The 144179-nt window shown below is 40.1% G+C and overlaps 1 protein-coding gene across 2 annotated transcripts; it reads left to right on the top strand.

Moving 5' to 3' along the window:
- Nucleotides 1–52111: 52111 nt before the first annotated feature.
- Nucleotides 52112–116510, top strand: LOC121168037 (conserved oligomeric Golgi complex subunit 6). 2 transcript variants are annotated; one of them, XM_040997803.1, is made up of 19 exons: nucleotides 52112–52298; nucleotides 54356–54499; nucleotides 60136–60207; nucleotides 63526–63584; nucleotides 70803–70914; nucleotides 71589–71671; nucleotides 72032–72102; nucleotides 74056–74149; nucleotides 78833–78961; nucleotides 79033–79124; nucleotides 80609–80673; nucleotides 84131–84222; nucleotides 90281–90398; nucleotides 93689–93820; nucleotides 94167–94334; nucleotides 98334–98441; nucleotides 98925–98978; nucleotides 101814–101893; nucleotides 112558–114164. In XM_040997803.1, exons 1-19 carry the CDS (start codon nucleotides 52146–52148, stop codon nucleotides 112703–112705), a joined length of 1974 nt encoding a protein of 657 aa, XP_040853737.1. In that variant the 5' UTR covers nucleotides 52112–52145; the 3' UTR covers nucleotides 112706–114164. The 2 variants fall into 2 exon arrangements, with proteins under 2 accessions (XP_040853737.1, XP_040853738.1); XM_040997804.1 differs by lacking the exon at nucleotides 112558–114164 and adding an exon at nucleotides 115886–116510 and having other exon boundaries at nucleotides 52124–52298.
- The last annotated feature ends 27669 nt before the right edge of the window (nucleotides 116511–144179 follow it).

The raw sequence follows: 144179 nt of genomic DNA, 5'->3' as shown, positions 1-144179 counted from the left end.
TCTTCCATGCCACTGGGAAAGCAATGTGTTCCACTACAAATAACTGCATACTCCACTAAGCAACTACTTCACAGTGTAACCATGACAGAAGGATGCCTTGTCCTTCTCCCACATTTAGCTCCTAGTCTCAAAATAACTCAATTTTTTACTACATTCTTCCATTACAAGTCTCACTTCAATTTCAAGATGTTTTAAAAATCTTTCTCTTATAGCGTGCTTGCTGCTGTTTTTTTAAATGACATACAGTCACCAATGATGCTTTTTTCTTTTTCTCAATTCCCCTGAGGATCAGAAATGAAACCCTTGAACTGAGCTCTAATCTGAGAAAACAGCAGTTCAGCATACACCTGCAAATATCACTCACAAGGCTCATTTTGTGAAGATAGAATAATGACTATCTATAGAACACACTCCTCTAGCTTGCTGTGGTAGAACAGCAATAATATCTTTTTTGAGAGAAAGAATCTAGTAACTGAAGCAATGGGTTGATCAGCTCCTCAGGGTCATAGTCCTGTATTATTTTTTCCTCTTTTGTTCCTATAATATCTGTCAGTTTCAGACACAAAGCTGCAGCAGAATCACAACATTAAATGAGAAAATGTGTTCAAAACTGCTTTATGTATTATAAAAGGCTGTGCTAAAATATCTGACATTAGTTAATACAGAACTATAAAGAATTCATTTTAATTTCAATTGGTCTTTGTGGCTATGCAAAACGGATGAATATCTGAACGTGACGGACAAGTAATAGGCTATAAAATCACAGGTGTGCATGAGTAGAGAATGTATTCAAGGACAAGCCTCACTGTAATGACAGATGATATTTTAAAATACTAGTAAGGAAAAAATACTAGTAAAAATGAGAAAAGTCACAATATGGTGGCAGGTGCTTAAGCACACACACACACTCTGAGGGTATATCATAAAATCCATATGGCATCCAAAATTATGATCTATAGAGGTCAAAATCCCCTAGTAGCAAAGTACATTTTTTCTAAATAGTGAATAGTAAATCACTTGGAAGTAAGAATATTACTAGCTCACAAACTGGTTGAACAAATACAGTATGAAGCAACAGAAAAACTAAAACTAGCTGTATGATATAACCAAAATTCTTCCACTGCAGCTGTAGTTGTTTGTAATCCTGTGCAGTTCTTGGTCTGCTGATCCTTGTTACTTCAGCACAATAGCTACAATGCTGCCCAGTACAGAGCAGGATCAATGAACATGTAAAGAACTACTACTAACAGACATCACTGAGAATCTACTTTATCAGACCTCATACTGGACAAGCTGGACATATGTAAAATATGCAGAAATTCAGTGAGTTAGTACACACATCAGTGGTCAATGAAGAACTTGGAGCAGGGAGGTAGATGAGTTGCAGTATTTCAGTCTCATTTCAGACTCCATATTCAGTGGCCTTGCACTGGATGGCCACAGAATAAGACGAACACATGAACAGAAGGCAGCAAGGATGTGTTCCTCTCCCTAAAAAACAGTGACAATCTGTTTCACTTACAGAATCAAGAAATCCAATTTAAGGCCCAGCACTATGGCCTAGTGGCTAAATCTTTGCCTTGCAACCACCAGGATCCCATATGGATGCTGGTTCTTGTCCCAGCTGCTCCACTTCCCGTCCAGCTCCCTGCCTGTGCCAAGGAAAGCAGTGGAGGAAAGCCCAAGGCCTTGAGATTCTGCACTCATGAGGAAGACCTGGAAGAAGCTCCTGGCTCCAGATTGGCTCAGCTCTGGCCATTGAGGCCACTTAAGGAGTGAACCAATGGACGGAAGATCTTTCTCTCTGCCTCTTTTTTTCTGTAAAAATAAATAAATCTCTTTTTTTTTAAATGCCATTTTATTCTAGAATCTGCATGTCAAACGCTGCAGTATCCCATACAGGAAAAAAAAAATAGTATCTTAATCTCATGCTGTAAATAATGCTACAAAATAAATTGGCCGAAAACTATAAGCCTAACAAGCAAAACAGGGAAAGTACAGAGAAATATAAACATCTCTCTTGTCCAGTATTTTCTACCATCTTAAAATCCCATCAGATTCTGGTTCCCAGAACTGCCCTAACTGGACTGCAAGATTATTATGGTAAAGCCATTCCACACAAAGCACAACTGTCTGAAATTACACTGCAGTCAAATGTATATCAAAAGGTGCCACACGGCGAAGAAGAGCTCACTGCTGTGTAATTTAATGAAACCTACTGAGCACCAAGGGCACCAGCAGTCAAATTGAATTTTAAATGGTTCCTACCAGGAAACTGTAATCAGGATAGCCACCAGTGGGTGGATGAGAGAAACGAACTGACTTTCTTCCACCAGGTGATCAAAATAGAATCTCATCTTTATGCATGAGACAGGAAAAATAAGGGGGCTGAAATTTCCATCCTACACACACCCCTGTTTTCCCACTACAACATGGTCATTTCTAGACACTTTTTCAAAGTGTCTTTTTGCTAATGAACATCATGCAAAATGATTTTTTTTTCCCACCTTGAGTTTTACTGCAACCTATTGCAGACAATAAAAGCTATTCCTATAAACTTCTTCATAATCCTGGTCCACCAGCATAACAGCTATTAAGCAGCTGGCCTTAAAACTAATGACTGAGTTACACAGCTAAAAGCAGTTTAGCCAAATAGTAAACTAAAGTGTCAAGAGTTAAAAGATATGCCTATTAAAAAGTAAAGGAGGGGCAGGTGCAGTGGTATAGCAAACTAATCCTCATCCTGCAGTACCTGTATCCCAGTGCGAGAGTCAGTTTGAGTCCGGGCTACTCCATTCCCAATCCACCCCCATGCTAATGAACAGCTTAGGAAAGCAGCAGAGGGTGGCCCAAAGCCTCCGGCCCCTTGCACTCATGTTGGAGACTCAGAAGAAAAGCAAGGTACCCAGCTTTGGACTGACCCAGCTCTGGCTCTTGTAGTCTTTAGGGAAATGTACCAGTGGACAGAAAACCAATCTCTCTCTCTCTCTCTCCCCCCGTCTGACTTTCAAGTAGAGTATATTTCAAGTAAAAATAAATCTTCTTTTAAAAAGAGTAAATGGGGCCCAGCATGATGGCGCAGTGGTTAAGGTCCTCGCCTTGCATGCCCGGGATCCCATATGGGCACTGGTTCTAATCCTAGCAGCCCTGCTTCCTATCCAGCTCCCTGCCTGTGGCCTGGGAAAGCAGTAGAGGACGGCCCAAAGCTTTGGGACCTGCACCAGCATGGGAGGCCTAGAAGAGGGTCCTGGCTTTGGAATGGCTCAGCTCCAGCCATTGCGGCCACTTGGGGAGTGAATCATCAGACGGAAGATCTTCTTTGTCTCTCCTCTCTGTATATCCGCCTTTTCCAATAAAACTAAAATAAATCTTAAAAAAAAGAGTAAATGAAGTGAGATTCCCTAATGTTTGCCAAAACACTGGAAAAACAGGAAAACAGAGGGTGCCTCTGATGCTGAATTGCACCAGTGAGCATGAGTGCCAAGTCACAGGGATTAGATTTTCATCCCATCTTTCATTTCTTTAAGTCTCTTAAAATTTCTCAGAGCCCAGCGCCTGAATCTGTGAATCACTAACCTCAGAACGGCAAAGTCCAACACAGAGTGGACGGCAGTCCAGTGAGACTCACCAAGCGACTTGGAGGGTAAATGCAGCACAGTAGGAAATCCAGTAGGAGCCGACACTACACATCAGGGCAGTGGGGGCAGGACAGAAATTCAAGGATTGTGTGACTATAACCTCTGAATTCCAAGTGCACAGAAAAGCATTTGATAAAGTAACCATTTCACAACATGCAACAAAACTCTCCAGGGTTCCTAAAGCCCCCTTGCCTGTCCCTCTTTAGGCTTCTTCAATGGCAGTGTTGAAGGTTCAGGTCTGCAGCTGGGAGTGTGGGCAAGGCTTGCAGAAGCTGATCTTGATCCACGGCCTGCCTGACAGCCGACATCTCAGGGTCCTGAGGCCATCTCCTTTAGCCCCCCTGGCACGTGCACCACAGTTGTCTGTGTGACGCCTCGTGGCAGATTCAGAAGCTCCTGAAGGCAGACACAGTCCTATTCTGGTCCATACTCAACATAAGGCCTAGCAGCTTCCAATCCTCACAGCAGGAATGGGGTCAATTCAGAGTTTAGCTGGATTAAAAGCACACATGAGGCATTGGCTTTGTGGGTTTTGTCAATGCAGACAGCCAATTAATTACATGACTGCTTATTCTCTCTCAGGTACTTTTGCAAGGTTCTGCAAACACCACAGACCAGGCTGCTGTTCTCAGGGACTTACAGACAAGCAAAGAAAACACTACACAGCAAATTACAGAAAATTACGTAAATAATCACATGCATACAAAATATTGCGAAGAAAGTGTACATGGTAGAAAACATTAACTGTTGTATTTCCTAACTAAATATCCAGACATCTGTACTACTCAACTTTTGCATTCAAAATACACATAATTCCATAACAACTTTTCCTTTCAAGACACAATAACCGTTACCTCTGCTTCAAAAAGGACTTACATAAGTTAAAAAAAAAAGTGTAGATAGTTTCCAGGTAACTATTCTTTAATTTCATTTTCCAGCAACTTGCCTTAAGTGAAGAATCTTTTCAAGGAGGAAGTTACAGGGAGGCACCACAACTCCCTACCGAAACCTCTTGGTTGCTGCATTGCCTCCTCATTTCAGGAACATCCTGCACAAATCCTTAGCACCCAGCTCTGGCCCCTCCAGCCTCACCTAACCTGGCCGCTCCTGTTCTTCCCAGTCCGGAGCACCCCAAAGGCCACCTGCTCCCTTCCGGCAGCAGGACTTTTCCTGCGGTTCTCTCAATGGAAGACCAGTCCTTCCCCTCCCTCTCCACTTATCAGATCTCAACTCAAACCTGACTTCTTCACCTACAACCCATGATTTCCCTAATACTGATCACAGCTACAAATTTACATTCATTTATGGAAGCATCTGATTGCCCTTAGTCTTTCTTTGTAAATTTAAATTCAAAGTAGACCCACTTTTCAGACCAACACCCTTTCTCCACATAAAAACGTTGGTCAAATACAAGTATGATTAAAAAAAAATACAGTGAATTTTTCTTTATGATTTTACATTTAGTATTACCGGAGCATCTTCCCTTAAGACTAATATTCTTCCCTTAAGAATTAACAGGCTTCCTCAAAGTGTTGTTATGAGAATTAATTCTTACTTAAAAATGACTAAAGAAGGCTATGAAGAAATTTTTATGACACCCAAAGTTTACAATTTTTTTCCTTTAGAATTCCACAAAATAAACAATAAAAATGGTGTTCCACCAATTCACTACATCAAAAGAGATAATGACTTCATAATCATGCTTTTACAGCCATGAAGGCATCACACACATGAAGGCATAGAAAATCTTTTATTTCTATGCAAGACAATTATGCACACATAACAGGGGAGGAAAAGTAACATACAGCCCTTGGGCTGTCATAGGGAGCCCAGTGTTGCCAGGAAAGCTATGCCAGTGCTGACAGTATATCAATGCTCTCCCTGCTAAGCCACACATGCTGGGGTGTCAGTGCCCTGCAAGGCCTCCCGAGTTTCCATTGTATCCAGTTCTACCAACATCTTGAGCTGCAATCTACTGCTCATATGTAAAGTTTATTACTACAGTGTTGAATGAACCACCTGGCAGACTGCACCGTAACAGTACGGTCCTATTATTTCTGTGAAACTTCCGGATTCACAGAGGGAGATGCAGAAAACCCCCAGAGAGAGTCATGTATCACACACAGTGAACTCTGCGAAGGAATACTGCTTCAAATGGGGATTTCACTTAATCACGGAATCGTAGTTTCTATTATTTATTATTTCTTTATGTAGTTGCAAGGCAGAGGGACAGAAAGAAATGGAGGGGGACAGAGAGAAACAGAGCTTCCATCTTCCACTGCACTTTCCACCCCCAAATGGCAGCAACAGCCAAGCCTGGGCCTGGCTGAAGCCAGGAACAAAAAACTTCATTGGGGTCTCCCACGTGAGTAGCAGGAGCCACATATATGATCTGTCTCCCACTGTCTTCTCAGGCACTTTAGCAGGAAGCTGAATAGGAACTAGAACAGCCAGAATTCAAATCCACACTGATATGCGATCGGCACCACAATTGGTAACCTAATCCACTGCACCGTAGTTTCCAAGTCATAATATTCCAAAACATCAGCTTCCAAATCATAATAATTCAAAATCCTTAAGCTTTAACCACAATGCCTTTCCAAAAATTTGATATGACAAACATATCAGGAACCCTAAATTACACCGGAATGACAAAAGTTCCTTTGGTGTTTACAGCCTCTAATGCAACTGGCTCTCAGAACATCAGATGAATATTAACTCACAAATGATAATCAAGGGATAACTAGACTCTCATTTGCTTTGCTTCAGTGTGCAGCTGTAATACGACCAGCATAAGCTAGGACAGCAATCTATCACGTCGCCAAACTAAACGATCCATTCACTGCTGGTAATCGACAGCAATGTTCAATTATAAACATGCTTATAAACAATATCCACTATATCTGTAGAAGCAAAAACATAATCTAAGATGCTGCAACTGCTTATGAAAACGTGATGTAGAAACCAACTTTATATCTAATCAATACGTTCAGTCCCTCCAGCGATGTCAGTGAAAGAAGAGCCTGATGGTATGAAACCCATGAAGTTCAATGTCACTGAGAGTGGCTGTAACCATCTTCAAGGTCCCCTGTTAGCCCCTTGTGTTCTGGAGAACATTAGAATGCAAATTATATTAAAATTGGAGTCACTCACATGGTAAAGCCATATAAATAAATAAATATGTAAATATAGGAGGCATGAGAACATCAATATTTACTGTTTTTAAAAAACAACTCTTCATAAGCAAAAGCAGCTGCTGCAGCTTGTCATCATTTTTTAACTTTTGAAGGAATCAGAAGAAAAAAAAAAAGGCTGGCTTCCCACCTAAACAGACAAGGTTAAAGATTCATCCATTCATGTATTCCTCTATAAATATTCACTTTGGCTGCCAAGCTTGCTAAATGCTACCCCAGAAACATCTTCTAAATTCGTCTCCCACTGTTTGCAGTGTTTGACTTAGGTTCTCACAATCTCTGAACAACACTGGACTCAACTATCAGTCTTGGTTTTGTTGATTCTGCAAATCAATCGCAGCTCCTCCCTGCTACCGGATCAAACCATTCCCCAATCAGTGCCGCCCAGAGCCTCTCCAGTCCTGAGCACTGTGAACACCTAACAAGGACACAGACAGTGAATTCTACAATAGCAGATATCATATCTCACTCTTCTCCATCATTTAACACAATATTTGACACTTGATAGAGACTCAGTGAGTAGACACCAGCACTATGGATCTGCACATATTTTATTCAACTTGGCATTTCCCAACATGTGTATGGCTGATCACTAATTCAAAGATATGGCAATGCGTATTACAGGTAAATGAGACCTTGCCAATCCCAACGACGCCTGTGAGACATACAGGAAAGCTGGGTTTTGTTGTTTATTTCAGAATTACCTGGAACTCTAAAAAGTACTTGCAGGAGAAAGTGTAAAGATTTTGAAATATTTCTGTGAGCTGTGGAAAAATAAGATCACATTTTGTAGACATAAGTGTCACTAATAAGCAACTGAAACTATATAACACGTCCAAGTTGAATTTATAAGATTTCATTTACTATTCCAGTCATTGAAAGAAAAGTACAAGTCAAAGTTTCTGCAATATTTGAAATGATAAGAAAAGCCGGAAGTTGGCTCGTTTCACCTCTCTGGGTTGCAGGCCACATTTCCAGGGTCTTTCTGGGCAACTTAGTTCTTCTCAGGCTACCCTGAAATAACTAGAGTCCATCACTCCTTTATATAGGACCCAAGTGCCTGAGAGGTATAAACTGCACTGTTATGGACCCACAACAGCAGCATAATCCAACCTTGACCTCAGGGTCTTTCTGGATATCCAGAGCAGAAAATTCTGAGGATTCAGTCTCTCACCTCATCTGCCAGAAATGTTAATAGAGGGCCTTACTAGGTAGATGCTCAACCCTACTGCCAGATTCCCTTTCGCTGTATCAGAAGCTCCACCTCAACAGCCTGAGAGGTGAAGATGGTGTTCCAGATGCCCAAAAGGAAGAGAGGGTAAGAATACTGCTGTCTGAGGAGAAAGACTGGCCAAGCTGAGATGCGTGTTAACATACAGACCTTCTCAGCTTCAAAGAGAGCACAAAGGCCACCATCACCATGGAGTTCAGAGGGAACTAAGAAATAAGTCATTCAGATGTCACTGCAGTTATTGCCTACACCGTGGACAGATTCCTGCAGAGGATGCTAGGATCGTAATAGATTAGGACAGTCACTTTTGGCAGAAGCCTGATTTTACTGTTCTTGCTGGCAATTTCATAGAGCAGGTAATTATTCCATGTTAAGACCTGCATAACAATCACTTGATAACCTATGATTTAATTGTGATGTCTTTTTCTTCCTACCTTGAGACTGGTCATCTATGTGGAATCTCTAGTTTGAATGTATTTGAATGTCTTCCCATATGCTTTTAGTTCTTTCTGATTTACCCCAGAGAAGCGCCAATAAGTTTCAAGCATTCCCATTTGTTTTAGAAGACTAGTCGATGAGATGAAGTCCAGCACCAAGAACAGACATGAAAAGTAACTTCTGGGAATAAATTTAAAGAAAATATTGGACGTCTTATTTAGAGTATGATCATTTGGAAAGCAATTAGATGTTCTGGTTTCCAAATGTTTCAATTGCAAAAGTAGATACAACAGCCAGAGATGAGCCAGCCCAAAGCCAGAATTAATGAGCTTCTTCCAGGATCTCCCATGTGGTTCCAGGGTCCTAACACTTTCAGTCATCCTCAACTGCTTTCCCAGGTCGCAAGCGGGGAGCTGGATGGGAAGTGGAATAGCCAAGACATGAACTGGCACCCACATGGGATCCCAGCACTTGCAAAGGGAGGATTAGCCAATTGAACCATTGTGCTGAGCCCTGAACTGGTCTTCTACAGCAGTATTTATACTAAAAAAATTTAGCAAGCACATACTGTTCTTTCAAATGGTTTTTAAACGACAGCATGTTTGCTTCAGTCAGGTGTTTTGGAAGTCTCCCTCCTAGTATTATTACTCCATAATAATTTTTTTGAAAATTGGCAAAATGTTGTTTTATCCCACCAGTACAAGAATTTGTATCATCCAGAGGTAAAAGCTAAGGATCAAGCAGGCAATATAGTTACATCAAGACTCACCATCCATAATGATCAAAAACTCTGGGCTCCACATAGAAGATGGATTTTAATTAGTATTTTTATATTATGGAAGCACTCACAGTTCAGTCAACATCCAATGTTGACTCTAGATGTCTAAAATACATTGTTCTCACCCAGAAAAAAAGTCACCTACTTCAATGAAGTGAAAGGAAAGCTGAACACATTCCACAGATCATGAGTCCATCTAAGTACATTAAGGAAACAATCTCTATCTCTCCCCATTCCTCCCAGGAAACTGGCAATATGCCAACACACCAAAGGCTCTGAGAAATCTAGTTGATATGAAATCTACTAACTCTCCATAACCAAGTATTTTTCAAATCTACTTGTCCCTGAAATTATGTTTGCTTTTCCCTGTTAACACCCACTGATGTATTCAGGAATTCACATTTGTCAAAATACACCTAAAGGCGATACCTTCAGAGAGCAACAAGACCCATTCTAAGGCGACACTTTTATCGTCACTAATGCCCACCATGGGACAGCCTTGCCATACTGAAGCACTGATAGGGCAGCAATGGTACCTTTGTGTGGAGAGCAAAACATCTCATGACACCGCACAGCAGCTTGTGAAGGCCTTTTACATGTGTGATCTCAGTTCCTTGTGCAGGAATAGCATGAATTCACATTTCCTCAGTTGGGATTCTTTGTAACAACACGTTTTTTTCTGGGCCCACTAACCAAGCTGCAGTCTGTGTTGGTGGGGCTAACTAACCCAGGTGGCTACTGGGCGGAGGAGATTCCAGCTACAGCTGTATTAGGCAGAGATAACAAATGGAAGTTGTGTAAAAAAAAAAAAAAAAAAATGATGCTTAGACTCTACTCTGTTAGCAGTAACTGGTGGCTTGGACCACGTTGAAAGCATCTAAATAATTCTGGGGGAAAAAAAAAACACCAATATGATAAGTCCAAGAGCAACGTATAACTATATGCCACCATTTTTAAGAATGATCATGCTAGCATTGTTACTGTCGTTATTATATATTATCTCAGAGATACAATGTTTGGCAGTAAAAGACAGCAATTGGAAGATAGGGGGAAAATGAGTACACATGGCAGAAGAGAAGCTGGGAAGCTGAGCACCCTCTAAACAACATGAACCCGCACTGTCATCCTGGAGTGAAGGATGAAGACCAGCACTGGCAAGCGAGAGCAAGTCTCCTGTTTGCTGCTGGAGTCACAAGGGAAAGCCCATTCTCCCTGATGGATCCCACAGAAAAGCTGTGGTTCTTCTGTTTGTACTAGGATGGCCGTGACCCAAAGTCAGCCATGTTTATACAGAGCACAAACCAACTACGATAAAGACTGGTCTGCACTTGCACCAATACAGATGTTTCCCATCTCAAATCACATCACTCCCCAAATGGCAAGCACAGAGGAAAGAAGTCGAAGAAACCACAACTCTATTTGCCAAAGTAGGCATAACAGGAAGCTTTTGGGCCAATAAAATTAGTTTGTGTTTCTCAAAATTTGGCCTGTGGACCCATTTTCGAGAATCCCTAGGAATTTATTCCAGTCCAAAGGACTACACTCTGCCACGTGCCCTCTCCGAAGCAGGACAACGTACTCTCCATCTAGCTCCTCCGTGATTCTGAGACCCAAAAGAGAGCTAGCAGAATACTGCCCTGAATCTTAGCATAAAATGTCAAAGGAAAGTATCACAATAAAGAGAAACTTCTTAAGCTAAAACCTATAAAAATATTTTCTGGAAAAAAAAAGTAAAAAGATAAAACTGGTGACAATGACTATTTAAAACAAACCATTACATAAAAACAGTACATACATAAAATTTGATGTTCTAGATTCCAGGAAAGATGAATTTATTCCTCAATATCCCTGGCTTTGACAATTCCCGAGCTTAGGAGAAGCTCCCTGGGGATAGTCACAGTGGGTTGTCCACAGTCATTTGCCTCCCCCTCCGTCCTGGATGGCCAAGCTCCCCAGCTCACCCACTGCTGCACTCGGGCAGTCTTCTCAAGCTTGTTGCCCTTGATCAGCATGTACATGGCCGTGATGACAGCATGGTCTCCGGCCCCAGAAAACATCACCACTGAGCAGTGGTATATCATTTTCCCTTGAGGTGTTTAGGACCCAAAAACCCTGTGATTACTCAAAACCGATGTAAGTACCAGCCTGCCTAGCAACAGAAGCTCAGTCTGGCTGGTTCCTAAATTTCCCTCCTGGCCTAATTATTGTGCTTTTCTAAGATCTACATGGTGGGAACAGGGTTGGCCAAGGCCTGTCAGGGCCCATCTCTGTGACCCGTAATGCAGTCTTTGGATCCTTCAGTTAGCCATTCCTTATTGAAAATTTGCTGCATGCAGACTGCAGAGGATGTGGCAAGCCTCACTTTGAGTTCTCCAGTTGTAAAATCTGCTATCCGGCTAAATGGGAATGCTAAGTGGTTAAAGGAATACAACATATGTTTTATAATACATATAGGATATATATAGAATCTTCCTGAAACACAACTTTCTGCAACAAGAACAAGGAGGAATGGAATAGAAATGTGCTCTCAAATAACACGAGATGTATCAGATGATGACACATCTCAACAATAAATTCTCAAAGTAAACCAACTACTTGAAAGAAGTTCTCTTAATTATGAAGAAATTAATATAGAACAGGGCTATCGAAGTGTGGCCTCAAACTAGCAAGCATCAGCATCACCCGGAAACCTCCTAGAAATGCAGGTTACAGTTACCCCATCAAACCCCACTGACTCACAAGTTCTTGGGTAGGCCCAGCAACCAGTGTTATACAAAGTCTTGCAGATAATTCTGATGTACACTGAAGTTTGAAAAACTTGGACACAGAATGTCTCTCCTGTACATTATAGGTTAGAGCAAGCTGTTTGAAACAAGAAAAATGGGCCCCAGTACAGTAGCCTTACAGCTAAAGTCCTTGCATGCCCGGGATCCCATATGGTCGTCAGTTCTAATCCTGGCAGCCCTGCTTCCCATCCAGCTCCCTGCTTGTGGCCTGGGACAGCAGTTGAGAATGGCCCAAAGCCTTGGGACCCAGAAGAGCTCCTGGCTCCTGGCTTCGGATTGACGCAGCTCCAGCCATTGCAGTCACTTGGGGAGTGAACCAGCAGATGGAAGATCTTCCTTTCTGTCTCTCCTCTTCTCTGTATATCTGCCTTTCCAATAAAAATAAATAAAACTTAAAAAAAAAAGAGAGGAAACAAGAAAAATTAGTGACCTATAAGGTATAATATAAAACAGCAAAAACAGCCTGGCCTGCTCCTCTTATCTGGTCTATGAATCTTTTGGGATTTCTAAAAATTAGAGCAACTGCTTTCAGTAAAGATACTGTCACTAAAAAGTCACTCTACCATGAATACAGAAACACATCGATCTCGTTACTCAACTATCACCTGGCAAAAAGTCTAGGTATCAAGAAAGGTGTAAGGTGGCCTATCAGGTGAAATGTTGGGCTTAAGATAGAGCCAAGTGGGGAGAGTGGCCAGCAGTCATCCACCAGGCCCACAGATGGGAAATCCAAAGACGAACTGACTCCTTTGGTGTGACACACAAACACACACACAGGGGTTGATCAAAGAAGCAGCGTATCACCACCACCCTCTCCAGCAGCACTTAACTATCTATTCATTGCAGACACAATCTCGCCCAGCCTCAGCACACAGCAGCAACTAAACTGGAAAGGTAGAAGAAGTTTGTGGATGGTTAGCATTCCACACGCATTTTGCACATCCATGTGACTCACACTCAAACTGAATGAAAACTCAGGTAAGTTCAGGACAGTCAGGCCCAGTGGGGGTGGGTGAGTGAGGGATGGCCTGGGGGAGGGCTGGGCAGGGTGGCTGATAAGGCCACACCAGCACACAGCAGCCTCCTCCCCAGCCAGCAGTCCAGCATGGACACAGGGATCCACCAAGGTTGAAGGGAGCCTGTGGCACTCTAGCAGGCACATTCCTTTGTCTCCCAAACCCCATCTCCACAGCCCCCTAATGAAAACAACCTCTCAGGTCCCCTGGACGCAACTTCCCTGGCCTGCTGCCTGTACCGGACCAGTGAAGCTTGCCTGGGAGCGCTCCAACTACAGCTTGTTTGAAGCTGAACTGTTTTCTGTGTGGATTTCCGGTTCTGAACACGACCTCCACCCTTACAGGGACCCTCTGCGGAACTGCCCCGGGTCAGCATCAGCAGTTTCTTAACATGAAGTCTGCAAAACCAGATCCTGACGTTGGCAAGCCGCAGTTGACAGGCCTTGGACTTGGTAACCTTCACAGTGTTCCTACATGTGTCATACAGAGACCACACATGCAACATTTTCCTGCTAATACCTGCAAACAAAGGTCTGACACCAGTTCTCAGAAGTTCCTTTACAGTCCTTAGCGGTCACAACAGAGGCTGAAAGCACACAACATTATACTCAGCACACGTGACCAACATCCAAACCTCTATTTTCTGAGCTTCCTTCACATATTTCACAGTGTTAACATTCTCATTATACATTCTGTTTTCCAATGACTTCCTGCATGCTCTTTAACAAATCAATGGAAGACGAAACTCAATCAACACCATTTTCTTTTTATTTTAAGCCCACTTTAAAACATGAAATAGAGATGGAAGCAATTAAAAGTTCACAGACAAGTGCCTGGAGCAGTAGCCTAGCGGCTAAAGTCCTCACCTTGAAAGTGCCAGGATCCCATATGGGCGCCGGTTCTAATCCTGGCAGCTCCACTTCCCATCCAGCTCCCTGCTTGTGGCCTGGGAAAGCAGTTCAGATCAGCCCAAAGCCTTGGGAACCTGCACCCACGTGGGAGCCCTGAAGGAGGCTCCTGGCTCTGGAACAACTCAGCTCCAGCCACTGTGGTCACTTGGGGAGTGAATCATCGGACAGAAGATCTTCCTCTTTGTCTCTCCTCCTCTTTGTATATTTGACTTTGCAATAAAAATAAAATAGAACTTAAAAAAAAAGTTTACAATTTTCCACAGGAAAACAAGCTGTTCCTCCAAGGGGCAGCAAGCGTCCACGCACAACGTCCACCTAGTGTTGTTCTATCAGCTTCCAGGTGACACCGTGACCTCGAACTAACCAGAGCCAAGAAGATTCAAAATGAAGGCTGACATTTTGTCCTTTAATTTGTTCCAAAGTACTGCAGGGGCTTTGCTGCCTGATGTGACACCATATGTGCAAACTCGAGGCACAGCAGGCGGGGTGAAGCAGGAGGCCTCTGTCCTCTGCCACGCTCCTGCATCCTGTTGTTTTTGGAGCAACTCTAACTTTAGCTAAACAGAACCCTCTGGGCAAATCATTTTTAGTAAGAGAATCTGCCTCGCAGCACAGCATGTTGTGTGTTGATTACATTTCCAACGCACCACAGTCTCTACGGGTCACAGAACTCACTGGCGGGACATTTTTACAGCATCTTTATGAAACCCATCCGTTCTATGAATTTAATACAATAAAATGACCTATAAAGTATGTTTTTTTTTAATTTTTACAGATAAAACCCCAAACAATCCTCAAGTGAACCAAAGGAATTTTTCTTAAAGCATATTTTGTTCTTATCTTTCACTGAATGAGTGACTCCCAGCAAATTATCAAAACCTTTTCCATATTTCAAGCTTTTTTTTTAAAATTCCAAATTTACTCTTAACTTTGGAGACAGGCATATGTAGTTAGTTGTGCCCTCAAGAAGTTAGAATTAGAAAAATCTCTCAGTTTTATTTTCAGAATTAGTTTTGCCAGATATGAAAAATACTTATGAGGACTAAGAGAAAAGCAACTGCTAATGACAAATTATATCATTTACCTCATGTCAATAATTCTTCCCAAGCTGGAGTTCATGAAGAACATACATTTAAAAAAAAAAAAAGCAGCTCTTTTAAAGCTATATATAACTTCCCCCAATTTGTTTGTCCCCTTGGGTATTCTGTAAAGTAGAGCATTTAGCTCTATGCAATTCAAAAAAATCTATACATAGCTTAGAGAGGTGAGCATAACTCTCTTGGGCCTCACATTCACTTCCTGTTCCCTTCCTTCACTACACATTTAGAGATAATCAATAAAAGCTGATTTCTCTTTGTAAGCATTTTCCCATTCTGCCAGAAATAACAGCAGCCTCTGCCCTAAAATGAAGAAAAACTGGTAAGTAGTGTTTACCATAAGAGGAGAAAATAAAACTGCCTAAGCATTTTTCCCAAGCCAAGTGAAACAAACAGTGAACCAAAGTTTATTCTTAAAGGAAAAAAAAAAAAACAAACAAACAGGCAGATGCTCCTGCTTTAGTGCTGCGCTCCAAGGCTGTGATGGCAACAAGTTTCCAAGCTCTGGATTTCTGTTTCTACTTTCCGAAACAACCTTCTGTTTCCTAACACAATCTCCATGCTTGAATGGTGTCAGGGTTGTACACTGACAAAGTGAAGTGGGGAAGGGCTGTCCCCCAAACTGCTTCCCAGGACAGAATGAGATGCCAAAACTCACAGGGGCCAACACAGAGGAAGAAAAGGTGATACTGGCTCAAGAGATCAAGAACTGCAATGAAGTCGATCTCATGTTTTGAAACACAAAACTTTCTGCCACTCTCATTTTCAGCAGACGAGCACAAGACTTCAGCCATTACTGGGAAGTTGAACTCTCAACAAGCGGAAACGATCCATCGGATTGTCTAACAAGCAGAAGCTAGCTCACAACTCTCCTTTTTTAATGTCGTCGTCTTTTTCTGAGACATCGCAAAAGGCTGAGAGACAACACTAAGGAAGAGCAGTAGACTTTTACTTTGCAAAGAAGTTACAAATCCATTTTCTAAGTGTTCCAGGTTTCCTATTTCCTTCCACCCTGCGCTATCTACAGACACCAGGGCAGATTGTAAATCAGACAAGTCTAGCCAGTCAGATTGAAGAATGGAGGTGAAAAGCACAGTGGAAAATATAGAAAGTACAATTAAAGCCATATGACCTGAGATATGGAAGCAATATATGCTGGAACAAATCCAAGCCAAAAAAAAAAAATCAGACTATCTTTGGTGTTAGTGAAACTCTGCAGAACCTGTGGCACAGTCACAATCTCCACTGAATACTATACTGTCCCCTGCCTCGTGCACAGCGCAGCCAGAGACGTCCTTACATGGTGCTCCGTCCCCAGTTATCTCAGCAGCACAGCTCATCTGGCCTTGCTACTACAAAGCTCAACCCTCATTTAAAACAGCAATACTTACTACAAAATGTTTAAGATTGGCCACATCCACCAAAGAGCAACACAGACTTAGGACAATAATGTTAAATCGAAATCCTTTTGTAGTTTTCTATGAAATCTTTTGGCTCTGAACACCTGAGTCTTCCAGAAAGACAAAGATAATCTAATCGCCTATGGTTGAACACAAAGAAGAAGCCTCAACATCCAAACTGTCTTCGTTCTTACAGAGTGAACAATCAAAATGCCACTGTCTCAGTGGTACTTAGTAGGCCAACAACAATACATTTATATGGATGTGAAAAAACTAAGACCTCCTGAAACTATAAAGTAATTATGACCAAAAAAAAAAAACTTCGATTTTGGCAGTTAATCGCATCCCAAGTGTCCATCACAGTAACCTTTGCAGACAGCTGAAACAACCTTTTCACAGTGCACTGAGATGCTCGCAAACAATTCCAAGTTTAGCAAGTCACTTACCTCCCAGGAACTGAATTCCTCCAGCCACTCTTCCCACTGTCCTGGAGATGAGCTCGGACACACAGCAACCCATGAGGGCAGTGAGCGCCACCAGAAGGAGCAGGCCACAGCCCAGGCCGGTCACCACGGTACAGATCCTCCACTCCGCACTGGGGATGCCCTGGAAGGAGGCATAGCGCCCACACTCCTCCACCATCACCATCATCTGCCGACTCTCATCATGCACAGGATATGAGCACCTCCGGAAAGTACCGAAAGAAACAGGCTTGCCCAGCTGGGATCCCCAGAGCCAGTAAGGCATGAAGAACCCCACGCAAGAGGTGGCGGCACAAAGAAAAGACAGCAAAGCCCAGATCACCCCGGTACAAGTCAAACTGGATGCCATCTTTCACCAGATGGGGGCAACCAGGACGGGGGAGCCAATGTTAGGGACTGCCGCTGTGAGGGCAGGTGCAGGACCCCGGAAGCTTGCCCGTAATCCGCGGTCCTGGGAGGAAGCTGAGTCTAAGGAAAGAGCTGATCTTCAGTCTCACTGGGCATCAACTTCCCATCCTCTGCAGCAAGGAGGCTGATCCCTGGGAAAACAGCAACAGGAAACCCTAAAGTTAAACACTTGCCGGGATGTCACAACCTCAATCACGTTAGCCCACAGGTCCCATGAACAAGCATTGAGATGTGCCTCAACACTTCAAAACTGGGAAGAACTCGTTCTCTTGACCGGCTTTTCTGTATTTGAAGTTTGATCCAACTCATTCCAGGCTTTTCCCTGCCTTTATCGCCTGTAAATGATCCCAAATTAACTCTGACAGCTATTTACTTAAAGAAATGCATGACTTCTATTTGCCAAGCCAGTGGATTCATCTCCTACACTCACATTAGCAGTAATGTAGCAGCTGTACTGGCAGTAAACATGATTCAGGACATTAAAATAAAATGAAGCTCACCGCGGTTTGTTTATTTGGCTTCCAAGTTCATGCTAGCAGACTGTCACAACTCCTCCCCGTCTCTTCTTTTGGGGGTTGTGGAGAGGTCTTAACCCTCGGCATGAGCCCCAACAAAATAATCAGGAAAACCTTTCACCATGGCAGAATGCCATCAACTTAACCAACACTATGTATCGTGCGGTCACACAGACCAGACAGCACTACTGTGTCACAGCCCACTGGTGGTCCCGCGGGTGCAACACTTCCCTCCGTCTCAACTCCTGCTGGCAACACGAAGCCTGTGCGTGGCTCGCAGTCTTCTCTGCTACTTTGATTCATTGGCCCCAATCATTTTACACGAAGCATTCCTCCTCCCCATCATATGACTTTCTCACCAGAAGATAACTGGTAACTATCAAACCCCAGTCATTCAACTGGTTCCAGGCACACTGGCTTCCACCCGTGTACAGTGTCCACAAAGAAACACACAGGCCGGAACCCATGCACCCCAGAGAATCCAACGTTCAGTAACTACCGCCATCCCCCGCCCTGCCCTTACTCTGGTGCTCCAATTTACTTGGAACTCCAGCTACTTTATTCTTTCTGCTTCCCAATCTCCTCCCTTCCCTAACACAACCCCCCCCCCCCCGCCCAATCTTGCTCTGGACAGTTTAAGTTAGTCTATCCCCACCTGGAAGCTGGGGGAAGACCGCAGGGGTGGTATTGGCGGGCAAAGCCCCCCTCAGCTCCAGCCCAGGTGAGGCGCTGTGGACAAGGCACTTTCAGCCCCGCAGCTGCCTCTCTCACCCACCCGACCCTTGTGTAAACGTCCCGCAATTCCCCAAGCGGGGGACACAGAGCCATGCGTTTTCCAGCCGGCTCCTGACGGAGAGAGGAGGATGAGGGTGGTGAGGCGGCACCCCTCGCAGGCGGTGCGCACAGCCGGTGCGGCTGGCCAAGTCCGGCGCCGGGGAGCACCCTAGCTCCGGCGTGAGGGGCGCGGGCAGCCCCGCGGGTGGTGGCGGAGCTGCTGGGCGCTTCACTTACATAGCCGGCGGGGCGGCGGCCACCTTCTCTCTGCGTCCCGGGCGCGCACACAACTTGCGGGAACATCCACGGCGGAGAAGCCCGTGCTTCCCTCCCTAACAGCTCGCGGGGGGCCCTGTCCGAGGCTTGAGAGAGCGGCGGCCGGACCCGCGGGGACCCCAGGGCGGCGCGGCGGCGTGGCGCGGCTCGGCGGCGGCTCGGGCGGAGCGCTGTGGCCGCGCGCGGGGCGCCGGGGCTCGCACGCGCAGGAACCGCGTTCCCTTTGGCAGGCGAGGCACGCACCGCCTCCTCCCGGCGGCGGCCGGCCCTCCTCCTTCGCCTGTCCCCTCCCCTCGCGCCCCGCGGGGCCAGCGCACACCGACCGGAGGACTCGGCCGCCGCCCGGGACGCCCCCAGCGCGCGGGAGGGGCGCGGGCGCCGGGCCTCGGTGCGGACAGCCAGCGGCCCCCGGCTCGCCAGGCCGCCCGCGTCGCACTGCCTCCGCTTCCGGGGCTGAGGAAAGAAGTAGCGAAGAAAAGTTGGTTTGGGGAAGAGTCCACGCGCCCGAGGGCGCCGCGGAAGGCCGACACACCGTCCTCGCTCGCTTTTCCGGGCCAAGTGTGTGGTGCTGTAGGCTGATTTCCTTGCCGTGCTTGAGACGCGTGGGGCCCGGGGAGGGATGGGGCGGGGATGCAGGGTTCAGAGTAAAGAATGGGTAAAGGAACCTTTTAGCGCTTGGAGGACGTGGCCACTCCTTGTGGTCACTTAGCGGTCGGAACGTGGAAATGAGACCAGAATCAGAGGCCAAGGAATCTGTGGGGACAGCCGGCTTCCCAGACAAGGCGGGAGAAAGGCAGAGCAAGCCCTCCTTGGGCTTTCTCCCAAAAGCATTCTTTCTCTCTCTCTTTCTCTCTCTCCTCCCTCCCTGTATCTCCCCCTCCTTCCCTCCTCCCATCCTCTCTCCATTCTTCTTTCTAATAGACCTTGCAGTCCATATCACCACTGGATTTCTTTTCTGAGAAAAGAACTCTTTTGGAACTCCCCCCGCCCCTTGAGCTTGAAGCCCCTTTTTTCCTAGGCGAGAGCACTAGCCCCTTGGGAAAGCCAGATAGGGTAGATGAGTGTGGGAGTCTGCTGCGGATGTTTTAAGAAGCACACCATCTGGGAATAGCAGTTTTCAAAGTAGACACTGCCCCAGATTGTTTGTGATGTGCCTTTTCCAAATAGGTCTAAGTAATACATGGATAGATACATATTTCATAGCAAATGGTCAAACTGGGCCATTTTTATTAGCCATAATGTTGTGCAAGTCCCTCCCCCCCACACACACATTTACAGCTGAAAGTGTGTGTGTGTGTTTCAGTATTATCGTGAAAGGCTTTAAGTGAGACTTCAAGTCACTTTAAACCCAATTCTTTTGAGATCAAAGATCTTTTTAAGAGCATGATAAAATAAATAAATAAAAGCATGGTGACACTGATGCTCCTCCCCCAGGGGTGGGGAGATACAGAGATGTCTTCAAAGCAACAAGGAAAGAAGGAACACTGCCCACCAGAGACACAAGGTGAGGTCTGGAGATGTGTTTGGATAATGGCTGGGATCCTGCTATGTGTAACACACAGGACAGACCCTGGAATTATCCAACATCAATTGTAATGACCTTGCGAAACCTGTTTCAGTGAGGTGTCAGATGGTTCCCCATTCCCGGGTCACGCATGAATCCCAGCTTTAGATCCCTGGTTTCAGCATTTGGGACTTGATTTGTTTGTTTGTTTTCTTTAATTGGTTGTAATAGTTTGTGTACAGATCAGCAGTCACGGAATACAAGGAAGGCATACTCATGGTGGCTGTTAAATCCCCAGGCTGCCACACCCTTCGCCATTGCACAGAGGTTCACAGCTACCTCATGTGGAGGCAGGAGCCAAAATAATAACAGGGAGATTCAGACTCGCCCCCACACAACCTGCAGGGGAAACTAGTCCTGGACACTTTCTCGGGCTGGGAGCTCTGAGCACTTGAATGGTGATGGTGGTAACCACGGACAGACTGCTAGTCTTGTCAGCCGGTACTCTAAGATCTGTTAGTAGAATACTTCATATAGTCCTGAAGAAAGAAAAAAGGATGTAATGATGGAACCATTATTTTATGGAAAGATTAATTTGTTCAAAAACTTAACAGCTCAAATTGTGTTTCCTGCATTGTATTAGCGTAACTGCTGCCAGAGAGATTCTGCCCACAATGAAAAAGTAAGAGTCCAAATATTTAAAATTCTGTCAGGATGCAAAATTATTTGTAAAAGCAAAGTCTGATATACTGGGACTCACAATTCTCACTTAAATGATTTAGGCAAATGATCTATCTGAGCCTTCACTGTCCCGGTTGTGGCATGGTCTGGGCAAGATCTTTCCTGATAGTCTTTTAGCTCAAGGCTTCCACCAACAGGATTACGTAGGTACCCTGATATTTGAGGAGGAGGAGTTTAGGGAACATCTAATCCTTGTCAAAGGCATGACTTTACAGATGAGCAAACAGAAGTTTAGCATCTTCCAAGCGTCTTCTAGCTTAAGCTGACCCTGAAGTTAAATATTTTATTATTGATTCAAAGCCAAAAGCCAATTCAAAGCCAGATTTTACAATCTATGGATCTTGAATTCTTTTTCAGGGTTCCTGTAAGAAAATTTTATAAGCAGAATGCTTTATAAGATCTTTAAAACCCTTGCATTGAATTTGCTTCCTCAAAGGATCTTTAAGTTACTTCCCAACCTCAAGTTCCCACATAACTACTGCTTATATATTCCTTGCTGGGTTTGGCTTCGCAGTGTGTTTGCATAGCAGTCTCACTGAGTCATAACATGAGATCATGAATGTGAAAGCGTGTGGTAAACCATAAGGTGTTTGTGAAACCCTCTCGCTAGGCTACCCAATATTAATTCACAACCTTCTAACCCTAGCTCACCATACTTTAAGACTACTAGTGGCCACTTGACCTTATCGTAGCCACTGAGTCTGCAAAGCCTCAGGAGACAGCTATGTTCTCTGACAGAGGCACGGGAGAACAATGCCATCACTGTCCAGGCTGTCTTTGGATATGTTCTTAGACGATGAGATGTTTGGAATGGTGGGACAGCTTTGTAAGCATGACGGGAATCACAGGACCCTAATCCCACGACCCTAACATTCACCTGTTGTTCAAAATTTTAGAGTCTTAATATAGTTTACAGCACTGTGAATTGAATTTTCTTTTAGTAGCTGAAAACATTCCTAATTGTAACACAGTCTACGGATAAGATGTATACTCCATGACTATGACGACACACATGTACGTTAGCCTAATATCTCAGGGCTTGACAGGAAGGAGTAGATAATCAATAACTGAACATTACTTGGGCCATTTGATAAACAAATCAGTATCATTGTGGTGATTTTCCTTGTTCTGGTATACTTTATAGAGTGGATGCTTAATTTTTAAATAAATGGGATTGCTATGAGAAGTTAGGAAGGGAATATGACAGTGAAAAATAGGAAAGATCATAGAATCAATCACTTTCAGCCACTGGGAAGTTGGAAAGGGGCTTCTCCATCTTTGTGACAAACATGATAGTCTGGCTAGTATTATATATATATATATATATTTTTCTTTTATAGGAACAGTGAAAGCTAAAATCTCCATTTCTCAGTCCAGACCTTACCCAGGAAAGATCCCGACACCTTCACACATCCGTTATCTTCTGAGAATGCCTGTAAGAGGACTGTGACCAAGTATACAGCTCTCAACCACCTGTTGGCAGGCACGTGGGCAGAGGCCAACACACTAAGCACAATGGAGAAAAACAGTCAAAAGTCTAATTCCTCAACATCTCCATGAGGCTGGTCATAGGTGAGACACATAGTCCTTACCGTGGGGGTTGCTGTACTTACCTGCTGGACTGGGCACACTAGCTGCTGACAGTCAAGATCATGTCAAAATGGATCCATCACACGGCAGGGAGATGTTAGGGCCAATGAGGTAGATATGCCTGTGGCAGTATCATTCTTAAGTCAGTAGAGGCGGCAGCACCCTTCATCCGGGCATTATCGGCAGCAGGCTGTAGAGCGGAGACTCTCCCCTGAAAAATGGGACAACAGAAACAGCTGTGACAATCCTTGATGAAGTGCTTCTGCTTAAAACCTTGACGTTGAGCTATTCAGACACATACAACGGCCTTATTCATAAAAGATTCCTTAAAATGCACACCAGAAGGAAAGAGACGCATGAAAAGAACACAAGAGAGCCAGAGGCGTAACAGAAGACTCATTAGGGCCAACAAGAGTTCCTAGGCTGCTTCAAAGAGTTCATGGAAGATGCAATTAAAACATAAGTTACTTGGGTTGAGAAGAAAATGTGAAACCATGAGGCTGGCACTGTGGCATAGTGCGTTAAGCTGCTGCCTGTAATACAGGCATCCCATGTAGGCACCAGTTCCAAGTCCTGGATGCTCCACTTCTGCTCCAGCTCTCTGCTGATTCTGGGAAAGCAACAAAAGATGGCCCAAGTGTCTGGGCCCTGTGCCCACATGGCAGACCTGGAAGAAGGCCCTGGCTCCTGGCTTCAGCTTGGCTCTAACGCAGCCATTGCCATTTGAAGTGAATCTAAGATAGCTCTCACACCTACCTATACAAGTTTTTTTGGTCCACTTTTGTATGATTTCTAAGCATAGTGATTTATATATTCCCTACCAGCTCTCATGCAAAGAAGGTACTCTTTGACCTACTCCCAGGGGTGCTATCTACATTATTTATTTAAAGTTTGTGAATTACTTTGGAAATATAAAATGCCATATTGTTTCCACATATTATTCCTTTATAAATTAAAGTAGCATGCACATTTTAAATCAATAACTTATTCATAAGAAAAGAGTGTTAAACCACGTTGAACATAGCGAATACTGCATGCTAGACCATCAAAATGGAAAATGACCATCATATATCATTCTGATTTCTATATTTGCTACGTGACTCAATATACATTTAAAGGCAGTATGTAATTATATTTAATATTGAATCAATGTTATGCTTGTGCTACTTTTACATTATTTTTGTTCCAATGTCAATATTGTCTTGGGTTTTTTTTTAGCATTTTGACTCTTTTATTGTGTAATTCTGCACAGTGCATAGATGAGGGATGAGTATTTTGAGGAAAACAGAATTTTTTTTTTAGTGTAGATGATGATATTTGCCACCAACGGATCCTAGCTTATGGAAAAAATTCACTAAAATTTGTGTCAATGGATGTTAAAATCTTTTTTTTTAAGATTTATTTTATTTTTTATTAAAAAGTCAGATATACAGAGGAGAGACAGAGACGAAGATCCTCTGCTGATTCACTGCCCAAGTGACTGCAATAGCCGGAGCTGTGCCAATCCAAAGCCAGCAGTTAGGAACTTCTTCCAGGCGAGGACTTCAGCTGCTAAGCTTCCGCGATGGGCCCGGGTGTGAAAAATCTTAAATCTTCCCATCACCATAAGGATTGACTATTTCAATAAAAGAACAGAAGAAAGTCAGAAAAAGAAAATACTTAATTTGGCATTCTAATACTAAGTGGGGCTTTAACAAGCATTGTTTTTCCTGAACTAAACAGTCACACATTAAATGGCAGGGGAAACGGCTTCTTTCCTGTCTCTGTTCAGCGGGCCTCCTCACTCCCCCAGAGAGATGCGTGTTCGCTTCTCCCTGCTCTTCTCTCTGGGAGATTCCTGCAGTTCTGCCCCGCAGCGCTACCAGAGCGACACAGGTGGAAACATTTGCTCAGCTCTGGGGGCCAGTGTGCAGGCTGCTTGCCCCTCACTAAGCTGCATCCTTCTTCTCAGCTGTTCCCAGTGAGAAACATGATACTGTGGTCTCCACCTGTCCATGCCCCCTCCATTCATTCCTAAGGCAGACGGGGAGCAGAAGCACTCCGCGCCCCGCTCAGCAATCTCCCTGTGAAGCATGGCAAAGTGAATTAGTGTATTCACTCCAGTGTTAGTTAAATATCACTGTGCGTGACCAATGTGCTGGCAACATCAGGGCTGTGCCAGTGGGATCAGAGAGAAAAGAGAAACTAATTTTCAATTATTAGGCGTGAATTGAACTCCCAAAGAGTGTATCTTAATGTGTAAGGAGATGGATAGTACATATGTATGGAAAACCATATCCTATTCCATGAACGTGTACAATTATTATGTGTCAATCAGTAATAAGTACATGCCTTGTTTTTAAAAAAGGAATGCATTCTAAAGGGTATACTTGATTGACCTGCCATCTATGGTGAATAGGCAGATGGCAAGTGAGTGTATGTGGCTGGCTGTACTATTACAACAGCATCATCTCTGCACAATGAAAATTAAAGAACTTGGAGCAAGACAACAAGAGGAAGCAGATAACCTGAATGGAAACAGCATTGAGATGGTCCTGGCACAGTAGCCTAGCAGCTGAGGTTCTCATCTTGTACATGCTGGGATCCCATGTGCATGCTGGTTCTAATCCCAGCAGCCCCACTTCCCATCCAGCTCCCTGCTTGTGGCCTGGGAAAGCAGTCGAGGATGACCCTGAACCACCCTTGTGGGAAACCTAGAAGAAGCTCCAGGCTCCTGGCTTCGGATTGGCTCAGCTCCAGCTGGCCACTTGGAGAGTGAATCAGCAAATGGAAGATCTTCCTCTCTGTCTCTCCTCTTCTCTGTATATTTGCCTTTCCAATAAAAATAAATAAATCTTAAAAAAAAAAGAAAATAGCATTAAGAATAGTATGCAACATCAGCCATGTCAGCAGATAGACAGGTTGAAGGAAAGAGAAGGGGAAAGAGGGGGAGATACTGAAGGAGAGGAAGGAAGTTGGAGGGAGGAGGACAGAGGGAGGTCTGAAGCATCACATGGCAGCTTTAACTTCTTTGACCTTCTCGAGGGCCCCAAACCCAGTTTCGACAAGATTTTTTCTTGAACCTGTCTGCACTAGCTCAAACCTCAATGCACTGCGGCCCCTCCATTTCTGCATCTCCCTCAGAGTAACTGGGTTTCCTGAGCTGTGAGGCCCACATCTGTCTCATCCTTGCATTTCCATACCAAACCCAAGTGGTAAGAGACTTCTTTACTTCCCAAGCCGGAATACAGCAGGTGGCAATTTCCCAAATGGCAAGGGAGGAGTATGGCATGTTAGTACTTTCTAACAATCCACTCAAGTGCAGGCTCTTCTTCCTGGTCCTACCAGGGGGCAGTCTCACTTGGGGCAGCTCAGGTCTTAGGGATCCCTTCCTGTTGCTGTTTTTGCACAGCCAGGGAGCCCCTCTTCCTAGCTCCTCCCTCAACTGCCACTTCCTGGGCCACAAATTTCTGAGCCACTTTGCACCTTCCTCACCTTCTGTCTCTATTCTGTTCTGTTTGAGTTTTTCAGCGTTCACCTTTGTCTCACTCATCTTTTAGGGTGGCCTTGGTCAAAGGCACTTGTAAGTTTCCCCTGCACCTGCCCACCCTGACCCCATTAAAGAAAAAGTTCTCTTGCTAAGAGAATTTGGATGCGCGCCTTCCTCAAGCATTAACTATCTTAAACATCAGTCTTTTAATAAACATAGAATGAACTGGAACAGCAACTTTTTGTCTATTTAGTATGAATTCTGTATTGTCTCAGAAACCCCAAAACATTAAGAAAAAGCCCCCATAGTTATCTGTATTAACAAAAAAACAATGAAGTGCACCATCTCACTGTCTTCAGAGAGGTGTGTCTTTTCTTGAAGGTCATACTTGAAATGCAGTGTTTAGTGACTCGAATGTCCAAATTCAGAACAAATCCTCCATCTTGAACATACCACCAATGACCCAGATATCATTTTGTAACCAGAAAACACTGGGCGATGTCTTCACCTAATTAAATTATTTACCACATGTCTGACTGTTTGCCTGATTCCTTATTCATATCAGCAAGTGCTCGGGCTTGAGTTACTAATGATGCATACATTAGAATGTGATTTTCCCAAACCTTCATCATTTGTTTCATTGTATCAGAAGCCGCCTAGTGGTAGAAAAGCAATGAAAAGAAGATCCCGTCTCCAAGCATTCTTTTTCTAGGTGTTAGGATGCCTGTTAGATTCAGTTTGATTCTGACCCTTCCGTTAATAATTGGTTGGTATTCCAAATAGCTCTATTATTAGCATATTTTTACCTCTACATATAGCACAAGTTTAATTCAATATGGGCACCGGAGATGGCAGGGAGTCAAGGGAAGTCTATGTTTATTCCTTGTTATACATTCCTTGCTTTTTGGTTTATTCCTTGTTTTTGTTTGCTGGTGTGGCTTTCATTGCTTTTGTAGTCACAATGCTGATCATAAGAAACAGTGTACAATTTACTTACTAGTACATTTTTTAAAAGATTTATTTATTTTTATTACAAAGTCAGATATACAGAGAGGAGGAGAGAAAGAGAGAAAGATCTTCCGCCTGATGGTTCACTCCCAAAGTGAGCACAACGGCCGGTGCTGTGCCGATCTGGAGCCAGGAACCAGGAGCCAGGAAACTCCTCCAGGTCTCCCATGTGGGTGCAGGGTCCCAAGGCTTTGGGCCGTCCTCGACTGCTTTCCCAGGTCACAAGCAGGGAGCTGGATGGGAAGTGGAGCTGCCAGGATTAAAACCGGCGCCCATATGGGATCCTGGCGTGTTCAAGGCGAGGACTTTAGCTGCTAGCCCATGCCGCCGGGGCCTTACTAGTACATTTTAAATCTTTACTGATCACTTGCTCTGTTCCAAAAACATCACAGGCTTTATTCTATAAACCAGGATATAGCTCAGAAAACAAACAATCATGGTGTCGTGAAGAGAGGAAAAACTTGACTTCCTGATTCACAGACGACTATGAATCTGCTTAAACAGAGAAGATGAAGAGTAAACATCCGGGGTTTGACTGGTGACCCCAACTTGGATTTTTGCTGCAAAGAGGGAGGCACAAAAAAGAGCTCCTGTGTGAGATTCAAATGTGGGGGCGGAAGTCAGGAACACCCAGCTCTGGGCTTCCTTGTGCCGCTCAACTGCTTGCGCTTGGACAAGAACCCGTGTGGAATCATTGATCTGATCATCTTGTTTGCTTTTGCAAACAGAGCCTTGTGGTTGTCTTAACCCCTGTAGAGATGCTTAGAGATTTCCTAAAACAGGCCGCTTAGGAATGGCTGGCGTTTACTGCTCCAGTTCTAGAGGCTGGGGTACAAGGATCAAGGTGCTGGCATATTCAGTGTCTGATGCGGGCCAGCTTCCTGATTCAGAAACAGCTTCCTTCTCTTGCTGTAAGGGCCCGTGGTACAAGAGGGCTCCCGGGTCTCTCGCGTAAGGGCACTGGCCCCAGCCATGAAGACCGTCTCCCACGGGCCACACCTCCAAACACCATCACATCAGGCATAGGTTTCAACTGAGGAATCTTGTGGGAGCAGAAGGACCCGAGCTACAGAAATGACTTCCCTAAAGCGTATGTGACCAGATTGATGAATACGTTGGCTACCAAGGGTCACTCGGGCTTCCAGGGCAACCCTTGCTACAGGGATCCATTTCCTAACAGCTGAGTAAGCCGCGGCAGCTGCTGGTACAGGTGCAGAGACGCACCATCTTCTGAGCTGACATTTTCGACATAATCTTCTACCTGTACTACTTAGATAAAAAAAAAAAAGTCACACGCTTTTACAATCTTTACCGCCATCTTGATGTCTCCATTGCACTAATCAGTGTTGGGAAATGATAGCTCAAGCTGATGCCAAGCTTCCCAAGGTATTAGTCCAAACCAAAGCATACAGTTTTACTTCCCTACTTAGTTTCTACGAAAGTCTTCTTTTGCCATATTAGAACTCACTCAGCAAAAAGAAAAAAAATTGATTTATCAGGCACACACCAAGACCGAGACCCTGCACGGTGAACCTAAATCTAGGTGTTTTTGTTTGTTTTATTTTAAAAAGAAAAAAATTCTAAATACTTGTCCATAGTATGTTGGTACAAATGTTAGTGTACAACAAAAGTAGGGTTGTAGGAGACAGCAAGGACACTTGGTAGGACACGACCAAGATGGGTTTGTTCTGATTGACGTGATGACGTGGTAGTAGACACGCCTCCCATGAGAGGAGGGCCAGTTGTGGTTCAGAACAGAACAGTTCTGGGCATTGCTATTCACTGGTTATTTGGCCATAAGTAAGTTACTTTGTGTCTAAAACTCAATTTGTTCATCTCCAAAATAGAGATCATAATGTCCCCCCATAGTGTCATTATACAGCCTAAATGAGTGAATATATATAAAATACTTACAACAATGCCTGGCACACACTAATTGCAAGTTACATGGTAACTATTGCCATAGAGGCTCCCCCTCCCCTTACAGGATTTACCTATTTTTATTGGAAAGTCATATTTACACAGAGAAGGAGTGAGAAAGATCTTCTATCAGCTAATTCACTCCCCAAGTGGCTACAGTAGTCAGAGCTGAACTGATCTGAATCCAGGAGCCAAGAGCTTCTTCTGGGTCTCCCACACGGATGCAGGGTTCCAAGGCCCTAGGCCGTCCTCAACTGCTTTCCCAGGCCACAAGCAGGGAGCTGGAAGAGAAATGGAGCAGCCAGGATATGAACCAGCGCCCATATGGGATCCCAGCACATGCAAGGCAAGGACTTTAAGCCACTAGGCTATTGCACCAGGCCCAACTACATCCATAATTTTAAGACTTCTTTCCTTCTATCTTGGAATTATTTAGTAACAAATAATTCAACATACTCAAGCATATAATGAAAGTCTGATCTGTTATTCACTGAATTGCTACATACAAATAAAATGAATTTTATGTTTTCAAAAGTCACTATTCGGTGTTAGGAATTGACACCTCGAAGTGGTGTGTCTGGATTCGCTTTCTAGTCCCACTTCTCGTTTCAGCTTTCTGCTGAGGTGCAGCCTGGGAAGCCACAGGTGGTGGCTTCAGTACTTGGAGCCCTGCCACCCACATGAACCACCCAGCTTAAATTCCAAGCTCCTGCTCGGCCCCCACTGCTTGGAATATCTGGGTCCTGAACTAGCAAATGAGAACTCCTTCTGCTTTTCAAAGATCTTAAACCCAAACGTCGCTATTTAGCTTGCAATCTAGGATGGTTCCCACAGTTCCACTTGACAGAGAACAAGTTCTGAGCAAATTTATCATGATGAAAGCATTGGAAAGTATCCTGATTTGGGCGTGCTATTCAGTTTGCAATTTTAAGCAAAATGGTGGCCAATAAAAATTCCTCAATGAAAATGAACATTGATACTTAGTACATTTTAATTAGGACTTAATGTAAGAGGAAGTGATAGAAGTGTGTTTATTCAGAGCTCAAGCAATGTGAGAATAAGATCCCTAAAAGCGAGTTTTCTTCCCTGCCTCTGCACCTTGCTCCCCTTTCTCTTCCTTTCTCCGTATGCCTGAAGCTGCCTTGCCCACACAGTCAGCAGCCGCCGCAGCAGAAGCAAAGTAGCTCCTGGACTCTGATCCTAGGTCAGGTTCAGTATCTTAAGATATGAAAGAACACCTGTGCAAAAGACACACGGGTCCAATCTCACACGTCCTTCATAAATAATGAGTTCATGAAGTTCAACAGCCCTCACTGAATTCTAGAAATCCTAACTAACGAATATTCTTGCAAATGACTTATGTGCTAACGTGTCTGGGAACGCGGCGAAGCCAGGCCAAGCCCTCAGGTGCCCACTGTTTGCTGGGGAAGTTGGGATGGAGTGCCCGTGTCCTGGCTGGGGCTTGGTCCAGCCCTGGCTGTCAGGGCTGTCTCCGAGGAGAACCAGCAACATCAGGTATCTCTCTGCCTTTCCCTTTTCCCTGTAACTCTACCGCTCCAAGAGATACTCTTCAAGCAAAACCAAAATAAAACATACATTTCTGCAAAAGTATGAGTAATTTTTTAATTCAATTATTGTCTATATTTCACTTGTAAAAATATAGAAGTGAACTTTAGAGAGTTTTGGGGAAATGGAATTAAAAAAATAACACTTTATGTAAACAAATGTTGAAGATTTCAATGCATAGATTTTACAGAATATGAATTTTCCATGAATTTTAAAAGAGCCCTAGTATACATAGATTTTGAAAGTATTTGCACAAGGGCCTGGTATGGTAGCCTGGTGGCAAAACTTGTCACCTTACCCGTGCCAGGATCCCATATGAGTCTAGTTCTAATCTCGGCAGCCCTGTTTCCCATCCAGCTCCCTTGCTTGTGGCCTGGAAAAGCAGTCAAGAATGGCCCAAAGTCTTGGAACCCTGCACCCACGTGGGAGACTTGGAAGAGGATCTGGGTTCCTGGCTTCAGATCAACTCAGCTCTGGCTGTTGTGGACACTTGGGAAATGAGTTATCGGACAGAAGATTTTTCTGTCTCTCCTCCTTTCTGTATATCTGGCTTTACAAGAAAAATTAGTAAATTTTTTTTTTTAAATCTGCACAAAAATAAATGTGCCTTGGGCCCGGCGCGGTGGCGCAAGTGGTTAAGATCCTCGCCTTGCACGCCCGGGATCCCATATGGGCGCCGGTTCTAATCCCGGCAGCCCCGCTTCCCTTCCAGCTCCCTGCCTGTGGCCTGGGAAAGCAGTAGAGGACGGCCCAAAGCTTTGGGACCCTGCACCTGCGTGGGAGACCCGGAAGAGGCTCCTGGCTTCGGATCGGCATAGTATCGGCCGTTGTGCTCACTTGGGGAGTGAATCATCGGACGGAAGATCTTCCTCTCTGTATATCCGCCTTTCCAATAAAAATAAAATAAATCTTTAAAAAAAATAAAAAATAAATGTTCCTTTTAATTCCATTTTCCACGCACTCTTATGGCCGCCTTTGCACGGCTGTGCATCAAGCGCCCAGGAAGCTTGATGTGAGGGTAAACCACAGGGAGCAATAACTATGTCCTGCTGCAGTAGCTTTCAGAATTTAGAATCGAAGAGAAATTTGTACACATTATTTTCCCCCAGAACCTTTTGAAAGGTGTATTTTGCTTTTTCTTGATTAACTTAAAATCCATCTTGAAAGACAGATTTGAAATGATGGGTACCACACATTGTTTCTTCAGTGTACAGCGAGAATTCTGCATCCCTGCAAAGACCAGCGGGAAGCTACAGGGCTGTTACTCAACAGCGCCATCTGCCGCGCTCTCAGCAGTAAAGTTTGCATTTTAGAAAGTGTCACTGTGGAGCACCCAGATATCTGGAAACAGATTCACCTCCGAGACATGAAGAGGTTTATTTTCTAGATATTTAGGTGTGTGTGTGTGTGTGTGTGTGTGTGTGTGTGTGTGTGTGTGTGTGTGTGTGTGTGTGTCTGTCTGTCTGTCTGTCTGTCTGTCTGTCTGTCTGTCTGTCCTGGGAAAGCAGTGGAAGATGGCTCAGGGTCTTGGGACCATGCACCCATGTGGGACTGATTGGTTCAGCTCTGGCCTTGCATCCACTGGGAGCGAACCAAAAGACTGAAGATCTGTCACTCCTTCTCTCTGTAAAGCTACCTTTCCAATAAAAATAAATAAATATTTTTTTAAAAAGAAAAATGAAAGAGAGAGAGAGAGAGGAGGGAGATCTTATATCTGCTGGTTCATTCTTCAAACCTCCACAATGGTTAGAACTGGATCAGGACCCTTGAATTTCATCTTAGGTCTCCCATGTGAACGTTAGGGGCCCAAACACTGATGCCAAATCCATTAGGAGAGAGCTGGATCAGAAGCCGGGTAGCCAGGACTCTAATTACTTACCACTCATAAAGCAGGTGGGAGCCAGTCAGTGGCCTAACCTGTTTTTGCCACAAAGCCAGCCTTAATTCTAGGTTTTCTAGGTCTTTAATGACACATTCTTTCAGCTGTTATTTTTTAGTTGGCTAAAAGGCTAATCTTAGGATTCTAATTTATGGGTCTGGCACGGTAGTCCAGCAAGCTAATCCTCCTCCACCTGCGATGCCAGTATCCCATATGGGCACTAGTTTAAGTCCCAGCTGCTCCACTTCTGATCCAGCTTCCCGCTTATGGCCTGAGCAAGCAGCAGAGGACGGCTTAAGACCTTGGGCCTCTGCATTCATGTGGTGCTTGATTCCTGGCTTCCGATGGATTCTTAAAAAATACTATTTCCTTCCAGAAGAATTCTAAATCTGATAGATAAATATTCTCCCTTCCAGGCAGGAGATGGGGTATAGCCGCTTTAGCCTTGTAGGCAGGCTACACCGAGTGACTGATGCTCCAGGACTGAAAGCCAAGAGAGAATGCCTTGACGGTGGAGAAGGCTGGCAGATATTATTTTACCCAGGTGACCAAAGCGAATAACACCATCGATGCCATGTGGGCACCTGGTACCCCTAATACAGTGTGTCCATAGAACATTTCACTTCTCTGATATTTTTTTCTAGAAGCCCATAACCCTAGTCACCACAACAGGTCAACCCAGATTGATGATCACTCTAAGATACTTGAGTAGAATCGAACTGCCAAAGCCATGGGGAGAGAGAGAGAGAGAGAGAGAGAGAGAGAGAGAGAGAGAGAGAGAGAGAGAGAGAGAGAGAGAGAGAAACTGTCCCAGAGAAGTGGACCCTAAGGAGGCAGAAGGACTAAATACAACATGGCATGCTGCATGGGAAGCCAGTTTGCTGAAAGTCCGGGTTTTAGTTTACGGTAGTATAGCACATAGTTTTTTTAGATTGAACAAATTCCAAATTCCCCCACCATCTAGGGGGATATTGAAGGAACCTAAAACTGAATGAGGCATGTCATAGAAACTGCCTGCAAATTTATAAAGTATTCCAAATTACAGACTTATCTAAAGATTTGTTTAGTGCTTGTTCTGCATCCATCTCTGAGCTCCACATTCGTTAGCACCTCTCATTTGAAGAACATGCCAGAGATTCAAAAGTGTTTTTGGACAACACACATTGTTTCCATTTATGGTGAGAAATTTTGTCCTGTTCTAAGTCACACAAAGACTAAGAAGACCAGGCAAGATCCAGCCACAAAACACATGGCCACATCACCACAAAACTGGTTATGCCCACAGCAAGTGTGTCACCTGCCCATTCCCACAGATTCTACTAGGAATGACTGGCACCAAAGCAGTGTGTTGTGGCATTAACGTATCCAGTGTACCTTGGCCTGTTTGTAGAAGAGATTTCTGTGCTGCAAAGAGTAATGAATCCTATAAGAAAAAAAAATTTGAAATGAGAAATAATCTGTCACAGTTTCAATATTTACCCAAAGATTTCATCATGAAGCAATAATATTCTCTCTGCCAAAGAAAATCCCTTTCATCCTTTAAGGCTGGCTCAGGATTGCTTTGGGAGTCTTGCCGCCCTGGCTGCTGTCTGCATGCTGGAGTGCACCATTCCAACCTCAGTACTTTGTAGCACTCTTCACTGCTTTTTGTTTTGTTTCCTGTTTTGAGATAGAAATCACGTGAGTATTAGAAATATATATTCATATTTTTACTACATATAAAATGACTCTCCATATCTTTTTCCATATAGCTTTTTTCCCTCTATTTAAATGTCACCTTCTAGCATACTGAAAATGACTATTGAAATGACTCAGTGTGTTCGGGCATGTTAAATCATTTAAAAGTCCCACAATGAAGTCACTACAGAGACTAGATAAAGAGTCCAAATGGATAAGGTAAGCTCAAGTGCAAGAAAAATCAAAAGTGCCTCTCTCTCTCTCTCTCTCTCTCTCTCTCTCTCTCTCTCTGTCTTCCTGTTTTGGAAGTAGTTATATTAGATGATATTTTTGTTCTACAAGAAAAATGTGCCTGATGATGACTGGAAGCTGGTGTTGACCTCAGTCTTGGTGGATGAATAACAGAGAATGAACTAGTTTGTGATAAATTGGGAAACACAGGATCTGTTTAAAGGGCAGGTGTGAGATGCACCTGCGATATCTCATTATGACAGAAAGCAAGCACGCATTCCGATAAGGGCTCGGATGTATCAAAGGAACACAGAAGCCAGTTTGGGCAGCTTTTCCCAGGCCAAATCTGTTAAAATATGAGCATTAGAAGAAAAACAATGGCAATGGAGTGTGATTCATTGAATAAAATGAGAGACCGTAATGGGCCTGAGACAGACAGGCTTAAAGTTTGGTGAGGAATTGGATGTTGTGTAATTTTAAATTTTTCTTTCTATAGGAAATATATTAAATAGAAATGATTTCACAATGAAGACTCCCAGCAGACACTACCTTAATTAAATTAGCAGCATGAATGTCATCATTAGCTGGATAAGCAAACTGTGTACCACTTGATAAGCTGCAATAACACAACCTCTTGTTAAGGAACAATGAACCTAATTATGAGGAAGTCATAACCTGTCTTCACCATCTATCTCCAGGCCATTTTACTTATTGTAAAGCAGAACTCTATGTCCATTAAATAATAATTTCCTGCTTTGCAAATGCACTCCCACACCACCAGCTGCTTGCATCCATCATCATACTTTCTAGCTCTGTGAATTTCCCTGTGTTGAGATTTCATGTAAGTGAATGGCACCGTATTTGTCCTTTGTGACTAGTTTATTTCTCTTAGCATGCTATCTTCCAAAGTTCATGTGTGGTGTGGCATGTGTCAGAATTGCCTTCCATTTCTTGACACTGAATAATATTCCTTTATGTATAGGCATATGAAATGCATCCACATGTTTTGCCTATTCATTCACCTATAGATAGGCTATTGGATTGCTCCCATGTTGCAGCTATTGCTAATAATGATGTTATGAACAAGAGTATGCCAATAACCCTTGAGACCTTGTTTTCAACACTTGCAGTAGCAGGAAGTCCACAAAGGGGCAGGTGTTGTGGTGTTCAGAATAAGAACTTGCAGTATTGTCATACCACACTGAAGTGTCACCTCAAGTCCCAGCAGTTCTGTTGCTGAACCAGTTTCCTGCTAATGCTCCTGGGAAAGCAATGGAAAATGTCCCAACTGCTTGAGTTTCTGGTATCCACAGAAGAGGTTAGAATGTAGTTTCTTATTCCTGGCTGTGATCCCAGGGTGATTTTGATTTGAATTTTCTTAATGGTTAATGATTCATGATGCTAAGTATCTTGATAGTGCTTTTGGGTCATTCATAATATTTGACAACTATCAAGTCCTGTGACAATTTTTTGAATAGGGAAATTTATTTTGTTGTTGAGTTTTAGAAGTGTTATATATATTCTGAGTATGTTAATCCTATGAAAAATGTAGTCATGCCTCATAATTGATATTTTAGTCAATGATGGACTATGGGTAAAGGTGATCCCATAAGATTACAAGGAAGCTGAGAAATTTCAAATGCTTTTGATGTTGGATGCATTGTGATTACTTGTGCTTGTTGTCTTGCTTGTGTAAAAAAATCCTGCTTCTTAAAAGTCATATGGAAGCACAGTGCATAGGATTTGTGTAGTATATAATACTTGATACATATAACAAGTGTTACAATATTATGCATTTACTATACTACATTTTATTCTTATTTCAGAATGTACTCCTGCATATAAAAAAGTTAAGGTAAAAGAGTTTGCTGTTCTGGTCCTGGGACATCATAAAGGTTGGTGGTGATGGTAGAGGTGGGAAAGTTGTCTTCGTTGCTTTTTCCCAGGTGCTTGATTTTTACCTCTGCTCATCTTCTCTCTGGCACAAAGCAGCAGCTGCCTTTGGTAGCTCTGCTCTTTAGCCTTATGATTGAATTACTTGTTCAGAATGAATCACTCCATCTCTGACACCAGGCAGCTTTCAACAGACTGCCCCGAAACAGCAAGCCAAATAACCCTGGGGGTCAGCTATTCATTATCAGGGATGGCAGTCAGTCATAATCATCCACCAATTGCTGGCGAATGGTTGCAAATTGGCGACCCAGGCACTGCTGACAGCCTAGCTCTCAGAGTCTCGCTTGACTTGAGTATTACAGTATCTGTGCAGTTATTGCCTTAAGCTGACAAAAAATGGCATTGCATTACTATTTAAAATTAAAATCAACGATTAGTATAATGACAGAATGCTACTGTCAGATGCCATTGAATGTCTCATTAATATTAATTTGCAGTATATAGAGCAATGGTTTAACGACTCAGCTACACACATCTAATTCAAATATTGATTAACTGAGCCATAAATCTGTGCTTATGAAAGAAATTGCTTTTAACTTTTTATGTTTGACTTTATGGTCTTAGCATTTTCAAAATTCATCAAATTTCAATAATAACAAACTTTTTCTGGTAGTTCAGTTATAAGAAGATATTTGCTAATTTTCAGCTCAGCCTAAATTTTTCAGGTTGTCAGAAATGACTTAATACTTTTTAATGAGTTCTTTCCATAGTATTATACCTCTCATTTCAATATTAGCATCATCAACCATGTTTTGTGGAATATGTTTGAGGAACCAGTGGAAAATTTCTTCAGTAAAAGAGAAAGATGCTATGGATTTCAAATAACTAGAATACTTATTTTGGTTTTTTTCTTAATTGTGGCAATTAACTTCTTTAAGATACTTACACATATATCATGTTGGTAATACTAAATGAACTTGTAACACATAACATAACATATAAAGTTTCACCACTGATGCTTTTGCACACTCCATATTTGGAAGTTTGTTTTGGTAGAACAGATAACGTATTTAGTCACTAACAGGTATTTAAGGGTATAATATTTTGTTACTTGTTGCTTCAGGCATATAGATGGATAACAGGTGTCCTTAAGCCTCAAGGTATCAAGGAAAATACATGAGGCACATATGCAATAATCAGAATGCAGACTGCAGACCCAGAAAGAGTAAATAGTTACTGTAGAGATGGAGCTTCTCCTTTATAACCGATCATGTTTATAATTAAATATTCCTTCAATGAGAAAATCATGTGCTACATATCAGTATCTTAGAAAGCAAACCTCAGTGTGTATTAGAATTGCTGCCTCCCAGCCATTTCGTTTCTCATCCAACTCCTTGCTAATGTGCCTGGGAAGGCAGCAAATGATGGCCCCTGCCACCCATGCGGGAGACCAGAATGGAGCTCCTGGCTCCTGGCTTCAGTCTAACTCAGATGTGGTTGCTGTGGGCATTTGTAGAGTCAACCACAAGATGGATAATTAGGTCTCTCTCTCTCTTTCTCTCTCTCTCTCTCACTTTCTTTGTGCACCCCTCACTCTCTATGACTCTGCTATTCAATAAAAGAATAAGCAGTTCTCAAAAAAAAAAAGCAGCTTGCCAACTCCATTTATCATCAGAGTTTGTAATTCAAAGGGCCCATGTTTGGGCTTAAACAGTAGGATTTTATTTTTATTATTATTTGAGAGAGAGAGGAACCTTCATCCGTGTGTTTGTTCCCCCAAATGTCTGCAACAGTGGAAAGGGACTCTCAATTACTGCAACACGTGGTCCACTTCCTTTATGCCAGGGGTCTCTGAAGCAGCTTCAGGAGCCTATGCAATTCTTCACTCTCATCATCCCTGATTCAGTCACACATCTTTGTGTTACGCCAACCAGAATATGAGAATATTGTGAATAAACATGAAGCACCTTCCAGGAGCATTGTTTGTCTCTTTATAAAGATTTATGAATGATTTATTTGAAAGTTTACTCCTCAACTGGTTGCACTATACAGGTCTGGGACAGGCCAAAGTCACAAAGTCAAGCTCCAGGAGCTTCATCCAAGTCTCCAATGTAGAGTCATCTTTTGCTGTGTTCCCAGATGCATTAGCAAGGATCTGGATCAGAAGTGGAGCAGATGAGACAGGAACTAGGATCTCCATGAGGATGACAGTGCCGCAGGCAATAGTTTAAACCCCTGTGCCGCAACACTGGCCTCAGGAGCATTGCTTTCAACTAAAAAACGCATCGCCATATTGTTTCTGATACTAGACTCCAAAGCTGAGGAGCTCTAGCACCTGGCTAGTATGTGTGCATGCGTATGAGCCCGTATATGCTTGCATGTTTCATACTTCCGTGTTGGTAGGATGTTAACAGTTCTAGTGATAACCGAATGATTTCTTCTGGTTGCTAAATGAGCAGCACTTGGTGTAAGAGATGGAAGAATTAGTCTTGTAATAAATTATTGTTCCAAATGGAGTCAATTATCTGTACGTACAGAAGATAAGTAGATGATAGGACACTAAAATAGCAGATTTAATATTTTGTGTTGAAGTAGGACAGCCCTCTCTAAAACAAACTTGGATGTAATCAATGCCTAAGAGAGTTAGTATGTCCTAAGCCAATGAAATCTTTCAAAAGGTGAAAAGCTTTTTTCATTTGCAAAATGGAATATGGTACCTGTGTTGGTGAATACATGTGTCTGAATAGATGACTAAACCTGAACAGCCTTCCCCGTGGCTCTGCCTTTAGGTAGCAGATGCTGCTTTCTGTTCAGAACTGTAGGCTCACACTGTGAAGGGCACTTCAGCTTGGCACTTCACCAAGGGGAGAAGTCTCTCTCAAAGTTCTCAGAAAACTGCCAGTCACTCTCGCTTCATCCTTTCTAGAGACAGTGAAGTTAGGGAAATTCCTTTGTTGGATAGGTCTATATGATAGAGTTTCTTCTCTCCAAACTGTCCTTCACTTTATTAATTTTTTTAAAGATTTACATGATGGGGGAAAGAAGGAAAAGAAGAAGAAGAAGAAAAGAAGAAGAAGAGAGGAGAGGGAGAAGGAGAGAGGAGAAAGGAGAGATCTCCTGCCTGTTGACTCACTCTGCAAATGTAATGGCCAGGGCTGTGCAAGCCAGGAGTCAAAAACCCAATGTGAATCTCCCACATGGACGCCAGGGAGTCAAATCCTTGAGCCATCACCTGCTGCCTCCCAGAGTGTGCAGTAGTGCAGAGCTGTGACTTGCACCCAGGCATTCCGATATGGGATACAGGCGTTCCAACCAGTGCTGTAACTACTAGACCAAATTCTGAACCCTTAATTTTTATCTAGAATATATTCTTTTAAATTATTTTTACTTTTTACTTGAAAGGTAGAGTGACAGAAAGAGAGGAAAGGGCAGAGAGAGAGAGAGATTGAAAAATAAATCAATCTTTTATTCACTGGTCCACCCCTCACTCCCCAAAGGGTTGATTAGTCAGGACTCAGCCAGGCTGAAGCTAGGAGACTGGAACTAGGTTTTCTCATGTGGGTGATAAGAAAACAAGCACTTGGGCCTGGCGCAATAGCATAGTGGTTAAGGTCCTCACCTTGCACCCCCTGGATCCCATACAGATGATGGCTCTAATCCCAGCAGCTCCACTTCCCATCCAGCTCCCTGCCTGTGGCCTGGAAAAGCAGTCGAGCATGGCCCAAAGCCTTGGGACCCTGCACCCACGTGGGAGACCCAGAAGAAGCTCCTGGCTCCTGGCTTCGGATTGGCTCAGCTCTGGCCGTTGCAGCCGCTTGGGGAGTGAATCATTGGGTGGAAGATCTTCCTCTCTGTCTCTTCTCCTCTCTGTGTATCTGAATTTCCAATAAAAATAAATAAATCTTAAAAAAAAGTAGAAGAAGAAGCCAAGCACTTGAATCATCCTCAGGTGATTTGGCAGGTGCTTTGCCAGGGAGCTTAGACTGTAAGAGGAGCAGCAAGGACTTGAACTAGCACTGACGTTGATGTTGCAGGTAGCAACTTTACAGTTATGACACAATACTGGCCCATAAAATAGGGAGTTAAAACAAACGAAAAAAGAATAAGGTGGGTGCGTGGGAGTGACAGAGGGAATGGGAGTAAGAGGGGTGGGAAATACCATTCATTTCCTTCTTAAAACTATAATATCAAATACATATTCACTTTAAATGAACTTTTTGAAAGTGTAAAAAGAAACTGTTTTCTTAAATTTGTGCTTAAGTCAGTAAAATGAAGTCTCTTTCATTATTAATATTATTTTTTACTTATTCAGTAAAGTCATATTAACCATTAATGCTTTAGTCTGTTTGGGTTGTTATAAGAACATAGCATAAGCTGGGTAGGGTTTAAACAACAAATAGTCACCTTTCACAGTTGTGCAGAGTGGGTAGTCCAGGGTCATGGCCCCTGCAGTGTCTGGAGAGGACTTTCTGACCACTCTTGGGTGGTAGAAGGGGCAGCCTGAGCTGGGGTTTCTTTCAGAAGGCCACTAATCCAAAATGTGATTGTTGAACACTCTTGATCCAACCACCTTCTGTAAAGGCCCCAGCTTCTGTTCTCATTGCACCAAAGAGCCGTATTTCAAAACAGAGATTTGAGGGAGACACATAGTCAGGTCCTAGCACCTACTATATTTCAGAGACTCATGAGGTACCAAGTATTCAAGAATGAATGAAGTGGTTGCAACCCTCAAGGTTATATTAAAAATGTAATCATGACTGGGCACACCAAAAAAAAAAAAGCGCAGAGAACCACCTGTAGGATGATTTGGAAGCACAAATACAGGACCTCTGACTGGCCAGGGAAGTGTTTGAAAGATGTCTGAAAGATGAGACTCTCGAGCAGTCTACTTGCTCAAGAAGAAGAATTAGCAATGTTACTCATGGAAGAACCGAGGAAGCATATTCCAGGCAGAGGGACAGTATGACCAAGGCACAGTGCATGCGCAAAGCTCCCACAGGAAGCTGGCCCTCAACTCCATCTGGGTCTCCCACATGCGTGCCAGGCAAGCCATCACTGCCTGCAAATGGGGTGCATTAGCAGGAAGCTGGATCAGAAGCAGATCTAAGATTCAAACTGAAATGAAGTTCGCGTGGACAGGTGGATCGCTTAATTTCAAGTAGCCATGGGCTTCTATATTCTGAAAAGAAAATCAACAGTAGTCAATGAGCAGCAGAAGGTAGTTAGGTCTGTGCAAACTAGGAAAAAAACAACAGACGTAAGTTATATTTAAAAGCTTCAGCTTATTATTTGAATAATGAAAACACCAATGATTTAAGTTGGATACATTACTGGCTAGGGATTAAGTGGTATGTGCTCAGAAAGAGCAGCCAGCTGGCAACAATGCCCATTGGGCACAAGAACGGATAATGGAGCAATATGAAATTTGTCTTTTGAGAATAAATTTCTCCTAAGGAAACGACATACAGACAGGACTCCTGGATGAACATGAATATTTACCCCGTCTTTGTAGATGTTTGTGTATAAGATGAAGTTTGACACTAAAAAGGAAAAAGAAATGTGTGATAATATGCAGGCATATGCTGCGTCTTGAGTGCTGTGCAAGACTAGGGTGTGAAGGAAAAATTAGTGCGTAGTTCCACTGCCGATGATGTAAAAAAACTCAAGCACATTTGGTAACTTTTAAATTAGATAATATCAGAGTACTCCAATTTGTAGAGAATTAGAGTTAAAAGACAAATGTATTTTGGCTCACAGATTGTTTTTAAAAGTTTTTTTTTTTTAATTGGACAGTCAGATACACATAGAAGAGGAGATAGACAGAGAGGAAGATCTATGTCTGACGATTCACTCCCCAAGTGACCACAACGGCTGGAGCTGAACCAATCCGAAGCCAGAAGCCAGGAGCTTCTTCAGGGTCTCCCACGCGGGTGCAGGGTCCCAAGGTTTTGGGCCATCCTTGACTGCTTTTCCAGGCCACAGGCAGGGAGCTGGATGGGCAGCGGGGTTACCAGGATTAGAGCCATCATCCATATGGGATTCTGGTGCGTGCAAGGCGAGGACTTTAGCCACTATGCTATCGCACTGGGTCCAGCTCACAGAATTTTAAATCCATGTAGTTACTCATGGTATACTTTTTCCATGAACTTCTTGAGATTTCAAATATTTTTGTCCCAAAATATATTTCCTCTAAATTCAATAAACTTTTTGAAGTGCCCTTGTAAAGCTTGTAGCTTCTAACCAAAACTTTATTATTATTCTTTTAAAATATTTATTATTTATTTATTTATTCATCTATTAATTTAAAGGAGTACAAGTTAGATAGACAAGATGACGATCTTGCATTCGTTGGTTAACTCCCTAAATAATCACATCAGCTAAACTGTAGCTTGGGCCTCAGTCTGGGTCTCCCCTCTAGGTTTCAGGCACTCAAGTACTTGAACCATCCTTGCTAACTCCCTGAGCGTGCATTGGCTGGAAGTTGGATCAGAAGTAGATGTGGAATTCAAACCCAGATACTCCGACACCAGGTGCAGATATCACAAGCAACATCTTAACTGCTGTGTCAAACGCCAAGCCCGCTATTCAGATGGTTTAAACTTAAAAGTTCTGCTGAAATATGTATCACATAAAATTGCACCTTTTAAAATTAAAAATCATAATTTTGAAAGCATTTCCAATGAAGACACGAATTTAACATGCCAGATGTAAAAGCAAAAAGCCCCACACTATTTAGACAATTATGAACCACTTTTTTTCAGTTATTTTCTACGTTGGTAGTCACATCATTTTCACTTTAATATTCTAAATTTGATACAAATATATAGACCCAAGGATTTAATTTCACCATTACTATTTCTATGTGTATTACTAGTTTATTTATTTATTTTCAAAATTTCTATTTTGATTGGAAAGGCAGATTTGCAGAGAGAATGAGAGACAGAGGGAAAACCCTTCTATCTGCTGGTTCACTCCCCAAATGGCTGGAACTGATCATTCCAAAACCATGAGCCAGGAGCCTCTTCCAGGTCTCCCACATGGGTGCAGGCTTCCAAGGTTTTGGGACGTCCTCCCCTCTTTTCCCACACCATAAGCAGGGAGCTGGACAGGAAGTGGAGCAGCTGGGACATGAGCCAGTACCCATATGGGATGCCGGTACTTGCAAGGTGAGGATTACCCAACTTAGTCATTACACTGGACCTCTTCTATTTTTATCTTTATTTTTTTAAGATTTAATTATTTTCTATTGGAAAGGCAAATTTACAGATTGAAGGAGAGACAGAGAGAAAGATCTTCCATCTGCTAATTCACTCCCCAAGTGGCCGCAGTGGCCAGAGCTGAGCCAAGCTGAAGCCAGGAGCCAGGAGTTTCTGCTGGGCCTCCCACATGGGTGCAAGGTTCCAAGACTTTGGGCCATCCTCAATTGTTTTCCTCTACCATAGCAGGGAGCTGAATGGAAAATGGAGCAGTGGAGACTCAAACCGTTGCCCATATGGATCCTACAAGCTGAGGTGCCAGGCCCTTCTATGCTTATTTTTACAGCTTCCTGTAGTTAACAAGTCTTTTATCATGAAGTAAGTCATTCACTAAAAATTTCAGGCCATGGTTAAAGACTCTGGTCAGGTTTCTGGAATTTAATGATGATTTCTGGAAAAATCCTACTTGAACTGAGTGTTAACATATGATGTGTATGTAGATGTGGTCTTTCAAGCCCTAACCTAACTGCCTTTTTTGGCAGGGTGGTGGTGGTGGCAATAGTTCTCTTGGCTACTTATTAGTCATGTTATTTTTACTTTAACTTCTGGCTCAACTATTACTATAGCTCCTTTTAGAAATCTAATCATTTAGTCTGAGTTTAATTGATGGCATCCTATGATAACCCACCTCTCCATCACATTCAGTTGCAATTAATCTCTGCTGTGAAAGTTAATTGAAATCTGTGCCACAGCCCACTCCATGGCCACAGCTGGAGTTGTAAATAATCTCTCTCTCTCTTTTTTTTTTTTAACCTGGTAGGGTTTTGTACCTTTCTTACATAGATTACACTTCTTTGTGGGTCTCAGAGATCACAGATTTACAATGATGATGTAGACCAGAATTACATCTCTGGTGTTGCGTGTTGTTGGGTTGTGGATGTAAATCATAGTATTCTGACCAATGGGTGGGCATCTGGCCAGAGTGGACTTTCTTCAACACTGAATATTAAGGCAGAAAAAAATAGCAGTGGTTCTCAAAGAACCATCAAGTGGTTGCAATTGCCTGGTTTCCAGCTGAGCACTCATCCTTCTTTTCAGCCATTTGAGCTGCTGTCTTATCTTTTCAATAAATTACCTTGTCTACTGCCTTGCAATCCCCACCCCGCAGACTGACACACTGAGCCAAGGGGAGGCTGCGGAGATGACAAGAGAGATTTAAGGAGCAGAGCAAAGGCAGGATGCTCTGCCTGGGTTTCAGCCACACGGGCCGCTGTTACCTGCCCTGGATATTTCACTTGAAGAACGGTTTCTAATTAAAAATTTTTTTTTAAACCATCACATCAATAATGATTAAGATTTCAGTCACACAACCTTAAATTGGAGAATTTCAAGGACAAATTAAAGGTGAGAATGATCCTAGAAAATATCTGAGTAAAAAAGAAAATGAGAAATTCGAGGCAGCTTTCAAAGTTCATGTAGTATCAAAGAAAGACATCAGGGTACATTCTCCTGCAAGAAGTCTGAATACCTAAACACTGAAGGCTAAGCAGGGGAGGCAAGTCGAAAAAGGGCTAAAGAAGTCATGATTAAAAAACAGGTGAGAAACAGGGGCTCATTGCTTAAATAACTCTGAGGGAAACAAGCCTGACAGAATGTACATGAGCTCAAGCACCAAAAAGTATAAGGTTCCCCTTCACCCCCCGCCCCCAGGGGTAATGAAACAGCTAAGATTGAAACTAAACATTTCATCCTGAAATTTTCAGCTTCTCTAGAATCCAATGTGTTGACATCCGCTTTAGATTCCACTAACCAGATTTAATAGAGGTCCAAGGATAAAAGGAAACTGGCAATGTAGCACACGGTTCTTAGAGGTGGTATTTGTAGGGCAGCATCAATTTCCCAAGCCAAGAGTGCCAGGGTGAACATGAGAGCTGCAATGCATAGAACTTGCTATTGGATTTCGGTTCAGATTTTGTTCAATGCTGTCCTCAAGGTCCTGCTTCTAGGGGTGAGATTTTTGCTGTACTTTTACTGTACATGGCCTCCCTTTGTTCCACAAGGATTCTTTCTTTCTTTTCTTTTCTTCTTCTTCTTTTTTTTTTTTTTTTTTTTAGATATTAGTAGGTTCTTCTATTACAATAGGGTAGGACTGGGAGCAGGGGTGGAGAGGGGGAACAGGAAGGGACACCTCTCCTGCCATGGTGGCAGGATGCAGACTTCCAGGTAGGGGAGGGAAAGGGTGGAGGGTGGGGAAGAGGAAGGAAAGTGGAAGGGAAGAGAGAAGAAGGGATGGGCTGTGTCCACAAGGATTTTTTTCATTACTTGAAATAGTAACTAACCCTTGAGGGAAAATATGGGCCAATCCAGTGTTTGTTACTTGATTTGATCAGCGCTGAAGCCTGTAAAATCAGCTGGTATTGTAGGATGGGACTTGGGCAGCCTATGACTGTGATGCTGGTTAGCAATAATCACCCGTGATCACTCTGGAATAATGGGCCTATTAGTGATGACCCTCTGAGAGGGGTGTACAGCTATTGATGTATGATTAAGAACATGAAAATTCAGATCATGGAATGAATGGATATGTTGTACAATTCTAAAAAGTGCTGAGAATGACAAACTCAAATTTCTTAATCTTTGACTGAATGTTGAAAATGAAACCCAAAGACTACTGTCACTACCAAAAGAATATCTTTTCCTTAAAACAGCAGAACAGAGAGAAACTCTCCCCTACCAAAAAAGGAAAAATCTCCAAGATTTATCCAATACATTGCCCAATGTTAGTCAATTTACAACATCATCCAATAGTTGATGTGTGATTTAGGGCATTGATTAAAGGGGATTTAGACTGTAGAACTTGAATGAGGATTCATGATAAACTTCAGAATACTCAGGCTACTCATATCCCCAGCCCCTCACCAGGCCTGCCTCGCAGTCAGTGCAGCTCACCTCTGCTACCTGGGCAGTGCATTTAAAGTTGCAATGACCTCCCCTAAGGGAGTCTGCACCATTTCCTACCCCATCATCTCCAATCCTACGACAGGGTCAGATTTCAGCAAGATTCCACATTACCCTTGCTACTTACTAGCAGCAACAGTCCAGGTAATATATGTGTATAATTTTTGAACACATTGAGGGAGTAACCATGATTTTGGTTCATACTGAACTATGGGTGTTAGCTAAATTTATTTTCTCAGTGGCTTACTTATTTCCTTTGCTGTGCAGAAGCTTTTTAGTGTGACATAAAATCCCATTTGTCTGTTTTTCCTCTTCACTTCCTATGCTTCTGGGCTTACATCCAAGAAGTCTTTGCTTCTTCCAAATGTTTGCAGTATTTCCTCTAGTAATTTGATAATATCAGCTCACAGATTTAGACATTTTATCCATTTAGAATAGACTTTTATTTTATATAAGAGGTAAGGTAGGGGCTCTTGTTTCACACTTCTGGAATTTCCCCAATAGCATCTCTTGACGAGATGATCATTTCTCCAGTGATCAATTTTAGCATGTTTGTCCAAGATTATTTGACTGTAGATGTGTGCACTAATTTTTGAGGTTTTAAATCTGTTCCACTCATTGATATGTCTATTTTCGTGCAGGAATCACATCTATCTAAAGTGAAATGTGATAACAAAATCATAATGGGTAGAAAGCAAGTAGTTGTACTTAACCGCCCGGGTCAAGATGCTCACAACAGCTGACATTGTGATATAAAAATTACCGAACTACAAAAGTTTTAAACAATACCTAGTGATACTAGGGAAGGGAGGATATAGAGAAAATTCCAGAATGGCCTAGGGTGGGGAAGGCATGAATTCAATCCAGAACTGATGCATGAGTGAAAGAAACTTGAGGTATCATTGCTGCCTCCTGGGGTATGCACTAAAAGAAACCTTCAATTTGGAGCCAGAACTGGGTACTGAACCAGGTCTTCTGAGTGGAGATATGGGTGCTCCAACCAGCACTTTAATGCCTGCTTTCTTCAACGTTCTTTTTTAATCCCTCTGTTACCCTCACTTAACCCTTTCTTTGACCTCCTGGGAAGGTCCCTAATTACATATAAAAGAAACTATTGAAAGCTATATTATAAGTATCAATGCTTGAAATTCTGGCACAAAGTAAAAATGATCTGCTAGAGGTGTTGGTCTATATGACAGATGTGACTGAATGACAGAGGACAGGAAACCATCAAGCAGTACCTGGTACTAACTGGCTTCCTGGGAGAGTAGGACTGAGGTGAGAACCTACACTGGTTCATTGGCATCGAAAAAGGATTGGAAAAGAAATCACTGGCTGCTTCACTTGGCATTCAGTTTGTGACTTTTTTTTTTAATGTGAATGTATATTTTACCATAGGTCTCTTCTGTAATGGGTGGTCTGAATTATCAACTGAACAACATGATCAATCATATGGATGCTAGTCAGCCAACTCTCCAGCCACCCTCACATTTCCTCATTTGGGCCCATGAACGAAGTAAAATGGTAGTAAGGCTATAAACTCAACAGTACGTCTTTCCTTTCGCTTGGCTCCCACCACAGCTGAGCACTCGGTTTGTCAAACACAAGCAAATGTCGGCCTCTAGTGTATTGACAAAAGCTGGAACTATGTTAGACTTCACCCATCATGAAGAAAGGCTTCTATTAAAATTAATCCAGAATTATTCTTAAATTCTTGCCGCCTTCTGTTATCGCCTATTGACAATAATTTCCACATCACACACAATATTGCCAGTTACCCAGGAAACTGCTTTCCAGAAATAAAAAAAGGAGCACATAGCTTTGAAGTTCATGCATCCTAATGTGTGTTCCATTATGGGAAAGAGCTACAGATAGTTTAGAAAGGATGGGCATCTTGGCTAAGATGCTGCCTGGGGCACCCCTACTCCGTATCTGAATTAGAGTTGCCTCTCTGATTTCAGATTCCTGCTAATGCACATCTTGGAAAACAGCTGGTGATTGCTCAAGTGGGTGGATCCCCGTCATCCACATGGGGGATCTACTCAGAGTTCTAGCCCTTTCCTTGGGGGTGACTCAGTCCCTTGCTGTCCCAGGCAGTACATGGGAGATCTGGATCTTTCTCTCTCATTCTCTCTCCATTTCTCTGCTGTCCTAGTAAACTTATAAAGTCTCCAAAATTAGGGGCCAGCATTGTTGGCATAGCAAGTAAAGCTTGTGTTGAGACACTTGCATCCTTTGCCAGGGTGCTAGTTTGAGTCCATGGGTTGTTCCTGTTAATTAATCTGGCAGAGTAGCAGAACATAGTGCAAGTGCTTGAATCCCTGTTCCTCATGTGGGAGACCCAAATGGAGTTCTTGGCTCCTGTCTTGGGCCTGATGCAGCTCTGGCCATTCTGGATATTTGGGGAGTGAACCAACAACATTTTATTTTTTTTGCAACAAAATTAACTCTCAGCAGCATGTTATTACATGTATGTATGAACATGATATAGCTTGAAGAATTAAAAAGAACAGAGCATCAGTTTGACAAAGCCTCCTTTCAGAGGACCATGAACGCTGCTAAAACCAAAGCAGAAACAATCATCCAATTTGAGGTTAAACTTGAGGTGAATGATAATAAAATCACTAATACTTCATGAAAAGTTTGTGAGGGCAATGCCCAAACAAATCAACAGTTTACACACAGACAGACTCATTTAAGAAGGGATGGAACCATGTTCAAGGTGAAACTTATTGCAGCAGATCATTCCCATGAATTTGCCAAGAAAAATTAATCTTGCTCATACCCTTCCTGAGATGAACTGACAGTAAAACAGCAAGGACAATAGCCAATACCACAGACAGCAATTGGTTCAGCTTACTCAATTCTTACCAAAAAATTAAAGGCAAATGAACTTTTTCCTTGGTAGCTGCTTGAAGTAATATACCTGTGGCATTTGCAGACAGGAGCCAAATTTTCAGCAGCAATTTTAATACATGGGCTCAAGACTAGAAAGCAAAACAATTCTTTGCAAACTGTAATAGGAAGTGACACATGACCTCACCAGTGTGATCCTGAAGACAAAGCCTTGTCCAAGCAACTAGAAGTGGAGGGCCCCTAGAAGTGGAGGTAGTCTGGGTAAAGCAAAACACTTCAGGAGCAAAGGTCTTTATGGTAGCATTTTGGAGGATACTCAAGGCATCTTTTATTGACTTTCTGGGGTGGGGGGGGCGGTAAAAGGATAATAACCTCTGGTTATGGGTAGAGGGTTTTGAGGAAGTTAGTTACAGTTTTAGCAGAGAGTTACATGGGAATCCTTTATCAGTTAGATCATTATCATTGTTCATAATCATTCCTCTCACCAGACATGACTTTTGTAAGAATGTCCATGGAAATCATTAGGCATCCACCTTCAAGTCTTGTTTGGCTCCTTCTGACTTCCTTTTGTTTCCAAATATTAAAATATCTTTAAAGGGCATTGATTTTTCTCCAGATAAAACTATAAGTGCTTGCTAAAATGTCTTCAACTTGATAGAGCTGGTATTGAGAAACAAAACTTGTAACTTTTATTTTAATGTTTTAATCTATTTTTTTTTTCACAAACTTTCTCACATCCCCTCACAAGTGATCTAGTGAGAAATGGAGATGGGTAACAAGGGCTCCTCTTACTAAACTATGTATTTGCAGTTTTTTCCTCTTGTCTCAAAACTTTTGGACCATGACTGATGCTGCCCCAGAAACTCTAAGTTGTCTGTCACCTCCTCAAAGTGTAAGAACAGATGCCTCTGCTTGGCACAGCCTGTGCCTCGTGGTAACAGTGTGAGGGTCCTGAGACAGGGAACTTGGTGGCAACAACGGTCCATTGAACTGCCGGCTTTTACCTTCTTATGGTGCTGCATAAAAGGATGGAAAAGGGAGTGATGTAACTGTGTGAGTGACTGGAGTGCAGAAGTGTATTTTTGTTTATGGTAAAGGCAGGAAGGAATAAGGGAAGACGCAATGGAATACCTAAGTAGTTAATCGGACTGTGAGGTTCTGGAGAAAAATTAGAAGGAAACTGCAGTCACTGAATGCAGGCTGAAACACGAAAGGCCAGGTGCTTTGGTGTGATGGTTTGAATCCTCTCAGCAGTTTAAGAATTTTGGTTAGCTTATAATACTTAAAGGCAAAGGAATAATGTGAAAGATGAAACTTCTACAAGAATTTTGTGACAGCTGCAGAAATGAAGACAATCACATTTATCCCTGCTTCTTTCATTTCTTGAATAAGACTTTGTAGAGGACCGGGAAGGGTGGTTGGTGATCACTTTACAAATAAGTGAATACTTAACATGATTTTGAGGAAAGAATTTAATACAGCTAGAGAAAGAGTTGAACCTGAGTGGAACAGAAAAACACATTAGAATAGTTAGTCCTTTAAATGAGTAAGAGTTTGGACAATGCCCCAAATAAGTTTCTTTTGATGCAAAAAAAAAAAAAAAACTAGAAAGCTATGCAATGTTTTACTAGAAAATACGTTTCCTACAAACTCATTTATTGTGTACGATGCAATGCTAGATGGTTGGAAGGCAAGAATGAGTGACTTGTTCCCACTATTCTGGTACTTAATGCTTATTAGGAAAACAACAAACACATCAATATATTTATGTATAATCCTGTAATATGCTTGTAAATCAATTGTAGAGAACTGATCCTTGAGTGGAATGTGAAGAGACAATCAGAATTTCAGCGGGTCTGGGAAAGCAGACATTTCCGAAAGAGTAGTGCGATGATGGCAGCAGAAGACTAAAGCTTTTAGGAGGTCATGAGTGTGGATGCTCCATGCCTGTGTTCAGTGCAGGTGGAAGAGAGACTGCAGAGGGCCTTAGAACCCTTCACTTCTGCTGAGTTGGGTTACAGAGAAAATGTTACTGAACACGAACCAGGATATAGGCTCTCACAGAACACACAATCTACCAGTACTGTGAAGTTGCAGTTCCCAGCCTCCGTTATTGTGAGACAGACATTTGCCATTTATAAACTACTAAGAGATAGTATTTTGTTACAGCAACCCAGATGGGACACGAGGATTATAGAAGCCAAGTTGGTGATGCATTTGTTGCCCAGCTGACACGAGGGGACTCAACTTTCACAGTCATGGAACAGGTGCCTACAAATAAGCTTTTGTTGATAACCTTCAACACAGAATACCTGGCACATGGTATGCCTTTAATACCTGATTTTTAAAAACGGACTCATATATGGTGTATTTAATCAGAATCAACTTTTACGGTCAGGTTCAGGTCTCGGTGTATTTTACATATGCACTGTCAATAGCACAAAGTTCTATAGAGGCAGGATTGCAAAATGCCTTTTAAAGGTACTTTTGTACTTACAATACACACTCTCCTCCCACTGACGGGCTTTGCCCTGCCTTGCGTTCCTCCCCACAACTTCTCTCAGCATCTTCTTCCAGCCGGCCCAGCAGGGCTGCCCCGCCTTCCGGGAGCGGGGCGCATGCGCGGCAGGTCGCGCACATGCGCAGTCCGCGCGCCGCCGCTGAGGAGCCGGCGCTGAGGTGGCCTCGGAGCGGGAGGAGTGGTGGTGGCGCTATGGCCGAGACGAGTGGGGAAGTGGCTTCCGTGCCTGCGGCCGGGGCTGCCAATGGCCTCAACAACGGGCCAGGCGGCATCTCGGCTCAGTCCAACAACCCGCTGTCTCGCAAGCTGCATAAGATCCTGGAGACACGGCTGGACAACGACAAGGTAGCCGTAGCCGCCGGCGCGGGGTCTCCTGTCCGCCCCCAGCCCGGAGGGAGTCCAGGGAGCTGGTCCCGTGGCCCGGGAGGCCAGGGAGCCTCCGCAGAGGCCTGGGGGCTTCTCGGGATTTGCTCCGCTTGGAGGACCGGCTGGGGGAAAGCTCCGGAAGAAGTGTGCCCTGGCCAGCCGAGCAGGGGTCCCTGAGTGCCTCAGGAGCACAGTGGGGCTGGCAGGTGGATGGCGAGCACGTCCACCTGCAGCTGGTCACTGCTGCTCGCCCTGACCCGTGGTGTGTGGGCTCCTGCAGGACTCCTGGACCGCGAAGATCGCGGGCTCTCCCAGGCACCTGCTGAAACTGCGTGATGACCCAGCTGTCTCCCCTGAGCTCCTGGGAAAGTGGTCATGGCAAGCTTGCAGGAGGAAACGAGCCAAAGTGAGAGCTTTCTAGATACAGGGTCGCTGAAGATAAGCTGCGGATGAGAGGTTGACCCCTGTGTGTAGAAAAGTAACATTGCAGTGTGTAAGAAAGAAGGGTGCTATGGCCTGGAGTTTCAGAGATAACTGCTGAATTAGGGTATTATGAATTACATTCTGTTAAAATGTAAAAAGTGGTGATGTTTGATCTCATTGGTACAACTGGGTAGCACTCTCCCCTTTTTACCTATGAGAGAAATAAGGAGTGCAGAAAGCAGCTAGGCCCAGGTCTCAGACCCAGTACCTGGTGGAGCCGTAACTTTCAGTGTAGTCAGTGTGATTTTGTTGATCGTTTACTGACAACTTTAAACTCTAGGGCATTTCAAGACTGTAATCAAAGGACATTTTAGTTTGTGGCTTTGTTGTCTGCACAATGAGTGTGTGCAGTTGTAATAGCTTTCTTTTTTTTGATTCAATTGCTATTGGAAACATGGAAGAGTAAGCTTATTGACTACACTGAGGTCAGAATTTGTATTTGTAGAATTGGAGGTGCTATTGGCAAATCCTGGGCTTGACCCTACAGCTCTCTCCTCTATCCATATTCTTTGCAAGAAAACTCTTTGTTTCTTTTGTGACTTCAGGTGCACACCTGATGGATATCGTAAAGACATAAACAGATCTCTTTCTTTGCTCAAAGTAAAGAATATTAATTTCTTTTAAGTAAAGAATGTTAGCATTGACTCACTCAAGCAGAAATCATACAAGTAATTTTTTTGTTTTGACCCTTTTTTGTATGTGTTATTCAAGGCAGTAACAAATCCTGTAGCCCAGGCCTTGCCATAAAAAAAAAAAATGTTTTGCAATCTCTCCTTTTCATCTTGATTTAAAACTATTGGATTTTGTCTTTTTAAAAGACAAATCTTTTTGCATATACTTATTTTCTGGCCCCTCTGCCACCATTCATGCACAATGTTGGAATAAACTTTTGAAGTTTTAAAGCATAAATTACATGACCCGCCTGCCCTAAACCTCTAATAGTTTCCCATGGCTTTGTGTTACTGGATTGCAGTCTTCTTTGGTTTTTCGTTTGAAAACAGGCTTTACCCTCTGGGTGGCTCGTTCCCACCATGGAGGCTTTAGTTCAGAAGTCACTTTGGAGAGATCTTCATCTCTTAAGTTCCTCTAAGTTCTGCTTCTCTGCATGTAGTTCCTGGTGTGGAGGCTATCCGTGGTACTGATGGTATGGAAGCTTCCAGACATAGTTTATGCATGCACAAATAAATGTGCATGTTTGTATTCCTAAGGAGTAGATATTATAAGTTCCTGGAAGCTGCTGTTTCTCAAAACTCATGTAAGTAAAGATTTTTCTTTCCTTTTAAAATGTATCAATCATATTTTATTTGATCAGTCACTTCCAGGTGGACACTTAGCTTATTTCCACTCTTGGGAATTGCAGTCAGTTCTGTAGTGGATCCTGTCGTTATGTGTACTATTATGTTCCAGAAATAAGACTTCTGGTAATTTGAAGGTGACCCAGTCGTTTTTTGATTATACAGTGGAGCCCAGTAATTTGGAAGTGATTTCAGTAGGTTTTGGTTTGAGATTAGGAAATCAGTTCCACTCACTTTCTTCTGTCACCAATTCTGTAGGAGATGTTGGAAGCTCTCAAGGCACTTTCAGCCTTTTTTGTTGAAAATAGTTTGCGTACACGGAGAAATTTACGTGGAGATATTGAACGCAGAAGTTTATCCATCAATGAAGAATTTGTAAGCATTTTCAAAGAAGTGAAGGAGGTATGTAAATTTTTTCTTTTCTTTTTTTACACTTATTGAGACCTTACTATAAGGTTGGTTCTGTGCTAAGTTTTTTTTCAGTTGATGTTTGCTATTAATATATTGTGTTCACATAGAAAATTACTCCTGTTGCATCTGGATCTTTATTTGGGGTTAGTATGGTTTCTGAATCTGCGACTTACGTTAATATTGATTCTTAGAAACTTGTAACATCTTTAACATGAGATTTCTCTTTGAGAATTTTAGGCTTTTCAGAACAACAAAAATAACTTTCTCTGAATGTTCTTTGTAGTAGAATATCCTTCCATTGAATACCTCTCTGGAATAACCACTTTTCTGTTTGAAATGGACTGGTGTTCATTTACTTTTACTCCATCATAACTTGTGAAATACTCACATGAAGACTGTAAGATTTGCTGACCACCAGTGAAAGAATACCTCAGCTGAATATATAGAAGAATTTAGATGGCGCGTGTTCCAGGAAATCATGGTCACGAGACTCCCTTCCCCGTGTAGTGGAAAGACAGCTGTGCAGGAGAGGGCTGCAGGGGAAGGAGAGCGAGGAGGAAAGGGGGCAGGGGATTTTAAACTCCCCCTGACGTGGAGGCTGGTTGGGGAAGCTTCAGCCCTTCGCTGGTGGAGCTGTGATTGCACTGCCGAAGGGGCCCACTAGAATTCAGTCCTTCCAGGTTGCAGCCTGAGATTGGGCTCAAAACAAGCTCTGCCCTCTGGGTTACTCAAGCAACCATCAATGATGAATTACTCCAATTCATACATAGTAATTTGTCATGTTTTAATGTGTAATCAACATGCCATAGGGAGAAAATAAATTTGCATTTTATTGTATAATATTATTATAATACGTAATGATATTTCTCTGAATCCTAGAAGTTTTTTTTTTTTTAAAGATTTATTTATTTTCATTGGAAAATCAGCTATACGGAGAGGAGGAGAGACAGTGAGAAAGATCTTCGGTCTGATGATTCACTCCCCAAGTGAGCGCAATGGCCGATGCTATGCTGATCCGAAGCCAGGATCCAGGAACCTCCTCCAGGTCTCCCACATGGGTGCAGGGTCCCAAGGCTTTGGGCCATCCTCAACTGCTTTCCCAGGCCACAAGCAGGGAGCTGGATGGGAAGTGGAGCTGCCGGGATTAGAACTGGTGCCCATATGGGATTTCGGCGTGTTCCAAGCCAGGACTTTAGCTGCTAGGCCACCTTGCCAGCCAGAGTCCTAGAAGTTTTACACATGGTTTCAATGAGTGCTAATGAAACTTTTCTTAACATCTTGATAATGTTTCATTGACTGAAGGTTGATACTCTGAAACACTGAAAGGAAAGCTTATAATACTTACAGAAGGGCCTGACATGATGGCCTGGTGGTTAAATCTTTGCCTTGTATCTGCCAGGATTCCACATGGATGCTGGTTTGTGTCCTGGCTGCTTTACTTCCCATCCAGCTCCCTTTCTGTGACCTGGGGAAACAGTAGAGGACGGCCCAAAGCCTTGGGACCCTGCACCCACATGGGAGACCTGGAGGAGAATACTGGCTTTGGATCAGCTCAGCTCTGGCCATCAGGGCTACTTGGGGAATAATCAGAAAATGGAACACCTTTCTCTCTGTCTCTCCTTGTGTCTTTATACCTGCCTTTCCAATTTAAAAAATAATAATACTTATAGAAAAAAGGAAGAGAAATAGCATTTTACATATCTAGGTTGTAGTCTCTAAATGCCATTTCTCATTGAACAATCTTACCAGTGCCAGTGAGTTTATAATGATGCTGAAAATTAAGCAGGAGCTTCATTGGTTATCTTTGGTAAATATAAGGGAATTTGTAGCTTATGATTTTGAAAACTCTGAAGTAAAAGGAGGGACTCGAGTGCTTATATTCTGTGACAAATGCACACAGTTACTGATGAGAGACTTTTCCTAAAGGAAATGTCTGTTAATAAATGGAGAAATGGTAAAATTGGAAGATGAAATTTTTTGACCACTGTTGAATTTATAGGTCTAGCTTATTTTGGAAGTATTTTTGTGCTAAGTAATTCCGTGGCTGTCTTCTCCTATTTAGGATGTTCACCAGCATTCTACTAGAGGTCAGCGTCACCTTGCCCTTGCCCTTAGCTGTTCTTACCAAGAGGATCTTGACACTATCAGATGGACAAATTTGCTAGGGTGGCCAGTCACTGACCTAACCCTTGGTTATCTCTAGCCTTCTTCAAGGAGAAACTATCAGGGCCTGGTGTGATAGTGTAGCGGTTAAAGTTTTTTGCCTCAAACATGCCAGGATCCCATATGGGTGCTAATCCCGGAAGGCCTGATTCCCCTTCAGCTCCCTGCCTGTGAGCTGGGAAAGCAGTCCAGGACAGCCCAAAGCCTTGGGACCCTGCACCCGCATGGGAGACCCAGGAGGAAGTTCTTGGCTCCTGGCTTCAGATTGGCGCAGCACCAGCCATTGTGGTCACTTGGGGAGTGAACCATTGGACGGAAGATCTTCCTCTCTGTACATCTGCCTTTCCAATAAAAAAAAAGAGAGAGCGGGGGAGAGGGAGAGAGAAAGGAGAAACTATCAGACATATGACTCCTAAGAAAGTCACACATCACTCATCAAGAATTCTACCAGAAAATTGAACTGCAATATCATCAAGAATATAGATCTCACTGCCATCTTACAGGAAATACTGGGGAGGTGTACTAACACCGTGAAAATGCGCTGTGAAAAATCCTGAATGTTGACAACTATATAAGCAAGTGAGCTGGTTTCTTCAAATAAATTGTAAGAAAAAGATAGGAATAGTGAGAACGAAGGTTAAAGACAGAAACTGTATCTTACTTGATTTTTAAACAATTTATATAAAAAAAGAGCTATTTGAAAAATATCACTGGTTTTTGATCACTGGTAGGTTTTGGATATTATAAGATTATAGTTAAGTGTTTAGATGTGAAATGATATTGTTATTTTTCTAAAGTTCTTTTGGAAGTACATGCTTATAGGTAGATGCTTGAAATGGTAGCTGAAATTGTTTCAGAGTAGTTTACAGAGGACAGAGGAAGAGAATGTGCGAGGTTAACAGCAGGTAGAGAAATGGATGAGTACCCATGAGCTGGTAATTGCCGAGTGAAGGATATTCATATTGTCTCACTTTCCAGTTCTGTAAAAAGTTGATAAAACGTTTTTAGAAAGTTGATCATAATCATGTTCTATTTTTCTACCTGTAATTTAGGGATTTTTTTTTTTAGTTGGGGAAAAACAAGAAGGTAATTTACTATAAATTCAAACAGACCTCACAAGCCATGTAGTCTTGAATTACATTTAGTAGTTCTGCATTCACATCATATATTAAAAGGGATAATTTATATTTTCAGCTCAAATTTATCAGCATATCATTGAAGCTAAAGTAAATTATTGGGAGTCAGGGTTGATACAATTAGTTAGATTAGTTAGATTAGTTAGATTAGTTAGTTGATACAATTAATTAGATTAGTTTGCTTAGGTATTCTCTACTGTAGATATTAGTGATAGTTTGAAATCGTGTTGCTTTTACTGTTCACCTCAAAGCCGCTTAGGAGTTAGCTTCATTGTACTTCTATCCCATTTATAGTAAAATACAGAAAGTAACATTTGGAATATCTGGTGCCAAGATTATAGATTAAAGTACCTTAAGGAGAGAAAGGAAATGACTCTTCGTTTTAAAACTAAAATTTATGCTTGTGTTTTTCATCAGTTGTTTCCTAACTGTGACTTGTTCTCACAAAATGTTTATAACATGCCTGACTACTTTCGTATTTCTTGCCCCTATTGGCCTTTCCAGTCACAAAGCTGGTGCTTTTTAAGAAAGAGTTGTTTTATTTATTTAAAAGAGAGTGCCAGAGGAAGAGAGGGAAGGAGGTGGGGGGCAAACTTCCGTCTGCTGGTTCACTTCTCAAATGTCAGCAACAGCCAAGGCTGGGCCAGGCTAAAATCAGGAGCCAGTGCGTCCTGTTCTCCCAAGTGGGTGGCAGGGCCCCAAGTAGTTAGTCTGTCCTGTGCTGCCTTTGCTCACAGGCTTAACTCCCTGTGGCACAGCACCAGCTCCAGAACTGCAGTGCATCTATTGGAAGGTCTGGGCTTTGTGTTAACTGGGCCTGCGATAAGAGCCCATTCATCAAAAATGTTCCTTCCTTGCATATTTTTCAGTTGAATGGCACTGAATCAAATTTGGTAAAAGATGATGATAGTTTAGAGTTAGCTAAATACAATTTTATAATGTGAGTATGTTTTCATATTAAGACAGAGTTAATAAAGGACAAAGAGATCAGGCGATGTGTTGCAAGGCTTGCTTGTATCAGTCCGTGTGAGAGATAGCTGTTGACCCAAAGTAAAGCAAGGGAAGGGGTGAGAATTTCCCACTAAGAGAGTATAAATAATAGGATATAGAGGCCAGTTAAATGCATGCATCTGTGGAGGCAGCTGGAGATCGAAAGCAAAAGGGAGCATGGTTACTGAGATCCTAACAGATTTTTCGCATGATCTAGTATGCAACAAGATAGGTTCAGGTACTGTTTTTAGTTTATTCAAATACGCCTATTTCCACTAATTATAATATATAAATAACTCATTCCAGAGAAGTCAGTGTCAGAAATAGAACAATTCTTTTTGATGCCCTGACCCGTAACTCTTTTATTCTGTAGTCTTGTGTATGTTCTTCTGTACATATTGGATGTTTTCTTCTAAGAAATGTATTATTTCGTGACTTTTTGCCTTCTGAGGGCGTCTTTTCACAGACTTATGCACACATATTCTCATTGTTAATGTGTACACAAATTTATGTACGTTTATATACAACAAATGTGTACAATAATTTATGTAACTGTTGATCATACAATTGCATGCATAACTGAGTACTTCTGTTGGACAAATTTATGTTAATAAATTTACAGATATAATTGCGCATTTACTGTGCAAAATGATGCTTTGAAGTATGTACATTATGAAATAGTGAATATAACTAAATAAAATATGTGGAGTCTCTGGTCATAGGAACGTTTTTAGAACTTCTGAATAAGGAGGTATTCATATTTTCAAAAGCATGTACTGTTTTTGTGTTATATTCGTACCCTCTAAAGAAAGTAGATTCGTTTTTATTTTTTTTTAAAGATTCTATTTATTTAAAAGACAGAGTTAGAAATAAAGGAGGAGGAATGGAAGGAAAGAAGGAGGGAGGAAGAGAGAGAGACTCCGTCTCCTGCTTCATGTCCCAAGTGGCCACAGTTGCTGAATGGGCCATGTCAAATCCAGGAGCTGGGAGCTTCCTGCATGGCTGCAGAGCCCCCAAGGACTTGGACTATGCTTTTCTGCTTTCCCAGGCACATTATCAGGGAGCTGGATCAGAAGTGGAGCTGCTGGGACATGAACTGGTGTCCATGTGGGGTACTTCACTGCAGATGGTGTCTTAATCCCCTAAGCCACAACACAGCTCATGGACTAGTTTCTTTATTCATTTCTAATTTTAAATATGAGATCTCTTGTTTTGCCTGTCAAAGAAAAAAATTCATGGAGGTGAAATATATATTTAGTTTCTGTTTTAAGAAATGAAATTTGTTTGTTTAACATTGTGTAGGATATTTGATGTTATTTTTAATTTTTTACTTTTCAGGAACTTGAAAGCATAAATGAAGATGTTCAAGCAATGAGCAGCTGTTGTCAAGATATGACAAACCGCTTACAGGTACTGTATGGGGTGGCCAGATTTTGCTATAGTTTCTGGTGCAAAATAAGTTTTCAAAAATTGTTACAAAAGTAAATTATATATGTGGGATCTGCTGCATCATGCCCTGTAGGAAGTTTCAGTAGGACTAGGATACTTTTTAAACTCTAGTTGTTCTTACTCTTTCTGTGGAGGACTTCTTAGTATCTCCAAGTGCCTTTGTACTTTTGTTCCATTAGTGGAGAGCTAACTCAGATTTTGGACTTTCAGTTTTACAATATCCAGAAGTCCAGCAAGAATGCCTCGCTCTGGGGAAAGGATTAGAATAAATTCAAGTTAAAGGTGTACCTTACAGGCCCATCTTAATGCTGATTCATGTTCTTGCTGAAAAAGAAATTGCAGAAGTTTTGAGTCTACTCATTAAGACAGAAGTAAAGTTCTAGTTTGCATCCTCAGCCATTGGATTCACTAGCCTATTGCGTGTGATTCTAGAATAGGTGTAGAGCCAGTTTCTCCTCATGTTCAGTCATGGCTCTGTCTGCTGCCCTCGCTTTTAAAGTCCAGGCTTACACATTGAAGATTCTCCTGAAAGCATTGACAACAGCAGCAATTCTACCAAGAATCATTCATCTATGAGGTCCACAAATTAATTGTAAGCTATTTCTGTGATCTCTCTGGAACTAGTCAATTTGCTGTTTCTCAGATTTTAACTTTTTCTTGTTTTATGTACATTTTGATATATTAGTAATATGTCAGATATGATTAGTCAATTTATGGTCTCAGTCTAATTTTTGGATCATTATTCTATAAAAATCTTGTAATCTTTGCTAATTATTATTGGCATTTTCTTGCATGTACTTGGTTGCTTAGAGATTTTGCTGGGCCAATCTCTTTCTTCTTTATTTTCTTCTAGCTTCATTGAATTAGGTTTTTCTCTACTTGTTAGAATTTTCTATATTAGAATCTTGTGTTTATTTTGTAATATTATAATAGATTAGTTAGCTCTTTGTGTTCTTAGTAGTAGTATCACTTAAATCATAATTTTTTTGGTAAAGATTTATTTATTTTTATTGGAAAGTCAGACATATAGAGAGGAGAAGAGACAGAGAGGAAGAGCTTCCATCTGATGTTTCACTCCTCAAGCAGCAACAATGGCTGGAGCTGAGCCATTCCGAAGCCAGGAGCCAGGAACTTCTTCCAAGCTCCCATGCAGGTACAGGTCCCAAGGTTTTGGGCCATCCTCAACTGCTTTTCCAGGCCCCAAGTAGGGAGCTGGATGGGAAGTGGGCCTTCCAGGATTAGAACCAGTGCCTGTATGGGATCTTGGTGCGTGCTAGGCGAGGACTTTAGCCACTCGGTTATAGTGCCAGGCACTATATATTTGCATTCTTTTCAAGATAATTATTTAGTTTTTCCTAAAACTAATTTATTTGAGTATAGTGTTAGTGGAATCTTAACAGTATCCACTCATACTATTATCACTTGAATGATATTTTTAATTAATTCACTCATAAAGCATTTAAAAGTGTACCCACTCCCCTTTTCTAATATACATGCTTGAAGGTTTAATTTAACCACTTAATTATTTTCCAAAATACTTTGAATATATGGAGTATTTTAGATATTAATATAATGAGATATAAAAATTTAATTAGTAATCTTGAACATATTATTTTTTTTCATTGTGGCTTTGTAAATTAGATTTTGAGGCATGTATTTCCTAATGAATAGTAATCTTAATATTTAAGATAAATCAACATTGTTTCAGATAATAAGCTTCACTAGTATTATTAAACAGTATCGCAGAATTAATACAGTTTGTAAATGGAGACTCAGAAAATATGCAATAACTGCTTTAAATTCTTACTGCACAGCATTGTACTGAAATGTTGTATTCAGTGATTATCAGATAGTATTAAATATAATATACACTCAGTGTAGTGATGACTGGATTTAAAACCAAACTAGTAAGTATTTTTTGGTATTGATTTTGTGAAGTGTTTTTTCAGAAATATGAAGAGACATGTATTGAAGAAATGAGTAAATACTATATTTGAAAAAAAAAATCGCACAAGGGTCGAATTTGCAACAGTGAGGGGGACTTTATAAAACAGATGGTATTAGGAATTAGATGTACCAGATTTACTGGATTGGAAGAGTGATTGCTCCAGTAGGGTCTCTTGAGATCCATCGTGTTCAGTTTTATTACTGAATTTAAGAAGACTGCTGAATGATCTAGGATCAAATCTGTTTTTGAAAAAATAGTGATATTTGTCAAACGCATCATTTGATTGCAAGAAATACAGACTCAAAACCGCATCACCAGGGGTGGGATGGTGCTGTTGGTATGAGGATGCCATGGAGGTGTGAAGGCAGATGTGGATCTGACAGTCTGAGACTAAAGTTTGTGCATGGATAAGACCTGCAATAACAAAAATGTCTGGCATTTAGATCTGAGGCCATTGTAGAAAGCCTAGTAGCAAAAGATTGGCTCTTGCATTGCTCTAGAATGAGAATGAACACTATTTTGATCTTTTTGTTTTGATAGCCTTTCTGTTACAACTGACTCTCTTGGCACACTTTTTGTCTGCTTTATAGTTTCCACTCACTGGTGCCTTAATGTGTATATAATTCTTGCTCACTGAATGTCCTTCAAGACATGGAGCATCTATCTCTGCCTCATAACCACTCCTTTTTGCTTACTGCTTTATTTTTGTCATCTTCTCTCATTGAGATCTTTCAGGGACTCTTATCAGCTACCCTTATCTGTTCAAATTTGGTTAATCTTAGAATTAAATGCCTTTTTATTTTTTAACCTAAGTTTTCCGTCTTGATCCTTGATGTTCTTTGTCAGAGGCAGCCTTGTGTCCTTCAGATTGGGCTGTCTCCAATTGCCGGTGCAACCTTATTTGGCAGGTAATTTGTGACTCCATCTTGTATCTATCTTGAATATTCCTTTTGAGTTATGCACCAGTACTTCAGTAGCTTATTTACCCCATTTACAAGTCTTATATTCTCTTGGTTCAGTTTGCAGTCATGTTCTTTAGTTTCTTCTATTGCTTCTCTTTTACTAAAAGTAGTCATGAATTAGTTTCTCATGCAGCATTGCTCTCTGTAAGCCCTACCATTACGTATGTGTATATTGAGAACTCCAGGCAAGGTCCTCTTATTAGTGTGTAAGCCTTGAAATATCAGTTTTAGTTCTGATGGTCTCTAAGCTCTTGAGTTCCAGAGAGTGATTCCATTTGCTCCAAATCTGAACTCTAAGATATGGGAATGCTGGTTTTCTGACATAGTAAACCTGGAATGTACTAATGCTGGATATGCTTATAATTCTAGGCAGCAAAGGAACAAACTCAAGATTTGATAGTGAAAACTACTAAGCTTCAGGCTGAAAGGTAAGGCTTTTTTCATATTATTACTTCTTTATTTATATATTAAGAAGAAAGTAAGTTACAGATAGTTCCAAATCAAAGTTAAAGCAGATGAATAAGAAACATGGTTCAAAATTGATACAATATGAAAAATGCTATTTGTCACTTGGTTATATAAAAACAAAACAGTAAATTTAGGAGCATTAAACTTACTGGATTTGAGAGATTATTTTCTCTTTGGAATAGAGATAATATATTGAGTTCAGAAACAATTGCTTTTTAAAGTAGATTTTTAGGTTTTTTAGTATTTAATATTTAGTATTTACATTAGTATAAATATAGCTTAATAGTATAAATATTAATATTTAGTATTTTACTGTTTTTCATAATCATTATCTTATTTTTCTAAAGTATGATTAATTGCATTTGGCATACTTTCTAAATTATTTTTATGGTTTATCCAAGTAGACACATCATTGATTGATTAACTGAATGAACAAAGGTAGTGCTATGTAGATTAGTGTAATGTGTTGACTATTGCTAAATTCGTTAGCAGTTAAACAAACTCAGTCGTGCATCATCATGTCTGGAGTAATAAAACATTATACCTTGGAAGGGAAAATGATCTACTATTGTATTTGAGTAAACCCCTTAAGTTTTGGATACCCTGGATATTTAGAGATACTGATACTTTAACTGCTTAATGTAAAGTTGCTGAATATAGTATAGCGTAGCTTGGTGTAGTCAGTGCAGACCTGAGCTCCTAAAAAGTCCAGCTCACCACCTGTGTTGGCAAGCACACTTTTCTTGTGGATTGTCTGTGACAGGCTGCACCCTTTTATACCCTTGTGTAGTAGTGGGGAACAGCTTTGACAGATTGTACATGGCCTACAAAGCCCAAGATATTTATTGTGTCAACTATTAAGGAAAAGTTTGTTGGTCTTGTTCAAGCTAGTGATTTCTTACTCTGAAGATTTAATTACTTTTTTTAAAGTCATAATTGTAGATAGGGAGATACAAAAGCGTATCTTTCCTCTTCTGGTTCATTCTCCAGAAGGCTGCAATGACCAGAGCCGAGTCAGGCTGAAGCCAGGAGTATCCCACGTGAGCAGCCTGTGCTCAGACACTTCAGCCTTCTTCCACTTCTTTCCCCAAGATATTAGTAGGGAACTGGACATGGAATAGAAGTGGAACAGCTGAAACATGAACCTGTGCCCATATGAGGTGCTGGCAGTGCAGATGCCAGCTTTACCCTCTGTGCCACATTACCAGCTTTAAGCTAGTGTTGCTGAACTACAAGTCCAGTTTATAGTGTTCAAGCATAATTTTTACTGAAGTTGGCAGATTTTAGGGTAGTCTAAACTGGCTTATAACTCTAACTTAACTCTTCTTAAAAAGAAAAAAGGACTAAGTGCAAAATATGGAAAAATGTCAAAAGTAGCATGTGAAATGAGAAGTGATGGATGTCTTGTCACTGCCCGGTGCAGTGTTTCTCAGACTGTTTCAATCATAATCAAAAATAAGAGGCAGAAACTCAGACTTCACAATATAATACTTAATCACTTTCTATTTATATTACCCTAATTAATTTTTAAAATAACTTAAATAATTTTGTCAAGATTTATTTATTTTTATTGGAAAGGAAGATATACAGAAAGAAGGAAAGACAGAAAGATCTTAAAATCTGCTGGTTCACTCCCCAAGTGGCTGCAACACCTACAGCTGAGCTGATCATCCAAAGCCAGGAGCCAGGAGCCTCCTCCAGGTATCCCATACGGGTGCAGGGTCCCAAGGATTTGGGCCATCCTCGACTGCTTTCCCAGGCCACAAGCAGGGAGCTGGATGGGAAGTGGAGCAGCTGGGATGCGAACCAGCATCCACATCCCAGTATGTGCAAGACAAGGATTCAGCCACTGAGCCACTATGTGAGACCTTCACTTAATCCTTCCTAACACAGTTCTGTTTAGACAACATATGATAAATGGGAAGTTATAAAGTGCAGAAATATAAAGGTAATTGTGTAATACGATGTTAGGGATCTTACTGCTAGATGGGAATCAGATCAGTAGGAATGATCCTTTTAAGTTAAGATGGTATTCTAGTATAACACTTATTTTATAGAAACATGAAGCAAATTCTGTTTGTCCAAATGAACAAAGTAAAATGTCATTAACTATTACCACTTAAAAATGGTTTCCTTAGGAAACAGTGAAATAAAAGAAACATTTTTTTAAAAATGTGGGATATGCCTTTTAGGATGTTGGAACATCCTAGACTTGTAGTTTTTAAGTAGTACATTAAATGTTAGTGTTTTTTCTGAAGAAGTGGGAGAATATGGAGTTTTAGAAGTTAGAGTGTTATACCCCAAAATTACTTTTACTCATTTGATATATTAGACAACTTTCACTTTTATTTATTTTATAGAATAATGTGGAAGGTTTTATTTGAATAAAAAAGAGTTTGACAGTATCAGAATATTGCCTATTTTTTAATACTAGTTGAAATATAGAATACCAAATAAAATTTTTTATGTTCTCATTTTTAAAATTCATTCTCATTCTTCTTCATGCCAGGTAAAGCCTTAAAATTAAGCATGAAAGTTTTATTGAACTTTCAGCAAAATTCATGCTTCTTATTCATTTTTTTAATAACCACCTATCTTCTTAGTAAAATTTACTTGTATTATGATTTCTGCAAGCCAGAGAAACAGCAGTTTTGCGTCTTCCTTAGAGTTCTGCAGTTGGGAGTGATCAGGCTAAGTAATTGAAATTAGGTTGTGACACTTCATCTTCTTTTGTCGTGTTGATAGTTCTGTGTAAGTTGTTTTTGTAGGTGGTTGGATAGTCCTATCGCCGTATTGGTGTTTAATCAGTTGATGTTGATTCACAAGTAGATTTTTGTACTTCTCAGGGCTTCCCTTCAATATTTTGATCTTCACCATTTAATCAAAGATTCTGCAAATTGGGTGATTACACATGAAAAATTGCGAGTGATACAAAGTATGAAAAGTTGTAGGAAATTAATAGTAGAATTGAGTTTTAGACAGTACTACAGATGATGATCAGGATATTGAAACATCTTAAAAAATGATACAAGATTGAGAAAATTGGAATTATTTATTTAAAAGTGACATAGGGTCAAGAAAACCAAAAGTTCTCAATAAGAAATACATAAATAAGGTGGACAAAATGGTTTTCTTCAAATGTTTGATTATCTGTTCTGCTTTAATACTGTTTTTTTTTTTTTTCAGAGAATAATTTTTGTTTGAAAGGTTCAATGACAAAAAAAAAGAGACACAAAGAGAAAGCGTTCTTCCCTAAATGTCCAGAATAGCTCACTGCAGTATGGAGCCTGTAGTGGTATTTCCCAAAAGGCATCTATTAAAACTCTTCTTTTAAATTCCTCCTGTTTACCCATTTCACAAAGTATCAGAATTTCAGGCAACTGTGCATGTACATATGTGTATATATGTTCCTTGTGAATGTATATATTTGTATGTATATGTGTTTTGAACAAAGTATTGCTTTGAAAAATAGCTCAGATTGTGGAATTTTAAAAAGATTTATTTGAAAGGCAAAGCAACAGAGAGAGAGAGAGAATCGAGAGTGAGCAAGAGAACACACTTCAGTGCTTCAGTTTACTGATTCAATCCTCAGATGGCCACAGCATCACGACCGGGGCTGGGCTGAAGCCAGGAACCAAGAAAAGCATCCTGGTCTCCCACGTGGGTGGCGAGGGACCCAAGCTATTGGGCCATCACCTACTGCCTTTCCACGCGCATTAGCAAGAAGCTAGATCAGGAGCAAAGATGCCAGGAATCACACTGGTACTTTTATATTGGGATGCAGGCATTATAGGCAGCTGTTTAGCTTGCTGTGCCACAGCACTAGGCCCATGTAATAGGAATTGTAATTCGTCATTCAACTTGACAGTTCTGTTATTTAGTTATATTCCATGTTTGTCTAGTAACCTTTACTCAGTCACCAGGGAAACAAGTAGTCACTTCCTTCTTTACACTCTGGCACTTGTGCTCTGCAATTATAAACGCTTGATGGACATTATGGACTTTGGACTTTGACTACTTTTTTTTTTTTCATTTTGAAGCTTATTTTCATTTTTTTTGAAAGACAGAGGAAGAGAGATGTCATATCTACTGGTTTGTTTCTCTGAATACCCACAACAACCAGGTCTAGTGAGGCCAAAGCCAGTAGCCTGGAATACAATTCATGTGCTGTGTGAGTGGCAGGGACAAAAGTATTCAAGTCATTGCCTGCTGCCTCCCAGGAGACAGATTAACCAAAAGCAGAGTTGGGAGTGGAGAAGCTGAGACTCAAAACAAGGACTCCCAAACTGGGTTCTGCTGTCAAAATGGCTTAATTCCTCCTGCAGACACCTACCGTGAATGTACTTTCTAACTAGTCTTTTTTTCTTTAAATATTCTTTCAGTTTGATATGTTATAGAAATATAAGATGGAAAATTGTTCCTCTTCTCCATTTTCCTTCCCCTCCTTCTTTATTATTTTAGTTCCTAGGGAACTCTTCCAAAAATACATTTCCTTAAAAATTGTTATTAGCAACCATGCCTTAGATGATTTAAAATTCTGTCAGTACAAGTTACTTTGTTACTTAAAAAAAAATTTTTTTTTATAAATTAGGTAAAAGTGATCTCTTAGGTGTACAAAGTACTTTTTTCTTTAGATTTGTTACTCTATATTTATGCATTAAATTTAAAGAAATTTCAATCACAGTTAACTCTGCCATTCAGATATTACCAGTTTATATTTTGGTGCTTTCCCCACTTCTAGGGTGAGTTTTTTTGGTGCAGTAGTAGAGTACTTTTTCATGTAATATTTTATAATCATGCTCCTATGTAATTTTTAGAGGTTTTATATATCTAGCCATTCTTACATTATTGAATGTATTGTTTACCAAAAATAGTGGCTTGGCAAATTTTTTGAAATCATAATGTACATTTCGCATTATTTCCCAGGTTGATTTTCTAGAATTGTATTAAGTGAACCAAGCTCAAACATTTTGAATATATTCTGATATATATTGCCTAATTTCTCCTCAAAATGTTTCTCTTAATTTATATTTCTAATCAGCAGAATATGGAGATGTCTGTTATAATAAACCCTTCTCAGCATTAGATAGTTTCAGGAAAACCATACCACGTTCATTGAAGGAAAAATACTACCTGATCGTGGAAAATTATGTATTCCTGAGTAGTGATGATGGCTGTGGTAATAGTTCAAGTGGTTGGGACTCTAACACTCATGTGGGAGTCCTGGCTGCAGGTGCTGGCCTTTTCTAGGTCTGGTGGTTGTGGTTAGAGAATAGATCAGCAGATCTCTGCAAACAATGCATTTATATTTGTTGCTTTGAAAGTTGTCATCTTGAGAAAATAAAGCCTGTTTTAGTGGTATAGATCTTGTTAAAAATGTTTTTGGACTTTGTTTTTTGTTGTACTGGTTTCTAGGGTTTTGTATTTATTCCATGGGTTATATTTTCCGGTGAGACATAATGCTGGGAAAATTTTTAGTGTTTAAGCAGTATCATCCATAAGGGTAACACTAATTTCTGTTAGGGTAAAATGAGCTAATAAAAAGAGACTGATTTTTCTTTTGTGTTTAGTGAACTGATTTTAAAAATAGATTCAGGGCCTAGTTGGTAGCCTGGAGGCTAAAGTCCTCGCCTTGCATGTGCCAGGATCCCATATGGGCTCTGGTTCTAATCCTGGCAGTCCCACTTCCCATCTAGCTCGTTGCTTGTGGCCTGAAAAAGCAGTTGAGGATGGTCCAAAGCCTTGAGACCCTGCACCTGCATGGGAAACCCAGAAGAAGCTCCTGGCTCCTGACTTTGGATCTGCTCAGCTTTGGCCATTGTGGCCACTTGGGGAGTGGATCATAAGATGGAAGATCTTCCTCTCTGTCTGTCCTCCTCTCTGTATATCTGACTTTTTAATGAAAATAAAATAAATCTTAAAAAAAATAGATTCAATAAATTCTATAAAATTTTTTCACAAACTATTTTTATATGAAAGCCAGATTTGACAGAGAGGTCTTTTGTCAGCTGGCTCACTGCCCAAATGGCCAGAGCTGGGCTGATCTGAAGTCAGGAGCCCCCTCTGGGTCTTCCGCATCAGTGCAGGGGCCCAAGGATTTGGGCCAGCCTCTACTGCTTTCTTAGGCTGAAAGCAGGGAGCTGGTGTGGAAGTGGAGCGGCTGGAATATGTATTGGTGCCTGTATGGGATGCCAGCTCTGTAGGTGGAGGACTAGTATGCTATGCCACAGCACCAGCCCCTTTTTTGAAGTTTAAAGAATTTAAATACTAGGTGATAGTGATTGACAGTGACTTAGGAGTATGAATCATGTGCAAGTAATTGATCCTGTTAATAAGATGATTTAGAGCATATGCTGTTTACATTTGTGTGGATTTAGATGAGATCATCATTTATTATGGACATCCAGAGGACTTATCCTCTGTAACTTTGTTTTCCTATCAAAAGCAGGAACGTTTGCTTTAAATTAAAAACCTCTCATTGCAAAAGGGCAAACAAAGCAAGGCTGGCGGATACATTGTGCCCTCGTATAATTAGTGTTGTGTTTGTCTTCATTCTTACTTGAAGCTGTTGGTTGTGCAGTGTTACTACTTTGTGTTGACTGTATGTGTATTGTCACTGAAGCACTTTGGTGATTTTATTTGTAAATCTTCAGGTATAAAAGGCAGGAGGTGAGCTTCTGATGAGGTAGTTGAGGTTTCTCAGTTGCTTTTTGATAGTGTGAACTTAGCTCAGCACTTGGAGCCTTAAAGATGCCAATCAGGACTAACATATGTCTTTTCCCGGTTGTCAGCGAGTTTAGGTAGGTTGCATTCAGAGCCTAGAATTCAAAGGATAATTTTTACATGTAGAAATGTGCGGGGGAGACTACAGTGTGAAAGCATCCTGTTTGTTTATGAAGGATTAGCAAAGGCGTTCTTTTCTAAGGGCAGTGTATGACCTTTTCTATAGAGTAACTCCTTCACTGTCTGCCAGCGTTTGAACAGAACAGTGTAAACTAATGTTATTGCCGCATGCCTGCCAGTGTCCTGGTTATTGGGAGCAGAGGCAGGCCGTTGAAGATGCTGAGAATTTTTCACACTTTCGTTTTAAAAGTTGTTGTGTCAGAAATACAGTTTGTCTTAACGCTATCCAAATGCATTGCATCCTTGATTCTTATTCCTTATCTTTAACATTATAGTCAAAGACTAGAAATCCGAGCACAGGTCGCTGATGCCTTCTTGTCCAAGTTCCAGTTGACTTCTGAGGAAATGGGTCTGCTCCGTGGCACCAGAGAAGGACCTGTGACTGAGGTACGTTTTAAGGTTTTTCCCCACCTCAGAATAGCATTTGCATTTTGGTTGAAGACAAACAGCACAAGGGAGATGGTAATGAAAGTGTGTACCTCTAAGGAAGCAGTAATTCTCAGCCAGTTAGCCAGTTTGTTGATTGCTTTTTGGTGACTTCTGTATTCTAAATCTACAGTTAAAAAGAGTACGCTTTGTGGTGTTTCTGTCCACCCAGAAGCAGTACACAACTCTAAGGCCTTTATCCCCTTCATTTCTTATAGTTATGTTGTATTTTGTTTTCATTACTATGACTTTTAAAAAATTATTCATTAAAGAAAAATAACATGTTATTGTCATGATTGAATATTATTGATAGCATTGTGGAAACTAAGAAGGCTCCAATAATTGTTTCTAAATGAAAAAACTGCCATTGTCACATTGTGATCAGTCAGCTGTTATGTATTTAATAATCGTTTTGTATGTCTCCAGCTTTGTACGTAGTAGACATTGCATTAATGTGTGTTTTGAAATATGAATAAATACGTGGTATGCTTTCTTTAAAACATTTTAAAAGTTCAGACCACTATGAAAAGAGAATAGGTGAAAGGATTCCTTCGTTTGCCATAACCTTTTAATTCAGGGTAATGTATTTGTGGTTGAAAGCATGACATTTAAAAGTCACATGTTTAATTTTAAAGGATTTTTTCAAGGCATTGGGAAGAGTAAAACAGATTCATAATGACATCAAAGTTCTCCTGCGTACGAACCAGCAAACAGCAGGGTGAGTGACTGCTTTGCATGGTTGTGTGTATGTCCAGAATTCTGCAGATATTCTAGGCTCTTTGGACCATTTGTCAATTAGTAGTTTAATCTTCATTTATCTCTGGAAAAGGAGGACGTTGTAAAGGAGCCTCTGAACCTGAAATATGTTCATGGGCTGAAGCAGCAGCTTATCAGAAAGTGATGATATTAAATTTGACATGTAATTGCAAAACATTACTGATTACTGAAACAAGCCATTTCATAATATAGAAAGCTAGTAGACTGAAACTAAGTCATTCCAAAACTAACCAAAATAGTTATATGCTTGCAAGAAGCTGTTGACTACAAGTTGAAGTTTTAACAAGTCTTTTGTTTTTAGTTTGGAAATTATGGAACAGATGGCCTTGCTTCAAGAAACAGCTTATGAAAGACTTTACCGATGGGCTCAAAGTAAGTGATTTCTTTAATACTGATTAAGTTTAGGAATTGTAGTATTTGATTTAAAAAGTTTTCATTTGGCCTTTATTTGCTATACTTTGGTTTTGGTAATCATAAGTATTTTAAAAGAGAACATTTGTACCTACTGTCTTTGCTTCATCAACCTGTACTGTCAGCCAAATAGTATCCTTACGGATGAGAATAAAACAATGAAGATTGTATTTCTGTTCTTCATTATCTTGAATGGCCACCTCTTGCTTGTATAATTAGGAGTGTATAAATAATGAATTAACTTTGTTATCATTGTACTAAATCCCCACAAACTTAATGACTTAAAACCACATAAATTCAATGTTATTAGATCAAAAATTGGATTTGTCAGTACAGTAAGTGTTGACAGCCTTACATTTGTTTCTGCAGGTTTGAAGGGATAATCTGCTTCCTTGTTTGTTTATTTGCTCATGGAGTTCCCTGCTTTGCAATTGTCAGGTTGAAGGCTAAGTTTCCTTGCAGGCTGTTGGTGAGGACGTTTCCTCAGAGGCTGCCTGCATTAAACTGTGGCCCTGCTTCACCCATCTTCAAAGCTAGCAGCAGTGTGTCACATCACTTTGATCTGGACTGCTCCTTATTTATGACTGGTTGTTCTTCCAACCTCCTCTTTTTTAAGGGTAATCTGAGAAAAAAATCCTATTTTAAAGTCTACCAGCTATTGCTTTTGTCCTGTTATGTAACATGTTCACAGGGCTCCAGGGATTAGGAAATGGGCATCTTTGGGGAGGCCCATTATTTTGGTTAACACAAAAGCAGTGTTGCAGTGGACTGTTTGCAAAATAGTCCATCAAAACCAGCGATGATGGTTAAGCAAGAGTGGAATGGGAGCACATGGCGTCTTCATTGTGGTTACCAACTGGTGTAAAGAGCTGTAAGTAAATCCAAGTAACTACTTAGACTTGTAGTATACTGTGGCCTTCCTAGTTTCTGGTCTGAAAGCCTCATACTGTTCAAACTGTCTATTTCCTGCTTTTATTTTCAGTGTTTCCTCCTTCCTGGAGTATTGTCTGGCTTTTTCTCTGCTTGTCTGGAACTTTCGTCTTAACGGCTTTTAGGTTCTGAATCTTCTTGGAGCTATCCAGTGGCTGTGGACTAAAACAGTGACTTTTTCCATCTCTAAACATCAGTCACTGGAAATATGTTTTTAACATTCAATATACTAAGTAACTATGCAACTTTTCACGTTTGTGCCTTTTCTCTTGTGAGTTTCCATCTTCTCAAAGGCAGGGCCATTGCTTGAGATTCTTTTGTACTTCCATAGCACTTCATGTAGTGACCTCTGACTTGGGAATCATGGGATTGTTTGTAAGGATTTCTTTAATTTAGTGTATGTGTGTTTTATCATTCATGCATGCTAGGGGAACATATTGCTAGAATGAAATTCTTGTATGCTGCAAGACTGGGGATTTATAAATGAGTTCTAAGTTCTTCGACGATAGTAGTTCTTGTGGCATTTTACAGATAAAATTAGAACAGTAAGGAAAACTTTGCAGTAGAGATTTTTAAGGGTTCAGTATTTGAATAATTTTGCAATTCTCTTGAGGTATCAGTTCCCCACATAAACTGCTTAAAAAACTGCTTAAGAGTTGCTCCTGGGAGAAGGAATTTTATTTTTAGTACTTCTCTGCTCCTCTGTGTATGGCCATTATTCACTAAATGTTTCTTGATTATTCAGAACTGAATTTTCATCGTGATAAAATATGCGTTTGGGTGTACTTGTTAGGATATGTGTTCATATAAAGTCATGTAACTGCTTAAGTTTACATTTCTAGTTAACAGCACAAATTAGTTTTTAATTGCAGAATCTCTGAGCACATTTTTTCAAGGGATTTTTGACACAAAATTTAGACGGTATATGATGGTTGTGATAGATTTAATTTAATGTAATGAGTTGTAACATTAATTGTTTTTCAGGTGAATGCAGAACATTGACGCATGAATCCTGTGACATATCACCGGTACTAACTCAGGCAATGGAAGCACTGCAGGACAGACCTGTCTTATATAAGTTAGTGACTTCTTCCTAATGAAAAATGAAATTATGCTTTTTCTTTGATAGTTTATATTAATATTTGATGTGATCACATTTATATTTACAGTTTTATAATTATAGTGATATTTTCACTGTGTGTGTGTTCATTGGAGCATGTACTCTTTTGAGTATGATATGCTATAGAACACAATATGAAGAGGAAAAACAACCGGTGTGCTCTTCCTGTATCTAAAGCATCTTGTGTTTACGTAGAGTGCTTTCCCTGAGTCTTATTTCATTAACTTGTTTGGAATTGCTCTTGGCTAAAATTATCATATTTTCTCCTAGAGAGAAGGAGAGATGTAGTTACTCAGAGAAAGAAAGAATTTTTTAGTGTTATATTTTCGTCGATAATATTCAGGAAAAGAGTGGGTCCAGGACTTGGAGTCTTGCAAATTATGCCAAACAAGTGCTCTATCTGTATTTTAATTTTCTTTTTTTTTTAGTTTCACACGAGGTAGATTTTTTTTTTAATGTCTGGAATGCCATGAAAATAAGTTCTAGGGAGACCAAGGGTTGTTACAATTAAAGAATCAGCCAGGGAACTCTTAGAGACATTAGATCCTGCTCTGAGTCACATTTTTAAAGTATTTCTCAATTACTGTGCTTTCTGATGAGAACATTAACTATCCTATAATGAAATCACACAGCACAAATACTGTGATGGCTCTGAAAAAATTATAACACTTTAATGCTACATATTGATTGCTTACTTTGTTTTAAGAGAGATTATATGTACTGGAGGCACAGTGTCAATTTCGGCATTTGATGTCCTGTTAAAGCTGATGCAGGAGACACCCATGTCCCTTGGTAGAGTGCTTGGGTTGGATTCATCGTTCCGTCTTTCTGCTAATGTGTACCTGGGGAGGCAGCAAGTAATGACTCAACCACCTGGAGCTCTGCCACCCATGATGGAGAACTTGACTGAGTTCCAGGCTCCAGCTTAGTTCTGTTCTAGCCCTGGCTGTTAAGGGAATTCTTACTGCCATTCTGTTTTCTTTCTTTTAAGCTAATTTAAAAAATTAAAACGAAAAGCTATCCTCAAATTGCTTTACTTTAGAAATCCAGATGTCAACAAATGCATTTGAATGGAACATATTAATTGCTGTCTAGGGTGACGTCTGGGTGCTGTATGAGTTAGGTATCCTGAGTTAGGGGAACCAGGTGAACATCAGAGTACACTTCCTGTGGAAATAGGCGTAAGGGAGTTCTGAAGTTGAGTGGGTGTTTACTTGGGAGAACGGAACTAAATATTCCATGTTGAGAGAAAAAGTACAAAGATCTGGATAGAGAGAGAGAACACACACCTTTGCGAAATTAATTACAAAAGCTAGTTGATTAGAATAAGATAAATGGGGCCCAGCGTAGTGGCCTAGCATCTTGAACATGCCAGGATCCCATATGGGCGCCGCTTTTAATCTCGGCAGCTCCACTTCCCATCCAGCTCCCCGCTTCCTGGAAAAGCAGTCGAGATTGGCCCAAAGCCTTGGGACCCTGCACCTGCATGGGAGACCAGAAAGAGCTCCTGACTCCTAGCTTCAGATCAGTGCAGCACTGGCCCACTGTGGTCACTTGGGGAGTGAATCATCGAACAGAAAATCTCTCTGTCTCCTCTCCTCTCTGTATATCTGACTTTGCAATAAAGATAAATAAATCTTTTTTTTTTTTTTAAAAAAAGAATAAAATAAGTGATAAAGTTAGCTTTTCTTTAATAATTTTTTCAAACTGGAGATTTTCTTAAATTTGGGAAAAATTTAATAATGTATCCTGTCAACCACCAGATGGCACTGTGTGAGCTTTATTAAGGAATGTTCAGAAGCTCACTACCTTTGGTGTCTCAAATGAGCAAAGTAATGTCAATTATTGTTGCCTCTGGGGATGATTGCCATGCTTATTACTGTTTCTTGAATGGTAAATACCTTGAATATTACTTCATTATTAACTTTCAATAGTTCAGCTTTAGAAATTTCTTTTTATCTATGTAAAGGAAGTAGATTTTATGTTTTTCATATATTTCTTTTTAGGAACAACATGATAACCTTCTACTCTCCCTCCCTCTATATACTTTTCTTATTTTTAATTTTTGTGATGGCATTCTTCCAAGTTTCTGTATTATCCCAATCTTAATCCTCCACTAAGAAAAGCATTCAGCAAGTGCTAAGTAGAGAGACCACTGCTGCTGAGAAGGCTAGACAAAGGCCATCACCAACACGCAAATCTCAAGAAGTTTCTCTGAAAAACAGTTTCTTATGAATGGAAATTAAAAGCGTCAATGGCTTTGTCTTTCCTTTGTGAACTTGCAGAACATGAGCTATTTAAAGAGCCAATATGTGCACTGCTGCTGCTTCGTCATGTTCAGATTGTTGGCATTCAAAAGAGGAACTTCTGTGCTATTTTGTCTTTTTAAGTTTTGATTAGAATTTTTCCTTTATTTACTGTAGTGAAACTGACAAACTGAAAGCCTTTCAAAATGATTTGAACATTCACTCTTACAAAGCTGCATCCTTAATTTTCCCTCTTTGTTGGAAGACAGATTCAGGTGGGCAGTGTTTTCTGTCTCCAGTTGGCTCAGCTCTAGCACTGGCACTGGAGGTTCACTTGTGACATCTGCCGTTTTTACTTCAGATTTGTCCTTTACGGAAATTAACATTGATGTTTATTGCTATTTCCTATTAGGCTACGGATGAAACTTTCCAGAGTTGGTCAGACTTAATAATGCCCTTCTCCTACTAAAAGTGTCATTAGATTCACTTGTTTCTGTTGTATCCGTAGCCCTAGGCAACAGCCCGGAAACAGACATTACACTGTTCATGTTGACTGTTCAGTAGGTTCATGGGAATTACATTATTTTAAAAATTACAAAATTTAAAAGTTCATTAATTTCCAAGTTCATTAATTTCCATATAACCAATCACTTGATTATAATTTATTATTTCATGGAGTCAAGTGATCTTTTAAAAGAAATCCTTTACACTAGACATTTGTGATTTAAGAGAACGAGGGACAAGATAGAAATGAACATTTTACTTAATTTATTTTTAAAAAATGGAAAGCAAGTGCAAGGAAACTATGCAATTTAAAAAGACTTAGCCTGATACTATGCTTTCCCCTTTTCTTAATACATTTTATTTACAGGAAATCTCAAAAGTGTTTACTTTTACCTGAAGACAGACAGACAGACACACACACACACACAAACACACACACATACACAGATCCACTGTCTGCTTTATAGTGACAGTCTTACAAAAAGCTCAGGTTCCTAAAAATTATAGGCATTCACCATTTCACACTTCTCTTTGAAAGTAATTTCTATCCAAGATTCTTATATCTAACTAGTTGTGGATTTTCTTTGTTAAATCAGGACGATGTTAAAGCAATATGGTGTAAGAAATGACTTCTTTTGGAAGTACTAGAAAAAAGTTGCAACTTTCACATATGTATAATTTAATAAAATAATTCTTAATATTTAGTCTAAATCATTTAAATTAATTATTTATTTGCTCTTAGAAGTTGAGGAACAATTCCCACTTGAGGTTAGCTGACATCTTTATAGCATCCTAGTCTTAGCTGCGACAGTGTTATGCTGTTTTTTTAAGAGTTGGAGGACTGAGTGTCTAATGAAAAGATGTTTTTTTTTGGTAGGAAGTGAAGCAACTCTGCTGACATTGGCCTACCAAAGCATACTTTGTTTTCCTGTTTACTTTTTAACACTGAAGAGACTTTGATTTAGGGGACGCATGTGGACAGTGGTGGTGATAATGGGACATAAGGAATGAGCTAGTAAAAGAAATAGACACTTGAGGCAACTCCAGGTCGTCTTCAGCAGTTTCACCCCAAATTTTGCTTTTCCTCAGTTCAAAGCTTTTTTTCCTTGCCTTAAAAAACTGTTTAAAGCTTTAATGTTTGATCTAATTGTATGAAAGTGCTTTTAAAATTTCATGGAAAAAGGTAAATTGAAAGATAACTTAAAAATGTTGGATTCATGTGTGTTATTTTCATAATTTGCTTTTTCCAAGAACTTTTGGAAGGCTTTTTGTATGTTTAGGAAATAATATTTGCTTTATGTGCATGGTTGAGCAATAAACTCAAGGAATACCTAGTATGTCTAATGTTGGAGTCAGAAGAGGTTTTTAAAATGAATAGTAATATGGGTGGCAAATTTTGGTAGTAAGTGGTAAGTAGCATATGGAATAGAGCGGTTTTGTTTGTTTGTTTTGTTTTTTAAAGTAGAAGAGAAAGTCTTAGTTTTTAAATCGCCGAGTTCCAATAAGTAAGTAAGCTTCTGAGAACTAGATAATACAGCTTTGTGGGGAAAAAAAAAGGCACCAAGATTTAAATTGTAAAGGTATTGCAAGCTGAAGAATTGAGAACTGTACCTTGGCCTGTTTAGCTTTTGCCAAGCCCACACTGCTCTGTCCCTTATTGCTACTGCCCTTGTTTAAATTCCAAATTGTAAAATTGTTTCTTAGTAGGAGTGAATATTGGCTGCCTTTAGATTGGATTTCCAGAATGCTAAGGTTACCTCATAAATTTCTTTCCTTTTTAAGAGAATGTCTAAGGAAACTTTAGATGTCTGTCTTGTCTTAGACATTGCTTACATTGTCTGTTACAATAATTAGGAGAAGAATCTGACAGCTTTTCACTTCTTTCTTCCAGGTATACCTTAGATGAATTTGGAACAGCCAGAAGAAGTACAGTTGTTCGTGGATTTATTGATGCCCTTACAAGAGGAGGTCCAGGAAGTACACCGAGACCCATTGAGATGCACTCCCATGACCCTTTGAGGTACAGTGTCGGATAGTAGAGGGTTTAAGTCTGTGCAGGGGAGCTTCTCACCAGCATCCTGTTTTCATTAGGTATGTGGGCGACATGCTAGCCTGGCTCCATCAAGCTACTGCTTCTGAGAAGGAGCACCTGGAAGCGCTCTTAAAGCACGTGCCTACGCAAGGTGGGTTGATTGTTAGCTGCTGAGAACCTCGGCGTAGGAAACAATGTAGGACATCAGTGTTTCTGTTCTCATTGCCATTTTCCTCACTGAGGTAGAACACTTCACACCCTGATGGCACGACCAATGTCCGAATTAATCTTCCACTCCAGGCATCCCCACTCTTACAATACGCTTCCTCCTTCCTTGCTTCTACCCTGTCACCCCACTGGTTACACTTTTATAGTGCACCCTCTTCCTTCCTCAGATTCAGATTTACGTTTCTGAAGTGCCTAGCATGATTTAGCTCAGATCTTCAGCATGATATTAAAGATAGAAGGTGGCACTCATTTGTGAGTGAACAGGCTAAGTGACTTGCTTATAGCTGCTAAGCTACTAAGTGTTTCACTTTGTACAACTTCATTTTCACCATTTTCACCTGTTTAAATTTTTTTCATAGAAATAATTACTAAATATACTTAATGAAAAATACTTATCTTAGTTTTAAAGAAAAAATAATTGTATTTGAGAGTCATTCATATGTTGTTTATACAACTTCGTATTTTCTTAATTATGATTACAATGAGATGCCTGTTTTAACATCTGAGGGTTTAATGTATATAAAAAAGATGTTTTTGTTATGAAGTGAAGAGAAACATCGTGGCCTGGAATCACCTGATTATTTTCTATAGCTTGGCCGCACATCTTTGTGGCTCATTGCGTGATCTGCAGGAGAGGGCAGCGGACAAACATGCGGCAGTGGCTGAAATCCTCCCTGCTGAGGACGCACTCCGTATGGAGAACACAAGTCTGCATTTTTTGAAGTGTAATTTTTATGTTTTCTGGTGTTATCCCCAGTACACAGTTTAAAAGGATGTAGTTTTATTTCTTTAATGATGTTTTAGAAAAGTAGACAATTTTAAGCAATGGAAAACAAAGAGGTTGGAGTTAGATGAAGCAGGTTATTTTTCAGGAAGGAATTAAGCTATCTGAGCCTGTTTCTCCACCTGTGACAGAAAGAGTGGTTACAGGCAGTAAGTGTTGAGTGCCCACTGAGCGTGATGCTGAAAAGTGGGCAGTTCTCCCGCTGAATACATGATACACTCCTCTCTTGGTACCCTCAGCTTATCTATTCCACACCACTACCTGGAATGAATGCTGCTGCATCTTCACGTCACTTCCTTTGCTAAAGAGATTTTAGTTGTTTTTGCCTCTCTGTCTCAGCTTACTTCTTTTTCTCAGAGCCAGCAGTAGTAGTCATTTAATTAATTTGACAGCTAAATGAATTAACATGACTTTCTAGAAACACATTAATTATTAACATGGTAATGTGTTGCTAACACAATTAGTGATGTACCCAAAAGACATCAAACTTAATAATATTGGTCTGATTATTTTATGTGTTACTAGGTGCCATTAATGCTAAGTATTACTTGTTAGTTTTTTGAACCTACATAAAGCAGGGTATAATAAAGAAAAAACTTTAATGATGACTTAATTGCTTTTAGATGTTGAAGAAAATATTCAAGAAGTTGTTGGACATATCACTGAGGGTGTGTGCAGGCCTCTAAAGGTAGCATTTTTTGTTTTTGCATTTAATAAATGGCATGTGGAAAAGGTATAACCTTATTCTTAAGAATCTAAGCAAACTGATACCAGCTTGAGCTGGTATAATTTTGCTAAACTAACATTAATTAGACTAATACATTTTAAGATAATAGTTATCAATTTTCTCTTATAGAAAGAAAACTGGAAATATTTATAGTTTGCATTTATTTTGTTTACAGATTATGTTTCTTGGTGATTTATGGTAATCAAAGATCTAGTCAGTTGAAACAACTAATGTATAGCTCTTTACAGATTTACTAAAATGTGTTTCATATGTTTTATTTCTCTATAGTAAGTTAGTTTGTAATAGCAATAAATAATCATTAATGCAAGGATAAAATAAAAGTTTGTGTCAGTGTTATTAATGCTATTTCTAGTACAAGGGACAGAATTTAGAGTACAGTTTGATTAGAATTCTCATTGTACCATTTAATTGTATTTTACATATTGTTGCTTAACCCTGTTGTACTTTAATTTGTTCACATTGAGCTTGCATGCAGAAATACTTACAATCAAGGCTTGTTATAAGGATTAAATGAGATAATTCTGTAGCCAAAGAGTAGCTGTAAGGATTAAATAACTCTGTAGGTTATTATTTAGTAGGCATTTAGTAGGGCTGCGAGGATTTTCTTCTCCTTGTTTCATATTTATGGGATACTTGTTCATTTTTGTCTTGCTTTTCCTTGTTGATTGACATTTGTTTACTTATAGAAATTAAAATACATAGGGTTTGTGATTTATTCTTATCAAAAACTAAATGTTGAAACAAATTTTATTTTTAAGACTTTTTATCAAGAAAATGTTAGATACAATGAATTATACTTGAGATTTTATTTATCACTGTAATTTGATTATCTGAAGATCAATTGTGTTGAATAAGTAGATATAAACTATTTTGAAATTATTTTGTATTACTGTCAAATGAAACATTTATTAGTGCTTGATTGTCACTTATGTCATGTAAATATTTGTTTAATTTACATAGCAATTCTGGGTATGTTTTGTTTCGAAGCATGAAGAAAATTGTAATAATCATGGATGACATCTTTGAGAAACTATTCCTGTACTTGAAAATGTCAGAGATAATAGATTGAACATGTTATAATATACACTAAGATATGATCTCTAAGTCTATTTCCTTTTTAAAAAATCTGTGCTCTGAAACTCATCCCTTATAGCAAGGGTACTATGACATGATGGCATCTGGCCTATTACTACTTACAGGGGTGTTCACACCAAAACAGTAGATGGAAGCATGGTCATTCCTGTCGTCAACCTTTGTTTTCAAGTTCATGGGTCAAATTATTTAAATTTAATCTGTTAGCGAAAGCTTTGGTGAAGTGAATACGCCTGACTTTGCTGAACTCACATGGGTTCCATGAAGGTAGATGTTTGTAAAAACAGCCTGGATAACATCTGGATGATAGAGTTGGCGCCCTCTGATTGCTAATAAAGACTGTCCTAAGCAGCTCACCATGCATAATATTAGTTTGTTTCTTTTTGCATCCCTAGCTCTCATCCCCTTCTCTGTAATTGTAAGCCCTCTCTCGCTTTCTGCCGTCTCATGCTTCTCTTCCTACTCCACTTTCCTCCTCCCCAGCTCCTGCGTTTGCTCTCTTCTCTAGCTTTGTGGAAGAGAGCCACTGCTCCTCTGCTTCTTCCCCAGCTCCTCTGCCCTTTAGGTCTGCAGCCTGTTTTGCTGCTTTTAAGATCTGCCTTTATTGTTCTGCTGCTAATACAATACAGTTAAGATTTATTGTTCACTAGTTATACCAGAGTTTCTTCTTCAAACTTTTTAACTGAGCTGTTACTTCCATTACTGCTTTAAAGCTCTTATGATTTTTGTCCATCTCTGTCATCATTATGATTTCTAGCCATTTGCTGTTTACATCATTTTTTGATCTCTTGCTTTGTGTGTTTTCTTTGTTTGTTTTTTGTTTCATCTTTTTTGTTTCTGTTTCTCTTGTTTTCTGTTTTTCTCCTGAATCCTGGCTTTGATTGGAAATCTCCTTAAAAAATTCTAAGACAGTGTGTTTTTTTTTTGCATTGAAAACAAATTAATTGTAGTTTAATTTGCAAATCGGATTTTTCAGTCCTTCTATGTTGTAGTTTCTATGGTAGCTGAATGTGTTATTTTGTTTTTACCTTCTTTTTTTCTTCCATCTCCTCTCTTTATTTTCTCCTTTCCTTCCATCTCCTTTCTCTCTTACGGGAGTTAAACACTTTCTTAACATCTCAAAATTCTGGAAGTCAGGCTTCCAGAAAGCTGCAGTGATGTTGTAAATCTGCGGGTGACAAGATGCCTGTTCACAGTTGGTGTATTTTCTATTTTGCTCTAATAATTCTGTTATAATTCATAAAAATCCCTTTTTTATAAACTGTATAATTTAAATCACAGTTGAGGCCTTGGCCAAAAAAAGAAATTGTAATGTGGAAACTGTGAATTCAGATGGTGTCCATAATCTGTTAGTTAACCATTCTGTTGCTTTCTGCCAAAAAGCAAGTCAGCTTCATAATTCTTTTTTGTATGCTGATATGCATATATTTATAGAATCTCATTTTAGCAAATCACATATGTTGGCATTATGACACGCACAAGAAGCTCGAGCTTTCAAAAGGGTTTAAAAACATCTGCTGTGTATGTACTGTTCTACTACATGCCTCAGGGATGTGAGAGAAGGAGAAGGTACAGTGGATGTGCTTGTGTTTAGGGACTAGTTAGTTAAGGAAGGTGATGCTAGAAAACAGTAGCTTAAAGCAGGTGCATTACCATGTGTTCAGTCAGCATGTATCAGTGTGGCTTAGGTTGTATTCATTAATGAAGAGATGCAAAGTAACAGATCAGTGAGGGATGGAATTTTAGGAAATGTTTCTGACAGCTCAGTTTCAGCCAGTCAAGGTCATCTTAAGCCAATGGGATCTGTGCCGTGATTGTTTTATAACTGAGTTGGTGCTGATTTGACATTTCTCTGTTTTTCTGTTTTCTGATTACTAGAAAAAGAAACTATAAATTATTTAGACAAGATTTTTTTCTGAATATTTACCAGTGGAGCCGTATGTTTTCAGTGATAGCCTGTTTTTAGGGGTATAACAGCTGCTTTTGCAATTTAATATTGAACCAAATTCCATTATGTGCTGATGATAACTTCTAAATAATCTCATTGTGTTGATCTTTCTGATACCAGGTCTCTTGATCCAAATTCTCCGGACAATTACTCTTTTCAGAAGAGTATATTTGTCTTACTATTTGTTATTTTATCATCCCTCTGACTTAAAAATTCAGAAATGCTTTATTTAGAAGGTATAATTTATCTCTATGAGAATTTTACCTTTACTTTTATGCTTTTTATATACCATATCAGTAATGAAGAGCAAAGGATGATTTCAAGAAATGTTTAACTTCTTCTCATATATTTTGATAGGTTCGAATTGAACAAGTAATACTTGCTGAACCAGGGGCAGTTTTATTATATAAAATCTCTAACCTCCTCAAATTTTACCACCATACAATCAGGTAAGCAGAAAGGTGAGGCCTACTCAGTCTCAGGTGAAGTTCCTTTTACTTAGAGCACCATGTAAGCTCTTGTTTGTTTTGTTTTCACCGTACGTGTGGCTAAGTCCAATGAGCACCTACAATCATGTGAGCCAGTGTCTGCGTGTTATACCTGCTGCAGGTTGAGGTCTGTCATCTCCTTTCGTCTTTATTCTCCCAAAACCTAGTCCTTCTGTTCATGTGCACACACATCCCTCTTCCCTCTGAGCACTGCTTTTACCTGTAGAGCGTGTGTAAGGGCCCCTTCGACGGTAAGAGCAGTTCATGACAACTAAAGCCACTGTGTGTTATACTTGTAAGATAGCATAATGAATGAAAAATCTAATTTTAAGTGAAATAATGAGAACTTTTAGCAGTTCATATTCTGTCAGTGATGAATTTGAACCATAGCTTTGTCTTCTTTACATGAAAACATCTATATCTGATTAGATGTTGTATGTTTTATCCAGAGTGTAATCTTTCACTCTAATGATTGTATTCATTTTTGCTTTGCCTGCATCTATATTGGTGCTATTTACTTTATTATAAATGTGTAAGCTTTATTTATAAAAGCTTTATTACAGCTGTGTAAGATCACATATATCTCATTGTATGAAGACAGTGTTCTTTCAAGCTGTGTTTTTGGTAGTTTTTGTACTTCTTGTAGTTTCTGAATGATTTAACAACTACTTGTTTTTGTTTTTTTAAAGATTTATTTATTTTTATTGGAAAGGCAGATATACAGAGAAGAGGAGAGACAGAAAGGAAGATCTTCCATCTGATGATCCACTCTGCAAGTGGCCGCAATGGCCGGTGCTGTGTCAATCCAAAGCCAGGAGCCAGGAGCTTCTTCTGGGTCTCCCACGTTGGTGCAGGGACTCAAGGCTTTGGGCCATCCTCTAGTGCTTTCCCAGGCCACAAGCAGGGAGCTGGATGGGAAGTAGGGCTGCCGGGATTAGAACCGGAGCCTATATGGGATCCCGGCGAGTTCAAGGCGCGGACTTTAACCACTATGCTGTTGCTCCGGGCCCAACTACTACTTGTTATCCACTTTGTCAGTATCGTGAACAGAGGAGTAGCTATAAATATCTAGGACGATTATAAGTTATAGATCTCAGAGAGCTTCAGAGATCCCGAATTGTAGAACATCACAGGCTATGGTAATGAAAAGATATCCCTTAGCACATGAGCATAGCCAGCCCAAACTTCAAGGTAAGACATGGATTTTATGTCTTATTGGTAGATTTTCTTTTAAATTGTTTTTCTTTCTATTCTTATCTTGTTTTTCTTACTGCTAGATTTTGAAATAGAACTAAGAAGCTATAGGTGAGAAAAGTTTTTAGAAATAGGATTTGACAATATTAAACATTTAACATATACATTTATTGTCATCATAACTCAATAGCAATAAGTTTATTCCCATTGTAATGTTACATATATCTTCCTAAAATAAGAAAATGATACATACTTAAAGAATGCAAAAGCAACTAAAAGAGCTGGACACAGCACATGCTAGGTTATGAAATATTAGTGGTAAAATAATTTTTATTATTTATATAAGGTGAACATATTTCATGTGTTTTGTAACTTAGGAGCATAGTAACGCTTCCCATCTTTGCTTCTCTCTGGCTCATACTACTATCCTCTATCCTCCTTTTCTAATTTTTCTTAATGACATGTTTTCATTTTATTTTATAAGCACAAGTTTAACTCTCCACTATGTGAAGAATTCAACAAATAGGAAGTAGAAAAACGAATGTTGCCTAAGAGTACAGGCAAAGGTTATAAGCAGTTAAATCTCAACATGTTGATTTTGCTCATATTCATTACATTTTTTGTGCAGTTTGTATTTATTTCTATAGATCTGAGGGTAGCTTATGGGGTTGGCTTGTTTTCAGTTGAATCCATTTTGTTGCAAAAGACAGTATCTCATTCTTTAACGTCTGAGTAGTATTCCACAGTGTATATTTGCCACATTTTAGAAGTGCCCGTATGATACTCTAAATTTTTTTTTTTAATTATTGGAAAGCCAGATATACAGAGAGGAGGAGATATAGAGAGGAAGATCTTCTGTCCAACGGTTCACTCCCCAAGTGACTGCAACAGCTGGAGCTGAGCCAATCCGAAGCCAGAAGTCAGGAGCTTCCTCCAGGTCTCCCACATGGGTGCAGGCTTTCAAGGCTTTGGGCCATCCTCAACTGTTTTCCCAGGCCACAAACAGGGAACTGGATGGGAAGTAGGGCCACTGGGATTAGAACCAGCGACCATATGGGATCCTAGTGGATGCAAGGCAAGGACTTTAGCCACTATACTATCATACCGTGCCCATGATACTCTAAATTTTTATTCGAAGATAAAATAACTCAGTTAAAAGCATTATAAAATGCTTTATATAAACTTACTTGCAATGTCAAGATTCTAAACAGTTTTAGCATCTGCAAATTAGAGGTTTTATATTTTTGAAGAAAATGCTGAAAGTGAGATCAAAATTTTTTTGTTATATATTTTTCAGGTGTGTATGATAGCTTAAGTCTAGATAGTGATAAATGAACTGAAGAGAAAGCAAGAAGAAGGAAGTAGAAGTGTAAAGATTGGCTATCTGTGAATAAATGCCCGTGTACAAGACTTTGGATATCTTTTGGTGTAGGTGGATTGGATAGTCCTGAGTAATGTGAAGGAGAGAATAATTCAAGTACCTATTTGGTCACCTGCATCCCAAGTGAAATTGCTTGTTTCGTGTCTTAGTTTCTTTGTTTTAATCCAGCTTCTTGCTAATGTATGCACAGGCAGCAGGTGTGAGTTCATACGCTTCAGTGTCTCCAACCACACGGGAAAGTCAGACTGAGTTCCAGGCTCCTACCATTAACCTGAGCTAGCACTGGCTTTTGTCAGTACTGAGCAAGTAAATCAGATTGAAGTTCTCTTTGCTTGTCTGTCTTGCAAATGATATGAAAACCATATCATTTTTTCTTTAAAGTTATTTAAAATGAATAACATGAGGGAGTTGGGCATGAAGAGATTTTGGATCATCCTAGTCCAGAAAGATTCAGTGAAGTCCTGGATCCAGGATAGGCTTGAATTTTGCAGAAGCAGAAGGGGGACCAGCTACTGGAGTACAGTAAATTGGAAAGGAGGAGGAAAGATGAAATCGAAGAACGGAGAGGTTGGGTAGCAGGACTTTACAAGTCATCGTGATAATTTAGCTTTTACAAAACAATGATTTCCTTTCTTGATATTATTAATTTGAAAGCCAGAGTTAACACAGAGGGGTAGTCAGAGATTCCACTGTCTTCCATTCACTCCTGAAGTGGCAGAAACAATCAGATCTGGACTAGGCTGGAGGCAGGAGCCATGAACTTTACCCTAGTCTGCTCATGGTGACAGACTCAAGTGCTTGGACCATTGCTGATGTCTCCCAGGCCTAGTATCAGGAAGCTAGATCACAAATACAGTGGCTGGGGCTGTTTCTCAGTACTGTAATGTAGGATATTGGTCTACCACACTCTGGCTCCAGATTTAGATTTGAAACTGATTTGCAGAAAGTATGGGAACGGACTAAATGACTTGAACAATTTATGAGACCAGGTTAATCTAGGTACAAGGTAAGTAATAAAAATGTGGTGAAGTCAGGCCCGGCGCGGTGGCGCAAGTGGTTAAGGTCCTCGCCTTGCACGCCCGGGATCCCATATGGGCGCCGGTTCTAATCCCGGCAGCCCCACTTCCCTTCCAGCTCCCTGCCTGTGACCCGGGAAAGCAGTCGAGGACGGCCCAAAGCTTTGGGACCCTGCACCCGCGTGGGAGACCCAGAAGAGGCTCCTGGCTTCGGATCGGCATAGTATCGGCCGTTGTGCTCACTTGGGGAGTGAATCATCGGATGGAAGATCTTCCTCTCTGTCTCTCCTCTCTGTATATCCGCCTTTCCAATAAAATAATAATAATAATAATAATAATAAATCTTTAAAAAAAAAAGTGGTGAAGTCAAAGGAGAAACTAAAAAAGTGTTTAAGACGTGGTTTGTATTCTTGAACATAGATGTTGATGAATCATAATAAAGTGTTAGCCTTCAAGGTGGGAAAGGTAGTTGATTTCACACGTATTTTAATGTTGTGTTCAATGTCTGGACTAAATGGAGTGACATCTCAACAGCTGGTCAACAATGTTATTTGCTGAGATGCAGAATGTTGGAGAGGACTAGCTTGTTTGGGCATGAGGGTTAAAGTGGAGAAAGTTCAATACAGTTTTGATAGTGTCAGATTTGATGTACCTATTAACATACAGTTCAAATTGTTGGATAAGATTAACACAGAAATCAGGATGAAACTATGAATTTGGTAATCTTAAACATGTGGATATTCTGAGCCACTGGCCAGGTAGAATCACTCTTAAGTGTAAGAGTAAGTATGGATAAAGAATAGGGCCCATGGGCTGGGTCCTGGAAGCTCCTTGTTAAGCGGTCAGGAAGAGGAACATCTCCGAGGCTATGGAACTGTATCATAAAATAACAAAATAATAATAACAACTTGGAAAGACTAGCCAGTTATGTTTCAGAAAAATAGGAAACATGCAAAAATCTCAAAAAAAAAAAAAAGATAAAACCTCATTACCTACTATAAATTTCAGAAGTCCTGAAAAAAAAAGATAAAAAATCCTGGAAATTGGGAGCTTAACATATTTAGGTTACATATCCTTTCCTGTAAAATTTCCTCCCTGGAGTTAATATTTGCTTTGTTTTCATATGTGTTTGCTTTACCACGGCCTCATCACTTCAGGATTTCCGATCTAAACCCTGAAGTAGACTGTCATTTTCTCACCATATAACCGCAGACGTGTTAAGTAATCCATCGCCCCTCCTCTCTTCTGACATTCCGCTTGGAGTTCTCCTTTTCCTTTAGTTGAGATGGATTGCTGTTTACCAGCATGCTGTTTTACTTGTGTTGGTGATCCCTGGTTGCTCAATAAGCTCTGAATAGTAGGTACATGCTTATCATATTATAAACACTGAAATTTTATTTATCAGAACCTTTTAGTCATAACTGTTAGATGAGATCTGAGTGTGTGTGGCAGGGGAGGTAAACTGTATAAGAAGTTTCAGCTCTCATCTATATAAAAGAATTTGTGTCTAATGCCTAAAGCTAAGGGACAGACATTTGGCATAGCAGTTAAGATGCCAGGAAAGAAGCCTGCGTCCCTAATGAGAGTTGCTATGTTTAATACTGGCTCTAGTTGCCCAGGCACAGCTTCCTGCTACAGCACAGTGTGGGAGGTAGTGGTGATGGCTCAAGCATGTGGGTGCTTCCACCAATGTGGGGGTCCTGCATTGCCCTCCTGGCTTTGCTCTGGCTGTCCTGAGCATTGCCACCAGTGCATTAGAGGGTGAGCCGGTGGGTAGGAACTCTCTGTCTACTACATAAATACACACTCATGTAATTAATATTTCAAAATGTCAGTTATTGTAGTATATAGTGTTTGGACAAATGTATGAAAAGGAGAAAAGTATATAACTTATTAATGTGATACTTATGATGAAGTGTAGCAGTTTAAAATAATAACTCCGTATTTAAACAGTTTGCTTGATTAGTAGAACTGTTGATGGAAGGCTTCTCTAGAATCTGTCTTTTGGATAATCAAGTCCTGTTTAAGGGGAAAAGATAAAGATAAATTTAAATATTATGAATATCTGTTCTAACCACAGTTTTAGTAAAAGAAATTATGAAATATTGAGAACTTATTTCAATTTCCTAAATTGAAAACCCCAAATCCATGAGACTGTTCCAGGTTTTGGAGCACTTTTGTGTTTTGAATTTTCAGATTTGTGATGTTTTACCTAAAGTTAATCATTTTGTCATCACTAAACTCAAAATTTTGAAATAAGACTTTTTGTGTGTGAAATTAATTATTAGAGTAATTGCTTTTAAATCACAGATTGTAGTCTATATAAAAATTCTTATTTAAAACTAGATCTTTTGAAAGTAGTTTACTGATTTAAAGAGCAGAGTTGTTTAATTTCTGTTCTACAACCTGAAATATTCTTTGCTTTCAGTGGCATTGTTGGAAATAGTGCGACCACGCTATTGACTACCATTGAAGAAATGCATTTACTAAGCAAAAAAATCTTCTTTAATAGTTTGAGTCTACATGCAAGTAAATTAATGGACAAGGTGTGTATAAAAAATGAATTTCTTCAACTCTGATTATGAAATTTTCACATCTATAGATGCTGTTTTGATGTTTTGTGTTGATTGATGATTTTTTTTTATTGTACTTCATGCAGTGTTCTTTTGAATGCTGCCTGCGTGCAGCAGCCTTAAGTCTTTGTCTTCCTGGAATAGCAGAAAACTGAGTCATAGTCCAGATAGAATCTTAAGCCCTACTTTTACCACCATGTTTCTATAACCAGAAATGAGTAGCTAAAGCAAACTTATCATAATTAGATGGAGGCTAAGTTGACATAAAGATTAGAAAACAAACTCTTACATAATGTTCAAGCAATTTGTATTTTTACAATCTGAGGTTAATCACTTGGTTTTACTGAGTTTTTTATTCTTCTGTATATATACTATAATTATTCGCATATAAAATTATTTAGAGATATATATATATATAAGCAAACAAGGGAAACATTGCAAATGAACCTCAAATGAGCCAGGTAGGGGATGAGAGGTTTGGTACAGTGGTTAAGAGGACTCTTGGGGCACCTGTGACCAACATCATAGTGCCTGGATTCAAGGTAAGATTTCAGTAGAGCAATAGGGGATAAATAGAGATCATCCTAATTAGAGAAAACAAATGGAAAATGCCAGAACACAAACTATGAGTCACAAACAGATTTTTTTCCCACTTATTGGAAAGATTACTTGGAAAGTGTTATGTTATATAAAAAAGAAGAGAGGTTAGATTAAAGATAGGGAGACTAAGGGAAGATTGAAGTAATTTTTATGAAAATATATGATCTAAAAGAGAGAGAGAGAGACTAAATTAACCATTTGGGGATAGGTTCTTATTATTTTTTTTTAATTTACTTATGTGACTGACAGAATAAGGCTCAGTGTATAAGGGAAGCCTAGAGTAATTCCTGGAGCACACACAAATATCTAGAATGCGGAAGGAGGAAGATGTTGGAGATGATGTGATGATGATGTTGATAGTAAGCTCCTTTTGACTTTCCTAGGGGCAATCTGAAATGAGTATAATTGAACAGATAGCCATAGATTGAGTTTCACAGATATGAGCTGATTCAATACCTGGCTTTCGATGAGGCTATTGGGAACCACTTATTATAACAGCAAAGCTACTGAAATACACAATGGCTTAGGAAATGCAGGCCTTTAAAAGAAGAAAAAAAAATTAAAAGTCAACACGGTGTCACATAATGCAATGCAATTAATTTAGAAAAAAAGTCAACAGTATGATTCTCAGAGAGGGGAAAAGCGAGTATAAGATTCTTCCAGAAAAACTTGGAGAGTAGTTTTAAGAAGGTGGATTTGGTGAGTAAGAACAGAAGCTACATGAAAACCTGCGGTGAAATAAAGAAAGCAGGCTTGTGCTCTTTGGTACATTCTTGCTCCTGTGGTGAAGAGGGGAGCCAGATTGCAGCATGTGGGAAAGCATATTACTAAGCATACTGTTTAGATAATCTGTAGGAAGATTCAGGGTCGGAATTTTAGCAGGAGGATGGGAAATTCCAGAGTCTATGGAATTGTATCATTAAAAAATACTACTAATAATGAAATTTAAAAACTATAGCAGAATTTAGAGAAAGGCCTTAGATAAAACAAGCATCTTAGAAAACACCATTTCCAACTTTAGGATAAAATAATCTGAAAGTGTGAATCATAAGAATATTTTTACGGTGATAGAAATTGATAGAAGAGTAAACTAAGGGGCTAGCCTTTTGGCTTGGTGGGTTAACACGCTGCTGCTTGCCTCTGTAGCATCCCTATTCACAGTGCTGATCTCCTTCCTTTTTTAAAATTTATTTTTTTCTTTATTTGAAAAGCAGAGTTACAGAGAAAAGGCAAGAAACATTATTTTCAATCTGCTAGCTCACTCCCCCAAGGGCTACAACAGCTCGGGCAGGGTCAGGCTAAAGCCAGGAGCCCAAGGCTACTCTCGGGTCACCCACATGGGCACTAGGGGCTAAAGTGCAGAGGCCACCTTCCACTGCTTTCACAGACACAATAATGGAGCTGGACTGAAAGTGAAACTGCTGGAGCTCTAACTGGCACCCATGGGATGTGGGGGTTAGAGGTGGAGGCTTTTGCTTGTGGTGCTATAACACTAGCCCCACTGCTCCACTTCTGATCCAGCTCCATGCTATTGCACGTGAGAAAGCAATAATGTTGCCCTAAGTATTTGGAACCCCCGTATTCACATGAGAAAACAGGATGGATTTTCAGGCTCCTGGCTTCAGCCTGATGATGACCTGCATTTGTAGTCATTTAGATATCCCGTCACTGGATAGAAAATATCTGTCACCCTGAATTTCAAATAAAATATTTTCATTGGCTTTTAGAAACACATTGGATAGAAAAAATAAAAGAATACTTTAGTGTGCATAGGTGGGTAACAAAAATTACCAAGCTCCACGGATAGACATAACTCAGATTTGATGGTTTCATTCACACCTGCAAGGAATTGATAATACTTTTTAGCATATGAAAATGTGGATGGCTTCCCTGTTCTTTTAGGCAGTATAAAACCTGAACAAAACCTTTCTAAATGGTGAAAACAATCATAAAAAAACAAAAACTCTCACTTTTTAAAAGTTAAAAAGGTGTCAACTCCAGTATTGTATTACAACCGAACATGGTTTGTGCCATGAAGGCAAAAGTACACCAGTGTTAGAACATAGTATTTAGTGTCTAGTGAAGTAAACTGGTTTTATATTCAAAGTACATTTGATCAGATTGTGAAAAAATGAATTTTAGTAAGGTTACTGGTGAAAACAAAAAATAGTTAATCTTTCTGTATCTCGGCTCATGAGGAAGTTGATGTAAGTTAGATGAGTGACTGGGTCAGTTCATTTTCTTCTAGCGTCTATTCCATCATTACCTTGCTGTTGCCTTTAATCTTTTTACATCACAATGATGTAAATTTCATTACACTGACTTGGTAGAGCCATGTTCTATTACTTTATTTTAACCTGTTTTCTTTCCATAATCTGATTGCTTAGTACTGCTGAAGAAATTTATATGACCACAATGGTTGCTTTTCCTAATTTTGTAAAGAATGTCATTGGTGCTTTGATGGAGATTGCATTGAATTTGTAGATTGCTTAGGTGATATAGATGTAATTTAGTAAAAGTTCCTATAAGTTATAGATTTTTAATATGTCAGTCAGTTCTTTGATTGTTTTGTATGTATTGTTTTTAGTGTGAACACACATGCATGGGTTCTTATTAAACTTAGTGTAGAATATAAGCAATGCATAAAGCATTCTCTATTCTAGGTTGAACTCCCACCACCTGACCTTGGACCAAGTTCTGCACTAAACCAGACACTCACGTTGTTGCGTGAAGTTTTGGCTTCTCATGATTCTTCAGTCATTCCTTTAGATGCTCGCCAAGCTGATTTCGTGCAAGTATGTAGTAAATTTGTAGTAATAGTCATGTTTGCATCTCCATTGTACGTTATGTTAGATTGCTAGCATTTTATAGCCCATATGTTTTGACAGTCGCTTTCATGTTATTGATTTTCCTTTGAGTAAAACTGCTCTCCTTCATTTAAAACATTGACTCAGTGATGCTTGTTTTAAATGATGTGGCTGTTACACTATTTAATATTTCCTTGTATGCTTTTTTTTTTCTCCTTGTGTGTTTCTACACGTTGGCTTCCTGATAGTTTAACAATAACTCTGAAATGCCATTAATCCAGCACTAGGTCACATAAGAGCAAATACAGACTTGATTTTTATTTTTCATCTGTAGGTTTTATCATGTGTCTTGGATCCTCTGCTCCAGATGTGTACTGTGTCAGCCAGCAATTTAGGCACAGCTGATATGGCCACTTTCATGGTCAATTCTCTGTATATGATGAAGACAACATTAGCTCTGTTTGAATTCACTGACAGACGTCTGGAAATGCTTCAATTTCAGGTAAATTCCTGTATAATAATGAATGTTGAGTACTGTGGAATCTTTTTTTTTTCCTCTGTGTGATAGCTTTACATTTAAATCGGTTGCTTTGATTCATTTCAGTGAACTAATTTTTGTAAATTTCTTGAAATAATTTGCTTGAAATACATACATGCACCCCCCCACACACACATACACTTGATATTTTGGTGTTCAGCTGTGGCAAGGGCAGAATTTAATGGTTCAAACCACAGTATCTGTTGGTAGAATGAAGCTTCTCTGATGAATTGGGACAGTCTTCAGTTCTGTATGTAGGTTTCAGTTTCTGAACTGTGAATAATATGCTATATTTTTCAAGCTTGTAGCTAGTGCAGAATGTGTTACAGAGGACAGCTATATTTTTATCTATGTGTAAACCAGTGTTAGGCAAAACATTGCATTTATTATACCAGTCATTATTTCTTTACACTAGTGGTATCACAAAGAAGCCTTTGATAATTAAATGAAATCAGTTTTTGAATTTGACAAGAAATTTGCTTCCAACTTATTGATGTTGAAAACAAAAAGCTTCTAAATGTTCCATTTTATCACAAGTATGCAAACATTGCAGTAGTGGATACGGCAAAGATTGATTTGTTCTTTTGAGTTTTTCTGAGGAATGAGTTTTAATACATCACATTTGTGATATTTTCTAAGCTTGAATAACTTCTTTTAAAATAAATTTATCAGAATCAAACATACTTGTGACTTAAGGTCATATGTTCTATACTCTGCACTATAGCATTTCTCTCTCAAGGGTCACAGATTTCCTCTCTTAAGGTATCACATCTTGAATTTTTTTTTAAATTAAGTCTTATCTATGTAAAGTGAACAAATTTCACATATTTCACAATACAGATTTAGGAGCTTAGAGATACTTTATCCTGTGTTTGTTCCTGCCCGTGTTTCCACACACCATCTTTTTCCTCTTTTCTTCCCTCCTTCTTTTCTCCATTCCTCCCTCTTTCCTTCCCCTACCCTCCCCTTCCCTCCTTTCCCCTTTTAAAAATAATTTGCGGTAGCATACTTTCACTTCACAACCACAGCCTTCATTGGGTAAAGATTTCAGCAAGTAATAAGTTAAAAAAAATCAGCAATAACTTTTCCACAGGATACCACAGGGCATATATTTATCTTCTGGGGACTAACTTTTTTCACCAAACATAATGGTTTCCAGTTGCAGGCATCTGCTGCAAAGACAGGTTATCATTTTTTCTGTGGTTGGGTAATATTCCATAGTGCATATATACTATTTTTTCAGTTCTTAAATTTTTGTTGTTGTTTCTGTTGGTGACTCTAAATGCTTGTGGCTGTGTATATTCCTTCTTTTAGGATTTTTAGTTTTAAATCTGTTGAATTGAATATGTACTCTGGATGATGAAAATTTAATACTGTACACACACACACACACACCCATACATATACATATGCACACAGAAGTAAGACCGTAGTTACGGTTTTACCATCATCCCAATATAGGTAGAATTTTAGGAAAGATCAGTGTTGTGTGAAATTACTATGGCTTTATAAAAACTATTCATGATTGAGTCAAGTAATAGGAATTTCTTCAATAGCACTTTCTTTTCTGTGAAATTAGCAGTTTATTTAAATCAATTTTTTTGTTTATTGTTAGTCCAGACCCAAATCCCTGCCCTTTATCTAAATCTTAGGATGCCCAGCTGTTCATTTGTTTGCTTTATCTGTAGTTACCTGCTTTTTTGTACTGTTCCGTAGTCATTTTTTGCAGGTTACAGTGTTCTTGTGTGTATTTATTAATTTATTCAGTTTCTCTATATTCTTGCTTTTTGTCTCCTCTCATGAGTTAACTGGACTTTTCGTATGTATTTTAACTTTCTCGCCTAAAGCTAAATTTTAGTTATTATGCATGGGTTAAGTCTAATTATGCATGACATTTCCAGGAATGGTTATGTCAGCAGACAGGTTACCCTTTCTCCGGCTTGCTCTGTCAGGTCTCACCACCTTCCCGATTCCATAGGCACTCCAAGAAGACAGGCCCAGTGTGGAAACGCTTACCCGGCCTGTATGTTCATCTTCCTTGCTGATGTGTCACTGGTTGGTGCTGGCTGGGGAACGTCTCAGATAATACAGGAGCGCAGGTATAGATGATATGTGCATCAAGGCCCTCCAGAGAATTAGTTTACTTGGTTTGATAAAGGACTTGATTTTCAGACCTGTTCCAACAGTAATAATAATCACTCATTTTCCCCATTCTGATTTTGTGTTTTCCAGTGTTTCAGAGGGGAAGTGCTAGCTAGTCTGATTATCTTTCATTTGTGTTACCCTAGTCTCTCCTTCTGAAAGGCAATAAGGATTTTCAGTTCACGCATTTCCCCAGAATATTGCTAAGTAATGCTCATTTTTCTGTTATTTCTTGGATTTCGAAGATCAAGTCAGATTTGAACTTTCAAAACTTAGTTTTTTGTTATTTCTATAATCATTACTGCTTCGTGTATTGCTTTAAAATCCGAACCTCCTGATTTTCATTGATCTTATCTTATGGACCTATCCTCTAATATCTTTTTAAAAATCTATCACTTTTATCCATTTCATTGTTACTGTCTTTGAATTAGTTTTCTTCCATTTTTGTCTTCACAACAATACTTTAATTCTTAGTAGCAACTCTCATCTTTTCACTTTCATTAAATGTTAACATTAATGCATCTTATGTTTGATTTCTAGTTTAAATACAGTAAGGGCTTTGATTGTACTTCCTTAAGCATTTACTTTGAAAAAGAAGATGAGAAGAAAGTTCTCTGTGTTTTTCGTTAGTATTGCCTCAAGAAACATTGCTTGTTCTGCTTTTTCACATGGGTCACCGCTTAGCTTACTCAGAGTCAGTTGAGTTCACAGCACTACCCATCTTGTCACAGATCAGCATATCCTTAGGACTGTAGGCTACCTCAGTTGCAATGGGATTTCCTTCAGACTTTCCTAGGTGGTATGCTTGGCTTATTGAGTCATTCAAACAAGTTGGAAGGGTGTAAACTTAGCCAGGAATATCAAATCTTAATCATCTTTCCAGAATTCTTAGTTTATCTTATACTGTTACTCTTTATTAATGTGTCTGCTTGTGTTTTCCTTTTACAGCTTTTAAAAGAGCTGAGAAGCTACTCATACTTTTGGTTAGCTGCTAGTCCTGGAATCCATTTTATTTTTTTGAAAATATATATAATACTTGAAATGGAGTTCCAACCTCTGGTTTACTCCCCAAATGCCTGTGATGACCACAGCTCAGCTGGACCCAGGACGTGGGAACTCAGTTGAGATCCTCTGAGTGAGTGGCAGAGTTTCAATTACTTGAGCCATGACTGCTGCCTGTCAAGGTTGCCAATAGTGGGAAGCTGAGGTCAGGAACTGCAACTAAGAATTGATGCCTGGGGCCTGGCAGAGTAGCCTAGAGGCTAAAGTCCTGCTTTGCTTCCACCTGGATCCCATATGGTGCCAGTTGATATCCTGGCTGCTCCACTTGTGGCCTGGGAAAGCAGAAAGGATGGCTCAAAGCCTTGGGAGACTGCAACCATGTGGGAGACCCAGAAGAAACTCCTGGCTTCTGATTTCAGATTGACTTAGCTCTAGTTGTTGCGGCCACTTGGGAAGTGTACAAGCAGATGGAAGATCTTTCCTCTCTGTCTCTCCTTCTCTCTGTAAATCTGAGTTTCCAATAAACATAAATAAATCTTAAAAAAATTGATCCCAGCCGCTCAAACATGGAACAACATAGGTGTCGCAATCACTAAACTAAATACTCAACTCCTTGTTAACATTTTTAAAATATGTCTTTATGTTCTTTTTGTAGGACTTCTTTGTGGGGAGGAAAATTAACTTAGAAGCCGTCTGTGGTTTATAACGTGTGCTCCTATAGGCGACAAATTTGTGATGAAGAGCAAAGACTCTGCTAGTTCATTTCTACTCTCATCTGTGTATTCCTCCTCTAAAGTGTTTATTTCTGTTTTATTCTAGATTGAAGCACATTTGGACACACTAATAAATGAGCAAGCCTCTTATGTCTTAACTAGAGTTGGCTTGAGTTATATCTATAACACTGTACAACAGCATAAGCCTGAACAGGTAAGCAAATAAATGGATGTTTCTAGTTCAAGAGATTCTCTAGTTTAGAGTATGGCTGCTTAAGCTGCTAGAGCTAAACTCTGGATGTGAATCTTGGCTGTATCGTTTATTAACTTTTTTTCCCCTGGAAACGTGCCTTAGCTCTTTGTATCTGCTTTCTTTTCTCTAGCTTGGGGTAAAAATAGTATTTGAGTCATATGGTAGTTCTGAGGATTAAGTGAGGTAAAATATGTGGAGTTCTTAAATGATTACCCTAGATGTAGAATGTTCTCAAATTATATTTTATCCTGCTTACTACCAATAGTTTTGATTAAAAGTATACAAAAATAATTAAAAGACACTATTTACAGGCAAAAATGGAAGATGACCCTTGACTTTGGAAATAAGTAATAAGATTTTCCCAATTTGAGCAGTCCATTAATGGGCAAGTGAGATGAAATGCATATCCCTTCCTTTATATATTTTTTATTTTTTTTTTAATAGGGCTCTTTAGCTAATTTGCCAAACCTAGACTCTGTGGCACTGAAGGCAGTGATGGTGAGTGTTTAAGAAAGTATTTCAATTTAAGATTTCTTATGTACCACTCTTTCTTTTTTTTTTTTTAATTTATTTTCTTCTTTTGGCTTTTTTTTTTTTTGGCTGTTTGATAATTTTGTTTTGGTTTACAGTTTTTCTCTCTTGATATATATTCACAGTGGGCCCACCAGTAATGGTGGAGTATGTATTTCTTTAGGTAATAAACCTCACACAGTAATATTTCATCCTACCTGGCAGTATGATTATTACTGTTTAGGATTTCTTCATTCTCAGTTTTTTCCTAATGTAATAGAGAAAAAATAAAAAGGACAGACATGAAGAAGTTATATTTCATCATTGACTTGCTACTACCATGATCCTTAGTTTATAGTTCTTGACTTCTTCCTAAAATAACAACTGAAATTGGATTCTAGTCTTTAAAGAGTGTTGCTCTTGAATGTGCGACCCAGTGCACCTCCAGTGTGTTCCCCTCTGGAGTGAGTGTTTCCACATTCCTTCCTGCTAGTATGTTTCTGTGATTTGATGGTGATTCAATTATACAGCCCTATTTCTTGCAGGAGTGATGCCTTTGGAAGCTTTATAATGGTAGTGATAATAATAACTACAGAGCCTAGCAGCGACAGCTATTACTACTTACTGAGTATGCCAACTGTTTTCATGCTTAGAGCCTTAGATCATCAAAATTCAGGAAGTCAGCCTCCAGAGCTCATGGACTCAATCACTATACTAGGGTCCTTCAGAATGTTTGTGAAAATTGATATCAAAATATAGACTTGTGTTGATGCAAAAATTGAAATCAGTGCATACTTTTGTCATTATATGAGTTTCCATTATGTACATTGTAAATTTCTTGGATATGTGGATTTAAAATTTTTTCCTCATCAAGATAGACTTAATTTCAGTTTTCACAAACTTCTTTGAAATGTCGCTGTAGTATATTGCCTATTGTATGTGTTTAAAATATACATACTTAGAATCTCAATGATTTGACTTTCAAAAATATTCTCTAGGATCTTTTGAATGCCAGAGCTTTCTTATGTCATTTATCAGAGTTAAATTTAAGTGAACATAAAGGAATATACCCACATGATACCTTACAAATTCAAGAAAGGCAGAGCCGATTGTCTTAGTATTAAGTAAGGAGAATTGAAAAACTGAATAGGAACATCATGTCAAAGTGACACTGTACACCGAAACATCATAACTTCTCAATACCAAAAATGCTAACAGCAAAAACAATAGAAATTCAAAGAAAATATGTGAAAAAGTTCAAATAGAAACAAAAGGAATGACTTTTAGATTAAGATTTTTCTTTCCTAGGAAATGACATAGAAGCTTGCCATATAACTTAGTGATTGCATTTCAAGATATTTACCCTCAAGTAAAGACATGTTAAAACAAAGAGCAGTTGTATTAGCACTAAATAAATGCATTGTTCCCTCTGTTTCTTGTGTCTAGATACATGTTCAATCCATAATTTAACCTACATAATACTTCTAAATCCCATTAAAATTCTTATGTGCCTCGTCTTAATGTTGAGCAGGTAATTTAAGTGTGTAATCCAGATTAAGCTTTGTGTTTAACTCATAATCTTATGTCCAACTGTATGGTACCTCCACTTAGGATTCCAGAGGAACTTCAATTCTGCATATCCAAATCTTAGCCTGCCCCATTCTAGCTCATGTCCTTTTTTAGGTTTTCATAATACACAAAGTGGTAACAACATCTGTCCATTTGTCATTTCAACAATTACTGATCAATACATTGCTGAGGATTAGGGTGAAAATAGATGTAATACAAAAGGCATGCAGTTCCTATTTGGCAAAATAAATACATTGTAAATATATTTGTCTCATAACAATATTGTGAATTAAGTTATATAAATTTAATATTTGGCAGTCAGGTTCTTCATCCTGCCAGTAAGCAAGTCATAAAGATTTCATGTTGACTTTCTTAAATGTATCTCAAATTCTCCCCACATTGACTGCCCTGCAGTCTGCAGCAGATACAATTGTATGGACAATTAATGTCTTCCATTCCAGCTTTACAGTCTTAAAACTTAGCTTACTCTGCTGCTAGAATAGCATGCTGATGACTTGATGAGAAATTGAAATCCTCAGAAAGGCATGTAAGTCCTATGAGATCTGATCCTTACATTACTTGTCATTTTCCTTCTTACCTCCAGTCTCCTTCCACATGCAGTCCTTTCCCAGAACCTTCTTCCTCTGCTTAATGTCTGTTCATCTTTAGGATCTCACTCCAACATAAGCTCAGTTTCCTCAACTATGTGCTTGCCAGGCACCAGACTAGGCTCCCAGTTACATTTTATAATACCTTGAATTTTATTTCATAACATTTCACAGTTTGCAGTTTATATAGTTATTTACATTGTTAGTTGTTTATAACCTGCTTCATTGGACTGTAAGTTCTGTGAATCAAGAAGTTGTCCTGTTTTTCAATTACTGTGTTTTCAGTGCCTGAGACTTCTCTAATAATATGTATTTCAGAAATACTGAGTGAATATATTAATGAACACATTAGCAAATACAGTAAATCCAGGGAGGTAATGTAGACTTGAAATCTGATAACTCAATAAAAGTAGTGAAGGATGTTAAAATTAATATTTTGAATTCAGAATTCTAAAAATGGAATTGCTTATATTTTAGTAATTTAAAATAATGTTTTAATTAAAATTATTAGAAAATACTCATTTGGAAAATGAGCATTGCAATACGGGACTTTTCCTAAAATATAATCCTTAATAGAGATGGTCACATTTGAACTGTTCGGTAACAAATGCACTCACTTTATACTTTGCATTTCTCTCCCATGTAGGTTCAGTTTGATCGTTACCTGTCAGCCCCAGACAGCCTGCTCATGCCTCAGCTGAGCTTGCTTCTAAGTGCTACAGTAAAGTAAGTGTGCTTTGTTCTAAATAGTTGGTAATGGATCATATATATATATATACATATGAAAATTTATTTGTTTTTCTTGGAAAGTCAAATATACAGAGAGGAGGAGAGACAGAGACAAAGATCTTCTATCTGTTGATTCACTCTCCAAGTGGCCACAGTGGCCAGAGCTGAGCCAATCTGAAGCCAAGGGCCTGGAGCTTCTTCTGGGTCTCCCACACGTGTGTAGGATCCCAAGACTTTGGGCCATCCTTGACCGCCGTCCTAGACCACAAGCAGGGAGCTGGATGGGAAGCAGAGCAGCTGGTATTAGAAACACCACCTCTATGTACATGTGCAAGGCGAGGATTTTAGCTGCCAGGCTACTGCGCCAGGCCCTACACCATATTTTTTTTAAACAAAAGTACATTTCTTATATATAAAAAAGCTATCTTTAAGATCAGTAAATTTACCTTTGAGGATATATGTTTATCAGCATTTTTGCTTCCTTGTTGTCCCAAGGATGTGACCTTGAATCTGTCCATAATTATTTGAGTAGAAAGTACAAGTACACTGTGCTGTAAAGTTATTGAGTTGACCTAGAAAAAAGTCTACTGTTCCATGGTAGGTTTGTAGTGGTACTAAAGCAAAATTATCTAATATGAAAGAGATGATGTAAGAGAGAATGTTGGACAATTATTATCATCAAAAAGAAGAAAACAGAACAGATGGGTAAGTGTAAAACAAATAACATGATAATGTGCTTAAATCTAGCTGTAAGGGTAACTAATATGTAAAAGGACTTCATGTTGTAAATGAAAGACAAATTAATTATGTGCAAAATCATGGCCCAACTACCTGCTGTCTATAAGATATCTACTTTATTTTTGTTGATTTGAAAGACAGAGAAAGATCTCCCATCACTTCTCAAGTTCCTAGAACACCCAGGGCTGGGCAAGACCAAAGCCAGTAGCTGAGGACTCAGTCTGAGTGTCTCATGTGAGTGCTAGGGATACAAGTACTGAGCCTTGCCCTGCTGACTCGCAGGACGCACAGCGTCAGAGAGCTAGGATGCACAGTAGTTCCAGGATCCAAATGGTAGTTTAAACTCTATGCCAGACACCACAAACATGCACCTTAAATGCAAAGACAGATACTGTAAATGTAAAAAAAAAGGGAGGCAAGTCAAGATATATTGTGCAAGTGCTAATCATAATAAAGCTGTATTAACTATGTTAATATGATCAAAAGTAGACTACAAAGTAGATAATAATACTAGTTATAAAATACTTCACAATAATGATGGGTCCAGTTTGAAGAGCATGAAGTAGTAAATATATGCATCCAACAGCATAGCCACAAATAACGTCAAGTATGGGCTCAGAGGACTGAGAAAAAATAGGTGAATCAACTATTACGGTTAGTAATTAATCAAAAAAATAAGGTGGAAAATTGGGATGCTGTGAAGTAATTTAGTAGTGTTAATATTTCAGCATAAATTTTATAGAATTCTACACATTTCTATAAAAATAGCATATTCTTCACGAAGGCACATACAATAGCAGAAGCTATTTGAAGATAAAGAGGAAATAAGGTAAAAAGGAAGAAGTTCAAAGCAATATTGCTTTTATAAATTCGTTTATTGATTTGTACAATAAATTGAATAAAACAAATTATCCTATTTTAATATAGAAAAACCTCATGTAGAGTTTGTTTAATTGATTTGCTTATTTACTTGAAATAATTATGGAGAGAGAGAAAGAAAGAGACATTATCTTCCATCTATTGATTCACTCCCCAAATGGTCACAATGGCCATTGTTGGGCCCTTGTAAAGCCAGGAGCTTCTGGGTCAGCTGCTGGAAGGCAGGAGCCCAAGCATCTGAGCCATTTTTGACTGCTTTCCTCGGCACTAGCAGGGAGGTAGATCAGAAGTGGAGCGGCTAGAATATGAACTGTCTGTAGGTGGGATGCCTGCATTGCAGGCTACAACTTCACCTACTGTACCACAACGCCAACCACTCAGTACAGATTTTTTAAAGCACTGTTAATCTTGTTTTTTTTTTTCTTGATAAGAGACTATTTAAAACAAATGATAAATGTTTACCTAGAAAAAAATATATGAAAGGAACTTCTGATCACTTTCAGCATCTCTGCGATTACCACTCTGATTCAAGGAAACATCATTTGTGTCTAAATTAATCTTCTTTGCTTCCAAAGTATTTTATTTTCACTCTTGCTCTGCCAATCTATTATAACCACTATGATCTTACCTAAATTTCCCAAGCAAAATAACCCTTTAATGAGTTACTGAATTTAGTTATCCCTTTGATTGTATAAATTAGAATGTTTCACTCATGAAAGCAATATCATGGAAAGGTTAAATGATTGTGCCAAGGTTCAGCAATTAATAAGAAGCAGAATTAAGATTTGATTTTAGTATTTCTGATCCTAGAGTCTGTTCAGTATTATGTTTTTAATAGCCCTTTCTCTTTATTATTTTTAAGTGAACCTCAAAGATGTTTGTTGTGTATAATAGATAACATCTGTGTGAAGTAAGTGAAATAGTCTCTTCAAATGTAGTTTGATTTCACTTTGAAAAATAGGAAACTGACTTGGGATGAAAAACTGAATTGACCTATTATGACATTTTTTATGTTTTATTGTGATAAGGAGGAATGCAAGTTTTAACCAATCTATACTGCGTGATGTACTGTCATACTGCGAAATTTTCAGGCTTACTCTGTCAATACCTTCTTTTCTCATGTGGGACGTCTGATTGCCCTCTTCACTACGGTGCTATAATAAAGCTCAATTTTAGTGATCATAAAACTTGAATGTGGTAGAAAGCTATTTTTAGAATTGCTTGGTTTATGATTATGATAAAGTTGTATCAAGTAGTTACGGTAACCAAAAATCCTGCAGTACTGGTTAATGAAGGGCTCACTAATTCTGAAAGTAAGCAATTCATTTTAGTTCAGTGCTTTAAATAATTGTCTAAAAATCAGTTATGTTTGTGAACATATTTTAAAATAAGAAAGATATCATGCATTTATTTTTCTTTTTTGTTTTATTTTTTAATTGTATAAATTTTATTTTTGATAATTTTTACATATTTGATTGGGTGCAAAGGGTCAAGGGTTAGAGGAAACTGAGTGAGACCATTGTTTCTTCTTTTCGACCTGTATCTGTGGGGAGGGTGGAGATAAGGGGAGAAGCCACAACCAGTCTCCCAACCATCCCAGGGTCCCCGATGTGGGGCATGTTCCGAGCATCCTGCTCAAGTGATTTTGATAGTTCAACAATTTTTAATTGCTGCCGATCTTGCCACTCCAATTACAATGAAATCTCTCCAGACTCCGCTGGCTGACTAAATTCACTTTAGAGACTCCATTTGCCCAGGTATTCACTGCTAACACTTGGTTGGGGTAGTTGATGAATTTGTTCTGTCCTCCATCCTCTGTTATGGTACCAGGTGTCCTCTGCAGGATCCAGTGTACTGCCATATCATCCATGTGTTTCTGGATATGCTGTCTTTGCTCCAGCTAAGTCTAGCTAAGAGGAGACCCAGCTCTGACGTATGCATTCCATGGTCAGACTGTGGAACCTGCAATTTTCTCCATGGTTGGAGTTCTGAGTCCAGCAGTTCAGTTGGGGAAATTCCCAAAGAAACTTCATCTGAGGTGATCCCAGACCTGATTTTTGTGTGTGCTTGCCAATACAGGGTCCAACACAGTCCATTGCCCAAATTGGCCTTTGTACATATTGTTAGTTGCATTTGCTAGGTCAGTTCTGTCTCCAGCCCTGTCTTCTACGCAAACTAATAGGTGTTGCAGTCCAGCACGATCCTACTCACCACACACTCAACCCCCATGCAAACCAGTGGGAGTTGTAGCCTATTCAGGGCGACCCACAGTAACCTCCGCCAGACCCGCCCCTATCCTGGTTCTCACTCTTGCCAGTATGTACAGCAGACTGGTTTTGTCCGTCTCACATCCCATTCAATTCTCATGTGTGTCAATGGACTTTGAAGCCTAGTTCAACCCAGCCAGCTCCACTATCCAGCCCACACACATGTTGGTGGGTGCCATTCTCTGTCTAGCCATGCCTGTCCCATTCCTGGTTCTTATGCTCACCAGTTGGAGTGGCAACCCAAGAAGGAGGTGCCTGATGTTTCCCTACTGGGCCCACTCCCACCTCTGGATCTTACATTCTCCAGGTGGTACTGCAGTTTAGCTCGACAGTTTTCCGTCTATGCCAGCATTTGCTAGCTGATGCTGCAGCAAAGCCCAACCAACCCTCACCCCCTCTGGCTTATGCATGCACCAGGAGGTGCAGTGGATCCAGCCTGACTTTCCCCTGATCCAGCTCATATGAGGCTAACAGGGGTTGTACCCCTGCCTGGCCTGATCTGCCCCCACTTTCTGCTCTCACGTTCACCTGTGGGAATAGTGGCCCAGCAGGGGAGCTCCTTGCAACTAACCTACGGGGTTCGCTCACTCTCCCCTGGATTTCACATATGTTGGTTGGGCACTTTGACCCAGGCTGGCATTACCAGTGGGTGCTGTAGCCTGGCCTAACCTGGCCCACTCCCGGTTCCAGCTCACGCTGGTAGGGACTACAGCCTAGCCAGCCCAGCCAGCCCCTGGCCCTAATGTGAACTGGCTGGTATTGCGGCCCAATCTGGCATGATCCACACACCATTCTGGCTCTCGGATTTGTCAAGATGACAGCGTGGATGGAGGCATAATTCTGTGCATGCTCAGAATCGTCCAAGATCCGTCCCCAGGATGGTCTCTGAATAGAGGAAATTCTCATACCTTGGGCTTGGACAAGCTCATGACCCTTCCCTCACCTAGCTGCATTAGATGGGGAGTCAGGATCCCCAGCAGGAAGGAAGCTTGGGCGGACACTGGTACCCCGAACTACAGCCACGTGGCTGGGGGATCCAGACACCTGTGCTGCTGCTCAGACTTACCTGGACTCCCATCATTCTGTGTTTATATATTAACCTTTAATCAGATTTTTAGAATTTATAGTACTCGATTTTTATGACACTAAACTGGGTGTTTAATTTCCTCAGTGTTGCAGAAGTAATTTGAAAATAATGCCCCTTTTTAAAATTGTGTGGAAAACCATTCTCTATCCCGTTATCTTTCTTTTCTAGCAGAAAACTAAGTAATTATTATTGTATGTTCTATGTGATACACTGCTTTAATGTACTACTTTTAAAGTGTAGGAAATACTAAAGAGCTTTCAAAATATGGAAAGGCAAATGAAGCGTTAGCAGAGCAGCGTGACTTACCAGTGTCGTTCTGAAGCATTGGGTGTAGGTCAGTGAGCAGTTACTGTTTCAAGAGACGAGCCTTTGTTTGATTCTACTGACTATGGTTGGAAGTCTGTATCCTCTGTGAACCTGTGCACTTGTAGACTATCTAACGAAGGTGGAAAAAAATAACCTTAAAAATCATGATTTTGTTTTTTCTATAACATATTAGTTCATTTAGTTTAACCTCACTCATTCTGACCTTTTTTTTTCCAAGATTTATTTTATTTTTGTCACAAAGTCAGATATGCAGAGAGGAGGAGAGACAGAGAGGAAGATTTTCTGTCTGTTTCACTCCTCAAGTGACTGCAATGACCTGTGCTACACTGATCCAAAGCCAGGATCCAGGAACTTCTTCCAGGTCTCCCATACGGGTGTAGGGTCCCAAGGCCTTGTGCCGTCCTCGACTGCCTTCACAGGCCATAAGCAAGGAGCTGGATGGGAAGCAGAGCTGCCGGGATATAAACCATCACCCATGTGGGATCCTGGCACTTTTGAGAAGACGACTTTAGCCGCTAAGCCACCGTGCTGGGCCGATCCTGACCCCTTTAAAATACCTATAAATGACCAGTTCCAGAAAATTACCTACCTGAGGACCTCCCCTGCAAGAAAAAAAAATAGTGTTGAAAGGGAAGTTTATAGTATTTGGTGCATACATTAAGTAAAGACCCATAAGTGATCTAACAGTATATCTCAAAGACTCAAAGTGACAAGAAAAACCAAACTCAAAATTAGAAGAAGGAAATAAATAATCAAAAAATAGATAAAAAGTGAACAGACTTGAAGTCAAGGTAATGTACAAAGGATCAGTGAGGTAAAGTGCTAGTTTGACAATTAAAAAAAATTAGATAATCCATAGATCTGCTCAACCAACAAAAAGGAAGGAGAAGACTTCATGAGTTGAGAAACAAAAAAGAAGGTTTTATAGTAGATATTACAAAAACAGTATCATCAGGAATTGCTGCATCTATATGTCAACAAATCTAGTAGAAATGAATAATTTCTGGAAAAATTAAATTCAATTATTTGAGGCACGAAGACAGAAGACCTAAGCAGATCAGTAAGTTCAAGGAGATTGTGTCATCAAAAACCTCCCGACAAGGAAAGTTCAGGACTGTATAGCTTATCTGCTGAATTCTACCAAAACTTGCAAAGACCCAATCTCAATTCTTTTTTTTTTTTAATTGTTATTTTATTTTTATTGGAAAGGTGGATATACAGAGAGGAGGAGAGACAGAGAGGAAGATCTTCCGTCCAATGATTCACTCCCCAAGTGAGCGCAACGGCCGATGCTATGCCGATCCGAAGCCAGGATCCAGGAACTTCTTCCGGGTCTCCCACGTGGGTGCAGGGTCCCAAAGCCTTGGGCCGTCCTGGACTGCTTTCCCAAGCCACAGGCAGGGAGCTGGATGGGAAGCGGGGCTGCCGGGATTAGAACCAGCGCTCATATTGGGATCCTGGGTGTGCAAGGCGAGGACCTTAACCACTGCGCCACTGCGCCAGGCCCCCCAATCTCAATTCTTAAAGTATTTAAAATAATTGAAAAGGAGGCAATCCTCTCAAAGTTCTTTGATGAAGTTATTATTACTTTAAATATGAAACCAGGAAAAATTAGAGCAAAGAGAGTTCCCTTTGGTGAACATATCTCTGATGAGCACAAATGCTGAAATTAAGAAATCAAGAAAAAGGTTGATAATTGAATCCAACATTAAAAAGAGTTATCTACCTTTAGCAAATGGATTTTTCCCCCTAGGATACAGTAGTGGTTCAGTCCCTGCATATCCCTAAACCTGAAACAATAACGCATAAAAACCGTGTGACTATTGTAAGTGCAGAGAAAACATTTGATAAAATAATGGCACATTAGCCTAGTAGCTAAAGTCCTCGCCTTGAACATACCAGGATCCCATATGGTCGCTGGTTCTAATCCTGGCAGCATGCTTCCCGTCCAGCTCCCTGCCTATGGCTGGGAAAACAGTCGAAGACAGCCCAAAGCCTTGGGACTCTGCACCCACGTGGGAGACCCAGAGGAATCTCCTGGCTCCTGGCTTTGGATCAGCCCGTTGTGGCTACTTGAGGAGTGAACCATCGGACAGAAGATCTTCCTCTTTGTCTCTCCTCCTCTATGTATATCTGACTTTCCAATAAAAGTAAAATAACTCTTAAAAAAAAAAAAGGACTTGAGCAGCTTGAATGTGAATGTGGAGGGAACTTATCTCACTACAAACAAGGAAAACTATAAAGAAACACAGCCAGCATGACATTGAATGGACAAAGTTGCAAAGTTGGAAACATTTCTACTAAGTTCTAGAACCAGAGAGGGATGTCCACTCTTCACCATTACTCTTCTGAATATTTCTTGAAGTTTTAGCCGTAACCATTAGAGAAGAAAAAGAAATCAAAGATCTACAAAGAGGAAAAGAGGAGGTGACATGATTTATACATTGGGAAACCAAAATTCTCCAGTAATGCTATCAAAAGAGTTTGGCAAGATTGCAAGATATAAAGTCAATACAGAAATATCAATAGCACATATATATACCAACAGATTTTTAAAAGATAAAGAGTGAATGTGCATAATAAAACATTTTCTAACTGTACAAACATATTTATGTAGAAATAACTGAAACGCTTCTTTTAAATAATTATTTATGGATCCAAGTTCCCGAAAATACTATATGTTAGATTGGTCGATTGTAAGTATACTATTGACCATTAAATAACTACTAACTCATGGAAAAAGGGAAAGAATAAGACTCCATTGATTTGAAGGATCCTTTTTTCTTCCTCACAGATTCACAAAATATTCAGTTACCACATTCAGAACATACTGGATTTTAAAGGATGTTACTTGAAGTTTTGCAAGCAACTACATTGTGAACATCATATATTTTTGTAATCCTAAGAATTTTTAAAAAGATTTATTTTAGATGAAATTAGAGAAATTTTCCATATGCTGGTTCATTCTCCCAATAGTCACAGTGGTCAACTCTGGCCAAAGCTGAGGCCAGGAGCCAGGAACTTCTTCCTGGTGCCTCGAGTGAGTCCAGGGGCTCAGCTGCAGCCATCGTCTGCTGATTGTCTCAGACTATTAGCAGTTAGCTGCGATGAAAGTGGATCAACTGTGACTCAAGCCAGAGCCCGTATCTGATTGTGGTATCACAGGCAGCATCCTACTGCTGGGCCTTTAACCATCATAAGTAAAATGTTTAATTGAAAGACAGACAGGTCCTGTCAGTGTGTCACCTTCCAGATATCTTCACTAGCCAGGACTGGACTATGCTGGGTGGACCTGGTGTCCAGAACTCCCACATAAATGACAGGAATTCAATCATTTGATTAATCACTGCCGGCTCCTTCAGTTTGGATTAGCAGGAAGATGGAATACCAGTAAAATGCCCTTTATGCCTAAAGCAGTTTACGGATTCAGCTCAATCCCTATTAAAATACAAAAGATATTCTCAGATCTAGAAAAAGATTCTAAAATTTGTGTGGAGACATAAGAGATTACAAATAGCTAAAACAATCTTGGATTATAAAAACACATCAGAGGCATTACAATTTCAGGTTTCATGACAAGCTGCAGGCAGTTGTAATTAAAACCACCTAGCAATGGCACAGAAATAAACATGTATACCAGTGGAACAGATCAGAAACCCCAGAAACTAATCCATGTATCAAAACCCAACTGATCTAACAAAGGATCTAAATTCACTCCCTGAAGAACAGACTGTTTAAGAAACAGTACTAGAAAGATTTGATTTCCATGTTTATAAGTCTCGTGAAATAAGGCACCCTATGCAAAAAATTAATTCAAAATGGATCAGTTTTCTAAAGCTAAGATCTGCAAGCGCTGAATTACTAGAGGGAAACAGGAAAATCAGTGCAAGCTGTTGACACAGGGAAGGACTTCCTGGATAAGATCTCAGAAGCACAGGCAATGAAAGTAAAGACAGACAAGTGGAGTTATATCAAGCTAAGAAACTTCTACACAGCAAAGGAAACACTCAGCAAAGTGAAAGGGCAGCTGACAGAATATTTGCAATTTATCTATCTTGTAAGTGATTAATATCCAGAAGGAGCTCAACAACTGAACATCACAGCCGCCAATCCAGTAAAGAGTACACCAAAGCATATGAAGAGGCATTTTTTTCTTTTCTTTTTTTTAAGTTAAAAAAATTTTTTTATGTTTATTTGAAGAGCAGTTACAGAGAGACAGACAGACATAGGCCTTCAATATGCTACTTCACTCCCCAAATGGCTATTAAAGCAGCTAAGCCTGGGTTAGGATGAATCCAGAATCCAGAAACTTCCTGTGGGTCTCCCAGGCAGGTGCAGGAATCCAAGTACTTTGGCCATCTTTTGCTGCTTTCCGAGGTACATCAGCATGTAGCTGAGTTGGAAGGTGGAGCAGCTGAGACTTGAACCAATACTTATACCTTATGTTCATGCTGCGGTAGTAATTTAACTTGCTATACCACAATGCCAGCCCCAAACAGGCAATTTTCAAAGAATGAAATTCACATCACTGAAGACACATGAAAAAATACTCAGAATAACTAACCATTAGAAAAATGCAAGTCAAAGCCACAATGAAGTTTCCCCTCAGTCCAGTTAGGATGGCAATATCCAAAAATTAAACAGTAAAAAATACTGGTGAGGATAAGGAGAAAGTATTCTTATGAGTATGTATGAATAATGCAAGTGACTGATGACAGGAATTAGATAGCATGAAAACATGAGAAAGTTGATGCAGATTTAATGAACCAAATGCTCTTATCCTGGCTGAATATTTTTAAAACATTTGTAAGTCCTAACTTCTTATTTTTTCACATACTTTTGCAAAAAGTTTTTCTTTATGAGAATACTATAGTTTGCTGTAGGCAGATACCACATTTTATCCAGGTGATCCACAGATTAAGAGAAATCTAGGGGATGTGGCTGTTATTGTCGGATTTGTAGGTAAAAGACAGTGTATTACAAATGTTTTGGAGACAAGTTGTGTTCTGATATATGAATAATTGTAAGCTTTTTTCTTTCAGGAAAATAAAGGAAACATTGAATGTGCATACAGTTTGTGTTTTCTTGTTTGACAATGCTATATATATATATATATAGCATTTATATATATACATACAAAGTGCTTGCCCTAAGTATGCAACAGTGAAAGACACAATTCTTACCCTCTGGGACCAATCAAGTATTGGGAATTTAGTCATAAATGTTAATTTATGTGATAATTTAAAGATGAAATGCATTGACTCTGAAGCTTTCATGTTGTGTGGAATGCATTGCAATGAGTTTTCTTATTCTTGGGAACATTCTTTCAGATTATGTGTTCATGATTGTTTGTTTGTCATTAGAGAGCAGATTATAAAACAGTCCACAGAACTGATCTGCAGAGCCTATGGTGAAGTGTATGCAGCCGTGTTGAATCCCATCAATGAGTACAAAGATCCAGAGACCATCCTACACCGATCACCACAGCAAGTGCAAACACTTCTCTCCTGATTGTCTTGTTTGTTCTGTTGGCACGCTGTCACATTCCTAAGACACTGAAGACTGCCGTTGTTTTAGAAGACTTATCATTTACATTTGATAGAATTTTCTTTGTGTCATGAGATTGTAGATTAAAATAATGCCCTTTGCATTCACTAACCTGAAAGTAAGCATGATGCTGGCCTGAGTTCATATTGCCCCCTTTCAGCTTCATAGAAGTGCTCTATTGTAGGCTGCATTTCTAGCTCTGTAATTTCCATCAACTCTGGAACACAAATATATGGGAGAAGAGGACTGAGAGATTTGGCTAATTTTTTTTTTTTACAAAACTAGTTTTTAGTTGATAGCATCTAAAAATTGTGTGAGGTTAAGAATTAGCTTGAGGTTATGATCCAATAAATGTCTCTTTATCCAAAGATTCATTTCCTTTCTTTTTAGGTATTGATGTAAGTTGACTTCATGACTTTTTGGAATGTTACCTGTATCTTTTTCTCCAGAACTGTCTCAAAGTGTTAGAAGAAAGGAAAAGAGACAGTAGTTTGTGCTGCTGGTGTACCCAGCCGGGCATCTACTTACTGTTTTTGTAATTGACTATGTGTTTATGTGTAATTGTAAATATACAGTTAGCAAAAAGGAAAAAAGCAGTGAAGTCATTTAAATACAGTGTGGATGCCTGTGGATGCCCTGGAGGAAAGCCGGACCTTGCTTTGAGTGTCAGGTCGGGAGATGCATGTTTAAGAACAGGTGTTGGCTGAACAGTGTGCACTCTACATCCATCCAGCAACAAACATTGACTGCCGGAGGAGCAGTTGCTAGTAGGCAGTGAATTTGCCTCCAGAAGGGTGACCCAGGCTGTAACTTGAGAAGGGGTTTTCTTTTCAACGCTTTTGTTAACTGTAAGTGCACATTTGCAGACTGGACTGTGTAGAACTTTTCAGTAGAAGCATATTTGTGTACTGATAAAATCAGCTTAATCCACAGTTTACTTTCTTTGACATCACTTTATGATTAGAAGCTTAGGTTTTTAATCCAGGAAATATATACTAGGTTCCTGTAAACTGATGAACATTCAGAATCACTGTAGTTGTTAACAACTGCATGGGTTTGATGTGGTTTTATTTTGTTAAGGTTTTCAAAACTGTTCTTACTAGTCCTCCCCCCAAAAATCTTGATTTTTGGTAGAGAAAAGAGGTAGTTTTTAAGCTATGAATTGAGAAAACCAAGGCACAAAAGAAAAAGTTAACTAGTTCAAAAATTTTGTAAAGTAATAAAATTGATACTTATAGATTTGACATATCAAATTTGTGTTTGTAGAACATAGTTTATTAACATGCCTGAAGCTTACACTTGTTTATACCTACTGTGATTCTTTTAGAGTGAGAATGATTGATGATGTTTCATCTATTCTTGTACAAAACTATATTTTTATTCCTTTTCCTTCGAAGATTAAATAAGGCATATAAAAGATATATAAATAAAATGTTATTTAAATCTTACATAATTTATTTCTACTGTGAAAACGATGTTGACACTTTACCATTAATGCAGTTCTTTGTTTTCTATGCAATAATGTATTTTACTAATTACCTCATTTTCTTAAATAAAAGATTAAACTATTTCTATAGTAGCAGTCTTTGCAGTGTTTTTTTGTGTTTTTTTTTTTAAGTTTCCTTACACTTTCATTAAGATGATTTTGGCAAACATGTGCGTAGGAAAAGAAACCACTATCATGTGCCTCTTGCCAATGTGTTGGTCAACGTTGGACTTATTATATGATGGTGCTTGCTTGCAAGTATAACGGAGTTGAAAAATTCCTATACCCTCAGAACATTGTAATGTTATATATGATGTCTTATGGTGATAATGGTGTGAATATACCTGCTATGGTGTTTGTTGTGTAAAAGCATTACCTGTACAATTAAATACAGTACCTATGCTTGATATTCAGTGATGTTACTGGTCTATTACTATGGTTTTATTATTTTACAGTGTACATTTTAAAAAATTCTCGATGATATTTACATAGTTGATCAGGGTGGGGAGGATCAAGAGTTGGGGAAAAGTGGGTGTGATCATTGTTTCCAAATTTTTTATTTCTTTCTGTTTCTGGAGGAAAGGGAGAGATAAGGGAGAAGTCACACATAGCTTCCCAATTGCCCCAGTGCCCGGGATTCCTATCCACCAGGGGTCCCGATGTGGTGCATTCTCCTAGGGTTCTGCCCAAGTGGTTTGGATAGTTCTGAAATGCTGTCGATTTCGCTGATCCAAGGATGAGGAAGCCCTCCCAGTGTCCATTGGCTGACATAGTTGACCTTAAGTCTCCATTCACCCAGATTTTTGCTGTCATCGTTTGGCTGGGGTAGTTGTCCAGTTTATTCTGTTCTTCTGCTGTGGTAACCAATGGACTGCCATATTCTCCATGTGCATCAGGGCCTGCCATCCACTGCTCCATCTTTTCCACTGAGGAGGATGTGTTTTTACAGGCGGAGCCAAGGATTTGGGCCGCTAGGCGACCCAGGTCCTGTGACTTAGCCCCTCAGGAGCACCTGTCCCCCAGGGCTTATGGTCCTGGCACCATCTTGCTGGCAGGCCCAAGGACCCAGTCCAGGTGACCCAGGCCCCACTGGATCCCTGACCCCCAGGACTTACAGACTTAGTACCCACCTTGCAGGCTGGCCAAGGACCTGGGGCCAAGCAACCTGGGCCCACCGGGGCTCATGAAACTGGTACCCACCTCACAGGCAGGCCAAGAAACTTGGGCCGGGCGACCTGGGCCCAACCAAATCCACCACCCCTGCCAGATCCACTGCTGCTAGGGCTCACAGACTCAACATCCACCTTGCCAGTGGGCACAGGGTTCCCAAGCCAGGCGAACTAAGCCTCACCAGACCTTCCACCACTCATACAAGCTGAAGGAACTAGGCCAGGTGACATAGGCCCTACCGGAACACCTGCCTCTGGGGCTCATGGACCTGGTACCCACCTCGCAGGCAGGCCTAAGTACCCAGGCCCTGCTGGAATATCCCCATCCCTGTGGCTCACGAACCTGGCACTGTACTATTTATTTTGCAGTTATTCACTGTAGAAACAGTATGTTAAGTTATACTAGCAGAAACCTTTTTGTGTCATTTTTACTGCATTTGTGTTGCATCGTTTATTGTGCCTAATTCAGTCTCATGTTTTCCTTTTCAGCGTGGCTCCTGAACATATATAATCCACTGCTAATGTTACCAATAAGAGACCATCTAGCCTAGGTATGTGATGGACAATTTTATCTAGGTTTATGTGAAAAACACTCTATAATATCACATAGTGACATAGTTGCCTCACAAAGCATTTATGAAAATGTGTCTCAGTAACTGATGTATGACTGTATGTAATTCAGGTAAGTAGGAAGAAAGTGATGTCTTACACACTTGAAAACCAAGTTAATAACAGATGTAAACCATTCGCTTTGCTGTATACTTCATAGGTTACCATTTGAGAATTTTGATTTAACAGAAATATAACCTTGAACAGTACAGCCCTTCTTCAGAGCGAAAATAATTTTACCTGGTAAAACCCTTCTCTGCTTAAACTTTTCAGTTTATTTTTCTTTGTATTTTAGAGGGGGATTGTTACCTGAGAAAAAGTGCACGAATGGACCGGTTTTTACTTTTTTATTTTAAACTCGGTCACCATTTAAATAGGTCCTGCCTCCTCTGCACTCCGGTGTTCTGTTCGGGCTCTTTGGCATACTCATTTTCTGGCTTTTGAACATGACTGTTCCCCCCCCCCCATTCTTACTGTCCCCAAACTTACTGAGAAAATGCAAATTATTAGTTTATCTGCCTCATTTTCCTGCCCTCCTCTTCCATGCTCATCTCCTCTATCTTGTTCCTGTTAAATTCAAGGTGACGTCTGTGTTCCTGTGACAAGCTGTTTCCATACTTTGCATCCTGTTCCCCTTGTCTCTTGTCATCTCACCCGCTCTTCACTCTGGGTTATTCTTTTATCTGCTTTATCACTAATTTCCTTTATCTATGATTATTCTTAAAGACATAAAGAATGCTGTAATGTTTGCAATTTTTAAAAAACTGTCCACATGTCAAATCATAACAGCTTCATTTCTCTGCTTTATGTTTAGTGTTTTTTACACATGTCATTTATCTATTTCCATATTTCCTATTCAGTCTTTGTAAAGTATCCTCGCATGTTTTCATTGTTTCAACAACATCAGTACTAAGCTGATAACATCTTTTAAGTATTGCATGTTGTCAAATCCACTGACTTGTTCTCTATCCATCTCTTACTGAAAACTCAGTAGCATTCCACGTATTTCTTTTAAAAAAACAAGATTATTTATTTTGATTGAAAAGTCAGATAATCAGAGAGGAGAGACAGAGGAAGATCTTCCATCCTATGGTTCACTCCCTAATTGACTGCAACGGCTGGAGCTGAGCCAATCCAAAGCCAGGAGTCAGGAGCCTCTTCTGGGTCTCCCACACAGGTGCAGGGTCCCAAGGCTTTGGGCCATCCTCAACTGCTTTCCCAGGCCACAGGCAGGGAGCTGGATGGGAAGTGGAGCTGCCGGGATTAGAACCGGCGCACATATGGGATCCCAGGCATGCCAGGCGAGGACCTTAACCACTAGGCTATTGCACTGGGCCCTCATATTTCTTTTTAAAATAATATTCTTTCATAGAGGTTGTTTAACTTCTACACGGCTTCTGAAAATTGACTTTTGAAAATGTACACTAGGGCCCGGCGCGGTGGCGCAAGTGGTTAAGGTCCTCGCCTTGCACGCCTGGGATCCCATATGGGCGCCGGTTCTATCCTGGCAGCCCCGCTTCCCTTCCAGCTCCCTGCCTGTGGCCCGGGAAAGCAGTCGAGGATGGCCCAAAGCTTTGGGACCCTGCACCCATGTGGGAGACCCAGAAGAGGCTCCTGGCTTCGGATCGGCATAGCATCGGCCGTTGTGCTCACTTGGGGAGTGAATCATCAGACGGAAGATCTTCCTCTCTGTCTCTCCTCTCTGTACATCCGCCTTTCCAATAAAAAAAAAAAAATAAAAAATAAATCTTTAAAAAAAAAAAAAGAAAATGTACACTAGAAATTGGCTCAACTTTTTTTTCTCCTGCCATTACGAGGAAAATACTCTCACAAATTATTAATTGTCTTAGTAAGTTCTGTCCTATCTTTACTAGTGTTAAATGTCCTTATATCTGTCATACTGTATGACACTATGACATGAAAGCTTGTTAAGTACATAATGTTGAGAAAAATATCACAGTAGTGTGATTCCATTTATAGACATTATGAAGTGTTAAAATTGTACATTGTTTTTGGGGTACTCTTACAGTGAATCTGTAAGGAAAATACAGGAGTGAAGAAACCTGATCATGTTCTATTAGACGATTGCTGGTATGTGTTATTTTATTTAAATATTTCTGTACTTCCATACTGTATGAGCTGTCATTATATATTTCACAAAAAGATAATTTAGTTATTTTGTTAGCATGGGATCAGGGCTAATGTTAGAGCTCAGATTGAGTTTAATATCTCTTATCTGAAATACTTAAGAAGTGCTTTGGATTTCAAATTTTGGAAAATCTTTGTGCACATACTGTGATATCTTGGATGGAACCCAGTCTAAAAGCACAATTTGGAGGTGTTACGTACACATACAGACTGAATTCGATGTTATACAATAATTTTAGTGAACCTTTGTTTCATCCACCCCATGTGGATTTCACATCCATCACATGTGGAATTTTTCCCTTGTAGCACTGTACATGTACCCAGAAAGCTTGTAATCAGGATCAGTAATAAATGTCAGAGTTTTAATCATGTTACTGAAGAACTCCCTGTCCTGCAGATAGATAGTGACGTTTGTGCTTATGCATGTAAGAGGAGAGAATGCACAGCATCCTGTGTAGCTCAGCTAGATGTGTGTACAGGACACTGAAGTCCACAAGAGTGCAGAGAATACCTCAAGCCACAATTACACACTTTTGATTCTGGATGATTGTAATCATCTGGTCCCTTTTGGCTCTTTGGTTAAGACATTATGCATCGAATTGTATAACAGCATTACGACCTCAGCAAAATGGTGGATGAAGAAATTGCAAACTTCTCCTTTGTAATAATACTACAACAAAATTGGCCTCCAAAAGTTAAAATCAGCTTTGTCAGATCTCTGGGAAGAAACTGTTTAAAGATACACAAACCTAGATTATCAAACAAAGGAAAAAAGATAGAAAAAGGCAGTTTGGATCAGAACAGCAGTGATTCTGGTGTTATCACACAGGTGGAGTCCATACTTTGTTCTAAGCCCAGTTAAGAGTGTTGAAAAGATCATCTGGCATTCTTACTAGATTGGTTCATGTGGAACACAGGGTTGGAATCAGAACTGACGCAGCAATTGCAACCACCAGCATATGCATAAGCTGCCTGGGGTGACGGACTGTGCCGGACCCTCTACTGGCAAGCGCAAGCAAGAGTCAGGTCTGGGATCACCTCAGTCAAAGTTTCTCTGGGGATCCTTCCAACTGAGCTACTGATCTCAGAACCCCAACCATGAAGAGACTATGTCGACCAGTGAATTCTGAATAGATTTTATTGTGCTTAGAACAGCAAGATTAGCAGCAATTCAGACCTGTGGAACTATCAAAACCCTTGAGCAGGACCCTCAGAGCATGCTGCATGTTGGGGACCTGGGATGGGTGGGAGGCCGGGTGGGGCTTTTCTCTTTATCTCTCTCCTTACCCCAGATACAGAAAATAATAATAATAAGAAGAAGAAGAAGAAGAAGAATGTGGAAAAAGAAAATGAGGTTGACTAGGATTGTCGGTATTGGAGAAAAAGATGAATAAAATCAGCTCAAATGTGAAAAAAAATGGTAGAAGGGACTTGCAAAAATTGGCCTTTTTTAATTTGGTGACCTTGAGAAGATCACTCAGAAAGCTTGTTTGTATCTTACTTGAAATTTATGCAATGCTAACGCCACGATCTAGGTGAATTTATCTAAAAGACTTGTGTTAGTCACTGCAACCTGGAGCAGTAAGTAACAGTTGGAATGAACAATAAACTAACCAGAATGATTTGGGAATGAGCTGTTCAGAAGGGTTTTTTTTGTTTGTTTTTTGTTTTTTTTTTTATTGTTGCTTACATTGTATTATGTAGTACAGTTTTATAGGCGCTGGGGATTCCCCCCACTCCTCCCATACCCCTCCCCCCATGGTGGATTCCTCCACCTTGTTGCATAACCATAGTTCAAGTTCAGTTGAGATTCATTGCTTGCAAACACATGCCTAGCATAAAGTTCAGCGTCTTATTGTCCAGATAAGTTCAGTGGCCTCTTGGGGAGACCTTCTATGGTCTGAAGATAGGTCTAACAGAGTAAAGATCCGGTCAGTTAAAAGCCCCAACAAGGCCTCAGTATCAATATACAACATTATGGAATTAATTGACATAGTATTGGGTAAACAATATGTTAAAAATAATGCAAGTTCCATTCTTCGAAACATCTGGGTTGAGACAGTATCAATGACAGGTTCAAAAAATAACAAACAACCATACAAAAATTACAGGTTAAATCAAGGCAAACATGTGGTATCTAATCTTTTGGGATTCACTCATTTCCCTTAGCATTATAGTTTCCAGTTGTGCCCATTTAGCCACAAAGAACTGCATTTTGTTTTTTTTAATAGCTGAGTATTATTCCATGGAGTAGATGAACCAAAGCTTTCTTATCCAATCTTCTGCTGATGGCATTTTGGTTGCTTCCATGTTTTTGCAATTACTGATTGTGCTGCATGTTCCAGCTCCCTAGCAATAAGGGAAATCCAAATTAAAACATCGATGAGGTACCACCTAACACCAGCAAGATTGGCCCACATAAACAAGAACACCAACGACGCTTGCTGGCGAGGATGCGGAGAAAAGGGAACCCTACTCCACTGCTGGTGGAGCTGCAAATTGGTACAGCCTCTATGGAAATCAGTCTGGAGAACACTCAAACAACTCAAAATCTGCATACCATATGACCCAGCAATAGCACTCCTAGGAATATATCCAAAACACCTGCTTTATGACAAACCAACATGTTCAGAAGGTTTTTGAAAAGTCTGGCACATCCCTGGGGATCTAAAAGACTGTGGGCATATTCAGGACATTGTGTATACCGAGGAGACCCTCAGCTGTCCCCTCTGCTGGACCAGGAAATGGAAGCTGCCTGGCTGAGTATTGAAGGCATGTTCCAGCATGGACACTGAGTCCTTCAATTAAGCCTGAGCAGTGAGTCATTTTTTAAGTCAGAGGAATTAAAGGAAATCTTTATGCAAACATTGACAATCACAGACACTTAAGTGATCACATCATGTTAATACTAATTTTACAGAATAAGTCACTAAAACACCATCACGTCAATGAAGCATTATTAAAATGCAATCACTAATCAAAAACTGGATGTGTTCTGGAGGAATATGACTTTCAGAATAAATACATTATAATTTAAAGTATCTGCCTTTTTTTTCCCCCCAAAGGAAAAATAGAAAGCTACCGAAAGTACAACTGATACTGGAGGGAAAGTAGTCAGTAGAAGCTATTTTGGAAGAAACCAAGACACTGAACCTTGTAGACAGAGAAAAGTATGTGCAGAGAACTAAAGGGAAATATGAGAATATTATGTCAGGAACAATTAAAATACCAAAATCATAAAATGGAAATTTCTGTAAAGTTATAAATTGTAAAAAATAGATAATTTGTATCTTAAAGAATTGTAAAATTATTGGCATAATTGAACAAAAAATTCACCCTAGGAATTAAAAGCAATTTTGCAAGTCAGAAAAATTGAATGTCAATTAAGGCGATATCCCCTGAGGAAAAGAAAATAGAAGGAATGAAAATAAACAGCTTCAGAGGCCTCTGGGATACCGCAAGCAGCAGGTGCACAGTGGAAGTCTCAGAAGTAAAAAGAACAAAGGAAGGGGATGAAAGGATATTTGGAGAAATGTCACAAAACTACAGATTTCATGAGAAACATTATACATTCAAGAAGTTCAGTGAAAAGTACTTCACATTGAGACAACAGTCACAAGCTGTCAAGAAGTGAAGAGGAATCTGAAAAACAAGAGATGGGCAGTCGTCATTTACAAGTGCACTAGAAGAGACTGGATGGCACGTTCAAAGTGCTGAAATAAGTCAGAAGTTAGAGAATTCTGTGCCCACAAAAATGAAGATAGGATCATTATTATGTTCTCAGATTAAGAAAAACTCAGGGCTCATTGCTGGCAAACTGTCCCTGTATGAACAGAGTCCTTCAGTCTCAGATGGAAGGGCAATAGGTGGTAAGTTGAATAAATTCTAGTTTGTATAGAAATCTTTGGAATGCTTCACCTGACAACAGGAAGTAAATTCTTCTATGCCCATGCCATATTCTCCCACAGCCCAAGGTTCAAACTGTATATAAAAAGCATGTTCTCCAATCACAGTGACATGAAATGAGACACAGAAAATACATATGTGTATGGAACTTGAGCAACCTGGTTGTAGCCAGTGAGTCATAGAAGAAATCATAAAGGAAATTATAAAATTCTTTGAAATGATTAAAAGCGTGTTATGAAACAACATACCAAGCAATATCAGATGCATCAAAAGCAGTGCTCAGAAGGAAATTTGTATCCTAAAGAGGAAATTAACAACAATACATCTTTTTAAACGTGTTTAACATTTTTAGTCAATGAACCACACCAAACTATACTTAGTTGTGAAAAAATGAAAGCTTTCTCCCAGGGATTATGAGGAAAATAAGGATGTGCTCTTGCCACTGCTTCCGTTTCACATACTGTAGGATTGTCTACCCAGAGCAGTTAGGCAAGAGGAAAAAATGGAAATCACTCGTAACAGAAAAGGGAGTTAAAATATATGTTTACAGATTCTATGGTTATGTAATATGCATAGGTACAGAGTATCCTATAGCATGTTGCCAACCCTTAAGCCTATTAGAACTAATAAATTTAGCAGCAGTATAGGACAGCATGCAAGTATCTTGTATTCTCTATGCTAAATGAAATGTCTGAATACTAAAGAAATTCCATTTACAGTAGCACCAAACGTACAGCACTTTGTAAGTTTAAGAAAGTGACATGATTCTTCACTTGAAGATCACAAAAAACTTTTTCTTTTAAAAGATTTATTTTTTATTTTTATTGGAAAGTCAGATATACAAAGAGGAAGATCTTCCGTCCAATGATTCACTCCCCAGGTGACTGCAATGGCTGGACCTGAGCCAGTCTGAAGCCAGGAGCCTCTTCCGGGTCTCCCATGCAGGTGCAGGGTCCCAAGGCTTCGGGCCGTCCTCGACTGCTTTCCCAGGCCACAGGCAGGGAGCTGGATGGGAAGCAAGGCCACTGGGATAGAACCGGTGCCCATATAGGATCCCGGGCGTGCGAGCCAAAGACCTTAGCACTGCGCCATCGCGCTGGGCCCCACAAAAAACTCTTAAAGGAGATCTTGATAAATATCACTTCTTCCCTCATTCATGGATTTGAGAATTTAATATTAAAATTATATCCCCCCAAATTGATCTACAAAGCATTCGATGAAGTCCGTATCAATTCTGCCTTTCAGTTTATCTTTCAGAGTGGGTAAAACGATTCTAAAATTTCTTTGAACATTGAGAGGAGTGTGAGTAACCGAAATAATCATGGAGCTACCCAGTTTTTTTTTTTTAATTTCCATGTATTTATTTCCATGTATGTATTTAAATTATTTCCATGTATTTAGGAGTATTCTATTGTTCAGTTTATTTTTAGTTTTATTTCTTTGTGATATGAGAGAATACAGGGTATGATTTCAGTCATTGCTAATTTACTGTGACCTAATGTATTGACTATCCTAGGAATTGTTGCTTCCACTGTTGAAAGGAATGTGTGCTTAAAGCTGTTGGGTTAATGTCTGTTAGGTCCATTTGCTCAGTGGTATGTTTCAATTGTGATATATCTCTGTTGATTTTCTGTCTGGATGATCTGTTCATTTATAACAGTTGGGTGTTACCAGGTAGCATTGCATTGGAGTTTGTTATTGCTTTTAGATTTAATAGTATTTGCTGTGTGTATTTTGGGTGATCTTGTTTTGGGTACATGTATATTTATAATTATTATGTCTTTGTTGTGCCTATTCTTTTATGAAAATATAACGTCCTTCACTTCTTTTTGCTATTTAAAATTTTGAATCTGTTTTGTCTAATAATAGTGATTCTTGCTTGTTGTTGTTGTTGTTTTTAGAATTTTCTTGGTATACTTATTATCAGCTCTTTTAGTTTGTGAGTGATTTATGTTTTTTTTAGGATTTAATTATTTATATTTGAAAGGCAGAATTATATCAAGAAAAAGAGATAGAGCAGGACTTCCAGCTACTGGTTCATTCTAAATTGATGTGAAGCTGGGAGCCAGGAGCTTCTTCCAGGTCTTCCTCGTGGGTAGGGACACAAGACCTTAGGCTGTCCTCCACTGCTTTCCTAGGCCATAATCAAGGAGCTGAATTAGAGGGGGGGCCTCAAAAAATAAATAAAATAAAAAATAAAAATATAAAAAGAGGAAAAAGAAATGAAACATCCACAACACAAACCAGGACCCATATGGGATGCTGGCACCACATTGTGTAGGATTAGCAGGTTGAGCCACAACACAGACCCAAGTGGTTTCTCTTGCATTAATTAACTTCATCTGTGTCTGTATGATACACAGTAGTCCAATATGCTGAAGTTTAAAGGGTTAGAAGTATGACTTTGTGATAGATCTGTTATATAAGCAGGGAGCTGGATGAGAAGTAGAGCAGAGGGGCCACACACTGGTGCCCACATGGAATCCCGGCATTTTGTAGGTACATGATGAGCCTCTTGAGCCACTGTGTCATCCCCAAGAAAGAATATTTTTTAAGGATTTATTTATTTTATTGGAAAGGTAGATATACAGAGATGAGGAGAGACAAAGAGGAAGATCCTCTGTCTGATAGTTCACTCCCCAAGAGACCACAAAGGCTGGAGCTGTGCTGATCTGAAGCAAGGAGCCAGGAACTTCCTCCAGGACTCCCACACGGGTGCAGGGTCCCAAGGCTTTGGGCCATCCTTGACTGCTTTCCCGGGCCACAAGCAGGGAGCCTGATGCAAAGCAGCGCCACCAGGATTAGAACCGGCACCCTTATGGGATCAACATGTACAAGGCGAGGACTTTAACCATTACACTATCGTGCTGGGCCCAAGAAGGATTTTTTTTTTAATGGATGCTGCTAGTGCTAACCTCTAGAAGTTTAGTGGAGTCTCCTTGGCTGACAAACAAGGAAGGAGCATAGCAACCAGAACTAATGCCCCAAATCTCGCACGGGTGCAGGAAGCTGGCGGTCTGCCTCTGCCTCTCAAGTTGCCCTGACTTTGATTCTCAGCTCTTTGTGGTAGCAGTGATATGGATATCAGTACTGAAAAATTTCACAGCTCCGCTAAGCACTCTGTGGAGATAAGGGTGAGCGTCAGGGGAGAGGCAGTGTGGTTTTTCTTTTGGGAATCCAGCATTTGTTCAAATCCCAGTCATCCCTCTCAGCTGGTATTATTGTCAGTGGGTCACTGCAGAATTTTTCCTCACCTAAAGCTGTGTGGTGACTTTTTGCCTTGACTTGGTAAGTTGATGGCTTCCAGCTGGTAGTGCCACATGACCAGCTGCAGGAATATGTTGTGTTCCTTGTCTTGTGGCTGTAGTCCATATTATATGAGTTTTATATCAATAAAATTAAGTTACAGAAGAATGATTGAAGTGTAATAGGTCAGTTTTGGTGTATTAAATTCAGGTTTTGACATATTAATGCAGTTCCTTTGGTTCAGGAATCCCATTTAAAATTCTCCCTTGAAAGTCAAAAGCTGAGATAGATTTTCCTTGAACTATTTTAGTACTAATATGTGTAATTGAGTCTTGAAATATTTACCAGTTTTCATCTTTTATAAACAGTGAACTTTAAACATGTAAGTAAAATGCAGAGTCACATAATACTGAGTACTTCAAGTTCACTGATTTTTCCTATTTAGATAAATATGCTGTGCTATTGCTAATATAAATAGGCCAACTATACATATATTTAAACATAATTATCTATCATCTTGAAAATGCCTGCTGATTTCTCCTAGGAGAGAATGTGCTTTTGGAGATAAATAACATGATTATGTGTTTTCACAGGTCCAAATATGAGAATACTATAAATTAGCTGAGAAATTAATGTAATAACCATATTAATAACAGCATGCTACTCTATCCAATCCAACAAAAAATTATTCCCATGCCAGTAAATGTTAAAATAAAAGGTTTCCTAGAACTGTTAATGGAATAAGTGAAAATAAATGGTGCCAAGTTTACAAAAATGAACTGAATTCGGAGTAATTTGGTAGGCCACAATTATTCACACACAGTATTTTCATGTATTGAGACAATATATCATTTTTCTACCAATGTGTTTTTATTATATATTTAAAACAATGATGGGGCCAGCCTAGTGGCATAACATGCTAATCTACCTGTGATGCCAGCATTCCATATGGGTGCCAGTTCATACTCCAGCTACTCCACTTCTGATCCAGCTCCCTGCTAATGTGCTTGGGAAAGCAGCAGGGAATGACGCAAGTCCTGGGACCCTTTTACCTACATGGAAAATACAAGACAAGCTCCTGGCTACTGGCTTTGAATTGGCTCAGCTCTGGCCATTGAGGCCATTTGGGGAATGAGTCAGTGGACAGAAAAACATTCTCTGTCTTCTTTTCTGTAACTCTGTCTTTCAAATTAAAGTAAATAAATCTTTTCAAAAAAATTAATGAAAGAAGGGGAGAAGTTGCACCTATCCTTCCAACCACTTCAGTATCCAGGAATGGGGAACAGTTATCCCAGTGTCTCCGGTGTGGAGCATGCTCTGAGGGTTCTGCTCAGATGGTTTCGATAGTTCTGAAATGCTGTTAATCTTGCTAATTCAAGGATGAGGAAATCCTTCCAAGGTCCATTGGCTGACACAGTCTACCCCAGAGTTTCCATTTGCCCAGATATTTGCTGTCAATGTTTGGCTGGGGTAGTTGACCAGTTTGTTCTGCTCTCCTTCCTCTGCTGTGGTATCAGATGTCCTCTGCAGGCTCCAATGGGCTGCCATATTCTCCATGTGCATCTGGGCATGTCGTCTACTGCTCTGCTGTAGCCTTTTAGGAATCCTGGTTCTGACACATGCACTCCATGGTCAGATATCTAATCTGCCCCCAGCCGTAATTCCTGTGCTTGCCAATATATGTAGCAGACTGGTCCAATCTGTCCTGCATCCCATTCAGCTCTTGTACACATCAGTGGGTGTTGAAGTCTAGTTCAACAGCTGTCCCCGCTATGTAACCCACACACATGCTGGAGGGTGCCACTGCCTGTCTAGCCATGTCTGCCCCCAGCCGTGTTCTCATGCTCACCAGTGGAGCATGGAGCATGGAGTTGCAGCCATCTAAGAGGTGTGCACAGTTTCTCTACTGGGCCCACTCCCAGCCCCGGATCTTTTAATCTCCAGGGGATTCTGCAGTCTAACTTGACAGGACTTGCCCCCAGAACCAGTACTTTGCAGTTGATGCTGCAGCAACTGCTGCACTTACTCTGGCTCATGCCTGTGCCAGTGAATACAGCCAGTTAGCCCAGCCTGGTGTTCCCCTTAACTTAGTTTCCGTGCTAGTCAACAGGTGTTGTAGCCCTGCCTGGCCTGGTTTGGTCCTAGTTCCAGTACTCATGCTCACCAGTGGGAGCGGTGGCCCAGCAGGAGAGCCTCCCAACAGCTCCCTACTGTGTTCTCTTCAACACCATCCCCAAGTGTCATATGCACTGGTGGGTTCTGTGGCCCAGTCGGGCGTGACTCACCTCACCATGGCATTTGCTAGTGGGTGCTGTAACCTGGAGTGGCCATGTCTGCCACGAGTTCTAGCTCATGCTGTTGGGTGCCACCACCCAGCCCAGCCCAGCCAGCCCCAGTCCCAGCTCTAATGTGGACTGGCTAGTGTTGTAGCCTGACCCAGCCTGTCCTGCCCCCTTTCCTGGTTCAGATCTGCCAGTGGGTGTTATGAACTGGCTCAACCTGGCCTGTCCCCAGACCTGACCCACATGTTTGCTGGCAGATACCTGGCCTGGTTTGAGCTTCTCCCAGCCTTGATTCTAGTGCTTACACACAGGGACTGCATCCTGACAAAGTAGTTCTCCAAGCTCCTCTATCATGCCTCCTCCCATTGGCAGATCTTGTGGACCCTGGTGGCCCAGACTGACTTAGTCCACCTCCTGTCCTGGCAGGAACAGTGGCCTTGCCCAACTGGTCCATACCCATTCCAGTTCTTACTGTTGGTCCATGCTCAGACAGCTCTCACGTGTTTCAGTGGGAACCAAGACTTATTTAACCTTAAAAACACCAGTGTGTACTGGAGTCTAGCCAAGTCTGGAGGTGGTGATCAGTGGTGATTTGTGCTAACTAGCCCAGCTCAAGTCTCCCATGTGGGCTGGTGCATTGGTCTGATCCACAAAGATCCTCCAGCATCCCCCCTCCAAAACTCTCAGTCTCAGCACTCCTGCTTACCTGCAGGCACAATGGCCCTGTCAATAGATGTCCCTCAGAAGTCATTCCTTGCCTGCAACATATTCCCTCAGAGGTCTTCACTCCCACACATCTCCCTACCCTTTCCCTGATAAATACATGGACTACGCACATTGGGGAAACTCCCAGGCTCTCTCTGCCTGCTTGGACGGAGTCCCCAGGTCTCTGAACACACCCACTGGCACCGTCCGCCAAGCCACCTGCAAACCTGCACCCTCATACCCATAGGAGCATGCTGCTGGCTGTGCCTGTGGCGACCCAGGCCTTCTCAAAACATTTTAAAAGATTTATTTATTTGGAAGTCGGAGTTAACTAAAGACAGAGATCTTCTATTCAATGGATCACTCCCCTAATTGGTTAAATTATTTTCTCTATGTTTTTGTGTGTTGACTGGTGACCTTGGTAAGTTTGTTTATCAAGTCTAAAGTATGTAGATTCTTTTCTAAATTGGTAATGGCCTTCCTTGTCTGTGATTAGCAATAACTCTGTCTTTTCCTTTAAGTTCTCTTTTGCAGAAGGTATTTTTTTTTTTCATATTCAACCTGCACAGTGTGCTATAAAGGCGAATAAAAGGTGATTGGTCAGATCATTATGTTTGTCTTTATCAAGTTAAAAATGGTCCCTTTACGCTCCTACTTTCTTATAGTTGTCTTAACTCATGATTAAATATTAAATTCTAGCAAATTGTTTCCTATGTATTTGTCTAGATGACTACATGGTCTGTTCTTCTTTTTTTCACCTGCCTAATGTGGACGATTTCAAACAAGAGTATCACTTCTAATGAATTCAGTGATTATCAAATACTGTCTTTTTACAAATCTCTTGATCTGATTAGATACTGTTTTATTTAGGATTGTTGCATCTTCATGAGAATGAGTATCCTGCAGTTTTCCCTTCTTATAATGTTCTTTTTAGGTTTTGATAAGAGAATAATTCTGGCCTCATGAGATAATTCGGGACATACTCTAGCTTTTTCTGTCTTCTAGAAAAGCTTGTGTGAGATTGCCGTTATTTCTTTCTTAAGTATTTAGGATTCTGACAGCTGCCAGTGGGACCTAGAGACATCTTTTAGAGAAGGTATAAAGTTAAATATTAAGTTTTTAAATATATGTAGGACTATTCAGATGTTCTATTCTCGTGTCAGTGTTGACAAATTTTATTTTCCAGAATTTATGTTCATTTCATTAAACTGGTGTGATAACACTGTCATTAATATCCTTTCATTTTTAAATGTCTGTGGACAATAATTGTGATATGTATTTTCCATTTTTCCTTCATTAGTTTTGCTAAGGATTATGGATTTTGTTGGTGTTTTTAAAGAGATTAGTTGATTTTCTTTATTGCATATTTGTTTCCTTTTTCATTGCCCTTCATTTTATCTTTATTATTTCTTTACTTCTGTTTTCTTGGCTTTTATTTTTCTCCCATTTTGAAATGGAATCTTGTATCACTGGTTTTCAGACTTTCTTCTTTTGTGATGTGCTCGTTACATTAACATCTTCCCATATGTTTCCATCTAAACAGGTTTAGTTACATCCATGGACTTTGTGTCTCATAAGTATCTTGTGTTCAAAATGTCTTTAAACTTTATAATGATTTCCCATTTGATCCATAGGTTAGACATACATCTTGAAACCTTTAATTATTTCATAGTCATCCTTTCATTATTGATTTCAAGCTTCTTGTCATTATAAATAGAAAGTATTTTCCATGTTTTGGTCATTTCATATTTTTTGCTTGCTTATGTGAGTATGTGATCCATTATAACAAATTGTCATCTCTAGACCTGAAGTGATATATTTCCTCTAAATGTTGAGTATGGTGCTCTACATATGTGAGAAGATAAGCTTAGTTAACATTATTCAAATCATCCATAGTCCTTCTGCTTTTTAACCTGCACCAGGTACCAGCTGCTGGGAAATGTAAGGTTTATTCCATTATTTCCCTTGTTGTAGTTTTGTCACTTTTTGCTTTATGTAGTCTGAGGCTAGTTCCATTTATTTGATTTAATCATCAAAATCTCTTGTTTAATCTGAGTTACTCAGAAGTATGCTTTTTGCATTTTTGTTTTTAGTGTTTTTAGCAAGACAGGAAGAAATGAATTTTGTTTCTAGAAATGTATAATCTGTTTGAGTGTTTTTCTTTCTGCCATGCCCCTCTGATTAACGTATGCTTGTTTCTGTGTGTCTGTCCCCTATTCCAGTTATAAAAATTAACTGTAAATATATTAGTTAGGTCAATCACTGGCCTTTGAACTATTGACAGCTCCACTTTTTTGTCCCTGTAGCAAATTAAGCTAAGTCCTCATCACACATTAAGGCACTGCTCATGTTGTTTATTTTTCCTTTTCTCTTTAACCCTGGAATGCATGACATGGATTAAGCTAGCCCTGGCCCATTTTTGGATACTAGTATTGAGTTAAATTGCTTTTGGTGCCTTATACACTAGAAGTAATCTGATTTCATTCCCAAGACTGACTTTATCTCAGAATAAATTGTGATATTTATCACATTAACAAACAAGTAAATATGTCACATGGATTTTTCAATTTCTTTTGTTCTGGAAAAAAATGATAATCCCTTTTATAACTAAATGCTGCAACTTTCCTTCTGGATGGTTTCATGAACAAAACAATAAAGCATTTTCGTAACTGAGAGACATTCTGCTGTTTCTAAAACCACCCATGATCTGGGGTTTAAAGTTAATGTAAAACTGGGTTTGGTTTCTATCCAATAGCCTCAGAGAAGTTTTCATGGGACTTTGGTGATCAGTAAAGGGTTTATTGGAATAAAAATATCACAGTGTCTGTGCTGTGTGCAGATACTTACTGAGTTGTGATGAAGGAATTAGTCTCTAACTGAGCACATATTCTGAGCAATTAGGCCGAACGCCAAAACCATTAAGGCTGAAATGCCAAGTGCCTGTAGGGAAGATTCTGTTACAGGATTTAGCAACCAACCCTTGGCTCACTTGCCAGAGGGTGGCACTCCAGGCTTCCTGATAATTGTGCCAGCCTGGCTGACACTCAGCAGCTGCCACCAGGCCACTTCTGGCTTCCAGATACTCTCTGCAGTACTGCCTCTGTTCCCATATCATATTGTTTTGCTCACCTGCTCACCATCTGCCTGCCACTTGGGTGGTGGGTGCAGTTAGGGAATGATGCAATTGGAGTCATGACACCCAGCTGACACATGGCATTCACTTTTCCTGAGACTCAACCTTCCCACTAACCCTTCTCCAACTTGCCAGCTTGAAAGAAGAGTGTTGTTGTTCTAATATTTCAGGGGCCTGTACTCAGTAGCTCCTGGAGCATCCTGATACTCAAGCAACTGGGAGTGGGATACAGAGATTCCCTTGGGCTTATGGACACCCAGATACACCAAGTCTGCATTCCCAAAGACATGGGTCACTTTTCCAACTCCAAAGTTTCATTAAAATAGATGAAATCTGGTTATCTCTATCTTGTCCATTTCACCGTACCCCATAGCACTCCCCAAGCTCCCACTTAAAACTAGAGTAATGGAGTATCTGAACAAATTGATTTTATCCAGAATAGAGGAGATTAATTTGTTAGAGCCAAACATTTGGTGCAAAATTCTCCTATTCTTTCTGTGGGAACTTGAATCAGCAGCCCCTCCCCAAGCTCCCACGGAAGAAGCAGATGGGGATCTTGGCAAGGCTGTGAAGTCCAGGACTTGGACAAGTAGAGAATTCCATTTGCCAGGCTGAATTGCTTGTAATTAAAAAGCTTATCCTCCCCCTTTCTGCACTTGTGAACTTATCCGAGGAATTAACAGAGTACTTAATCTTGCACAGAAACAAATCTGTGCAGATTAATGAAAACCTGTGTTTGAAGTTCAAGGCTTCACTAGCAGGGGTGAGTCATGGTGGCAGGAGAGGTGCAACAGTGAGTTGCCCGCCTGCTTCTGTAGCTGCTGATGTGTTTTCTTGCTTTAGGGTGAAGACAGAATCTGTGTTCTATGCAGAGGTCAGGGCTGGGTGTGCAATCCCCTTCCTTCAGTCAGGGCCTCTCTCTTCTTCCTCCATCCTGCACTGAGTCTACATTGAACACTACACATGTTTGGCGTCTTGTTGGTGACACTGTCACCAGATTGTGAACACTGATCTGCTAATACAGAAAAGGGAGTAAGTCTTGAGTTTTGACATTTTAATGTGGAAAAGTTTGATGACAAAAATCACCTTTGCTACTGCCAGCCACAAAGATGCTGATGGTCCCAGGTGAGAGCACTGAGAATGTAGTATGGCATGACCGCTGATGGTGCGGGCGTAGCAGGAGCTCCAGGTTTTGTCAGAAAGCACTACTTTTTGTTAAGCCTCATCCAGGGGAGGTAAGAAGATGGTCTTTTCCTTCCTGTATTTGTTCTTATGTGAGGCATTGGCCATTTTGGAGGTAGAAATGGAGGTAGTAGTGATGGGAAGCACTGTACTTGGGGAACTACCTGTGGGGAAGAAAAGCATCACCTCTGTGTGTGCTGGTGTGAGTTGGGGGACATTGGCTATGAAGTCTGGTCATGCACAAACCTCCAGGGCATGAGAGAATATTCCTTTGGATCCTTTACTTGGGAATATTTTACCCACAAGCCATGCTTGAATTCTGCTCTGAAGGCAATTGGACCTGAGAGTCCCAAATTTATAGCTCTTTTAAGTAGCCACACCAGGGAGATGGCAAAGTCCTAGAAAGATATTCCCTAAACTGGAGTTTTGGCTTCCAAATGGAAACTACCTAGCAGAAGCTAAGACCAGCTTCTTGCTTCTCACTTCCGACCCTGGGTGTTGTTAAGAGAGCAGTTAGAGGCTCCCAGGTTACATTAGGAACAGTGTCCATTGGAAACCATGTTTCCCACTGTCCAGGTGGCACTGCCAGGCAGTCTCACATACTACCCACGCACATTCATTCACATGGTTTCTGCTTCTTGCAGTTTAACACTCTTTCACACTCATACACAATGAGATATGTAGTAACTGTTTTAATGAGGCAATTATATTTTAACTTTATTAAGTGCAATTATGTGTGCTCTTAAATTGCCTCAGCTGGAACAGCCTGGTGCTGGTACCTCCCTGGCACAGGCTCACTAGCCCCTGGGGGCTACTGGGCAGCTGGGCCTTGAATAACTACCCTTCTCTGTCCCTACGGCCTTTCCACCCCACAGCTGAGAGCTGCCACAGGGCAGGGACAACTATAATTTCCTGGCCCACCTGGTGGAGTTCTGGGTCACTGTATGGGAGGCTTAGATCTTTCTCACCTGCACTGCTGTGTTGTCAGAATTGTTTCTTTGGGCTCCAGGGCCCCAAACAGTCCTGTCACTTGCAGAGATATGGAGAGGAGGATTCAGAACAAACAAACTTGGATAACCATAACCATATACCTTGGTCTGATTTTTTTTTCTTGTTTGTCATCAGGGCTTTAGGTGTCTGAGGGCAGAGGGGAAGAAGGGGGCTCTCGCATTCTACCTGTGCAGGCACGTCCCAGTGCTAACTTTAACAAAAGGAAGTTTGGGTTGTGTGATATCTGCTTCATGCAAAATATTACATCTAATTTATAGGTAGCCGTGTTGCATGCAAAGTAGTCACTCATGTACATTATCACTCGTCTTAATAACCAGAAGGTCCTTGGTACTTTTGCCATCTCCCTGTGTCTATTTACCCCACACTTGGCCTACCCTCAGAAGGAGTCATTGCTTGAAGTTTACCCTCACTTTAGTTTATCACATGGATGTATTCCTCTTTGGTTTTTGTTTAGCCTTCTGTGAGTTGCAATATAATGTTCACTCACAATTTAAATCGGCCCTGCAAAGAAAAGAAATTATCAATAGCAGAGGGTAGAAATATGTTTTTTGTTTGTTTGTATCGCAGGTGGCCATTTGGTAACTTACCTAATTCCCATTACTACTGCTGTTGTTTGTACATTTTGGTTGCATTCTGTGTTTGAGCTGTAGCCCAAAGAGCTCCATGAGGCAGCAAGTCCTTCCCACACACTCCATCATTCTGTCCTTTGAGACAGTTAGCAGTGATGCTCACAGAAGCCAGCACTCACAAAACATGCTCACCTCTCATTCGCCTCCCAGCTGAGGTCCTCAAAGTTGCATGTTATTTCTAGTCCCATTTTTACAGATAAAGCAACAGAGTTGGAGATAATGAAGTGATTTGTCTTATGTGGCAGAAACTTGACTGAAGGCCCAGGTCTTCTGTTCTTGGCTCCAGTGCTTTTTGCACAACCTCACCCTGCTTCACTCTATTTTGCTCTATAGCTTGTGTGTGTTTGTTTTTCCTTTCAATGTTACTTGATTTAATTCATTTTAATATATTGAAAGAAGAAAACTCATTTGTGTCTCCAGAGGTGGCTACTTCCATTAGTCAGAATGCGAAACAAAGTTCACTGTCAAATTTGTTTGAAAAGGAATGGTTCAAGAATCCATTGTAAAAGGCTTATTTGTAATGAAAAGGCTTAAGATCATAGGTTTTCATTTATCCTAATCAAGTTTTAATTACTGAAAAGTTTAGTAGCAAATGAAGCATGTAGTTAGCACACTCTTTACCCCAAGATGATTTTTTTTTTCTAAAAAAAAGCCCCACTGCAGACCCAGAAGAAGCTCCTGGCTTCGGATTGGCTCGGCTCCAGCCCTTGCGGCCGCTTGGGGAGTGAATCATTCGACGGAAGATCTTCCTCTCTGTCTCTCCTCTCTGTATATCCACCTTTCCAATAAAAAATTAAAAAAATAATTTTAAAACAATAGATAAATAAATAAATACAAGCCCCACTGCTTCATTGCCTTCTCTTGTCTCTGCAAGGCCTCGTCTGATAATCATCTTTCTTTGTGTGTTCACTTGCATTTTTTAAAAAATGCTGCATTTTCATGGACTTAAACATTGGCTGTTCCTCATTAGCTGCTCCTAGGGTCATAAGTGGTGGCAGATCAAACCCGTGCAGAGCCAGGTGTGGCACTGCCACCATCTCACGTGTGACTGCTTGGGGAGGCTATGGGCAGAATGCCCTTGTTCCCAACAGCTCCAGAACCTTCCTCTGCACATTACTCAGCAGGAAAAAAGATCCTGCCATCTTTTTGGCTTATTTCTTGCAAATGCTAACTGATGTTTGCTCCTCCTATGTCACATTCCATTATATGTAAGTATTCCTGTGTATACCAACTTTGTGTCAGGCAAGACCAACCAGGTGTGTTTCTCCCAGAAGCACCTGGGCAGACTTACAGTGGGGATAACTGGTATCTTGCTGTCTGCTTAGATCTGTCAATGCTCTGCTCCTCTGCTCAGCCCTGTCATTTGGTCATCACGACGGCCCTGTGCTGAACCCTGGAGCACAGAGGCACAGAAGTGTGTCAGGCAGGGTGACTGCCCTGCAGGACAGTCAAGATTCTAGAGCTCGGTAGGGCTGCTACTTTGGCAGAGCACATTGAACATTTTGTTTACTTCCATAAGGAAGATTATACAGATTGTCTACTCTTATAATTTGTTTTGAGCATCCCCTGAAAATAAGATCCCAGAAGCTCAATGGTATAAGGAAACTGAGCAGCATACTTGATATTATGGTTACTGAAAACGAACCAGGGATTTCTCCCATCCCCTTCCCCTGCCTTCGAGTTTCACTTTCTCATATGTCAGCCCACCATATTTCTGATGCCTGTCAAAGTTCCTGGTGCTGGACTTAGTGCTGAGGCAGGAGCAGTGTACAAGGGAACAGTGAGAGTGCTGAAGCTGGGCACAGAGGAGAAATAAAAAATCCATCTTTCTGTTGTACAACCTCTTCTCCAGGTGTCTGACAAGTCACAGTGGCTCTCGGGTTCTCTGAACAAGCCTGTGCTTTACCTCTGTTCATGCTGGCTCCTGAACTATCTTCCCTTACCCATTGTTTCCTAAACCGTTAATAATAGCTCATGAGATTTTCCCTACTAACCCAATGCTGCCTCTCTCACTCCTGATACTGCATCTCATTTGCATTCTTTGCTATTTGATGCCATAAGCACTTGTTGGGTCCTGTCATGGACCAGGGATCTGGTGAGGCACAGAGAGCTCTGTTTTGAAACAGGCAGGCATGGTGTCTGCCCTCAAGGAGCTTGTAATTTCTATTTCCACAACTCTCCTTTGTTTGAAGACTGGGTCTTAGTTATCTTTATGTGCCTGGCAGGGCCAGAAGCCCCTGTCTATTTTTTTTTCTTTTTTTTTTGTTTTAATTGTTTCCTTCATATATCTGATGTAAAAGATGATTTTAAGGGAGAAACCCCACCCAGTCTCCCACCCACCACTGGTCCTGGATGTGGGGCTTGCTCCGAGGGTCTTGCTCAAGTGGTCTTGATAGTTCAATGGTTATGAATTGCTGCCAATCTTGCCACTCCAAGCACAATGAGGTTGTTGAAGAATCCACTGATTGACATAGTCCATCTTAGAGTCTCCGTTGACCCAGTTTTTCACTGCCAACATATAGCTGAGGTGGTTGATTGACTACTTCTGTCCTCTGTCTTTTCATGGTTGGCCCCTATTTTTAATCCACCTGAAATTCAGGTCACCAACTTCGATTTCACTGTTCACTCTTCTCAGATTTCCTGCCTCAACCTAAGAACTCTATTCTTGACCTCTGATGCATGCTCCAAGGACACAAGTGCCTTATGATCATTTTAGAGAACAGACATCTGTCTTCCAGGTGCCTTGTCTCAGGGAAGGAACTGAAAAATATAAACATCATCCAGTGTTCTCACTGTGGATGGTAAAGGCCTTTCCTTCTGTCCTATCTCCTAGGGTCAGCCTCTTCTGTACCCCTGCCATCTCGAATCACCAATTCGGGATCAGGTGTTTGTATACATTATTTTTTCTCCTCACATTAGTTCTGCAGGAAGACATGGGCCTTGCCCTCTTTCAGATGAGGACCGGTGTTTCTTGAGAGTGGAGAGCTTGTTCCAATGGCATAGTAGTGATCAGAGCTGTAACTGTGTACCTGCTGCTCTTCTTACCTCCCCACACTCCCTCCATCCTGATACTGGCAAGGAAGAAATAGCCAGTCTGTCTCCACGGCAACTAGAGGGAGAAGACTGGCTTTCCCAGGGTATAGACCATTTGGGATATTTATAAGCATTTTTATTTTTTTGCAAGAGAATTATGCCAGGGTGAAGCAACAATCAGTACTTTCAAATGGACTTTCTTGCAGTGAGAGGAGAAAGAGCTTCATACAGTCTGGGTTTCCCTCACCGTAAAGTCTTTCAGTGCCAATGAATGTCTGTTTGTGAGGCTTGTAACACACACATCTTTCATGCCATTTATATATTTTCTGACTAACAGAAGACCGTAATTTTCAATCATTAGAAGCTGATTGTCTGTTTCTACCTCTGTTTGAATGAAAACAACAAAACAAAGCAAAAAAATTCCTGAATTGCTGATTGTATGATTTCTGACTAAGAGAAGTGCCAGTTTTACAAAGATCAGAGCTCCTGCCACTTAAAGTTATCTGGAGTGGCCAGTGGACATTCTGCACCGTTTCAACTCAGTCTGGATCTAGATGAGGCCGGGAAGTATTTTTGGGAATAGGCTAGTTCTTTCCTGTACTTCTACTTTATAATCAGCTACTTTGGGCTGAAAAGACTCAATCCGTTAATTAGCATAAGAAACTCCATTCTTAGCCCTTGTAAAACCTATCATACTGCAAATGGAGATGGTTAATCTATTTATTGAGATGTTTTGTTAATATATTTTGATATGTAAAGATTGGCCTAAATGAATCTGAAATTAAATCACATAAACATTAAAGTTGTCAGAAGTTTGGATCGAAATCTATGAGAGTATATGGTGTGTGCCAAATACATAGGCTCAAAACTACCCTGCCATTCATAGAGCAGGATTGTGCAACTGCAGGAAAGGACCTGGTGGGTGGGCAGTTCCGAGTGTGATATTTATAGAATGCTCATCAGTAAACCTCAAGTCCATAGCTGAGGAAGAAACCATGGTCGTAACTTTCAAAAGTTACACATTATGTATTCTCCCCTAAACTGCATATAATTTCAGAATTTTATGAAAGCCATGGACATTTTGAAAGCTTCTGTTTGCCAGTGGAAAGTCATTTTCTATAAATTGCTAGACCAATTGTTTCTGAAGTGTGGAACAGAATATAAGACACTCATTAAATGTGGTTGGAAAAAGAATTGAGAACTATATTTAGTATTGGGCACATTTCGTATTATGCCAAAAACCTTATGTGTGAGCTGTGGTTTTGGATACTAAGAAATTTCTTTTCACTGCTATAGATTTTTTTCTTGGTCAAGTTTTTGTTATTATTATTATTCATGATATAATTCCATAGGCCAGGGATTTCTCACCCTCTATTTCCTCTTCCCACTGTTTTCCCCCATATTGTTACAATAATATAGTCCTTCAGGAATAGTAAGTCCACCATTCTGCTATTTAAGTGTATCATGGCATTGTAGGTATAGACAAAGGTAAAAAGTCTAGTGTCTTATTGTCCAGGTGTATTTAACAGTTCCATTTGGAATCCAACTTTGATTCAGGAGTAGAGATGCATACTACAGTGTATCTTCACTTCCTGATATGTTAGTCTCCATTGTACAGTTCATCTATGAGAATATATGTATATACATGCTTACCTATATATTTATTTATCTTGTATTTTACATGAAGGTTGCCTTATGTCAGAGAGAACATATGATATTTTTCCTTTTGGGATTGACTTATTTCACTGAGCATAATAGTCTTTAGTTGAGGCCATTTGTTATGGATGTTAGAATTTCATTCTTTTTAATAGCTGAGGAGTATTCCATGGAGTAGATGTACTAGTTTTTTTATCCATTCCTCTTTTGTTGGACATCGGGGTTGCTTCCATGTCTTTGCTCTTGTGAATTGTGCTACTATAAATACAGGGTTGCAAGTCACTTTCTCATATGCATTTTTTTCTGGCTTTGGAATATTCCCCAGAGTGGGATAGCTGAGTCATATAGATCAATTATCAGTTGTGTTAGAACTCTCCATACTGGCTTCCATAGTGGCTGCAGTAGCCTACATTCCCACCAGTAGTGAAGTAGGGTACCTTTCCTCCCACATCCATGGCAGCAGGTGTTAGTAGAGTTATGAATGTAGGCAGTCTAACTGAAGTTAGGTGCAACCTCAATGTGATGTTTTTTTAAAGATTTATTTTTATTTTTTATTGGAAAGGCGGATATACAGAGAGGAGAGACAGAGAGGAAGATCTTCCCTCTGATGATTCACTCTCCAAGTGAGCGCAACGGCCCATGCTGTGCCGATCTGAAGCCAGGAGCCTCTTCCAGGTCTCCCACGCGGGTGCAGGGTCCCAAAGCTTTGGGCCGTCCTTGACTGTTTTCCCAGGCCACAGGCAGGGAGCTGGAAGGGAAGCGGGGCTGCCGGGATTAGAACTGGCACCCATATGGGATCCCGGGCGTGCAAGGCGAGGACCTTAACCACTGTGCCATTGCACTGGGCCCTGTGATTTTTATTTGTATTTCCCTGATGGCTAGGGAGCTTGAGCATTTTTCATATTTCTATTAGCCACCTGAATTTTTTTAAATGTATGGTGATTTCCTTTGCCCATTTTTTCACAGAGTAGTTTGTTTTGCTGTACCTGAGTTTCTGAAGCTCTTTGTAAATCCTGGATATTAATCCCCTGTTGGTTGTGTAGTGTGCAAAGATTTTCTCCCATCATGTTGGTTGCTTCTTTGCTTTGTTGACAATTACCTTTTCTGTACAGAAGCATCTTGGTTTGGTGTTGTCCCATTGTTTATTTTGGCTTTGACTGCCTGTGCTTTTGGTTACTTTTTTAAAGAAATCTTTACCAATGTCTGTTTCTAGTTGAGTTCTTCCTATATTTTCTTCTAATAGTTTGATAGTTTCTGGGTATAGATTTAGGTCCTCAATCCATTTAGAGCTGATTTTTGTATAAGGTAACAGGTGGGAGTCTTGCTTCTTACCTCTGCAGGCTGCTATTCAATTGTCACAACAGCATTTGTTGAATAGACCAGGTTTTTCTCCTAGATTGTTTTTTTTCAGTTCTCTTGTCAAAGATCATGAATAGCCAAGGTATTTGGAGAGTAAATAAAACTGGATGAATCACAACTCCAGGTCTCAAGACAAACTGCAGGGCAGTGGTAATCAAAACAGTCTGGTCCTGCTACAGAAATGGAGAAGATCAATGGAACAGCAAAGAAACCTCAGAAGTGATTCCATACATGTATTATAGATTTTTATAGTAACCTTTTGGTAAGTGTTCTTATTTGTGCTTATTTTACTTTCTTCAATATTTTGAGGGCAAACTTTAAAATTGTTTCAGGTAGGCATTACAAACATAGAAAAATTGCAAAGTTAGCAATTTCCATAGATTGTGACATTGAAAGGATTACATTCATAGATTCCAGGTCATAAAATGCAAAGCTAAGCAATAACATTGAAGTATCAATTATCAACACCCAGAGAAATGAGTACTTGCATGGCTTCACCAGGCTAAGGTCTTCTTTTGGTGAAAGACCAACAGATGGGAATTGGGTAGGTACTAGGTTCTGCAGGTGCACATGGGAGTCCCGCAGTCCTTGGTATGCATTAGCTCTGGTAGGTAGGTCACCCTGGGAAAGCAAGAGGCTTATTGTGCCTCAGTTTCTTTCTTGCTATCATGGGGATAATGATACTGTGACTCACACAATGTAAGACACATTAAAAGAAAAGAGTCCAAAACAATACAGGACACAAAGGAAGCAGGTACTGTATATTAGCTGTCTCAGTTTGCATTCTAGTTAATTTGCCAGAATTAGATTGGAGAAAAAAGTAAATAAAAACTCCATTGTCTAAGCATTTAATAATTGATACAGTGGGGAAAGTTCTAGATGAAGAATGAGTCCTGATATTGTCTGCCATGATTGGTTCTGTGGCTTTCCCAGTCTGCTGGGGGCTTGGTTTACCTCCCTCTGAAGTGGGGAGCTTGTTCTAGATGATCCTTGCTCTCATTCACACCTAACATCCTGTGTTCTTGATCAAGTGGCTCCCTGTAACTTAGTGATTTTTTTTAAATGTGGTACTACATTTCAATATTACACCAAAACAGAGCATCTCGCTAAGCTGGCTAAGATGAAGGATGGAGATAATTTTAGATGTTGCTCATAGATGTTTTCTTAGACAAAATTCTGATCAATAAAGAATTGAGGAGTATGCTTACATATTAAAAAGCCAAAGTGAAAAACAACTCGAGAGAATACTGATTTCAGCTGTGTTATTCTGGTATTTGGCTCTGTTTCTAGGAACTACTAGATTGAAAAAAAAAAAAAAGCAGATGTGAGGAAGAGGGAGCAAAAAGGGGAGGCAGAAGGGGAGAACAGAAATACAGTACACTTGTGTGCTATTTTAAAGAAATTTATTCTGACCAATTTTATTCAAAGAATAAATCAACAAACACCCAGAAGCAGTCTGCTCTGAATTTAATTCCCAATTTAGATTTAATAAAAGTAATCAGGTTATGTAAAAAAAAAAAAAGAAGTTTCCAGTAATTTTTGCCTTCTCTGATGTGACTGTTCAGTATTTACTACTCTGATCTTACATAGTTCCCTTGCTTGGTTATGTTAACTAAGTAAATATTCTGCTCTACTTCCTTGGAAAAATAAAAGGGAGTGAAGGGGAAAAGATGTAAAAAGTGTTTTTCAGCCTTATTAGAAATATTTTATAAATGAATCAGACTCACGATGAGAAAAGCCCACTTACTCAGCTGGTCCCCCAATGTCTACTATATTCTTTCAAGTGGTTTGTCCCGTCTGATCTTTAGTGACTCAGATTATAGGGAATTTACCACTTCTCTCAAAGCTGCTTTCCTTGGTAGACTGTTTAGCTCATAGGAAACTTTGTCAAATTCCCCTTGCCTTATTTAATTTTATCCTCAATTTCATTTGATTTTGCTTATAGTGTGTTTAGATTCTTTGTATCTTTTGTATTTGCTTTCATCTCTTTTCATTTAGCCTTCCTGTCTATAGCTGTTGTCAAGTATAGGTGAGCAGTCATGTTGCATAAACATGTTAACCATAACAGCAACAATCATAAATGAGAATTTATGTCAAATGTGAGGCTAAGAACTTTATGCATTATTGTATTTATTGACACTGTTTGCTAGATGCTGGGAACTCAAGGTTAAATATAATCCTGCCATTGGGAAGAAGCATATACTATACTGAGGAAACAGGCATCTAAACAGATAATGTCATCAGAGCATTCCCAACAGGTGGGGCTATCTTTAGACTAATAGGTGAGCCTGGAGGATGAGGAGCCATTCCAATAATGAAGAGAAATTGGCAGGTGAAAACCATAAGAGATGTGGAAGAATGATACCCAGGAAAAGATATGCTGAATCCTAAAACTCTGGGAGTTAACTGCATTATAAGGGGTATGGAACTGGAGAGGATGGTGGCTCAGGAAACCACATGAAGTTCCATGTTAGTAGGCTGAAAACAGAATTGTTGGGAGGTGAGGTAGACCATAGTCAGAAACCATAACTCCTTATACGCTTGAAGTATGACCTGAGCTTTAGGCAGAAAATAGTACTGCCAAGTGGAGAACATAAGGAATGGCAGTAGAAAAGATTACGAGTGCCTGAATTCCAGAATCAGATCAGTTCTTCTTTGTTCATGGGATATCTGTTAAGCCATCTCTCTTGACTCTTTAGTAACTAGGACATTAATGACTGAAGTCTTTATAAATCTCTGAATGGATGTTCTGGGGACCCTGATACTGAAAACCAGGTAACAAGGAACGTGCATTTGCTACAGCCAGTGGAGTGATGGCAAACGGTGGCTACTTATTGAAAACTAATAGGAGTCTCAGGGAGACAATTCCTTCTCCCCGATATGTGGGAGAGAGGCAGGAATATCCATTTAGTGAGCATGCACTCTGAGTCAGGACATTAACACTTATTTTGTCAACCCGATGACAGCTAAGTGCAGTGTGTGAGAGCTAGGGAGTGTCCATCAGCACCTCTGGGAGATAACCACACAGACAGTGATCTTGTGTAAGATAGGCATTGTGTGTGTTTTCCTCATCACCTGTAAGGAACAGGTGATAACACAGGCTCAGGAGATTTCATGCCTACCTATTTTGCTTAAGGGACTGTGGTGTAGCCTCAGGAGGAGATGGCCCTAAAGTCAGCTGTCATCTGATTAATTGCATTGTCACAGCTCATCTGAGACAGTGTACTAAGCTGGTATATTCCTAAGTCTAGAAAAAGTAGCATAGGGCAAAAGGCCTCAACCACCATTAATTTAGAACATCCAGGGAAGGCAAAACAGGTCACCTTTGCTGGATTTCAGAAACAGATCAGGATTTCCTGCAGTGTTTATCAAACATTTATTGCCCGAATCAGAGTTCATCAAATAATGCTGTTATTACCAGGAAAAGTGGAATGGTGCACTAGTGAAGCATGGACTCTGCCTTCAGATTTCTTGCATTGGTATTCTGGCTTTAAATGCACACTCAGAAATGATGTACATTTGTTATCTATAGATATAACAAACAATCCCACCCAGGGTGATTAAACACAGCAAAATACTGATTCATAGTTTTCCTAGGCCAGAGATTCACAGTTAGTTTTGCTGAGCAGCTCTGCTCATGTATGCAGAAAAGCAGCAGGAGATTGCTCTTCTTACCCACATGTGGGGTCCTGATGTAGTGTTTTGACCTCACCCAACCTCAGTTGGTGTAGCTATCTGGGGAGTAGACAGAAACAGGAGATGTCTCGGTCTCATTCTGTCTTTACCTCACTATTTGTAACTCTGCCTTTCAAATAAATAAAATTAACCTTAGAAAAACAAATTTCTGTGTTCCAGCTTCTTCATTTGGAAAACAGAAATAGTAA

Source organism: Ochotona curzoniae, unplaced genomic scaffold (genome assembly GCF_017591425.1).
Source record: "Ochotona curzoniae isolate NIBS_2020 unplaced genomic scaffold, NIBS_Ocur_1.0 patch47, whole genome shotgun sequence".
Lineage (NCBI taxonomy): Eukaryota > Metazoa > Chordata > Mammalia > Lagomorpha > Ochotonidae > Ochotona > Ochotona curzoniae.
The sequence above is the reverse complement of the archived record's forward strand: the minus strand, read 5'-3'. Positions and strand labels throughout refer to the sequence as shown.

Excerpts from the sequence above, each read along its gene's own strand:
- LOC121168037 (XM_040997803.1), top strand. The coding sequence starts at position 52,146 with ATGGCCGAGACGAGTGGGGAAGTGGCTTCCGTGCCTGCGGCCGGGGCT. Across the intron at positions 79,125-80,608 it reads AAAGCACGTGCCTACGCAAG|ATGTTGAAGAAAATATTCAA; the intron begins GTGGGTTGATTG and ends AATTGCTTTTAG. Across the intron at positions 84,223-90,280 it reads TTTTACCACCATACAATCAG|TGGCATTGTTGGAAATAGTG; the intron begins GTAAGCAGAAAG and ends CTTTGCTTTCAG.